The sequence below is a fragment of the Marmota monax genome, unplaced genomic scaffold (assembly GCF_021218885.2).
Source record: "Marmota monax isolate L192 unplaced genomic scaffold, Marmota_monax_Labrador192_F-V1.1 WCK01_AAM20220418_F8-fsc00030, whole genome shotgun sequence".
Classification (NCBI taxonomy): Eukaryota; Metazoa; Chordata; class Mammalia; order Rodentia; family Sciuridae; genus Marmota; species Marmota monax.
Window position 1 is genome coordinate 8,802,089 of NW_026691988.1, and position 144,179 is coordinate 8,946,267.

General features: G+C 36.5%; 2 protein-coding genes and 2 long non-coding RNA genes across 5 annotated transcripts; 1 reads left to right on the forward strand and 3 right to left on the reverse strand.

The window, feature by feature from the left end:
• Positions 1 to 6,598: 6,598 nt before the first annotated feature.
• On the reverse strand, positions 6,599 to 22,501 carry Il22ra2 (interleukin 22 receptor subunit alpha 2). The gene is made up of 5 exons (XM_046450202.2): positions 22,000 to 22,501; positions 20,420 to 20,555; positions 17,826 to 18,004; positions 9,365 to 9,534; positions 6,599 to 8,441 (listed from the first exon to the last, which is right to left on the reverse strand). Exons 1-5 carry the CDS (start codon positions 22,058 to 22,060, stop codon positions 8,292 to 8,294), a joined length of 696 nt encoding a protein of 231 aa, XP_046306158.1. The 5' UTR covers positions 22,061 to 22,501; the 3' UTR covers positions 6,599 to 8,291.
• A 10,155-nt stretch (positions 22,502 to 32,656) lies between these two features.
• Ifngr1 (interferon gamma receptor 1) lies at positions 32,657 to 65,367 on the reverse strand. Its single transcript, XM_046450215.2, has 7 exons — positions 65,193 to 65,367; positions 57,015 to 57,129; positions 52,201 to 52,367; positions 50,308 to 50,477; positions 46,975 to 47,158; positions 35,604 to 35,734; positions 32,657 to 34,011 (listed from the first exon to the last, which is right to left on the reverse strand). The coding sequence occupies exons 1-7, from the start codon at positions 65,275 to 65,277 to the stop codon at positions 33,433 to 33,435; spliced, it is 1,431 nt and encodes a 476-aa protein (XP_046306171.1). The 5' UTR covers positions 65,278 to 65,367; the 3' UTR covers positions 32,657 to 33,432.
• Positions 65,368 to 68,291: 2,924 nt separating this feature from the next.
• LOC131424359 (uncharacterized) lies at positions 68,292 to 74,537 on the forward strand. Its single transcript, XR_009227232.1, has 3 exons — positions 68,292 to 68,944; positions 71,026 to 71,149; positions 72,264 to 74,537. It is a non-coding gene; the product is annotated as an uncharacterized LOC131424359 (long non-coding RNA).
• Positions 74,538 to 122,840: 48,303 nt separating this feature from the next.
• LOC124096392 (uncharacterized) lies at positions 122,841 to 130,276 on the reverse strand. 2 transcript variants are annotated; one of them, XR_006852841.1, is made up of 3 exons: positions 129,991 to 130,276; positions 126,100 to 126,188; positions 122,841 to 124,072 (listed from the first exon to the last, which is right to left on the reverse strand). It is a non-coding gene; the product is annotated as an uncharacterized LOC124096392 (long non-coding RNA). The 2 variants fall into 2 exon arrangements; XR_009227384.1 differs by having other exon boundaries at positions 129,900 to 130,276.
• Between the last annotated feature and the right edge of the window lie 13,903 nt (positions 130,277 to 144,179).

Consider the following 144,179-nt stretch of genomic DNA (forward strand, 5'->3'; position numbering starts at 1 on the left):
GCCCACATGCTTCCAGTGCTGCTGGTGCTGTCACAGCTACTGAGCCCTGAGGTCCAGGTAGCCTGCAGGTCTTCTCTCTGGGTGCCGCTGCCCATGCAGCTGCAGCCAATGGCTGCCACCAACACAAATGCTCCCACGATGCTGTTGCTGATATCTCTGCTGTCCCCCACTCCAGGTTGCCTGGTTGATGCTATCTCTGCTGTCACTGTTCCACTACTACTGCTACCACTGCCCAGAAGTCTGCTGCAGGGGAGACTCCAAGTTTGGTTGCACATGGCCACATCCATTTTTGGACGCAGGCCAGGGCCTGGGGAACCAGAGTAGCAACAGGTTTGCAGCTGCCTCTGTCTGGGGACTCAAACAGGACGTGGAGGTCCAGTGTGGGGGTGCCTATGGGTTTGGCTGCACCTGGGGTCATCCTGCTGGGAATGCTGGTGATCCCTGTCTTGCTGCTACTTCTCAGGGTCCCTCCTTTGTTTGAGTGTATCCTTGAGGATCTCTCTGCAAGTTGGAGCAGTGATGAGATCTTGGGACTCCAGTGTGGCCAAGGCTGGGGTATTCCAGCCCAGATCCATGGGATAGTGACTGGGCCTGGTGGTCCTGTGAGATGTCAGAGACAGGGCTGAGAAACTTTTGAACACTGACACAGAGAGATTGATTTTCCATGGAGATTTATTTTATTTTATTATTCTCTAACATCTCTACCTTATTTGGAACAGGATTTATGCATCAGTGTGTGGAGGATGGTGATATATAAATGGTGTTTTACAGTTTTGTCGTATCCTTACATTTTTAATTTTTTCTATTGTTCCTCTCACTTGTCTGTTTTCCTAGATTCTCTTTCTACCTTTTCTCCAACCAATAGCCAATCTCTGTCAGTTCTTCTTCTGCTCTTCCAGTGACTTTTTTGCTTCTAGCTTCTCTCTTCCTCCCTCATGAACATCATGTACTATGCTACTTCTGTTCTCTCATCCACCATTTGAAATTGTAAACTGTTTTATTAAATTTTCTGCTTATACTATAGACAGTTCTTGAACTCATCATTCAGTTTGTGAGGAAGCAATAGATGCCTTAGTGGGAGCTATTAGGTTTAAAGCCATATTTTGTTTACACTGGGTGCTATTGATATTGGTCTCACCTTTAAAGGCAAAGTACTGGAAATATTCAGGGACAATGTAAGTCTATAGGGTAGAATCTGTACTGCCTCAGATCCACACTGCTAGATGGGAAAACACAAACAACATGAAAAGACAAGGGAACAAGGTGTCCCAAACAAACCAAGATGTTCCAGTAACAGAATCCACTGACAGCCCAGTAAAAGAAATGTCCAAGAAGGAGTTTAGATTTTACATAGTTAAGCTGATCTGTGAAGTAGAGGATGATATGAAGAGTAAACACAGAAAAAATACAGGAAGTGAAAGATCACTGCAATAAAGAATTAGAGAAGATTCTTTAAAAAAATCAGAAATCCTTAAAATAAAGGAATCAATAAACCAAATTATAAATTCAATCAAAAGCATCACCAACAGACTAGACCACATGGAAGACAGAACCTCAGGCAATGAAGGCAAAATACATAATCTTTAAAATAAAGTTAACCATACAGAGAAGATGGTAAGGCTGAACAGAACTTCCAAGAATTATGGAACAACACAAACAGACCAAACTAAAGAGTTATCAGTATAAATGAAGGAGCAGAGATACAAACCAAAGCATTTTTTTCAATGACATAATATCAGAAAATTTTGCAACTTGAAGAATAAAATGGAAAATCAAATACAAGAGGTTTACAGGACCCCAAATGCACAAAATCACAGCAGACACACACCACGACATATTATAATGATAATGTGCAAAATATAGAATAAGGATAAAATCTTAAAGGGCGAGAGAGGAAAGACAACAACAACAACAACAAAACAAATTACCAGGGGGAAATCAATCAGATCTCAATTGATTTCTCAATCCAGACCCTCAAAACTAGAAGATTTTGGAATAATATATTTCAAGCTCTGAAAGAAAATGATGCCAACCGAGAATTTTATGTCCAGGAAAATTAAGTTTCAGGAAGATGAAATAAAAACCTTCCATGATAAAAAAAAGATTAAAAGAATTCACAACTAGAAAGCTTGCACTACAGAACAGTCTCAACAAAATAATCCATGAGGATGAAGTGAAAAAAAAGTGAAAAGGAGCAAAGGGAGGAATTACACTAAAGGAATAGTCAACCAAAGGAGAAACTAAGTCAATTTTAAAAAAAGAAATAAAATGACAGGGGATAAAAATCATATCTCAATAATAACCTCAAATGTTAACGTCCTAAACACATCAATCAAAAGAAACAGACTGGCAAATTGCATTAAATTGCACAAAAATGTGCTGTCTCCAAGAGATTCAACTCATAGGCAGAGACATCCACAGACTGAAAGTGAAAGGATGGGAAAAAATATATCATTTATATGGATTACATAAATAAGCAGGAGTACCCATCCTCATTTCAGATAAAGTGGACTTCAAGCCAAACTTAATCAGAAGGGACAAAGAAGGACATTTCATACTACTTAAGGTGATTATGTATCAGCAAGACATAACAATTATAAATATCAGTACATATTATTATCGGTATATATTATTCTCCTCCCCAAATGGAGCATCAATATATATATCAAACAAACCCTTCTCAATTTCAAGAATCAAATAGATCATAATGCAATAATACTAGATGACTTTAACACACCGCTCACTACTGGGTGATCTTCCAAACAAAAACTAAATAAAGAAAATATAGAACTAAATAATACAATCAATAATTTATACTTAACAGACATTTATAGAATATTTCATCCATCAACAATATGCTTACTTCTAGGCAGTACACAGCTCCTTACCTAAAATAGACCATATCTTATGCCACAAAGAAAATCTTGGTAAATACAAACAAACAAACAAACAAACCCCCAAACGGAGATTATACCTGCATTCTATTATATAATAATGGAATGAAATTAGAAATCAACAATAAAAATAAAACAGAGAAACTACTCTAAAAAATGGAGACAAAATAATACACTATTGAATGATGAATGGATAGTAGAAGAAATCAAGGATAAAATTAAAATTCTTAGAGTAAATGAGAACACTGACACAATATACAAAATTTCTGGGACACTATGAAGGCAGTACTAAGAGGAAACTTTATTGCATTGAGCTCATTCATTAAAAGAATAAAAATTCAATAAATAAATGACCTAACATTATACCTCAAAGCCCTGGAAAAAGAAGAGTGAATCAACACCAAAGCAGTAGAAGACAGAAAATATTAAAATCAGAGCTGAAATAAATTAAATTGAAACAAAAATAATTGAAAACATTGATGAAACAAAAAGTTGGTTCTTTGAAAAAATAAATAGAATAGATAAACCCCTAGCCATGCTAATGAAGATAAAAAGAGAAAACTCAAATAACTAAAATACATGTTGAAAAACAAACACTTCTGAAATACAGAAGATAATTAGAAACTATTTTGAAAATTTATACTCCAATAAAATAGAAAATATTGAAGATATTGACAAACTTCTGGAGACATATGACCTACTCAAACTGAATGAGGAGGTCATATATGATTTAAACAGATAAATTTCAACTTAAAAATAGAAAATGCTATCAAAAGCTTACCATTCAAGAAAAGCACAAGACCAGACGGAATCTCAGCCAAGTTCTACAAGATATTTAAAGAACAATTAACATCAATACTCCTCAAAGTATTCCATGAAATAGAAAAGGAGGGAACCCTTCCAAACTCATCCTATGAGGCTAAAATCATCCTGATACCAAAACCAGACAAAAACATCAAGGAAAGAAAACTTCAGACCAATATCCCTGATGAACATAGATGCAAAAATTCTCAATAATATTCTGGAAAATTGCATACAAAAATATATTAAAAAGATGATGCACCATGATCAAGTGGAGTTCATCCCAGGGATGCAAGGTTGGTTCGACATACAGAAATCAAAAAAAGCATAATTCATCATATTGATAGACTTAAAAACAAGTATTATATGATCATCTCAACAGATTCAGAAAAAGCATTTGACAAAATACAGCACCACTTCATGTTCAAAACACTAGAAAAACTAGGGATAGTAGGAACATACTTCAACATCATAAAAGCTATATATGCTAAACTGAAGGCCAGCATAATTATAAATGGAGGAAAAATTGAAAGCATTCCCTCTAAAAATTGGAAAAGACAATGGTGCTGTCTTTCACCACTTTTATTTAACATTGTCCTTGAAACTCTATCCAGAGCAATTAGAAGAAAGAAATTAAAGGTATACAAATAGGTAAAGAAGAACTCAAACTATCTGATGACATGATTTATTGATGACATGATTTTATACTTAGAAGATCCAAAAAATTTCACCAGTAAACTTCTAGAACTAATAAATGAATTCAGCAAAGTAGCAGGATATAAAATCAATACCCATGAATCAAACACATTCCTATATATCAGGGATGAATCCATTGAAAAAGAAATTAGGAAAACTACCCCACTCACAATTTCCTCAAACAAAACCAAAACCAAAAACAACTTGGAAATTAACCTAACAGAAGTGGTACAAGACCTCTACAATGAAAACTATAGAACACTAAAGAAAGAAATTGAAGAAGACCTTAGAAGATAGGAAGATCTCCTATGCTCCTGGATAGGCAGAATTAATATTGTCAAAATGGCCATACTACCAAAACTGTTATACAGATTGACTGCAATTCCTTTTAAAATACCAATGACATTTTTTATAGAAATATAAAAGGTGATCATGAAATTTATTTGGAAAAATAAGGGACCCAGAATAGCTAAAGCAATCCTTAACATGAAAAGTGAAGCAGGAGGTATCACAATATCAGACCTTAAACTATACTGCAGAGCTACAGTACAAAAACAACATAGTATTGGCACCAAAATAGATACATATACAAATGGTAAGGAATAAAACACAGAGACAAACCCACACAAACACAGTTATCTCATACTAGTCAAAGGTGCCAAAAATATTCACTAGAGAAAAGATAGCCTATTCAACAAACGGTGCTGGGGAAAATGGAAAGCCACATGCAACAAAATGAAATTAAACCTCTATCTCTCACCCTGTATGAAACTCAAAGTGAATCAAACACAAAGTGAACCAAAGACTTAGGCACTAGAACAGAGATCCTGTCCATTCTAGAAGAAAAAGTATGCCCAAATCTTCACCATGTTGGCTAGCTTCTGACTTCCTTAACATGACCCCGAAGGGCAAGAATAAAACCAAGAATCAATTAATTGGATGGATTCAAACTAAAAAACTTCTTCTTATCAAAAGAAACAATCAATAATGTGAAGAGAGAGTCTACAGATTTGGAGAAAATATTTACCAAATGCACAAACTAAAAAACTTCTTGTCATCAAAAGAAACAATAAAGTGAAGAGAGAGTCTACAGATTGGGAGAAAATCTTTACCAAATGCACCTCAGATAAAGCATTAATCTCTAGGATATATAAAAAACTCAGAAAATTTAACACCAAAACAAACAAACAAACAAACAAACAAAAACAAAACAAAGCAAACAAATAATCCAATCAATAATTGGGCTAAGAAACTGAACAGACACTTCACAGAAGAAGAAATACAATTGATCAACAAATATATGAGAAAATGTTCAACATCTCTAGCAATTAGAGAAATGCAAATCAAAACTACTAAGATTTCATTGCACTCCAGTAAGAATGGCAATTATCAAGAACACAGACAAGAATAAATGTTGGTGAGGATGTGGGGGAAAAGGCACACTCATACATTACTGGTGGAAACGCAAATTGGTTCAACCACTGTGGAAAGCAGTATGGGGATTTCTCAGAAAACTCGGAATGGAACCACCATTTGACCCAGCTATTCCACACCTAGTTTTAGACCCAAAGGTTTAAATCAGCATACTACAGTCATATGGCCATGTCAATGTTTATATCAACTCAATTAATATGGAACCAACCTAGGTGCCCTTCAATAGATGAACGAATTAAAAAAAAAACACAAAAAGTCCCCAAAAGTGGTACAAATGCACAGTGGAATATCACTCAGCTTTAAAGAAGAATGAAATTATGGCATTTGCAAGTAAATGGATGGAGTTGGAGAATATCATGCTAAGCAAAATAAGCCAATAAGCCAAAACCAAAGGACAAATGTTTTCTCTGATATGTGGATGCTAATTCACAATAAGGGGGTGGGGGCATTGGGGAAGAATAGAGTTACTTTTTATTAGACAGAGGAGAGTGAAGGGAAGGGAGGAGATACAGGAATAGGAAGGATGGTAGAATGAAACAGACATTATTACATTATGTACATATATGACTGTATGACTGATGTGATTCTGCAACATGTACAATCAGAAAAATGAGAAATTATACCCCATTTATGTTTGATATATCAAAGTGAAGAGATGCATTCTACTGTCATGTATAACTAATTAAAACAAATAAAATTTAAAAAAATAGAAAAAATGCAAGCAAATTTTTAAAAAAGATTTATTGAAATAATAGCACAATACATTACTAACATGATGAAGACAATTGTTATTTTTCAGAGTATTTTGTAATTGCCTAACTATGCTTAACTGCTTAGGTATGAAAAAAAGCAAAGCAATTAAAATTAAGATAAAATTTGATGCTACTTGATAACTTTCACAAAGCAACCATAATTTTTTTTTTCCCAAAAGTCAGCCTTCTTAAATGCTGTTGGCCACAAATGATCCCTACTCCACACCCACCCCATTGCTCCTATTTTTTCCCCTCCCTAAGAAAGATAAAAGGCAAAAATAATAGCCAAATAATAAGCTAAATATAAAAATAAAATCCACAATTCAAAAACATAAAATTCTTTTTTTCAATCTCTAAGTCTATGCTCCTGGGCATATGGAAAAGCAATGAAATCAATTCTCTAACTCTTTTTCTTCTATCCCACCCCATACATTTCTGAATAATTGAAAATCCATTTATTATTGTGACTAATTGTATACAATCAGGAGTACTAGTTATATTGTTTTACAATCACATTTGGCGCAATTTTTTATGAGAAATTATTCAAGTGTTCTCTGATCCACACCTCACAAGGTAGACAACCTTAAACATATATAAGAACTTAGCCCCGAGTGAAAATGACTTTATTGAGCTTTAGGCCACTGGTCTTTAGAGGTGTGTGTGGGGGGTGTGTGGTTGGAGGACTCTGATTATCCCTATAATCTCCAAAAGTATCCCAAACAAAATGACCACCATCTGTATGCCTTAGATTCAAGCCAAGTTCTCTCCAGGGACTCCAGTGAGTCCCAATTACACCTTTATTCATAAGATCCTCCACCAGCAAGGATGAAGGGGTTTTCAGCAAGACACCCTTTGCCAGGAGGGTTGAGCTGTTATTGTGGTCCAAATGGGGAGGTAAATTTTCTTTTTCTTTTTGAAAAATATTACACTTAACTTTGGGAATAAAGATATATTCTTTGAAGACTATTAAAACCAAACCAAAACAAAAAAGAAAATCTTAATGTAATTACATGTTAATTAGGGGAAATTACATTGAGTGGGCCTCTCTTGATGTTTAGATGTTATTGTTAATAATCTAGATATTAATCCAGAGATCATGAGTATTTTTTTTTCAAAAAACTGTTCTTATGTATACAGAATAGGACTTAAAACAAAATTTTGGTCATTAAGTAGAAATATTTCATAATAGAAAATAAATATAGGAAAAGTATGATTATATCAAATAGAAATGCATAGATAAACATGAGTATAAAAATGTTAAATTGGAATATCTATGTCAAATTAACTGACTCAACAGAGTGAAAAATGATTCTTAAGGTTTGTCTCTCAGCCTGTAATTCTATTTTGAAAAAGTTCATTCAATACTTTTATTGAATGCCTACTATTCTTTGGTTCTTAGATTTTGTTTTGCTGTTTTAGGAGAATGATGATCATTGTTCAGGATGTTACAATCAGAAATAAGTTTCTGTATTTCACAGAGCCCTTTATTCTTTACCTTCTTTAAATTCTAATTTTTGAAGGGTGTCAGTCAAATTTTGTTCACAAGTGAAATATTAAGAAAGAAACAATGGAAAAACAAAATAAGTGCCTGAAATGTAACAGTGAACATTGCTTAAAGAAAACATGGAAAAGACTTTCAAAAAATTCTTAAACATGATCCTTCCCATCCTCAGAGAGCTTTTGATTTCCATACTGCGGAGCACTCCATAATCAGTCATGGGGTTCCCACACACCTCTCTTTACTTCTTTGACTTCTTCTGTCTAACAGGGGCAGATATATTTCAGCCACTACACAGTAGCCAGAGTGAGGCATGAGAGCTTCAATTTCAGCAACACCATTAGCCCCTTCATATACTTGTTGCTCCTATATACAAGGGGAAGAAAAAAAATCATAAGATAAATGATTTCCAGTGAGTCATGATAAGCTCTACCTGTGTTAAATTCAGTTAGCTGTCATGGTACCCTAGTTGATGGGTTGTAGGGTTCCTTCTTAGACACATCCTCTTTCCCCAGAGTCCTGGGCTGCAACTTGGTAAAGGGACTGGTCCAGTGGCCAAGTAGCTTCTACCCGAGACTTCCCTGAGGCCTGTTGATGGATTAGCTCGGATATCAGAGTCTCTTTTTCAAGAATTTAAACTATGAAGTGAGAAGAATGGTTTCCTGTTTCTGGCTGTCCATGAGATTGCTTGTTATCTCCTAGTAAAACTCCTCTGCTTTTGCATTTCAGTGAATTTGAACAGGATTTTTCTTCCTTACAATCAAAGTAATCCTGTCTTAGATGGACCCCCCCACCACCACCAAAAGAAACATTCAGTTCATCACTACATCCAAATAAAGGCATCAAATGATGGATTTTCTAATAGTAAAATTGGTACAAATATATTGTGCTGTGATAAAAAAGCTACTCAAGTAAATAAAGCATATAAAACCCACAAAAAGAACATCTGTGGCTGTCAAGTGGAATGAAATATTGTCAATACTAGTTTCTAGATGTGCAAGGAAGACCAAGTGGAGACAAGCTGAGTGAAAGGGCACATAAGCATGCACTTACACACACACACACACACACACACACACAACATACTTGTACACACATGCACACACAGAAATTCAAATGGTAATCCTAGCACTGATTCCTTCTCAATGAAGGTTAAAGTGAGAAAGAACAAGAAAATAAAAGAAAAAATAGAGGAATGAGTAGCAAAAGACAGGAAAATAATATGGTCAATGTGTTAGTTATGTGAACAAATTAAAAAGTATTAAACTTATCTGTTCATCCAATCTTACCTTTTTCAGTGAATTTTTAATTATAAAAACTCGGTATAGTAGGTTGTAGTAATTTTCTATTGATATATTTTTTCCTTTTTGTTCTTTATATGGCAAATGTGGAGCATGGAGTACCACCCATGAAGACCCATTTATTTGGGTTATGTTTACAACTGGAGGATCTATTTTCACTGGAAAAAGAATAGAAATTTTGACAAACCACTTAGAAAATGAAATTTTCCATGTGAACACATTATGCATCCTGACAGATCACTATTGCATTCAGAAACCTGGTGAAGGCAACACAACACAACCTGGATATGATTTGATTTATGTCCATAGTACAGTTCCATGGAGTAACTGGTCTTTTTAATAAGTGAGATTGGATCAATTTGGAGGGAAAATCTTGTTTCTCTAAACTACTCATTTGCAAAATCAAGTCTGGTTGGATAAAAGCAATAATTCTCAGCAACTACAGCCTATAAGCCAAATTTGGCCTGTTTGTTTTGGTAAATAAAGTTTCATTGGACCATAGCCAAACCTTTTCATTCTCAAACTGTCTATGGTTGCTTTTGCACCACAATGAAAAGCTGAGTAGTTGCAATACAGACACACGTGGCCCACAGAACCTAAGGTATTTCCTATTGGATCTTTTATAGAAAATGTTTGGTGATATTTGCTAACATAGGAGAATATTTTTATTCTTTGGGGGGAGGTGGGCCCCTAAAGTACTAATGGCAAAGGAAATTAATGATAAATTGGATTACACTAAGAACTTCTGTTTATTAAAATATACTGTTAAAATGATGAAAAAAATCATAATTTATCAAAATATACTGTTAAAGTGATGAAAAAAATTCAAACATAAACATATTTTCAAAATGACCATGCTACCAAAAGCACTATACAGATTTAATGCAATTCCAATCAAATTACCAATGACATTCCTCATAGAAATAGAAAAAGAAGTCATGAAATTCATCTGGACAAATAAGAGACCCAGAATAGTTAAAGCAATCCTTAGCAAGAAGAGTAAAGTAGGCGGCATCACTATGCCATGCCTCAAACTATACTACAGAGCAATAGTAACAAAAACAATATGGTATTGGCATTAAATAGACTTGTAACCAATGGTACAGAATAGAGGACACAGAGACATAAACCCACATAACTATGGTTATCTTATACTAGACAAAGGTGCCAAAAAACATACATTGGAGAAAAGATAGCCTCTTCAACAAATGGTGCTGGGAAAACTGGAGATCCACATTGCAACAAAATGAAATTAAATTCCTATCTCTCACCAAGCACAAAACTCAACTCAAAATAGATCAAGGGCCTAGGAATTAAACCAGAGACTCTGTGCCTAATAGAAGAAAAAGTGGCCCTAATCTCCATCATGTGAGATTAGCCCCAACTTCCTTAATAAGACTCCTTTAGTGCAAGAATTAAAATTAAAAATCAATAAATGGGATAGATTCAAACTAAAAAGCTTCTTTTCAGCAAAAGAAATAACCTGTGAGGTGAATAGAGAGCCAACATTTGGGGGGCAATTTTACCACACGCACATCAGATAGAGCACTATTTCTAGGGTATATAAAGAACTTAAAAATCTTACCTCCAAAAAAACAAATAACCCAATCAATAAATGGGCCAAGGAACAGAACAGACACTTTTCAGAATATGATATGCAATCAGTCAACAAATATATGAAAAAAATGTTGAACATCTCTAGCAATCAGGGAAATGCAAAACTATTCTAAGATTTCATCTCATGCCAGTCAGAATGACAGCTATCAAGAATACATACAACAATAAATGTTGACAAGGATGTAGGGGAAAAGGTACACTCATATACTGATGGTGGGACTGCAAACTGGTGCAACCAATCTGGAAAGCAGTATGGAGATTCCTTTGGAAACTGGGAATGGAACCACCATTTGACCCAGGTATCCCACTCCTAGTTTTATACCCAAAGGAATTAAATCAGCATACTATAGTCATCTGGCCATGTCAAGGTTTACAGCAGCTCAATTCAAAACAGCTGAACCGTGGAAGCAAAATAGATGCCCTTCAATAGATGAATGGATAAAGAAACTGTGGTATATCTCACAATGGAATATTACCCAGCATTAAAAGAGAATAAAATCATGGCATTTTCAGGTAAATGGATGAAGTTGGAGAATGTAATGCTAAGAGAAGTTAGCCAATCCCAAAAAACCAAATGCCAAATGTTTCCTCTGATATAAGGATGCTGATTCATAATGGGGTTTGGGCAGGGAGCATGGGTAGATTAGACAAAAAGGGGAGGAAGGGGAAGGGACGGGATATGGGAGTAAGAAAGATGGTGGAATGAGATGGACATTATTACCCTAAGTACATGTATGAAGACATAAATGGTGTGACTCTACTTTGTGTACAACCAGAGATATGAAAAATTGTGCTCTATATGTGTAATATGAATTGTAATGCATTCTGTTGTCATACATAACAAATTAGAATAAAAAAATTTTAAAAAAGAATTTAAAAAATAAACATTTCATATAAGACATGTAAATATATTATATATAAATATAAATTTATATGAATATATATTCATATAAGTATGAAATATTTTGTTATATACATATATACACTTGCTATAAATATATAAATATATATATATGTATATATATTTGCTTTGCTTCCTCCTGCCAAAGGGTCTTTATAAATACTGCTCCATTTGTCTGGAATGCTCTACTCAACCATTTGTCTGATTAACCGTATTTGTTTTTAGATATCAGCTCAAGTGTCACTTCTCAGAGATGCTTTTCCTGATATCCCTGACCAAGTCCCTCCTTGTCTAGGGAGTTTCATGACACTGTACATCATTCCCTTGTACCATCTGCCACAGTATTGTTTTATGGATGCATGATTAGTTTATTAATATTTGTCATTCCTATTAAACAGAAAGCTCTAGAAAGAAAGGAACTTCTCTGTTCTGCTGTGCTTGCCATATTTCCTCTGGAACTTAGTAAAATGCCTTAGTAGAATGCCTGGAGTAATTTCAGAATGAACAAAGGCGCAAATCTGACAGTAGTTTACCTCATTACCATATCAGACCTAGTCCAAAAGTCCAAATGCATTTTTTTTATCTTTATTTATTTATTTGTTTATATGTGGTGCTGAGACTCAAACCCAGTGCCTCACACATGCTAGGCAAGCGCTCTACCACTGAGCCACCATCCCAGCCCCAGCCATATGCATTTTTAATCCAATAAATTCTGGGTTCAGATAATATTGAAATTATACTGAGCATCAAATTCTATTTTTAACTTAAGGTTTTTAAAAATCTTGTTTTGTCTCCAGATAGACACCAGGAATCAAAACTTCAGATAATATTCTGCAGGTCAAAAACAGGTCTCCAGTGAGCCAATGCATATAGGTGACTCATGATCTTGTATCACAGGCTCTGCAAACATGTTGCCCTACGATCTGAAAATTATGTTTCTTAAAAGAGGTTTTTCAGAAAGACTCAGGAGCTGTGGGAGGAGAGGGCCAAGTTGGAAGATGAGGAGAGCCAAGTGGGCAGGGCTCCTCAAGATTGCTTCCTGAGAGAAGCTGCAATTTTAACTGTTTTAACTGACTGAATTTCTTATTCTTTTACCTATTAGGCCCTGGCATAAAAAGACTTTTAAAACCATGTCCAAAACTTTTTTCTTTTCTTTTCTTTCTCTTTTTTTTTAGAGGGTAGTCACACAGAAAGAAACTAAACCTTTCTTAACACTAATTCAAATTTAAACAAAATTGTGCCAAAATCTCCCCTCATCTCAACCAATGTATTTTGTTATTCCTACCTGAGTAGCCTAATTGATTAGACTGGAGAAAGCTTTGTTTGATGAGTAATTTGACTGGAACCTATTTCTAGACTTGCACCTAGTCATCCAACCACTCTGAAATTCCCCTCAGCTAGTGTAAACCAGCTTCCTCATGCAACCACCTTTTCCTCAACCAGAGAATTGTTGGTTGAGTACCTTGAGCTTGAATTTCAAGTTCTCCTAAGAAAGCATGTACCAGAGACCACATATTGGTTTGCTCAATTCCTGTTTCTCCTGTCTGCTAATTAGAGAGTTGAAAAACAAAATACACAAAACAATAAAACAAACAACACAGCAAAAGAAAGAGATGTTTTCTGAATTCTATTGCATTCAGCATTTTTGACATGACCCAATTAATTTGGATTTAACTGGACATCACACCGGTTAGAAGAGGCATATGGATGGACCCCTCAGTGCTATTAAACCAAAACTCTATGTCACCAAGGGATCTCTGAAGTAAAAGCATTTGCTGAGTCATTATAGATGCAGAGTAAAATACAGGGTAAACCATAATGAAAAAAAGATCTGGGTCAATCCTACAACTATTAGTAGCAAGCTTAGGTAGCAGGTAGAAAATATCTGCTAGATCTAAAACTATGGGTATTTTTGTAAATTTAGGGGAAAGGAAAGTACTGTTTAAGTTGAGCCTACATTGGTTATAGGTAAAAGGGTGGGACTATTTGAAGTGGTGATAGCTTTGGGATGGGAGGGCAATCCACAAGAAAAAGTAATTGTTGCTTCTAGATTTATTGGTGTGAATAGTCCAGAAAGACTACAGGTAACAGGACACTGTGGCCCAAGAGACTGGTTGGTCTTGATGGGAATTGGTTCTAACATACATTGAAGAATGTAATGTTGTTCTTTTCAGTATATGATATTGATTAACTTTTCCTCTTTTCTCCTTCCTTCCATTCTCTGGACCTTTATAATTAAATTTAGGACATCTCAGTAATTTTCTTTTATCAGTATTAAGATCTAGAATGTTAATATTTTGGTGTCCATATGAAAGAAAAACAATAAGCACCTACTGACAGGAAGTATTTAAATAAAAGGTCTACATGACTATGGAATTGCAAGGGTCTCATTATAGCCAAAATAATCTTGAGGGTGGGGGAACAAGGTAGGAGGGCTCACCATTTCAATTTCAAAACATAATACAAAGCAACAGTAATCAGGACAGCATGGTTCTGGCAAAATGATACATTTATAAATCAATGGAATGGAATTGAGTCTGGAAATAAACATTTTTCAACTTATTTTCAACAAGGTTGCTGGTATCATTCAAGGGGGTATGCTAGTCTTTTCAATAAATGATGCTGGGACAACAGAATAGCCATATTAAAAAACGACATTGAATCCTTACCTCACACCATATTTTTTAAAAAAAAACTAACTCAAAATGAATCAAAGACTTAGATGTAAGAGGTGAAACTATAAAATGCTTAGAAGGAAATATAGGATAAACCATAATGATCTTGGATATGGCAAAGTATTCTCAAGTATGACACCAAAAGCATAGTGATCAAGAAAAAAAAAAGCTAAATTGTATTTCATCAAAGTAAAACTTTTATATTTTAAATGACAGCATCAGGGAAGTGAAAAGAACCTACAGAATGAAAGAAAATATTTGAAAATCATATATCCAATCAAGGGCTGGTATCCAGAATATAAAATGAGCTCTTATAACACAAAAATAAAAAGATAAATAATCAAATTAAAATTGGGTGAAGGATCTGAATGCATGGTTCTCCAAGGGAGATATATAAATGGCTAATAAGTATAAGAAAATTTACTCAACATTCTAAATCACCAGGTTAAAATCACAGGAGATACTTTTTCATACCCACTAGGATGGCTATAATCAAAATGACATATAGTAAGTATTGCTAAGGACATGAAGGAATTGGAAACTTCATACACTGTTGATGGGATGAGAACTGGGACAGTCTGCCAGATCCTCAAATGGTTAAATATAGTGTTATCACGAGACCCAGCAATTCCATTCTTACATATATAACCAAAAGAAACAAAAATATATTCCCACATGAAAACTTGCATTCATTAATGTTTATAGCATATTATTCATAACAGCCAAAAGGCAGAAACAAACCAAATGTCCATCAACTGAGGAGCGGGTGCATAAATAGTGGGACATCCACATGATGTAGTATCATTTGGCCTACAGGGAATGAAGCATTGATGCATGCTACATCACAAATAAACCTTGAAAACTGGATGCTCACTGAAAAAAGTCAGTCACAAAAGACTACATAGGATTCCACATAGAACAGGAAGCTGTAAAGTGCTGGCATGTAGATCAGTTATAGCTTAGAGCTGGGGTGTTGGGGAGATGATAGAGAGGTGATAGCTAGAGACCATGGTTTTTTTTTTTTTTTTTTTTGAGGTGGTGATACAAGTGTCCTAAAATCCACTATAGGTTGATGATTATACATATATGTGAATACATTAAAACTAATGAATTTTATATATTATATGGGTAAATTATAAGGTATGTGAATTTTAATCTCAATAAAACTTTTTAAAATACCTAGGAAGGTATAGTGACAGCCTATTTCCCCCAAGTGCCATCATTACTACTCTGCGGATTCAAGAACAAGATGGTGTGTGAAGTGGGTGGAGCCCGTACAGTCCTTAGTTTATAGTGGTTTGACTCATATTTTTTTTTTTTTTTTTACTTTCCAGTGGGGTGAAAGTGATACAAATTCATCAGAACCTATTCTCCAAATGTTGAATTTTTCTCCTTTTCCATGCTAGTGAAATGCCATGCAGCCCAGGAGCTGTGCTTCCCATTCAGCCCTGTGACCATGAGGGGAAACAAACTAGCACTCCATGGTGGGCTGTACTGATAGGCCATTGTTAGGTTAGGGGCAATAAATGCAGTTTTATGATATTTTCAATGTACAGAGGGTTTATCAGGACGTAGCTCTACCACCCGTTGAAGAGCATCTGTATATAAACTCAACAATATGAACTTCTCAAAAAGGTTGTGCTGACCCTGCTGAGTATACAGCTTCCTAGTAAAGACCAGTGCTGAACAGAGACACACTCTGGTGGCTGTTATCTGCCACCTGGTTGCAGGCAGACTTTTATTTACTTGTTTATTTTGGTCTCTTCCCACTGGAAGGGGATAAGAGGCATTGGAATAGACACTTCTAGTTTAATGGTCTTTATTTCAGTTTTTCTTTACTTCTTTAATGCTTTTTATCAGCAGATTCCTCTCTACCACAGCATGCCCATGGACGTAGTGAACACCTTATTCATGACCAGATTCCCCCACGATACATTGCTTAAGACAAAGAAATCGTTAATATGGAAGAAGTGAAACAAAGTCTCGTACCCACAGTAATGTTTGGCCTTACCATATATTCCACCACTCAGAAATTCCTGACTTTACAGGAAGCTGAAATGGACACCTGAAAACTCAGTTTGAAAGACACCTTGTAAGGTGGTATTTGAATTGATATAAATAAGCTCTAAGCCTGTGACCAAAATAAGGTGCTATGTCTTTCTGATCTAGGATACAAAAGTGGAAGTGAGAGGGGCATATAGTGAACAAACCATAAACTTTTTGTTTCCTGTAGGCTTGACCTTTAATTCTTGTGGTTTATAACAAGAATAATTTCAAGACCTGGAAGCAGAGGCTGCCTCTTGACCATAATAAGGAAAATAAGGTTCTTGCATTGTCTACAGTGATTGATTCTGATGATCAAGGGAAACAGAGTTGTTCTGAGCACAACGGGGTCAGGTCATGCCTGGCATCCTCTGGAGGGCCTCTCAGGGCTTTAATATTTGGTGATAAAACTAATGTAAGATTATGTCAGTTAACTAACACCAGAAAGACTGAAAGAACTCCTTATTGTGAAAAAGAAAGTGCACATTGAGTTAATAATGTGAAAAGAAAATATTAACTACAGCTTCATGACTCTTTGCAACTGTGAGAATTGTGCTAAATGCCTGCATTTTCTTTCCTGGTTTGTTACATAGACAATACCTGTACATTAAGAGTTTTAGTTTTTCTCCCTCCCTCTCCACTAATATTTTATACAAGGTCTGTTGGTAATGGCTTATTTTATATTTTACATCTTAGACTATACTATATTATTCTGTGATTATGATTAAGCTAAAAGAGAAATAAAATCACCCAGAAATGTATTCCTAGAGAGCGTTTTTGTCTCTCCTTTTGGGGAGGTGTCTAAAAAATCTTTGTTTCCTCAAAATAAAATTCTTCTCCTGTAGGCATTTTCAGGAACTTAACTCTCGTATTTGGGGAAGTGTTGGACAATATGGCTTCTTCTCTGCTCTCTAAAAATACTTTTTCAATAGAAGCATCAATCTGGCAACGTGTGAGAGGGAAGGCTCTGTAGTCAGAGGCAACAGGGTTTGAATCCTGATTCTGGTAACCCACACTGGGAAACTTGAGCAAGGACTGAGCCTGGTTTCCTGGTCTGTTGGATCAGAGTAATAGAAGATATCCCTAGATTGTTCAGAGAACACGATTAAATAAGACCAGGGTAGACCTCCACCTAGTAGTACCTGGCCAAGCCCTGGAGGCTGTTCAAAGGCAGAAAGAGCAAAGGCAAAAAAAGTGCATGGGAAGAACTCACTTTCCCACCAAGGAAAGAAGCGCGGTGACAAGCTCCAGTCGGAGTAGTGCCCAGCAGAGGCCATCCTCACCCTTGCGTAGTAAGGTTCCTGCAGATTCGAGGTTTCATTGGTAAGGTCACAAAAGAGTTCTGGAGTCCCCCAGCAGTCCTCTTTATTTTGCCATTGTCTCTGGCCATACCTGGAGAGAGGAAAAGAGCAAGATCTGCATTTCTTTTCTTCATTAAAGGAATCTCCAGGGTTGTTTTTTTTCCAGTGTATTAATTTTTTAGAAAGCTTGAAACCTGCCCTCTAATATTATTACCATTGTGAACACTTACAGCTATCTTTAAGAATTTTTAAAAAATATTTGTTAGTTGTAGATGGACATCAAAATAAATAAATAAATAAAGGTTTTTATATGGTGCTGAGGATCAAACCCAGTGCCCCACACATGTTAGGCAAGCCCTCCACCACTGAGCCACATCCCCAGCCACAAAAAATGTTTTTAAAATTCTTGTTAAATGCTAGCTTGGTGAAAGATGAATTCAACCTTGACAACTTCTGTATCACTAAGGTAAGTGTGTGTGTATAAATACTGAGCAGTATTCTGATGTATGGATAAACTTCCATTTTTAAGTAGTCATCCTCCACATCTGTAATGCTTCTGAGGTTTTAAGTATGTGGCTTTTCTTCCTCTTCTCATCAGCTTGCTAGTGAGTAACACAGCTGAGCCTGAGAAGTTGCTGCCACTTAGATGATGCTTACTGAATGCACATAGCTTATATCTTTATTGACAATAGAACGGAAACAGTAGTGAGGGCTCCATGGTGAGCCCTGTGAGCAGTGGTTGGAAAGAGAGACGGAGGCTCCTGTACAAAAGGGTGGTAAGGCCAAGAATCAAACAGGTTGGCTCAGCCTGAGGCCAGGGCATGGGTAGGCTTTACATCCTTACCAGTCACAAATCTCAGCCAGGGATGATGGTGGGGGAACAAAGCAGGAAGTGGAGGCCAGAGAGAAGCCTCCCCAAAATATTTGTTGAAGGACTTGGAATCTTAACTTTCTAGCTATATAATGAGGAATATTGCTGTTCTTTCTCTTCCTAATCTATACAATAACAGCAGTCTCATTACAGTAGGATTAAAACAGAACCAACATATGGAGCACAATTTGATATTTTTAAATTGTTGTTTATTGATGAGACCTTGTGTTTGGTAGCTGAAGTTAGGTGTCAAGACCTCTTTTTTAATATAATACCTCATTTTTGCCACATCCCAAATGACACAGATATTAACAGTAGACCCACATAAATCGGATGCAACAAAAGTGAAAGTTTTCCAAATTATAAATCTGCATTGTGCTGCTGAAAATAGCACAATTAATTAATAGAGATTAATTCTATTTATAGCACAATTCCTATGGAGTCAGGAATGGATCCAGGTATTCTGAGTTCTGAAATTTATATAAGCTTGGGAGCCCTCTTAAAGAAAAAAGAATCACAGACTAAAAATTCTTCCATGAGGACTTGAAATTTAATCTCCATTAGCTTCATGGTAAAAATAAATAAATACATAAATAAGAGTACCAATTTCTAGTTTCTATATGCTGGAATTACATCCCCAATTATGCACAGATGTAATTTTTTTTGTAGTGGAGAACCTTTTATTGTAATGATTTTTACATCTTACAATTACTATACAAAGTACTTAGAGAAAAGCTGGAGCAATTAAACACCAAGAAACTTCTGGGGATATTCTTTCTGGAATTAATTAATAGGAAAAATCTGTTCTAGGACTTATCCCATATTGGAAAACACAGATGTATTTATGGAATAAGAATTGCTACCTTGATTCATGTCTACATCTGATTTTCTGAATTTCTGATGAAAAAATGTAAAAGCTAAATTGTGATGACCTTCTATCTCATGCTCAGCCAGCATCTCGAACCGTGTCAAGGGAAGAAGAGCCTCAAAAACCCACAGGGAATACACGAGTGGGAAAGCCTGCCATTTCCAAATCAAGATGGTCTGTTTCTAAATCTTGATCCAAGAAAGGAGTTTATTATCTCTGAGTGTTGGCAAGGATCTTATAAGATTACCTTAAAGATCACAGGGAGAGGAGCATGCATCAGCTTGTTCCAGTATGTGTTCATGTGTACAAGAGTCATTAATGTTTGAAAAGAATTTTCTAAATAGTGAACCCACTCTTAAAATGGATTTTTAGATTAAAACATATCATGCACTCATCTTAATGTTTACCACAGGATTATTTCAACTATCAATCATTTCCCTGGAGTACTGGCCATGTGCTAAACAAGTAACTTTCAACATTCCTCTGACAAATGTCTATTGAGAGCTCACCCTGTACCAAGCACCGTTGTGGAGTCATAGTCTTGGTGCTGTTTGCTAAGCTGTAGCATCTCCCCTAATGACTGCATGTCATCATGCATTTCAAGTTCCCAGAGAGCTTTCAGGGAAGATAAGTCACCCTACCTCTGCTTCTTTTCAACCCCCTTGAAGCCCCTCAGATGAAAGCTTAGATCCTAACACCCCATTGCATTCCAGAACATGCTGTCCCTGTGGCCTTCTCTGCTAGGGGAAGAAGCTCAATTTACTTACATTTTGTATTGCACAAAATAGGTACTGTTGTTGCCAGTAAGTGCTTTCCCATGCTGCCATTGCAAAATGTTCTGGAAATTTCGGGACTGAAACTGTACCTTCTGAGGCTTCAGAGAATCACGGGCTGGCAGAATTCCTAATAAAAAGAAGGAAAAACACTGAACATGACTCTGAACACTATTGTTATTAATAGTAGTTTTTACTATAATATCTGCATCAGGGTTCCCTAGTCACACTAAGTGTAGGTGGCCCAGAAATCAACATTTTTGACCCTTCAATGTGATGATTTTGTTTCATGATATAGTTTCTTTTCTTCTTTTTAATTTTCAGTTCTGGGGGATAGAACTGAGGGCCTCCTGCATACCAGGCAAGGTCTCTACTCTCAAGCCCAATGTGAGGTTTCAGAATGACGTGCTCGACTATCAAAATGTATGAGATATTCTTCCACCTACTCCCTAAGCTGTAAGGGAAATAAATCTCATTGAAAGATTATGGCCCTTCATTCCTTCCAGATGGAGATGGGATATAATGACTGGGATGAATGCTCCACACCAAGGCCACATGTTCACCTTGCTAGGAGCCTCTTTCTTCCTCCCTCCACCTCCTCCTTGTGACTGGCATTCAGTGAACATTGAACTGGCATTCATATGAGCCATCAACTAAAATCAGGCTCTGTGCTCAAAACTTGTTAAGTCATTTAATTCCCACAGCCACCAAATGACATAGGTATTTTTATTATAACCTTTTCAGATGGGGAAACTGAGGTCTAAAGCAAGCCCAGCAAGATGTAGAACCAGGGTCATTTTGGTAGCCCTGGAATTCCTGGAAACTGAGTTCTTGTTACTAAGGACCAGAGAAATAGTATATGCTAATTCATAGATTTCTGGAAGAGAGAGCTCTGAATTACTTTTATGTATCATTCCTGGACAACTGTACCGTCATGGGAATTTTCTTAAGCCCCTTACACTGAGAGATACCATGTGTTGACCTGGGATTCCAATGGCCTTGCTCTGAGGCATGTTGTGGTAATAACTCTTGGAGGGTTCTCTGTTAACATCAGTAGTGAATTCTCACAAGTTGCTTATGGTCCCTATTCTGTGCCAGGCACTACTGTATGGAAAGTGGCACATATATTAACTCATTGATCTTCACAATGACCTTCAATCCTCATTCTACTGAGGGGAAAATTGAGGCACAGGTAGTAAATGGCAGAATTGAAATCCAGACTCTGACATTCTGGCTTAGGAGGCCTGCTCTCATCATCACTAAGCAACAGTGTCCCTTCAAGGCAAAAGAAATTTTAAAGAGAGAGAGAGAGAGACAGATGCATGCACATTTGTTCCAAATGAAGTTCCTTGTGCCTGCAACAGTGCCTCCTTTTAATAGACACTCCTTAGGTACCTATAGAGTTACTCATGCTGTACATAGAAGATCACCCCGTGTCTGCTCTGACCATTTAGTGACTTAAAAAAGCCAAAATCTTTACAAAACCCAGAAAAATATCAGTGTCATCTCTAACTGTCCTTTGATCAGATTCAGATGACAGAGATTGGGCAATTAAGAAGAAATGAATCACTTACCTTCTCCACCAGTCAGGAGGAGACTGACCAGGACACCTAGAAAGCAATGTTTTCGCCTCATGGTCGAAGTGCGACTGGTCTGGCAACAATGTTCCCTTCAATGAGAAGATAACTCAGGACAAAAGAGGAAATTAACACAAGCAGGCGGACCATCCTTTTTTTCAGGCTGTTTCCTTGAAGCAATTTTTTTTTGTTACATTGCATTAGCAAAACATTTTAAATAAAATGAAAGCATGAGAATCACTTCAAGCTGGGTGCAGTGTTGCACCCCTGTAGCCTGTAGTCCCAGCAACTGGGGAATCTGAGGCAGGAGGATGGCAAGTTCAAGGCTAGCCTGGGGAATTTAGTGAGACCTTGTGTTAAAAAACAAACAAAACAAAACAAAACAAAAAAATAGACAAACAAACAAAACCCCAACCAGCCAAACAACAACAGCAACAACAAAAATAAACCATACACCAGACGTTGGGTTTGATTTCCAGTACTGAAAAAAAAATTAGTAAAAAAGATAATTTGCTATAAGTCACATTTGGTAGAAGCTTGTTTTTGTTGGAGCTTTGCTAGCAGATCCTGAGGGCAGGGGCAGGGACTTTGCAAGTTGCAAGGAAGAGAGACTGACAGGGACCAGGATTGGGCCAATAAGTTGATTTTGAATAATGTGCTTCGTGATTACAGCTATTAGGGCCTTTGGCAGTTGTTCACAAGGTGGAGTCTTACTGATTCTTTCCATCTTTTTCTTTCTTCTTTTTTTGGTAGCTCCCCAATTAACCTAACTCCGATGCCTCAGGCCTTCCTGCACTCTTTGACTTTCCAAAGGGCTTCCTGCTGTATTATGACTGGTCCCCTCTTGTTGGTGGCCTTGGGTCCCACTAAACTAATGCCGCTCCCTTTTCCACTCCCATACTCTGGGTTCCAGCAACCTGGATAAAACCTGTCAAACCAAGATGCCCTTGAGAAATGAGTGTGAATCAGCATGTAGCTCAGTCACTGTGAACTGCATCAGATCTGTTTCATATCTCCTTCGAATCCGACTGGATTAAGTCATCTGTTATTTGCCCATGATTCACTATATTGTTTTTCTTACCATTTTTCTTCTACCACACATTTTTAGAGGCACTAAAATTATACTTCCAAACACAAGAAAGTCATGAAGATTTTTTTTTGTTGTTGTTATTAAAAGAGGCTCTGAGGTCAAAAGAGGAAATGCATCTGGCTTCTTTGTCTTTGTAGGCAATTGGTATTTTTCAAGTTCTTAATAGAATAGCCCCTTCAGTGTGGAATACATGGTGCTGGGTCTTACTTACTCACTCATTCATTCATTTCCATTTAACAAATATTTGTTGCCCTGCCATAAACTAGGTACTGTTCCCAGCAGCAAGTAAGACAGACACTGTCCTGCTTTCTGGAAGCTTCTTTTTAGTGGAGGCTGGAGACGTGGATGATAAAGAGTTATGTCAGGGATGTTACTCTATTCAATTTTCCTCTTTCACTTTCTTCTTCTTAAGTGAAAGACACCGTTTAAGAGAGTGGCTTGAAAGTCACCTCACCCCAACCTCCATCACAAAGATTAGCCAAGACCAGAGCTTTGGGAAGGGAAGGGGAAGGTGTAGAAGAGCTCAAGGTCAGGGTGACTGCTGCTGATGGAGAGGGGCAGTCTGTAGAGAAAGGAGAGGACAAAGAAAGGAGCAGAAGAGGAGTTTTCCCATGGGTGGACCCTCTCTGCTATCCCCAATCCCATGATCCAGCACCTTAGGAGAGCAAAGTAGATACTGGGGGCTTGTGACTCTGGGGCTTTGTGGGAAACTGGGGCCATTGCAGAGAAAGCCTCAACTATGACCAGTTTGGGAACAGAGCTTGTTAGGGGTTTTTTCAGAGACCAGTGGACACAGCTATCACCAGTGTCATATAACAAATTCCAGAGTTACTTGGGACAGCTGTGACCCACACGTTCTGTAACCAGAGCTGCATGGGACGGTTTGTGTGTAACACCAGGTGTGTTACGCACACCTTCATGCCGTGTCAAACTTCTGCAATCCAGATCCTTATCTCCCCCAGCTAAAGCTGTCATTGCTTATAAGGTAACTTGTGCTTTTAAAGAAGAAATGAGCAGCATATCTTATGTTACTTTCTACCTGGTTGGTGTGCCTTGTCTTCTGGCCTGCTTGGCTTCCTCCTTCACTTGCTGATATTGCCCCACTCAGTTCTAGACTTTACATTGACCTTGTTTTTTAAGTGGGGGCTGATAGTCTGGGTTTCAACTATTGGTGTTCAATATCTTCAATACCAGTGGATCTTATTTTGATGATACCAGATTGCTTTGAGTTCCAGTTAAGAACAAAGGGGAAATATATTACGTCAAGATTTTACATGTAGAGAAGCAGATAATGAAATTGGGACTTTTAATGAGTTATTGATTTTGTAGAAGAAACAAGAGCAAAAAAAAAAAAAAAAAGAAGAAGGGGGAAGAATGTAGAATATTTAAGAATTGAATTCTCCAAAAGGGTGAGCTTTTGAGCTCTCCAGTTTTAGAAGCCAAACCAGTCCTATCATCCTTCCATGAGCTGAATAATATAATAACCTACATAGAACCCAACAGTGCCTCAAGGTAGATGAAAAGAGAAGATCAAGTTCTATTTCCCCACTAATCTGAAAGCAGAAGAATTTGTACAGAATTGTTTCAAATGCTATGTTATTTGGTGTAGGTAAAAAGAAAATCATAATTAACAGGGGACTTCTGTTTTGCCTTGCTTCTAGTGTGGAATGCTGGATTCAGACTTCATTCTTGGCTTTCTTCCTGCCTTCCGCCTATACCCTGTAGGGTAGAGAGTCCACCTTGACCTTGACAATGGGTTCTTCCATTGTGTTGTGTCTGGAGAGAACTTACCCAAGCCTCTGCCTTGGAGAGAATCCATTTTCTTCTTCTGTTCTACTTGTGCCTTCAGCAAACTAACAATTCATCTAAGTAAGGAATCATCATTAGTTATTTCTAGTTGTGACATAGGATTTTATTACTTTTATTATTATTATTTTTTAGAAAATATTGCAGTGTTAAGAATGAAATGGCATAAATTCTGAGATTTTCTTTAAAATAACAAAGGGTTGAGAATAGGGGTGGGTGACTGTCCTCAAGCTGATAATTGTTGAAACTGGATATTAGGTACTTGGAGGTCCACTGTATTTTCTGCTTTTATATATAATTTTTCAAGACAAAGGAAATATTTTAAAAGTTTATCTACAAGATGCCATCTTTATAATACTCGTTTGAATAATTCTAATGCCATTTTGATGTCAATAATATTACGTAATAATTATGGGGCTCTGTGTTAAGTTCTTTCCATGCATCATCTTAATCTTCTCAACAAGACTGGGAACTTGGTATTATTATCCTGATATTATGAACGAAGACGCCAAGACAGAGAGGCTATGAGAACTTGACCAAGCCTCTATAGCAAAAAGGGTGAGGGATAAAATTTCATCAAGGGCCTGAGGGATAGCATAAAATTACTTGTGTGTTATTGTAATATTCATTCTATAAAGGGATAGAATGATGTCAAAGAAGATTTGGCTCTTCATTCCTTTAATTGTTTATTTATGCAACAAGAATGTTTATTGAGAATCTGCTGGATGCCAGGCACTGTGCTAGGAATCAGGAGGCAGAAATGAACAATATGGCAGAGCCAACCCATGGAACTGCCAGGTTGTGGTGGCAAAGGGCCATATGTTCCTTATTTTCCATCAGGAAAGTTTTTAAGAGTGGGTACCTGGGATGGTGGTATTCACCAAGGGAAATCAGATTGACTGAGTTTCTTGTTTTTGTACCAGATCCTTTCCCTCAGTCTGTGATGTGGAAGTATCTGTTCACCTTGAATTATAATTAGAATGTCAAACTCAAGGAAAACCTATAGAACCAAAACCACCAACAACGTCATTCCTTTCTTTGTTAGGCCCTCCTAACTCCCCTGAGTAGTGCCTATGACCTTTAACAAGTTCTGCATTCTAGAAATAAGGATTTGCAATTCATAATAGTTTGTGGACTAGAATTTAGAAAAGAAGGAACGTCATTATTCAATCAGACAATAAGCATAATGACTAATTCAAGTTTAATTTCTATAAATTTTTGGACTATGAACACTTACACTTAACAGGCTGAGTCTTCTTGATCTGAAAACCTAAATATGAAATGTTCCAAAATCTAAAACATTTTGAACACTGATGTGAATTAAAGTAGAAAACTCCATACCTGACTTCAGGTGATGGATCATAGTCAAAATGCAGGTGCACTAAAAATGTTATAATACATTTACATTCAGGGAATATATATAAGGCATATATGAAACATAAATAAATTTTGTGTTTGGACTTGGGTCCTATCCCCAAGATATCACATTTTGTATTTTTGAATATTCCAAAACACTTCTGGTCCCAAGCGTTTTGTGATATTTGTAATAGTAATCAACTACTTATTTAAAAATCTTCACTCAAAAGACTTAGAGTTTCATTAAGTTAACCCTTTCTGCTCTTTGCTCATAGTTTTCTGGATAAGAGACTATTGATTTTGCATTGATTGTTCTGTCCAATGTCTTTGACTGACCTTGAAAACTCTACTGGTTATCACCAATCATTAGGTCCACATACAAGTATGTTTGTGTATATTGTTTTGACTCTGGAAAGATTTTCAGGGCATAACCAGAATCCCACCAATTCTCACTTTCTCCATTGCAACTGCTTGAGTCCTTTCTACCATGATATCTTACATGGATTGTGGCCACAGCTTCCTGTCTGGTCTCCTAGCCTCTGCCAATGTCCTTTGCATTATGGGCACAGTGTTCCTTTTAAATGTGAAATTAGAATTTTTGCTCAGAACCCTACAATGTCTTTCCATCTCATTCAGATTGAGAGTGAAACTTCTCTGACTCGGCCCTTTCTAATCTAACCCCATCTCCTATAAATTAATCTAGAACTCTCCTAACCTACAGAACTCACTGCAGCCTGGATGACTTTTTTCCATTTCTTGAACATGCCAGATACATCCCCACCCAGAATGGTCCCCTCTGTTGAATTCTCTTCCTGAGCTGTCTAAGCTCACTCCTCACTCCCTTCAATCTTTGCTTAAAGATGACCTCATCAGTGGATTCCTCCTGACCACCCCAAATAGAGGCACCCCCTGTCCCTAACAACAGGCTTTCTTGGCTTAGCTTGTCTCTGTAACACTTAGCATCATTTAATAGGCATGTTTTATTTTGTTTCTGCTGTCTATGTCTATAGAGTATAAATTCTATGAGGTCAGTGTCATTGTGTGTTTTGTTCTCTGCTTTCTCTCCCCCATGTAGGGTGAGGGTGGGCCCACAGAGAGCATTTGGCACAAATTTAGTGAGTCAGTGGGAAGGACTGTGCATTAGCTGCTGGTGTGCATTTACCCAATATAAGCTAAGAGAACTGGAAGATGCTTGCTTGATTTTTATGATCTGGGTTGGGGGTCCTGGTCCATGAGGGCATTATGGCTCTTTCAGACACCAAAAGGGAACTGAATGGGCAACAATGGCCTGTGTAAGTTCACGAGACACAGCAACCAACGTTTCAGCTGGACAAATTAACTTGTTTGACCCAGAGATTATCTGATTCTTAAGAGTTAGAGCAATTTCTCAAAGGAATCATCTGGGTGCTTTCTTGGAGAGTGGTAGTGCTTCTGGGAGCATTTCTTTGGAATTTTCTCAATCCAATTTTTCTATGGTAATTGGTTCAGATTTTTCTCTCCTCTCTCCTCTAGCTTTAGTTTCTGCAAATTTTATTTTCTTTGGAAAATCATCCATTTCATTCATGCTTTTATATTTACTTGAATAGAATTGAGCAAGTTATCCCTTTATGGTTTATTAATTTTCTATTTCTGTGGTTTCTCTTGGATAGTTTACTATTTTGAGTAATGATATTTTCTTCCTTGCTTAATTATTTTATTTTTTAGCAAATTAGCTCAGTATTTATCTTTACATTTTTTTGAGAAACCAGATTTGTAATTAGTCATATAGTCTAATTAAAATATTTTTCCTGTCTCATTTTTATCTTCTTTTAAATTTAAATTTTCTTTTATTTTCCTTTTTTTTAAGAACTGGGGAATGAACCAAGTGCCTTGCATATCATATGTAAGGCAAGCATTCTATTATTGAACTACATTTCCAGCAATGACCACCTGATAGACACATCCAGAAATAACTGTAGGTGAAGTTGGAAATAAAATCTAAATAAGTTACCTATTGATTAGGTTTCTCCTAAACCATTGTTTGCTAAGTTGCAGAGGCTGGCCTCAACCTTGCAATCGTCCTGCTTCAGCCTCATGAGTACATGGGATTACAGGTGTGCCATTTTGCCCAGCTTGGAAATCCTCTTATTGTTTTGCTTTCTGGGAGAGAGGACAGAGAGATGGGTTATCATTTACTGTTCAACTTGCTAAATGACTATTGAAGAACAAAGATAATAATTTAAAAAGAACAAAGATAAAATGTGGCCAGGCAACTGTTTCGGTATATATCAGCCCAACAAGATGTACACTGAGTTTCCAAACAAAATTTGAAAGTTCTCATGAACCACAAAGTAAGGAAAATACCTTTTGTATTTTAAAATAGTAACTTTAAGAAAGTGTTGCATTATGAGTAAATGAGTAATCAATAGGTAACTTATTTAGATTTTATTTCCAACTTCACCTACAGTTATTTCCGGATGTGTCTATCAGGTGGTCAAAGTTAAACAAAGCATGAATATATTCATATTGTTAAAAGATAAGTGAAAGGTCTAGAGGTGCTTTTTAATATAAGAAATTAGAGATGTCATACCTTAGTGGATAAAACATGGGCTTTTGAGAAAGGTGAAACCTGAGTTTAAATCCCTCAACATATAGTTTTCTGAGCTTTATCTACTTGCAAAGTTGTCCCCATCCTGGCATTCAAGGGCCTGTATAATGCTATTTATCATCCCTCTTCAAATGCCACACAAAACCAGATGTCTAATAACTTCATTTGATTTCTGGGGTTTCTGTACTCAGTTAAGTCCATTTAAACATTCATTATTTTCACAAATAGGGGCTTCATTTTAACAAGCAAAAGGTTCCTCTCTTCTCCATCCTATCTCTTCATGAGCCTAACCCATCTCCCAGCAGAGCTCCTGCCCCAGAACCATCAAGGCCTCAGGTGTCCATGTGCCAACTCAACAGGCTCAGTCTCTGGGCTTCACCTGTCCCAGCCCTGAGACCCCCCTCCCCTCAACTCCTCAAGGCCCAGCCCTGCCTCTTTAATTTGCATTCTTAGTTCCTACTAAGTTGTATTCCCAAGACATACCTCTTTTGTTTCTAGTTTACCTAAAGGAAAACTTCAACTTTCTTGTCCCTCATTTCCTTACTTGGAAAAGGTGATTGACAGCCTGGTGACCATGGGTAAATCACTGAGCCTTGTGGGTGCAGGATTAAATTCTCTTTACCTTTTGGCTCTAAGAGATAGTATTTCCACTTGTGTAACTAATTAGGGCATCCTCTTCCTGACATAATTCTATTCTTAACCTTAATTTTAAGGCTATACAATACCAGCCCCACCAGATAGCTATGAAGGTCAGTGAGAGAAACTTCATCAAGCATCTGCCTATAGCAGAGGTTGATGGTCATTCATGTCCCTTCTGTCTTCATTAGTTTGTAAATTCATGCATTCATTCATTCCTGATTGGTATCTCTGGTAGAAAGTGATGAAAAGTGTTCAAGCTCCCGAATATAAAGACCTAGAAGGGTCCAAAGCAGAGGAAGTGTACACTACACAGTGAAGCTAATCAAAGACTGTGAACAAAGCTAGCATTCAGTATTTAAGTCATCCACTTACATTCTTAGTAGGCACAAGAACAAGTACCTTAATTTTGACACAAGCGGTGATCTTCAATTATTTAATTTGGCATGAAATGATGATGCAATAACATGAGTTTCTGGCAACCAGCAATAATGTAAGGGAAAAAATACAAATGTTACAGAGCGAGGCCATTCATGGAGTTGATGTGATCACAAATGTCCTCAGTCACCAGTTCTTGTAACCATGCCAGAAAGACTTCATATGTGTTGCTCAGAGTAGTAGGCATGAGTTGATTATAAGGGATGGGGAAAGGAAAAAGGGAGAGTCTTCTTAGATAGGAGAGGGAATGGTGCACCCCTCCTGCCCTTCTGTTTTATTGGGGGGTCCCAGGAAAGTTTCCAGAATACTGCCCAAGTCCACCCTTGACTTCTGAATGACAGCAGGATTGTATCAGACTTTCAAGTCCCCACTGCATATGGTCTTACCCAATGAAGGGGAGATTTTACTATTATAATGATGTATTGAGGATCTAAGGCAACTCTGGGTCACTTTGGCTGATTGATTCAAATTGGAACTTGTTCTTAGGCATGGGTGGAGTCTTTGCTCTTAATCATCCTGTGTCCTTGAGTCCTTGAGTCTTATAAAGGTTACAAAAGACTTCCACTTCAGGGTAACTTGTGTTCTTATTGGCAGGGAGGAGTTTCATGGGCCTACTTTTTTCCTGTAACAGGTTGTTTGATGAGAAATATAGCATATCCTATTGACTTAAGCCAGGCATGGCTGCAGGTAAATTGCTTTTTAAAAGAAAGCATGTGGGGATTGGCATGGTAGGCCCATTTTATAGAATGACCCCTTCACCTCATGTTCTCGCCACTCACATGATTTACTTATCAAGAAACACAATTATGTAGGAAATTAGTTAACACAATGGAAATACTGCCTCTTAAATGGTATAGGGAGTTCAATTTAACTCCCCCTGAGGGTGAAATAATTTACCCAGTCACCAGGGTTGGTTGATTGCTCTTGGGAAATACATAACACCAATTCATCATCTTTGAAAACAAGGAATAAAAGAAAAGGTATAATATTGGTAATAAGAATGCCAAATTACTCTTACTTATAGATGATACAGTTGTATACTGGGAAAACCAGTCAATTGGAAATCATGAGGAAAATAGTTTAGATGCTGGCTTAATACAAAAACAGTATGTAACAATAATATTTTTGTACATACAAGCAGTCTTTTAGAAACTACAATGCAAGAGTATGTTCCTTTTTTTCTCTTATTAATCTGCAATTTGTCAGCTTTTTGTTTGTTTGTGGTATTAGGGACTGAACCCAGGGGCTTTTTACCACTGAACTACATCCCCAGCTCTTTTTATTTTTTATTTGATACAAGGTTTTGCTAAGTTGCTTAGAACCTTGCTAAGTTGCTGGTTTAAAATGTCCAATCCTCCTGCCTTAGCCTCTCCAGTCCCTGGGATTATAGGCGTGTGTCACTGTGCCCAGTTAGTTTTCTAAGACAAAATAAGCTATCTCGTTTTTATTTAAAAACAAAATTTAGATGAAGAATTAAATGTAAAAATGAAAACAATGAATTCCCCAAATACCAGAAAAAAACATGGATGAAAATGTATTTGTTGGGGAAAACTGGACTTTTTAAGAGTGAAAAGAAACAATAAATAAATTTCACTTTATAAACATTTTAAACATCTGTGTGGAAAGAAACTAAGTCAAAAGGCAAGAAATTATAAAATAAATTTTATGTAGCTTGAGGCAGATAAAGGTAACAATCAGTAAGAAAGACATCACCTTAGATAATAATGGACAAAAGACCAGGTTAATTAAATCATGGAAGTATAAAGACCTAATATATATAAAATGCTCAACATTACTAATTATTAAAGAAAAACAAACAAAAGCATTAAAGTGTGTTTTACCTACAAAGACTGGTTGGTATCAGTCAGAATTAGCTAGGGCATAAAAATAGGTATTTCATTCACATTTGGTAGGAGTACACATTTGTATAATCCTTTGAGAGCAGTGACTATTACCTTACCCTTGGCTATTTCAATTTTGCTTTTTTTCCCATTTTAAGAATTTTTAAAAATACTTTTCTCATAAAAGAGATGAAAGTCTGTCAAAGGATCTATACTTTTATAGAATGTGACATGTACTTATATAACAGTTTGAAAAGCAATTCACAAGAAATTACCCCCAAAATGAGTATACTAGTTTCACTGTAAATTATACCAGTATTTACTACTATCACCCCCACTCAAATAGAATAAAATAGCATCTCATTTTAATTTGTACTTTTAAGTGAGGAGAAAAATTTTCCCATGGCTTATTTGTTAATTTGTTTATGTAAATTATTTAAAAAATTTTGTTGGCCATTAATTCCTGTGAGTCTTAATATTCCTACCCATTTAATGATTCCAAGAATTCCTGTATACAGATATCAACTTTTGGTTTTCCCCTCCCTGGGGACTCTCCACACCACACACTTCTCATGGCTCCTTCCTCCCTCCTGTGGCTGTCTGTGAACACCACCCTTCTGCCAAAGGCTTCTCAGTCCTCAAGCTCAAGAGTGACATCTGCTTTTCTTCCCAAAGCACTTAGAGCTGGGTTTTGCATTCTGGGTGCTATATACTAAAAGATAGATATAAAAGGCCATTTTTTTAAAAAAAAGAGTAATTATTTTTAGGATTGTTTTAAAGGTCAGCTATAAACAATTTGAAAATAATTCTATAGCATTAATGCACAGAAACAAACAATGGGTAAAAAAAACCCTGGTCAACTATAAAAGACTAAGTGCTTGAATAAATAAATACCAAAAATAAGTTTTAAAAAGTATTTTATTAAAAAAAACATTAAATGTAATGTTCCATAAAAAACCCTATATGCTTCTATTTATATATGGTAGTAATTCTATTAGTTTGAATTAGATTTTAAATACAATCCTGGAAAGGTTAGAGAGTTAAGCACTTAATACTATAAAACAAATAACAAATGAGGCACAGAAAAGACAAAACACCATTATATGGCTCTGGTTTGTGCTATATGGGGATTGAACCCAGGGCCTCGCACATGCTAGGCAAGGTCTCTAGCACTCAGCCATATCCCCAGCCCTTTTTAATTTTTAGTTTGAGACAGGGTCTTGCTAAGTTGCTCAGGACCTCACTACTTGCTGAGGCTGGCCTTGAACTTGCGATCCTCTTGCCTCAGGCTCCTGAGTTGTTGCAGTTATAGGCCTGCACCATTGTGTCCATAATTGTGTCATTATATCCCTTAAAGTGATGGGAATGTAGCACCCCTGCTATAGTAGGAAGCAGGAGTAAATGGAGAGTATTCGCTGATATTGCTAGGACCTAAATAAAAGGTTCATAAGTGCCATGATAGGTTTTTTGTCCTTTTTTTTTTTTTTTTAAAGAAGAGTCTTTGGTTTTCAAAGCAAATGCAAGGGTTCCAATGATCTTTATCTCAACCAAGATACTGCCTTTGGTTAATATCAACAAAGACACAATTTCTGAGGTTATGGTCTTTTCCCAAATCCAAAGCAGAAAACCATCCAGAAAAATGAGATTCTTCAAAATTTGGTGCATCTTAGATGATCTTATGAACAGTCTTTGGAATCTGTTGTGAGTCTATAACCAATCAAAGACTCTTTACAGCTATCATCCACAATCAGATCCACAATCACATGTGGTTTATCATAACCAAAAGAGGTAGGGGCATTTCTCAGCATTGTGGATATTTGTCCTTCTGTTTTTATTTCAGCTGTATCACTTGGGGGTAATTCTGATTCAGATACGAAGTCATTTGATCCCACGAGGCCACTATCAGAACCATTCCTGGAGTGATAGGAATTCAAGGTGCTGCTGCAGGGTGCTGACAGATTACTACTTGAATGGAGAGAATTCTCTCTCTCTATTGAAGACATAGGGCTGCTCAGGGCCAGGTCAGAAATATTTTCTTCAGCAGTCACCACTTGTGTTTCACTAGAAGGTTCTTTTCTGTGTTCTACTTTTCCTGGTTTATCTTCTGTCTGTATGCCTGGAATTGTTACTGGAGACAATGGCTCTTCACAGACCACCGTCTCATTTTCTACGACAAATGGCTGGTATGATGTGATGAGCGATACACATTTTGATTCAGGTTTTGTCTCTGAAGTGGCATTTCTTACCACAGAAAGCTAAGGGAGAGAAAGTGATTAAAGATAGCAAATTAATAAATTATTAAACTTAAATGCCAATTCTCAAAAAAAAAAAAAAAAAAAAAAAAAGCCTAAAGGTCATGGGCTACTACATGGCATATTTAGAATAGTATAATGGAATCAGATAGTTGCTTTTATCTTTCTTTTTTAAATGAAAAATAATGTATTGACATGATAAGCAAATTTGGGGGATTTTTAAGAAGTCATCTAATATCTTACATAAGTATTATTGCTTTTTGTACATCACCTCCTATATGTATGCTTGTTAAATATGTAATGGGAGTACAACTACTTATTTTTTAAAAATATTTATTTTTTAGCTTTAGGTGGACACAATATCTTTATTTTATTTTTATGTGGTGCTGAGGATTGAACCCAGTGCCTCACACATGCCAGGAAAGTGCACTACTACTTGAGCCACATTCCCAGACCCAACTACTTATTTTATATAAAAGTTTCATTAATTTTCTTTATCATTATAATTTTCACTGGCTTATATAATTTATACTGATAGATAATTTCTTTAATAGATGTTAAATTATTTCCAATTTTTGCCAGTTACAGAACATGTTGAATATTTCACATGTATTTTCATTTATGAAATTATTTCCTTAGAATAAAAGACTCTTTACAGGGATGGCAGACTTACGGTACTACCATATTGTACACCCTGCAGGCTTAACTTCCCACTAAGACTACATTATTTTTCCCCTGTACACATAACTTGTACTACTACTGGAATTACTGGATCATTAGGTTTATTTTTCTTTCTCTAGTGAGTTTAAAATGGCACATTGCAAGGTGTCTTTTTGCTTAATTCCTAGTAAGGATAACTATTATAATTCATATATGAATTGTCAACTAACTGTTGATAATTTTTAGCCACTTTCCTTTAAGGTAGTATTTTTATTGCAAATTTCAATATGCCCTTTGAACATTACAGGTGTTATTCCTGTCATACTTGATTCAAATAATTATGACTTTGAAATGTTGGACATTTAAGTGTCAAACTCTTTTGAGAGTCCAATTTTTGGCCTTCTCTCTTCTACACTGCAACTATAATCAAAAGCCAGGCTTTCTGGACTTTGGACTTTAGCTCATACTGTGCCTTAGAAGCTGGATAAACTCTTACTGTCCTTCAAGACTGCTCAGCTATTTCTGCCTCTGGAAAAGCCACAACTAACCCCACCCCCAAAGATGGCCAGTGTCCTCACTGGCTCCTATGTAAGCCTCTGCCTTTGAACTTGTCACACAGCACACCAATCGTGTTCTCATCTTTTTTTCTCACTAGACTTTAAGCTCCTCACCAGACTCGTTTGTGTTTTTGTATCAAGAACAAAAGCAGCAGCTGGTGAACAGTAAAAAACATATGATTCTGGATATGTGGAGATTGAGTACTTTTCAATGTAAAGTACTATAGTAAGATTCAATATAACAATGTTCAGCATGTCACATTCTGCTGAATGATACTGAACATCATTTTACTTTACAAACAAAATTGAAGAAACCTTTCAAAAAAGATTCAAGTTACATTTTAGCATCTATAAATAAAAAAAATTTAAATACTTTACCAAGGACTTGGGTAACATTCTGCTTTTTTTCTTAAATGGATTCTTCTTAATATGACAACATGCACATACACATAGTATGATAAATACTAGAAAGACTGTGAACACAGCAATAACTGGAATCCAAACAAAATCTAAAGAAAGGGAAAAATAAAACATTAGAATTAAGATGGAATACTGCTATTGCATATCAAAAATCTCAGCCCTTTTCTTTAATAGCCTTACACATTAGGTAATTAATATGATCAGAGTTTTAAAGGACACTGGAACAGAAGTTATAGTCAGTGAGTGAAAAATTAGATATGTATCCTAGACAGGAATTGATTCTTCCCATTCTGCAATTCTGAAACTTTCTGGAACTATACTGCCATGATACAACACAGTTAAAATAGTTTTCATACTGACTTCCTTACAACCTCAAATATAGGGTGTTCTTAGGGTTATGCTTTTCTGTTAAAAATGTAAAAGAAGGATTTAACAAGTATCTCTTTTGAGAAATAAACTCTGGCAATGTTTATAACTCTTAAAATAATTTAGCCCTATACCTTAGACTTTTCTGTTACAAATGCTTATTTCAAGGCACACACAGAGGAATATTGTGCTGGAATAAAATCCTCTTGATTGCAAACCAGATACAAAGAGTAATAAAACATGGGAAAGATCTGGTTCAGAGCACACATCTCTATTAGCACCACCGTGTCCCTGTAATGCTGCTTTTTATTTTCACAGCACATTTTTATCCCCCACCATCTTCTCCTCTTAAAAATTAACAGTGCTCTACATATTATGGTGGTGTTTGGTTTCCTTCATGGCATTTAAAAATTTTTTCATTTGTTTTAATTAGTTATACATGATCTGCATGGCATTTTAGTAGCTCTAATTTCCATCCTACTTCTTTGGAATAGTGACTGTAAAAATTACTACTTAATAAATGCTTGCATCCTCCCTATTTATAGGTTATGAAAAATTAAATCATTACAATAGTAAAATACAAAATTATAACATAATAAATACCAGTACTATGAGAAGTCCCATGGGGGTCCATTTCAGAATTCAGCCTTTTAAAAACAATGTGCATTATTTCAAATTCTGGGCACTAAGTAGGATTTTACTTTTCAAATAATACAATACAAATTAGCATAAAATGAACTACATGACTTTGAGCTACCATACAGTGGCCTCAAAGTGACTAGTACTAAATTTTAGTTGTTTGTTCTAATACTTCAACCTAGATTTTCATTATTTAAAAGGATATTTGTTAAGTAAAATTAGAGATGAAAAAGGAGATAGTACAATCAATACCACAGATATATAAAGGATCACTAGGGATTACTATGAAAAATTATGTGTTAGCAAACTGGAAAATCTAGAAGCAACAGATATACTTCTGGATACACATGACCTGCCAAAATGGAATTATAGAACCAGGACCAGATGCTTCACTGTTGAATTTTTACCAAATTTTTAAAGAAGAACTAATGCCAATACTTTTTCAAAGTATACCAAAGAACTGAAAGAGAAGGAGCCATTCCAAACACAGTCTATAAGGTCAACAGTATCCTATTACCAAAACCCGACAAGGAACAAGTACAAAAAAATTATAGACTGAATCCCTGAAGAGCATATATGTAAAAATTCTCAAAATTCTAGCAGATCAAATTCAACGGCACAACAAAAAGATCATTTAGCCTGATCAAGCTGGTTTCATCCCAGGGATGCCAGGATGGTTCATTATATGTAGTACATTAACAAAATACATCTTATCCATAGAATAAAGAGAAAAGTCCCGATCATCTCTACAGATGTAGAAAAAACATCTGATCAAATTCAACATTTCTTCATGATAAAATCCTTAAATGACAGGTATAGAAGACTGTACCTCAACATAATAAAGACAAGCATGGAGCCAACACCAGCAAATAGGAAAAAGTTAAAAGCATTTCCTCCAGGATCAGTAATAAGACAAGGGTGTCTCACTACTCTTACTCAATTTAGGACTAGAATACCTAGCCTGAGAAACTAGGCTAGAGAAAGAAAGAAAAGTCACACAAACAGGTAGGAAGTCAAATTATTCCTTTTTTGCAGGTGATACGATTCTATATATAGAAAAAATAGACTCCTCCAAAAGACTATTAAAATTGATAAATGAATACGGTAAAATTGTAGGATACAAAATCAAAGTACAAAAATAAATAGCTTGTATATTCACCAATAAATAATTTTCTGAGAAAGAAATTATGAGATTTGGCTGGAATTTAGTTTCACACTTCAGTGTCACAGATTGTTCTGTGCAGGAGCTGAGGATCCCAAGCAGGCCCGACTCATGAGAACCTAGAAATGGAACTGTTAACATTAAGGATATAACCATTGATTTTACTGAAGAGGAGTGGGAATGCCTTCAGCCTGTTCAGAAAAACTTATATAGAGATGTGATGCTAGAGAACTATAGAAACTTTGCGTTCCTGGTTATTTATGGTAGGGGCAGAGCAGAGCCGCCGCCCGTGCCTGCAAGGTAGGCAGACCTGTGACCGACTGGCAGAACAGGCCCAGGGGTCCGCGGGCGTGGTAGACACGTCACACCAATTGGAGGAGGGGCAGAGCAGAGCCACCGCCCGCGCCTGCAAGGTAGGCAGACCTGCGACCGACTGGCAGAACAGGCCCAGCAGCCCGTCAGCGTGGTAGACAGATCACCCCAATTGGAGGAGGAGCACAGCCGCCGCCCGCCCCTGTAAGGGAGACTTTTCAACTATACAAGAGCAATATAAATATATAGGGGGAAAATTTCAAAAACACAACAGTTTCACCAAGCAGAAAGAAACACGAGCAGTATGAAAAGACAAGGAAAGAAAGGACCACAAGCAATGCAGGTCAACTCAACTTTAGAAGAGGTAACAGCTACAGCAGATGGAATGTCAGATAAAGAATTCAGGATATACATGCTTCAGATGATCTGGAGTCTCAAGGAAGACATTAGACAGCAAAATCAGACAATGAAAGATCACTTCGACAATGAATTACATAAACATATCCAAGAAGCAAAAGATCAACTATACAGGGAGATAGAGGTTATAAAAAACAAACAGAAATCCTAGAAATGCAGGAAGCAATAAACCAACTTAAAAACTCAATTGAGAATACTACCAGCAGAGTAGAACACTTAGAAGATAGAACATCAGACAATGAAGACAAAGTATTTCAACTGGAAAAGAACATAGACAGCTCAGCAAGACTGTTAAGAAACCATGAGCAGAACATCCAAGAAATATGGGATAACATTAAGAGACCAAACTTAAGAGTCATTGGGATACAGGAAGGTATAGAGGTCCAAACCAAAGGAATCAGCAATCTATTCAATGAAATAATATGAGAAAACTTCCCAGACTTTAAGAATGAGACAGAATCCCAAATCATAGAATCCTACAGGATGCCAAATGTGCAAAATCATAAGAGATCCACACCTAGACACATAATAATGAAGATGCCCAACATACAGAATAAAGAGAGAATTTTAAAAGCTACAAGAGAAAGGAAGCAGATTACATTTAGGGGTAAACCAATCAGGATAACAGCTGATCTTTCAACACAGACTCTGAAAGCTAGAAGATCCTGGAATAACATATTTCAAACACTGAAAGAAAATGGGTTCCAACCAAGAATCGTGTATCCAGCGAAATTAAGCTTCAGGATGGAAGATGAAATTAAAACCTTCCACGATAAACAAAAGTTAAAAGAATTTGCAGCTAGAAAACCATCTCTTCAAAACATCCTCGGCAAAACATTACAGGAAGAGGAAATGGAAAATAACAATGAAAACCAACAGTGGGAGGTAGAACAGTAAAGGGGGGGGGAAATAATCAAAGAGGAAAACAAACCATGTTTAGTAACAGAAATAAACAAATATGGCTGGAAGAACAACCCATATCTCAATAATAACCCTAAATGTTAATGGCTTAAACTCACCAATTAAGAGACACAGGCTAGTAGAATGGATCACAAAACAAGACCCAACAATATGCTGCCTACAGGAGACGCATTTGATAGGAAAAGACATACATAGGCTGAAGGTGAAAGGTTGGGAAAAATCATATCACTCATATGGACTTCGGAAACAAGCAGGAGTGTCGATACTCATATCAAATAAAATAGATTTCAAGGCCAAGTTAATCAAAAGGGATAAAGAGGGACACTACATACTGCTCAAGGGAACCATACACCAACAAGACATAACAATCATAAATATATATGCCCCAAAAAATGGTGCAGCTATGTTCATCAAACAAACTCTTCTCAAGTTCAAGAGTGTAACAGACCACCATACAATAATCATGGGAAACTTCAACACACCTCTCTCGCCACTGGACAGATCTTCCAAACAAAAGTTGAATAAGGAAACTATAGAACTCAATAACACAATTAATAACCTAGACTTAATTGACATATATAGAATATACCACCCAACATCAAGCAGTTACACTTTTTTCTCAGCAGCACATGGATCCTTCTCAAAAATAGATCATATATTATGTCACAGGGCAACTCTTAGACAATATAAAAGAGTAGAGATAATACCATGCATCTTATCTGATCTTAATGGAATGAAACTAAAAATCAAAGATAAAAGAAGGAAGGAAAAATCATGCATCACTTGGAGAATGAACAATAGGTTACTAAATGATCAATGGGTTATAGAAGACATCAAGGAGGAAATTAAAAAATTCTTAGAGATAAATGAAAACACAGACACAACATATTGGAATCTATGGGACACATTGAAAGCAGTTCTAAGAGGAAAATTCATTGCTTGGAGTTCATTCCTTAAAAAAAGAAAAAACCAACAAATAAATGATCTCATACTTCATCTCAAAATCCTAGAAAAAGAAGAGCAAAACAACAGCAAAAGAAGTAGAAGGCAAGAAATAATTAAAATCAGAGCTGAAATTAATGAAATCGAAACAAAAGAAACAATTCAAAAAATTGACAAAACTAAAAGTTGGTTCTTTGAAAAAATAAATAAAATCGACAGACCCTTAGCCATGCTAAAGAAGAGAAGAGGAGAGAGAACTCAAATTACTAGCATACGGGATGAAAAAGGCAATATCACAACCGACACTTCAGAAATACAGAAGATAATCAGAAATTATTTTGAATCCTTATACTCCAATAAAATAGAAGATAGTGAAGGCATCGATAAATTTCTTAAGTCATATGATCTGCCCAGATTGAGTCAGGAGGATATAGACAACCTAAACAGACCAATATCAATTGAGGAAATAGAAGAAACCATCAAAAGACTACCAACTAAGAAAAGCCCAGGACCAGATGGGTATACAGCAGAGTTTTATAAAACCTTTAAAGAGGAACTAATACCAATACTTTTCAAGCTATTTCAGGAAATAGAAAAAGAGGGAGAACTTCCAAATTCATTCTACGAGGCCAACATCACCCTGATTCCTAAACCAGACAAAGACACTTCAAAGAAAGAAAACTACAGACCAATATCTCTAATGAACCTAGATGCAAAAATCCTCAATAAAATTCTGGCGAATCGGATACAAAAACATATCAAAAAAATTGTGCATCATGATCAAGTAGGATTCATCCCTGGGATACAAGGCTGGTTCAATATACGGAAATCAATAAATGTTATTCACCACATCAATAGACTTAAAAATAAGAACCATATGATCATCTCGATAGATGCGGAAAAAGCATTCAACAAAGTACAGCATCCCTTTATTTTCAAAAGTCTAGAAAAACTAGGGATAACAGGACCATACCTCAATATTGTAAAATTAATCTATGCTAAGCCTCAGGCTAGCATCATTCTGAATGGAGAAAAATTGAAGGCATTCCCTCTAAAATCTGAAACAAGACAGGGATGCCCTCTCTCACCACTTCTGTTCAACATAGTTCTCGAAACAGTGGCCAGAGCAATTAGACAGACGAAAGAAATTAAAGGCATAAAAATAGGAAAAGAAGAACTTAAATTATCACTATTTGCAGGTGACATGATTCTATACCTAGCAGACCCAAAAGGCTCTACAAAGAACTATTAGAGCTAATAAATGAATTCAGCAAAGTGGCAGGATATAAAATCAACACGCATAAATCAAAGGCATTCCTGTATATCAGCGACAAATCCTCTGAAATGGAAATGAGGACAACCACTCCATTCACAATATCCTCAAAAAAAATAAAATACTTGGGAATCAACCTAACAAAAGAGGTGAAAGACTTATACAATGAAAACTACAGAACCCTAAAGAGAGAAATAGAAGAAGATCTTAGAAGATGGAAAAATATACCCTGTTCATGGATAGGCAGAACTAACATCATCAAAATGGCGATATTACCAAAAGTTCTCTATAGGTTTAATGCAATGCCAATCAAAATTCCAACGGCATTTCTTGTAGAAACAGAGAAAGCAATCATGAAATTCATATGGAAAAATAAAAGACCCAGAATAGCAAAAACAATGCTAAGCAGGAAGTGTGAATCAGGCGGTATAGCGATACCAGACTTCAAACTGTACTACAGAGCAATAGTAACAAAAACAGCATGGTACTGGTACCAAAACAGGCGGGTGGACCAATGGTACAGAATAGAGGACACAGAAACCAATCCACAAAACTACAACTATCTTATATTTGATAAAGGGGCTAAAAGCATGCAATGGAGGAAGGATAGCATCTTCAACAAATGTTGCTGGGAAAACTGGAAATCCATATGCAACAAAATGAAACTGAATCCCTTTCTCTCGCCATGCACAAAAGTTAACTCAAAATGTATCAAGGAGCTTGATATCAAATCAGAGACACGGCATCTGATAGAAGAAAAAGTTGGCTATGATCTACATACTGTGGGGTCGGGCTCCAAATTCCTCAATAGGACACCCATAGCACAAGAGTTAATAACTAGAATCAACAAATGGGACTTACTTAAAATAAAAAGTTTTTTTCTCAGCAAAAGAAACAATAAGAGAGGTAAATAGGGAGCCTACATCCTGGGAACAAATCTTTACTCCTCACACTTCAGATAGAGCCCTAATATCCAGAGTATACAAAGAACTCAAAAAATTAGACAATAAGATAACAAATAACCCAATCAACAAATGGGCCAAGGACCTGAACAGACACTTCTCAGAGGAGGACATACAATCAATCAACAAGTACATGAAAAAATGCTCACCATCACTAGCAGTCAGAGAAATGCAAATCAAAACCACCCTAAGATACCATCTCACTCCAGTAAGATTGGCAGCCATTATGAAGTCAAACAACAAGTGCTGGCGAGGATGTGGGGAAAAGGGTACACTTGTACATTGTTGGTGGGACTGCAAATTGGTGCAGCCAATTTGGAAAGCAGTATGGAGATTTCTTGGAAAGCTGGGAATGGAACCACCATTTGACCCAGCTATTCCCCTTCTTGGTCTATTCCCTAAAGACCTAAAAAGAGCATGCTACAGGGACACTGCTACATCGATGTTCATAGCAGCACAATTCACAATAGCAAGACTGTGGAACCAACCTAGATGTCCTTCAATAGACGAATGGATAAAAAAATGTGGCATTTATACACAATGGAGTATTACTCTGCCTTAAAAAATGACAAAATCATAGAATTTGCAGGGAAATGGATGGCATTAGAGCAGATTATGCTAAGTGAAGCTAGCCAATCCCTAAAAAACAAATGCCAAATGTCTTCTTTGATATAAGGAGAGTAACTAGGAACAGAGTAGGGACGAAGAGCATGAGAAGAAGATTAACATTAAACAGGGATGAGAGGTGGGAGGGAAAGGGAGAGAGAAGGGAAATTGCATGGAAATGGAAGGAGACCCTCAGGGTTATACAAAATTACATACAAGAGGAAGTGAGGGGAAAGGGAAAAATAATACAAGGGGGAGAAATGAATTACAGTAGAGGGGGTAGAGAGAGAAGAGGGGAGGGGAGGGCAGGGGAGGGGAGGGGGGATAGTAGAGGATAGGAAAGGCAGCAGAATACAACAGACACTAGTATGGCAATATGTAAATCAATGGAAGTGTAACTGGTGTGATTCTGCAATCTGTATACGGGGTAAAAATGGGAGTTTATAACCCACTTGAATCAAAGTGTGAAATATGATATATCAAGAACTATGTAATGTTTTTAACAACCAACAATAAAAATAAAAATAAAAAGAAATTATGAAAGCAATCCTATCTGCATCAAGTATGTACACAAATACCTGGTAATAATTAACCAAGAAAATGCAAGACCTCTACATTGAAAAAGAAATACTATTGAAAGAAATTAAAGACACACAGAAAAACAGAAAGACCTGGATCACAGGTTGGGAGAATATTGTTAGGCCACATTACCCAAAACAGTCTGCAGAATCAATGCAATTTCCATCAAAATACCAATTCCATCTTCACAGAAGAAACAATCTTAAAATTCATATGGAAGCATAAAAGATGAAATAGTGAAAGCAATCTTGAGCAAAAAAGAACAAAGCTTGAGGCATCAAAATACCTGATTTTATGACATACCATGGAATCAGAGAAACCCAAACAGCATGGTATTGATATAAAAACAGAAACACAGACCAAAGGAACATAATAGAGATCCCAGAAATAAGCCCATACATCTGCAGCCAACTGATTCTTGACAAAGGTGCCCAAACCATACATTGTAGGAAGGACTGTCTCTTCAATAAATGGTGCTAGAAAAATTAGATATCCATAGGCAGAAGATTAAAACTTGACCTCTATCTCTATATAAAAATCAACTCAAAATGGATCAAAGACCTAATGTAAGACCTGGAACTTAAACTACTAAAATAGAACATAACAGAAATACTTTAATACATTAGTACCGGGACTTATTTTCTGAATAGAACCCTCAAAGCACAGAAAACAAAAACAAACAAACAAATGGGATTACGTCAAAGTAAAAAACTTCTGCATGGCAAGAGACAATGTACAGAGTGGGAGAAAATAATGTCCAACTATTCACCTGGTAAAGGGTTAATATCTAGAATAGACAAGGAACTCGAAAAACATAACAAAAATATATAATCTAATGTAAAAATGGGCAAATAATCTGAATGACATTTTTTAAAAAGAAATACAAATGGCCTACAAATAATATGAAAAAAATGCTAAACATCATTAGTTATCATGAAAATGCAAATTAAAGCTACAATGAGATACCGTCTCACCCCAGTAAGAATGGCGATGATCAAAACAACAACAACAAAAACAAATGCTAGCAAGTATGTGGGAAAAAAAGAACTTTTATATACACTATTGGTAGGAATGTAAATTAGCATAATCCTTACAGAAAACAGTATGGTGGTTCCTGAAAAAACTAAAAATAAATATGCCATATGACCCAGCTATCCTATTTCTAGGTATACATCCAGAGGAAATGAAATCAATATACCAAAGAGATACCTGCACTATTGTTTTTGTTCATTACAGAACTATTCACAATAATTAAGATAGGGAATTAGTCTAGGTGCTAAAGAATATGTGGTGTATTCACACAATGAAATATTATTCAGCCATGAAGAAGAATAAAATAATGTCTTGGAAGCAAAATAGATGGAATTGGAGGACATCATGTTAAATGGAGCAAGCTAGACACAGAATGACAAGTATAGCACAATCGCTCTCATATTTGGAAGCTTAAAAACAACTCAAACTGAATTTAAAATAGTGATTAATAGAGGTTGGGGGTGTGTGGGTGGATGGGGAAGGTGGATAAAAGAAAGATGGATTTGATTAGTGCAAGTGTATGCATGTGTGAGAATTACATGAAGAACTACATTAACATGAACAATTAATACATATTAATAAAAAACCAAAACTTATTCCTTGATTTTTTCTGTACACGATGACTATTTTCAATGCCTCTGACATAGTCATAAAGTCAGTTTATGATACCTATTAATCAATAGGCTATATTTTTAAGATTATATTATTGTTAAAATTAATTTAAAAAAACTCACAAGATAAGTCAAGCTTAAGGATGGTGTTTTTAGGGCATAATGGAACATAGGGATTTATTTATCATGAGCAAAATATCTATTTTTTCCTGATTAACAAGTAAAAGTGGAATACATACTGATTATATTCTACTTCATGGAATCACTGATGTAGCCATAGGTAGAAGAATTAATCTCATCATTTAAAAACATTTAGGCCAGCGCAGTGGTAATGTGTCTGTCATCCTAGCTACTTGGGAGGATTTCTGAGCCCACGGTTGGAGACCTGTCTAGGCAATACAATGAGATCTCATTTCAAATGCATAAATGAGTAAGTATAAACATGTAAAAAGTTAGTGTAGGTATGGTTTTATAGAGTCATGAAAATAAAATTTTCAGGTTTTAGATAGTATTAGTTTGCATTTATCATTGGCTTCTTAGTGAACACATTACAGAGACAGTTTTGTTTGGGTTTCAATTTGACATTTTTTTTCCTTTTAAAATATTACTCTGGAAAACTGGATATGTACCCCTTTTTAAAATTTCTGTTGATGTCATTTTATTTGTGTTGATTTGATGTTAAAATGTGTTGGTTTTAGTATTGAGAGTATTATTAAAACTTTGCTAAACGGAAACATTTTCTTCCTTCTCAACTGCTTTTCATTTTCCCCATGAAAAATTATATTGAGTTTTTGTTAAAAAAGAAAAAGACATTTGTATTATAAAATTTAAGTACACTGTTAAGCCTATAAAATACATTCTAAAAAATACCTTAACAACAGGAAAATATATACACATACACATAAAGACATTTATCAAAGTATGATTTATCATAATAAAAACCTGAAAATAATCTTAAAGGACCCACAATTAGGCAACAGTAAATAAAAATAATATACTATAAAATGAAATACTCTACAGAGATTATAAAATGTTAAGAAAATATGTGAAGTCAAATAAAAAATAGTTAAAATATATGTTTAAGGCAGTACAAAAAATTATATATACTATGCAATATAATCATGGCTACAGAGAAAGATAGGATGCGAACAACGGGGTATCTTTTTGGACAACAGAACTATAGATAATTGTGTTTTCTTCTAGCTCTTTATAAGTTATCCATATGAACATTTGAAATGTAGATATTTATGTATATAATTTTACACATATTTTATATTTTTTCTTTCTTGAGTCAAAAGGCTCTCACATGGCTTTCCTAATTAGTTACTTTGCATATTTTAATGCCTGAGAAACTGTCTTATTTTTAATTTTGGGTTTCTCTGAGAAATTATTAAATATTTTTAAAAGAAAAGAGATTTGTTGAAGTTACAAATAAATTTATCTCTTTTCACATTACTATATTTTAGTCCTCACCCTCTCTATTTAGAAAATAATGGCAAGAACTTACCCTTTATGTTGTCATTGGAAATAGTTATACAAACTTCTTTGGACGCTTCCATTGTAAATCCCCACGTGTTTGAGTTTCCTGCTGAAAAGCAGTACTCAGAATTCAGTGAAGACACAGGAATTCTCAACTGGCACAGAGACTCATTACAATCATCTTCCTTTGGTTCAAATTTTATATCTGCCATCTATATGGGAAAAAAATACAATGAAGATGTCTGACTTCTTCATCTATACAAAAATCCCCATAGTTATCTTGGTCAAACACCTAAAGAAAACACATATATGACAAACACTAAATATGTCTGAAAATAGTATTCATATCAAATAATAAGTCAATTTGTCACTTCAAATACAGCATGATAATGTGCATTTGTTAAAATGTTCTTTATGGGAATAGTAAGTTTAAAAACTTGAGCGGGGATGTTCATTATTAGTTGTTAAACCAACAGATAGATGTTCATTTGTCCCATTGCTTAGAGTGTTAGAAATTTAGCTTGTTGAGGGAGAACAGCATTTATAGGAAGCATAATAAAGGCGCTGCATGAAGGCTGCAGGGTCTCTGGGCAGTGATACACAGAAATGACTGAAGCAACCCCTCCTAGTTCCTCTTTCATTCCCCAGTGTGTGGACCACCTGTGCATGGGCCTGAAGACGCAAAGGTAGTGCTGTGGTTTGGCTAAGTGTTCCCCATAGGGTAAGGATTGGTTCCCAGGTGGTGGTATTGGGAAGTTCTGTGGACCTTTAAGATATGGGGTCTTATGGGAGGTCATTAGGTCATTGGGGCATATCCTTGAAAGGGACTGAGAGACCCCAGTCCCTCCTCTCTCTGCATGGTGTGAGATATAATCACTTGAGCTGTGGGTGTAGCTAAGTCATATAGTACTTGCCTAAGAGGTAGGAGGCCCTGTGTTCAATCTCCAGCACTACCAAAAAAAAAAAAAAAAAAAGGAGGGGAAAAGAAGAGATGCAATCATGTAATCATTTGTTTAATCACTTGTTTGCTCCTACACATGTGCTCCCACTGCGATGTGCTGCCATCTACTGCCTTCATTAGAACTAAGCTGATGCATACCTTTGAACTTCTAAAACTGGGAACTAAATAAAACTTTCTCTTTACAAGTTAGCTGTCTCTGGCATTTTACTGTACTAACAGGAAGCTGACTAAGGTAAGTAGGACAGCGGTGACTATACAGTTTGGGTCTAGAATGTCCCACAAAAGCTCATGTGTTGAAGGCTTGGTCCCCAGTGAGCAATGCTCAGAGGTGGGGCTCTTGAGAAGGGGTGATTGGATCATGAGGATCCTGACTTCATCAGTGGATTAATCCATTTGATGTATTAATAATTTCATGCTATTTTTGAGAGGTGGTGGAAACTTTAGGAGTGGGGCCTAGTTGGAGGAAAGAAGTCGCTGGGGGCATGACCAGGAAGGGCATTTCTTATCTCTGGCCCCTTTCTCCCTCTTTCCACTTCCTGGCTGCCATAAGTGAACAGCTTTTCTCCACCCTTACACCATGATGTTTCTGCCTCGCTATAGGTATAAAAAAGCAACCCGGCCAGCTAACCATGAACCGAAATCTTTCAAACCATAAGCCATAATAAATCTTTCCTCCATTAAGTTGTTTTTCTCAGGTATTTGTCAAGGTGGTGCAAAGCTGACTACCACAGAAAATTGGTACCAAGAGTAGTGATGTTGCTATAAACTCCCATTTTTACCCCATATACAGATTGGTTCAATACCCTAATTTGAGAAAGTCTGAAGATGCAGGATAGAGAAGTCTTAGAATGTTGTAAGAAGAGCTTAATGGACAATTCTGGAATGAGCTCAGAAGACCAGATTGCTGACAGAATGCTGGGAGAAACTGCTTGTGAGGTTTCAAACCAAAATGAAGGCTCCACTGGGAAATGGATTAGAGGCCATTCATGTCACATTCTGGCTACAATCTTGTCCATGTCCTGAGACTGGGTAAGGCTGAACTTAAAGGTGATGGACTAATTAATATGGTGGAGAAATTTCAAGAAGCAAAGCATTCAGGCAGTGGCCTGGGTTTTGCTGGTTCCTTTTAGGTAGGTTTACAATGAGAATTGGGAGCAAAAAACAGCAGAAAGATTGGAAAAATTTGCAGTTTAGTCAAAAAAAGCACATTTGTTGGGAACCAGGAAGATGCGGTTGTTCAAGAAATTAGCATCACTGAAGAGAAGCCAATTACTTTGCACTGAGATAATACAAAACAAGCCTTGAAGGTATCTCAGGCTCAAGGGTATAAAAGTGAAAACTCTTTGAAAGTCTTTACTTTGAGAAAGGAGTTCTGGGATGTCCTGATCATATCCTGCAGGGCCCCAGGAAGTTGTAGCCCTAGAATTTTTTTCAGAATGCTCAGATACCCAGGGACTCATAGACCACAGTAGCCATGGTCCAGGGGTGCCTGGTTACTGCCCCTATTGGTGGCAGACCTTAGCTTTGTCCACATAGTGCTGGTTTTAGGAATGTGAAATGCAAGAGTTACAGAGTCATGTAGGCTTTCACTGAGATTTCAAAGACAGGCCTGCGAAGCCAGGCAATGTGCAGCAGGTTTGGAATTCCTGTAGGAAGCTCCTGAAAGTGTGATTCTTAAAGCGCTGAAAGTAAAGTCAAAGCAGCAATGGAGACCCCAGGAAGTTACAGATGCCAGGAATGTGGCATATCTGCTGAGGAAAGCTGTAGGCAGAAGGAAAAACCAAACCTAAGGGAGGTATGGGGACTACAACCAACAAGGCCATAGGGATGGGCTGTGAAAATAATGTAATTATATTCTCACAGTTGTACTGTTAACTTCTCTTTCAAAAAAAATTTAAATGATCCTACCAGGCTCAGCGGCACAAATCTATAATTCCAGCAACTCAGAAGGCTGAGGCAGGAGGATTCAAGTTCTGAACTGGCCTCAGTGACTTAGTAAGTCCCTGTCTCAAAATAAAAAGAACCAGATCTGGAGATTAGATCAGTGATAAAGCCCCCTTGGGTTCAATCTCCAGTACAAAAAAAAAAAAAAAAATCCTTATGTTTCCAATAGAGAAATTAAGGTTAAGAGTAAAATTTTAGATTAGGGTCATGTGGCTAAATGGGACAGAGAAAACTTTAATGTACACATCTGGTCAATGTTAGTGATTAAGTCCATACTACTTCCTTTCAATAGTGTGTGTGTGTGTGTGTGTGTGTATAAAATTCACCCCCCCTTACCCAAATCTATGGTTCATGAGCCTTGGCTGAAATTCCATTCTCATTATATTGTACAAAAGAATGACTTGTGCTAGCTACAGAATAATTTTCATTTTGAAAAGATTAAATAGAAACACATACCTCACTTCTGTTAATTTTCATATGTACAATGTACTTAAATGGGTAACAAGGATTTTCATCATCATATAAAGTCACCTCCTCTTTTCCCATAATAATTAAAGGGTGAAATATGTCAATAATGATTTGGTCTTCCTTCCTTCTGACATCTAGTGTAGGTGGTCCAATCTTTCCTGGAGGAGAGAGGGAAAGTGTAATTACTACTAGCCTAGGAACTGCATGGTGCATTTCAAAATTATCAAAATCACTCAACCAACCTACTCTTCTTTTTTTATTTTTCTAAAGTAGGGCCCCATTCACACTACTCCACAAAGATCTAGAAGATATTCCAAATATCATTCATAAAGAAATATTTAATAAATCTCAGGCAAACTTCTCTTTATCAGTTTAATTTCACTTCTAGCTCTAGAGAAATACAACTGGTTATAAAAGTTGGTTTAAAACAAACAAAACAAATAAAACAAAACCTTGCCATAACAGAAGCTCTATTAAGTACAAAAAATTTTCCTTTATTTCTGTAAATTAAGAAATCTGGTTTCTAAAAAGGAATTTGAGATATCTTTCCCCACAAAACTCTCTTTAACATCCACAAGTGTTTTTAATGCCTATGGGAATTTAAATCCTAACTTAATACATTACAATTTCACAACTTAATCTTTCCAACCCCCCATGATTTTCACTCTTCCCACATTCTTTACTGGATCTTTACTGGCATATCTGCTGAGGAAAGCTGTAGGGGAAAAACCAAACCTAAGGGAGGTATGGGGACTACAACCAGGAAGGCTCTAGGAAGGTTCTACAAAAGTTTGCTAATAATGATTCCTTGTGAAAATCAGAACTAGACATTTAAGTACTCAGCAAATATTCCCTGTGTCTTTGATGTGTGGAACTTGGTTGGTGAATACACTTCACATACTAACTGTGCACCTACTATGTGCCAGGCAAGTCTGGTTTTATACCAGTGTATCTCAGGGCGTGGCATACTTACTAACACATAGTAGGCCCTTGAAAAATCTGACATACTGATGGTAATGTATCAGAGGGAAAGGTATGAACTCAGGAGAACTTAATATTTAAACCTTAATATTTAAAGAACAAGCAGAGGAAGTGCCTGTGCAAGAGCCCAAGGCAGCACAATTAGAAAAACAGAAGCCGAATCAAAGCAGTGGAGAGAACTGGCAGGCAGCCATGGAGGTAACCAAGCACAGGAGCTGAACAGGAAAGAAGTGAAGGTAGAGGAAAAGGAACCAAGGTTGAGCACACTAGGGAAGAGCCAAGTGACTCAGGCTTCTTTTACCCAGGAGTGAGGATATGATTGGCAAGGTGGGATGATGTAGTCAGAAAACAGGAAATGGCACTGAAGATTCTGGAGTTTGGGTTGACAGTAAAGATCACACATCTTATGGGAGTAGAATGTGGGAAGAGTGAAAATCATGGGGGGTTGGAGAGATTAAGTCTTAAAATTTTAATGTATTAAGTTAGGATTTTTTAAATTCTCATAGGCATTAAGGACTTAAGGTGGCTAGGAACAATGAGAACCAAATGAGCACAATGAAAACAATGAGCCAAAGTCCTCAAGGAATGTAACTTTGAAATGAATCACAGAGAAGATGGGGGGAGAGGGGAGGGAACTGATACAGACTACAGCTGGACAGCACTGATCCAGAAATGTAGAGAGCAAAAACTTAATGGTTTTGAAGCAGCAAAGGGATGGCTATCTCAGCCATATTTTGTGGAGCTTGGGAGAAAGGAATGTTATTGATGCTCTGAATTCCTCCAAGTGTTTCCCTGGCACTGTGATCATTTTTAGCAACTACTAATAAAGGCAAACATACACTGAAGACATGTGTGAGTATTTTCAAATTTAAAAGTTATACAAGCTTACATTCTACTCACCGTGTATGCATAAAATAATTTCTTTTGACTCTGCATAGACAGATTCTTTTTGTCCAATCCTAGCTTTAACTCTGGCCCAGAAAGATTCAGATAAATCATAAACTTGTTCAGAAAGTTCACAGTAATGATGAGAGATATTAGTGCAAGCATCAGTCCATTGTTCCTTCCTAAAATGAAAAGGAATAAAGAAACATAAAGGTAGTTTTTATTGTTGTCACATTAACTTAAACCATCTCTGTATTCTGCTTTTCATTTATAACACAGAGCTAGTAGAAAGATGCTGAGAGCCATAGCTAAGTAGGTACGACACATGGCAATTTCCTTGTCAGCCTACCCCATGTTGCTTAGAGGAAGGACTCTCCATTGTGGAAATGGGCTTGCCTTGGACCCAGGTTATTTGCAGTGACTTTGCATGAAAGGTGACCTTGCTCAAGGACCAGGGCGGATCAGGGTTTAGGGTGGATCAGGGTTTAGGGCGATCAGGGTTTAGGGCGGTTCCAGGTTTAAGGTGATTCCTGCTGGGAATAGGGCATATCCTGCTGCCTCAGGCGCCCGCCCGCTCCTTGAGTTCCCGTTGAGTTCTCACAGGATTCAGAGAGTATTTGGGATGTAGAGTGCCAGTGGATTTTCCCCAGAACGTGGGTGTAGAGTGCCGGTGACAGTTCGAGAATAAAGAGTTGCTGTTTGAATCTACAGGCTGTGAGTGGCTCGTGATTTTGTGCCCAGCCAGACTGCGGCAGAAAGAGTTTATAGAACAGGACAGGATTAGAACAGGACATAAAAACCAAAGTAGGAAGCCCTTACTCTTTGGTTAGAAATATATGTCCAGCATCCTTAATCCAAAAAATTCAAACTCCAAAAGTCTCCCAAATCCAAAACTTTTGAGTCCCAACTTGATACCCTAAGAGGAAAATTCTACACCATTAAAATGTGTTTCATGAATAATGTTATTTAAAACATTATATCAACTGATCTCAGGCAAGAAATTATCTAAATTTCTCTTGAACTTCTGGCTATGTATACAAGGTATATATGAAATACTGATAAATTTCATGTTTAGATTTGGGTCCCTTTCCCAAGATATATCATTATTATATACAAATACTCTAGAAATCTGAAAAAAAATCAGAAATATGAAATACTTCTGATTCCAAGCACTTGACATAAGGGATAGTCAACATGTACCATAAATTTCTTTACAATAAAGAGGCTCCATTCAAAATATAAAACTGTACAAACAACATGACACTATAGGTTTTTAAAATCTGATTTTTACTCAACTCTAGATGCTAAAGATGTAGATGCCTAGAAGTGACTCAATTCCAAAATCTAGCACATTACAAAGCCTCTTAACAGTAATCCATTTTTTAAAAAATTTATGCCTTTCTGATGACAAATACACACACCATAGGAAGCAGGATGACATCTTAATTATTAGCTTCATTTGTTATGCCTTAAAATCTTATAAGTTATTGTCCATAGAAGAGCTCTTCATTTTCTTCACTACTACTATTATTAATAACAATATAAACATGGGGTTCTTTTCCAATTTCAATATGTTATGTTCTTATTCATACTGAAGCTCAAACAGTCCCACCTTTGGGCCATGAGAAACTTCAAATTTTTTTGAAGGTGGCTCCTGGATCCTTTGGACACATTCCCCAACATTTTAAAAAGAAATCCTTTCATCAGAAGAACACTTTCTAGTTACCCTTAGATTTTCCCTGGCTTAACCCTGCAGTCAGCATTTCTCCAATGAAGAAACAGATGGGAGTTTTTTCCTGCTCACTTCCATGTATTGTTACGGTCCCCCTCCTGGTAGTCATTTCACTGACTTCAGATTTTCAGTTCGTATTTTTTTTTTAATCAAAATTAGTACCTACAAAATATTTATTCTCATTTTTTAACCAAAAAGGAGTAAACCATATATACTTTATGAAATTAATTTTTCATTTCAATGTATCCTGGAAATCACCATATGTAAGTTCATAGAAATTTTTTTCATATTTTCATTTAAAGCTACACAGCGTTCCATGTATTAATGAATGGTCAGATGTATGATAATCTCCTATATATGAGTGACATCTTTATAATCTTTTAAGTGTATTTTAAAGGTAAGGTCCTAATGTGGGATCATCAGGCCAAAAAGCAGATACATGGAGCATGGGGGTGAAGCTTGGAGGTATAGTACTTGCCTAGCATGTGTAAGGTCCCGAGTTTGATTCCTAGAGCCAGAAAAAAATAAATAAATAAAATAAAAGTTTTGTAAAATACTGCCAAATTCTTCCCAGAAAGCCAGATTGCCTTCATGCCAGTAATGTATAAGAGTAATCTCCAGTCTTCAAAGTGCTTTTAAACTTTTGAATTTTTATCAATCTAGTGTACATGGAATCAGGAAATCTTGAAAAAATTATGAACTTTGAATCTATCACAGAAATAACAGATACAATCAACTGGTGTTAAAATATTTGTGGATTTATTGATTCTTGGTTTTAATTCTTGCACTATAGAAGTCTTATTAAGGAAGTTGGGGCCTAATCCCGCATGATGAAAATTAGGGCCTACTTTTTCTTCTATTAGACACAGTCTCTGGTTTAATTCCTAGGTCCTTGATCCACTTTGAGTTGAGTTTTGTACCTGGTGAGAGATAGGGGTTTAATTTCATTTTGTTACATATGGATTTCCAGTTTTATTGGCACCATTTGTTGAAGAGGCTATCTTTTCTCCAGTGCATGTTTTTGGCACCTTTGCCTAATATAAGATAATTATAATTTTATGGGTTAGTCTCTGTGTCCTCTATTCTGTACCATTGGTCTACTAGTCTGTTTTGGTGCCAATACCATGCTGTTTTTGTTACTATTGCTCTGTAGTATAGTTTAAGGTCTGATATAGTGATGCCATCCGCTTCACTCTTCCTGCTAAGGATTGCTTTAGCTATTCTGGGTCTCTTATTTTTCCAGATGAATTTCATGATTGCCTTTTCTGTTTCTATGAGGAATGCCATTGGGATTTTGATCGGAATTGCATTAAATCTGTATAGTGCTTTTGGTAGTATGGTCATTTTGATAATATTAATTCTGCCTATTCAAGAGCAAGATAGATCTTTCCATTTTGGAATCAAACTAAAAAATTTCTTCTCAGCAAAAGAAACAATCTTTGAGGTGAAAAGAGAGCCTACATCTTGGGAGCAAATTTTTTACCCCTCACACATCAGATAGAGCTCTGATCTCTAGGGTATATAAAGAACTCAAAAAGCTAAGCACCAAAAAAACAAAAAACCCAATCAACAAACGGGCCAAGGACCTGAACAGACAAGTCTCAGATGAGGATATACAATCAATTAACAAATATATGAAAAAAATGTTCATCATCTCTAGCAATTAAAGAATTCAAATCAAAACTACTCTAAGATATCATCTCACTCCAGTCAGAATGACAGCTATTATGAAGACAAACAACAATAAGTATTGGCGAGGATGTGGGGAAAAAGGTACACTTACACATTGCTGGTGGGACTGCAAATTGGTGCAGCCAATTTGGAAAGCAGTATGGAGATTCCTTGGAAATCTGGGAATGGAACCACCATTTGACCCAGCTATTCCACTCCTCGGTCTATACCTAAAGTACTTAAAAACAGCATACTACAGGGACACATCCACATCAATGTTTATAGGAGCACAATTCACAATAGTTAAACTGTGGAGCCAACCTAGATGCCCTTCAATGGATGAATGGATAAAAACAATGTGGCATATATACACAATGGAATTTTACTCAACAATAAAAGAGAATAAAATTATGGCATTTGCAGGTAAATGGATGGTGTTGGAGAAGATAATGCTAAGTGAAGTTAGCCAATCCCAAAAAAAACAAATGTTGAATGTTTCCTCTGATATAAAGAAGCTGACTCATAGTGGGGTAGGGAGGGGAAGCATGGGAGGAATAGATGAATTCTAGATAGGGCAGAGGGGTGGGAGGGAAAGGGAGGGGGCAGGGGATTAGCAAGGATGGTAGAATGTGATAGACATCATTATCTAAAGTACACGTATGAAGACGAGAATTGGTGTCAACATACTTTATATACAACCAGAAATATAAAAAATTGTGCTGTGTAAGTGTAATAAGAATTGTAATGCATTCCGCTGTCATTTATTTTTTTAAAAAAAATCAATAAAAAAATTTGTGGATTCATGTGGAATAGGATATTTATGTCCTCAAAAAGTTTCTCCCACAGACACTTACTTAAAAGAACTTATGCAATGGATAAATCTGAGGGCTAACTTCTAAGTCAAATGATGAAGCCACACATCACCATTAAAGAGTGTCCTGTATAATGGATACAAATTAGCTTTTGACAGGCCTCAGATGTTTAACCTCAGATCATGAGGGAAAAAAATAAGACTAATCCACACTTAAGTGGTTCTTCCAATTTGGGACCATGTGAACAGTAACTATTTATTCTGAGACAATACTGCTAAAATACTGTCAAGGTGGTATTCTCCCTTGCTTCCAATAATCACAATAAATTTAGCTGTGCTTTATTAACAGTACTCTTTGCTTTATTAAGATATCAGAGAGAGAAAAAAATCTCAGAAGGTAGTTAGCTTTATTTCTACACTTCAATATTGACAGGAAGGAAAAGCAAGAGACAGAATGTATTCAACAAAGGAATAATTTGCATCCTTAGCACCTCCAGACACCTACAAGCAGTTCAAGAAGTTTCCCCAGACAGGAAGGAAGGATGATATTAGGAGAATACAGAAAGTGACAGAATGTGTAATGACTTGAATAAAAAGGATAAGAGCAACACTCACCTGTAGTTTTTCACCTGTACTGTGAAAACAGGGGTCTGTGGTATGATCTGGTACTCCCAATGCAGAATAGGGTTCATATTATAGGTTGTAATTGTAATATTAGTTGGTGTAGGCACTGTAAGAGATTCAAAAAGTTAAATGAACAACAGTAAGAAACTAATATTATCATTATATTAATATTAAACTAATATTATCTATTATTAGAAATCCTTGTTGTAAGATGTCATGTTTGTCAAATATTGTCAAATTTGATGAAAAATTGAAATAACTAGGATATATAGATCTCACTTGAGTAAATTTCTGGAAATTATTTTTATTGAAAAATGTACAGAAGAGTTCTACTTCATTTTAAATTCTGGAAACACCATTATGATATAAGGGAAACACATACATGGTATAAGGAAATACATTTCCATAACCTTTTAGGACACTTTATAAATAAATTCACTGATTATTGTAATGATAATCATTGCATTAAATCATTAGAATTTTTGTCATTTGATATCATGGACTATAACCAATGTCTAGAGAAGAACTACCTACATGAGGGATGGGCAATTTTATCCTAAAATTCCACCAGGTTCTCAACCCTACATCCAGTACTCTTATGCTTTTTAATACCTTTTCTGTAGCACAAGAGCATATGCCAAAAGATTGAAAGAACCACTGACCACCATACCAGTTCCATCAACATTTGCTTTCTGGGTGTGAAGGGCTTTTAACAAAACACAACCAACATTTCTTTTTGCCTTCATTCTTTTAAGCCATTTTAGAAAAAAAAATTATATATATATATATATATATATATAGGCAAGATTTGAAGATTTGAATCACATGGGATAAAAGGTGGATGCACATAAAAGTTTAGATATTAGGTGTCTCCCTAATATCTAAAAGCTCATGTGTGAAACAATGCAAGAAAGTTTAGAAGTGAAATGTTTGGGCTATGAGAACCTTAACCCAATCAGTGAATTAATCCCCTGATAAGGGTTAACTGGATGGTAACTGTAGCTAAGTAAAGTGTGGCTAGAGAAGGTGGGTCATTGTGGATATGCCTTTAGGGTATATATTTTGTATCTGGTGAATGGAGCTCTCTCGTTCTACTTCCTGATAGTGATGTCTTGAGCCACTTCCCTCCACCAACTCTTTGGCCATGATGTTCTGCCTCACCTCAAGCCTGGAGGAATGGAGCCGCTGTCTATGGACTGAGGCCTCTGAAACCATGAGCCCCCAAATAAACTTTTCCTCCTCTAAATTTGTTCTTGTCAGATCTTTTAGTCATAGCAGTGAAAGAGTTGACTGAAACACAAATTTAGTGATGTGACCCAAAGTGAAGATAATTCCATCCTATCTAGCTGGGAAACACTATTAAACATGATCACTTATAAAATCAAATAAATGAATGGCAATAAAGCCATGTGCAGCATTTTTTGAACATAACTTTTCACCCTCAAAAATTTTGAGAGTATGAGTTTGTATTTTTTCAAGGGACCCTGGATGGTAATGATGTTTACCTGGACTACTCTAATTAAACAAAAAAGTACTCACTGGGTCAGATATTAAAAAACCCAGATTGTTTTCTGGTTATAGTGCTAAATAGTTTTTTCAGATTGCCTCATATATCAAAATAATTATTAGTTTTATGTTCATAAGGTATTTGCTTACTGTTTAAGAAAATACTATATTTTTAGTAAAATAAAAATTCTAATACTGAAGCTGAAATTGTTTAGTTTATAATTAGTTAACACATGTATTATTTCTTCAAAGCACAATGAATCAACAGTCATTTAAACAACAATCCATACCTATTGCCAATTATATTCTAATGCCCCCCCCCCCTTTTTTCTTTTTTTCTGATAATTTTTCCCTTAACATTAGTGATTCTCAGCAGGAGGTGATTTTGTCCATTAGAGAGCCCCAGGCAATGACTGCAGACATTTTTGGTTCTCAGAACCTGAAGGAACAGGGCAGCGGGGGATACCCCTGGATGTAGAGGAGAGAAGCCAAGGATGCTGCTAAATACCCTACAATGCACATGGCAGTTCACTATAGCAACACATAATCCAGCTCAAAAGGCCAACAGTGCAAAAGCTGAGAAACCCTGCTTTATGTTTATAATTTAAGTGTTTATTTCTAATTTAGGAGGAAAAACTAATTTTAAAACAGAATGCTTCATAGTATTACACCAATATTGTATATATCTTGCCCCCCAATAATAGATTTGGCTACTATCAAAATATCTTTCTTTTTTTTTTTGTTTTTTAAGATACGCTTTTTTTTTTTTTTTTTTAACAATGCCTTTATTTCTTTGTGGTGCTGAGGATCGAACCTGGGTCTTGACCATGCTAGGTGAGCACTCGACCGCTGAGCCACAATTCCAGTCCCATCAAATCATCTTTCAAATTATTTACCAATGTAGTTTAATAATTTGTGCCAAAAGGTTGAGATTGTAAAGCCATAATTGAGGTGGGGAGTTATCTCACAGATTTAAATGCACTGAACACCTAACTGACTTTTCTGTGGTCAGTAACCAGACACCTATAAACTTTCTACTTATGCTTCCTGAAGCCCTACTGAAGGCTGTTGGTACCTATCAACTTTGGTCTATAAGCAACTTCCTTGTAGGCAAGCCCAAAAGCACGTTCTAGCCCCGGCTCTTCTCTTTTGGTTTTGTTAGAGTGCTCATGGCTGTACATAGCAGGTAATTCCCAGGCTTCTTTAAGAGGATTTTTTTTTCCTTCTTATATTTGCACCTCAATTTCCTAGTCTGTTTACAATCCATGGTTTTGGTAGAAATAAAAGTCAATCTCCCTTCCTCTGATCAAGTCAACATTAACATCAAATATCATACAAAAAATATGTTTGTAACTAGATAAGAAAGATGTTAAGAAAATACATAATGAATCTGAACTTCTTTCAGAAGCCATTAAGAAATTTCAGCATCTTTTGCCTCTTGAGCCGCTGACAATTTTCAAACCACTGGGTCCGGGTTTCTTTTTACTAGTCCTTTCAACAATTAATCTGTCCAGGATCCCACCTTAAGGACGAAGCAAGAACAATCTAGATAACACTGTCAATACTCTGCCTGGAATCCTCCTGAGCTGGATCATACAGCCCATCAGGCACATTTTCTACTTTTCATGTTATTGAAGGTAAGAGTAGCTGAGCTTTCTGTCACTACATAGCAAAGATCTCCTACCTCCAGTTTCCAACAAGTCTTTTGCTTCCTTTTAAATCCCTCTTTTTAATTATTCCCAATAGAAATGACTTTAAAACTGTATATATTCAATCTGAAATTCCTGTTTTGAGGAAAAGGCACAAAGAAGTCAATCATAATACTTTAAATATCAAAGTACATTTGTATTTAGGAGGGGTTGACTGAATAATACATTATAAAAATACAAACAACAATAGACTTGTGCAGTATTAGATTAGTTTTTAATGTGAATCAAACTGTTTCCCATAATTTAAGTAAAATCCGAACATGATTAGACTAGGACTTCACATAGATTTCAAAGCAATCAAGATGAACATGTGGTAGGAGGAAGAAGTTTCAGTGGATTAAGACAGACAGAAATTACTATTAAAGGAGAAGCTTTTGAATATTTAGGTCAAAAGGTGTAACCTGTGGTTTTAATGTTACCAGAAAGAGAAATCATGGTTATTAGACATCGCCTTTGTTGTCTTTGCCAAGATCACATGACCAGAGACATGAGTAGTTTTCTTCTCAAGTTTCATAATTTTGTAGTGTTTAAAGTTGCCAAATGTTCAGATTAAAATAATTAACTTTTATTCATAATATGCTTACATTGATTAAATAAAAATAGAGATAAAGGAAAAGAGTATTATTATCTATGGAGTTTTAGGAAAGATTCTGCTAGAATGATTTAATGAAATAAAAAAAATAATCTTACAGATTTTACATTTCTTAAAAATGCTCAATTAGATAATTGTGATAATTTTGTGTAACTCACTGCTTTCGGAAATGGGCTCAGAATTATTTGGAATGCTGTCTACAATTATTCAGGATAAACTTTAGCCATTTTAAGATCTAATTCCACAAACTCCTCCAGAACTCCAAAACCAATCACAGTAGAGAAGCATCAGGTTTTCAATACACTTTAATTACAGTGTAGGTCAAACAAAGAGCTCTGGTTAGAGCCAACTGTTTGCTGGGAAGTTGATAAGCCAGAAGAGACAGGATATGAAAGGCTAGCAAGTGAGAGGACAGATAAGGCTGGTGAAGATCAGGAGTGATGGAGCAGTGTCACTGATGGGGCAATAAGAATGTCACAAAAGACCAAAAACTAGCAGCTAGAACAGCCCTGCAATAATTGCTGGTCAATGTAGGGTGGTGAGGGTGGCAGAGTACATATACCTACAGATTAGTTTGAGGACAAGAGCAATTTCCTTTGTGTTGACAGGTGATAGGAGTAAAGACTGCTGCTATCTGTGCTTCACCCTATAACTGCCAAAAGCAGTCCTGTTTTTTAAAGAGGGACCACCTGTGGAGTCCATTACCCACTCTGACACACTAATGTATAATGTCTGTATAAAGGAGTATATATCCACTGAAATGGAGTCACAGACACTGCAGACATCTGCTGACTAATCTCTCTCTATAGGAAGAACAAATTGAGAAGCAGACAGAAGGATAAAGGGGCCAGTCATTCAATGAATTTTTTTGGATTCTAAGTCATCTGATACTATACTTTAAAAACAAATCCTCCATATAACATCTGGCCCTTTATCTGAATGAACATCTCTTAGAACAAAATCTCAACTTCCTAAAGACAAAAAGTTTTATACTACTATCACAATTAAATCATGGCCACTCCAACACTTGAACAATGTATTATCATAAATCATTTCTATAGAATGAACAAGACTGAAAAGGATAGGTAGAATTCTGATTTCTAAATATTGAGATATCTAAAAGATATCTCTTTAACAAGACCATTACAAGTAAACCAACTCCTTTCTGTCAGGAATACACTTCATTCTGGTTCAAATTTCATTCTGATTCTTTGTCCATTTTAAATGAAACCATTAATTATTCAACTTACTTGTAAAATAACTGTACTATTGCCATGTGCTGCCAAATTCTGTAAGACAGCTCTTTAAAATTATTTTTCTCTTTTATTCTTTGGGTTTTCCTTTATGGAGGACCAAAGTGTGTTTATCCTTCAAAGTCTATGAATCATGAATAAATTAAAAAGAAAATGTAATACTTACTTAATAAATAACTAAAATGTATTATGTTAGTACTTTGAATCTCTGAAATAGGAAAAATTGATTCTGAAGAAAATAATAAGAAATTGGAACACTACCCAGAATATTACCCTAAAGTCAGACAAGAGTAGAAACATAACTGATAAAATAGAGAGGGTGGCTCTTTAAGCAGTACCCAGAGTGCAACAGCAGAGAAGGTAGCCACCAGCAGACTCTGATTCACTTAAAATCTATTAATTTTATATGTAAAAGTGCATGAAGAAACACTATTAATTAATGCCTATGACTGTAACAAAATACATTCCCAAACACTTGGATTTCTCAAAGACTATTTCACTATAATATCTTACCTCCTTCCGTGTTCACATCAGGTTCCCTCATCTAAGATGAACTTTCAACTTTGTATAGATAAGTCCAGCAACAGTAAGAGTTACATGTAGACTGCAGACCAAAAATGGGTACTGGCAAGCCAAGAAACTAATCAAGAGTCAGAAGCAGAGGTCACTATGGGTTTTCTTCCTATGCTCTGGAGATTTTGCATTTTAAAATAACTTTAAAAACAATAAAATTTAGAAAAATGCACTGAAAATCTAAAGACATGTATGGAAAATGCACTACAAAACAGCAAGGGTTGTCTAGGGGCACTCACCAACCCTTGTGTTTCTAAAATTCTAGAGTACAGAAGGCTTCAGATCTTCCTATGGGAGGCAGGAAGGCACTGCACTACAAGAGCAGACTCTGAATAAAGACGTGCAAATTTTGCAGTCATGAGGGGCTCAATGCTCAGGAGGAACCTATATTCAGAAGGATTTGGCACTTGGTTTAATGCTCAGTCCCATTCAGGAATCTGAGTCATCTACCTCTCTGCCCAGTCAGTCAAGAGTTCTACTGACTCTGCCTTAATGCTTCCTCAGACTGTCCTCTCTTCTCCATTTACATCATTATTTCTCATTGACTCTTCCCCAGACTTAAGCAGCAGCCTCCTAATGCACCTCCTTTATTTGTATCTACCCTCAAACTATTTTGTATGATGACTGGCTTGTCTAACTGGCAGATCTAATCCTGCATAAAATGATTCCCTTTTGTAAAATAATCAGTGGCTTCCCACTGACTTTAGCCAGGAATAATGGGCATATTATTTTTTTGGCTCAGCACCTGTACTTCTTTCAAGAACACCAAGTCTCTTATTCTGAGAACCCTCCAGCACTACCCACTTTTATAATGTCTTTCCCATATGAGCTGGCATGTCACCAAGCTGGGAAAATCAGAGCCTTCCCCTTGGATTTTCTTAGGATGGAAGAGGCTGCCAGATTTTAAAACCCTAAAGCCATCAGTATCAGCATCCATGATTCCTGCCAAGAAATAAGAAATTGCAAGTTCAAGCAGTTTGAGTTTCTATTTTCCTAAGGCCCAGTTAGCATCTCTAATTTTCTGTTCAATTCTTGCTTGGATTCTCTGAGCTAATAAATTTCTCTTTTTGCTAGTTAGCCAAAGCTACATTTCTATCTCTTGTTGTTATACATGACAAGGTATTTCACTAACTGGTTCTCACCTCCCCACCTATCCTATCTCTCTCCCCTTGGATCTTCAAACATTCAAGTCTATGAATGTATATTGTTCCACTAATTCAACATGCTGTTTTACACCTCTGCCTATGCACACACAGATCTCTCCGCACTTCCAATTCTAAGGCTGGGCTCATCTTCTCTGTAGAAGTCACTGACTCCTCTGGACAGAGCCTGGTAAACTTATCTTACTTTCCCATAACCAATACATAAGTTCAAGATCTTGTCACAAGGTACTGTAATCACCCACGTAGACACCTAACTTGCCCTAGTAATAAAAGTTGGCAGAGTGGTTAAGAACTTGGACTCTGGAGCCAAGCAATAAAGATAATCTCTATGCCCGCTGGACAGATTGCTGTGCTTCTCCAATTTCTCACCCATAAAAGGAGATATAAATAGCACCTACTTTGTAGGGTTGTTGCAAAAAATGAGATCTGAGAGGTGCCCACCCTTTAACTTTTTAACAGCCCACCTTTTAACTGCTAACTATGATAAATCATGATTCTTGAAAAGACAAATTGCTGTAACTAAGATTTTTGTCTTCCCAGAACTTGAACCATGTCTGTCCTAAGGAATTTCTAAGTATTTATTTGCTTGACTTTTGAAGATCAAGCCAAAGTAGGGTTAGATATAAACAAAACGGCGCACACACCTAACAGGAACTCAGGAAAGAAGTCATAATACAAAGGCTTAGGCCCTGAGTTCACCAGGGTTGGGAGGCTGGGCCTCCTTATGCCTTCCAGGCAGATACTAACTGGAAAATGCAGAGACACTCCAGACTGGAGGCTGAAAAGGTTTATGGATTTCACTAAAGCTCTTTATTACCATACTGTAAGCTTCAAGAAAGCTATCCTCGGCCTGGGAAGTGTCAAAAAGCAGGCAGAAACAAAATGTTCCCAGGACCTAAGCTATGTGAAGAGGCCCACTGCCTAACAAATCCGCTACACTTAGAAGATTGACAAGTTGCCACCAATAACAAATCTCAGGAGTTGGGGTACACACTGAGAATAAAGTTACATAAGCCACGAGCGGTGGCCATGTCAACTGCCGGCCTGGAAAACCACTTGTTGAAAAACAGGCTAAAAGAATCTGAGAAAAAGGGGAGCTGTGTTTGTTGCATTGACAAGGATGAAAGAGGCTAAAATGAAGCGTGTAAACCGCACGGACCCCGCGTCGCCTCCCGCGCGGCTGCCAGCCTAGGGCCTGACGACCGGGTGGTCCCGGGATCGCGGGACCCCGGTATGGAATAGCGGGCAAGCACTGCAAGGAAGAACTGGTGGCAGCCTGACCAGGCGGAGCTTCCCGGCCGGCCTGGGCGGCCCCCGCCCTCCCACGTCCCCTCCAGCTTCACTCGGCAGCGGCTCAGCCGCAGCGACAGTACCCGAGGACTGCTCTGGGTCCGCGACGTTCATCTCAGCCCTGCTCCCGGCCTGCACCATAAGGATCAGGAAGACGAGGAAAGTCATGCTGGTAACGAGGGCCTCCGGGTCCAGCCAGCACCAACTGCGGGCGTCCCCAGGCGCTGCACCCGCGGACCTCCGGCTTTTGTCACTTCCGCTGTCAAGTACTCATAGGCAGGCAGGAGGCGGGGCCAGGAGGGCGAGGCGGGGCACGGATACGCAAATAGGGCGGAACCCAAACCCTACCCGGAATCCGTTTGGACGGGAAGACCACGGGAGGGCGGGCTGGAGAGAGGCGGGGCGTGGGCGAGGAAGTGGAGCCTGGGCGAGGGCGGGGCCTGGAGGGGCGGGGCCAAAACCCTGACCCCGGTGCCCAGCGCGACCTGGAGAACCTGGTCCGGCGGGAGGCGGGCCCAGCACTGCCAGGCGGGGCGTGGACGCGAGGGCTGGGTGTGGGGCGGGACTAGATCGCCAAGGGGAGTGCTCCCGTGACACCCAAAGTCCTGGGAGACGCAGCCTGAATTCAAGATCTGAGCCCAGGGATACGTGAGGAACCAAAGGTTACCTTGTTTCAGCTTGACGCTCATCTTCCGCAATTCATCTTCCTGTTTGTGTAGTGTCCTGGGGTTGCAGAACTTGGCCTTTGCCCACAGTGTGACGATGATTATTATTTCACCCCTTTAGACGTCGCCATCTAGGCGTCTTAGAGCCTGAGATGGTAGAACAGAAAGATCCCTTAGAGACCTTTTCCATTCCCCGCAGTTTTGTTTGAGGTTACTGTGGCTTCGCTAATGATATAGTTTGTGCAAGCTCCCCCAAGCCAGTTTGAATGGGCTTAACTACTTTATTCTTGGAGTGAAAACAACTAGCATTACCTTTTTAGCTTTGAAATGTCAAGTAGTGATTTATTAAGCAGTCTGTCATCGAGAGATCTACCTTCTTGTCTCTCTGATCACATTTATTAGTTTACATCTCTTATTCCACTCCCACCACTTGGCCCTTGTTGCAACACCCAAGCAAGAAGCTCACAAAAGTATATGTCCACCTACTACTTCAGTTCTATAATTACCATGATCTTTTGCAAACATATTGCAACCCGCACTGTCACCCTTTTTACTTCACTCTATTTTTTCATGACACTTTTTGCCTTTTCCACATTTATTTTCTCTCCCTTTTAGAATGTAAGTTCCATTCAGTTGAAATCTTTGCTTGACATTCAATTAGTATTGGTTGAATGAAAGAATGCACTACAACACTAGATTTAAGCAAAACTTTTGAGAGAAAAAAATTTACAAAGACACTGTACAAACTAGAGAGGAATGAATCAGCTAGATCATTTTATTTATATTAATAAATCCCTTAACTCAGTATTTCTGAAACTTTAACGTATGTGTGAGCTAGAGTGAGCTGTGAAAATGCATGTTCAGATTCAGTGGGTCTGAACAGGTTGAGGTTTGAAGTAATGCGGTTTCTGACAGTGTATACTTGGAATGCCAATACCCTTGGTGCTAGGACCACACTTTGAATAGAGAGACTTCAGTTTAATCTAGACTAATTTATGGGAAATATTACCTTTTTGTGTTTATTATGATGACTATTATAAAAGGCACCCTCCAATCATTGCAAGGGCATAAGAATAAATAACTGATCTTTGCTGTTTAGGAGTTTATGGACTAAAATAAATCATAATATTCAGTTTGTAAATATTTTGATGGTACCCATCACAGGCTAGGTTACCCAGGAATAGACATTGACTGTGGAGATCAAGGTGCAAGGCACTTGTTAGGAGGTGCTTTGGGATAAACCTCTGTGAATTAGAGGCGGAGGAAGCACAGCAAAAAAGAAGTTGATCTGTGATTCCATCCCAACACAGGCTTCAGACTCCACAGGAAGCTCTGAAGCTGGGGTGACCCTGCAGAGGTGTTTAATTGATATAAGAGGCTGGGCCATACGTTTCAATACTAATCAGTCATTGAATGCAAATTGCCCCCAGAACAGAACACAAATTGGGGCTTCTGTATTTTTAACTGGAGCTTTACCATGAAGAAGGCTAATAGTTGAGGGTGTCTACTTAGCAGCACTTCCTGTGGCAGGGAGAAGGTGGGACTAATTCTTCTATTTCCCAAGGAAGATTTTGGCAAAGCTTCACAATCACAGCACCCATTGGGGAATATTTTTCCAAGGGTCTGTGCTAGTTATTTGGAGGTTAAGATGCTTATTAATTCACTAAATATTATTGAGTGCTACTATTTATAACTAACACAAACAGGCACTGAGATACAGACTTGCACAAGACAGTTGTGGCTCCTGCCCTCATGGAGTTTACAGTCTACTGAGTGAAACTAAGCGTTAAATAGCTATTGCATAAATAAGTTCTGAAAATGTGGGAATTGTTCATTCTCAGGGAAAACAATTATATTAAAGGAGCACAAACCAGGATTTAGGCTGTTTTAAGAAAATTCTTTCTGAAGGGAGTTACAATTATGTTGTGGCCTGAAAAAGTTGGGAGATGGGGTTGTGAGGGTCACAGGCTAATAAGAGAGGTAGGATGTTGATGATAAAATACACATAATTAAACATCCAATATACAAGTCTTTTTTAAAAAAATTTTTGTTGTCAATGCATCTTTTATTTTATTTATTTATATGCAGTGCTGAGGATCAAACTCAGGGCCTCACACACTCTAGGCAAATGCTTTACCATGAGCCACCACTCCAGCCTCCCAATACACAAATCTTGAATAGCTTATAAGGAAAAAATGAGAAGCATGACAGCTTCCCTGGTAAATTTCCAAGGCCTAATGATTAGAGAACATCCAAGTATATGTTGGTTTTCACTAGAGCCTCTGGTGAGTTTTTAAAACCAAGAAAACAAATTTGGGTTTGAGGGGTAGATGGTGAAGGGTAGATCATTCCAAAACCAAGAGTACACTGAAACAGGGTTACATTTTGAAGGCCACACTTGACATACCTTAGAGGAAGTTAATAGGCCAAGTAAAATAATTTAAGAAATTAGAAATATGGTGAGGACAGAGACTGGGTGTGAAGAACATACTGTGTGTTTGAGCTCTGGCACTGTGTTTCCTTCCCTTTTCTCCAGGGCTGAAGAGTTTGCTTGCTTCCCTTTAAAGGAGACAGCTTGAAATTTGTGACTGAAGCACTAGTTCAATTTTCTAGATTATTCTATAAATTATAGCCAATGCTTTTGCTGTCCCACATGTAGCCATGCCACTGTATCCACATTGCCCTTAACTTCGTTTTGTTGTTGTTGTTGTAGAACTTATTACCATCTGGAGATATCACTGGAAATTAAACACACACATACATACACACACACATTTATGCATACAATATTTTCTCCACAACTAATTACTGAATTTGTGGTAAACATTAACAAGGACAGCTGGATTATAGAAATATAAAAAGGGACTTAATCTGAGATTTAAGGAATTCCTCAGAAAATTGGGAATGGAACCACCATTTGACCCAGATATCTCACTCCTTGGTTTATACCCAAAGGACTTAAAAATCAGCATATTACAGTGATACAGCCTCATCAATGTTTATAGCAGCTCAATTCACAATAACTGTTATGGAACCAACCTAGGTGTCCCTCAATAGATGAATGGATAAAGAAAATGTGGCATATATACTCAATGGGATATTACTCAGCTTTAAAGAAGAGTAAAATTATGGCATTTGTCAGTAAATGGCTGGAGTTGGAGAATACCATGGTAAGTGAAATAAACCAATCCCACAAAACCAAAGGCTGAATGTTTTCTGTAATATGTGGATGCTAATTCACAATAAGGTGGGAGGTGCTAGGGAAGAATAGCATTACTTTAGATCAGGTAGAGGGAAGTGATAGGAGATAAGGAGAGGGGATGTGGGGGTAGGAAAGATAGTAGAATGAAACAGACATTAATACTGTATGTATATATGTGACTACATGACCAATGATTCTGCAACATGTATACTCATAAAAATGAGAAATTATATCCCATCTATGAATGATATATCAAATTACATAAATGCATTCTATTGTCATGTATAACTAATTAAAACAAATAAAAATTTTAAAAAATAAGTTCATATGTCTAGATATATATAAATATATGCATATACACATATATGCATGTGTATAAAAATTTTTTCAGTTGTATCTCTCTTCTAGCAAATAAACTTCTTGTTTTCTCCACTACTATGTCCCTTGCACCTAAATAAGTGCCTATCATTTCATTTATATTTACTGAATAAATATATGAATGAACAAATAAGCTTATAAATAGATGTACAATTGAAGCAGGTATAAATTTATGCTATATTTGGGTCACCAATGAGAATCTAGAGATGTTTGAATATTATGCTGGTCCTAAACAGAGCACTATCCATTCTTGTCTTGCTCACCCTTCTTAGCTGCTACACTGACATCTGATCATATTGGACCAATGCCTGCCTCAAAGACAGTTATCTGTAAATGGCAAAGTTATCTAGTAGATGGCTTGTGGAGCACAGCCAAGGATTAATCCCCATGTTGCATGGCACAATGGCAGAAATGGTTAATTAGCTCACTTTTAACAGCATTTCTCAACCTCTTTCTGCCTTGCTGCCTTCCCACTATAGAGGCAATAACAGCTCACCTTCCCAACCTTTGTGGCAGCTAAGTATTGTTGTATGACATAGTTTTGGTCAGTGTGACATAAGCAAAAGTGTGTGTGTGTGTGTGTGTGTGTGTGTGTATGTAGAGCATTATTTCATTGTTCATAGAAGGGAAGATGCAAACCAGACATGGAGATACACATCTGTAAACCCCATTTACTCATGAGGCTGAGGCAGGAGGATTTTAGACTGGAGGCCAACTTAGCAAGGCTGTCTCAAAATGAAATGAAAAAGATAAGGATGCAGCTTAGTGGTATAGTGCTTGCCTGGCATGCATGAGGCCCTGAGTTCAATGCCTTGTGCATAAATAAATAAAAAGGGATAGAGGCAAGAGGGGAGCTCATTGGCATTTCGAAGTCTACCTGCTTTGTATGTAGACACATTGATGACTACCTCTGTAGAGGGCCTCTTGCAGCTGCAATAATATTGAGGATAAAAAGTCAATTATTAATCAATGGATGAAAGGAAAAAAATTATATTACACACACACACAGGAAAATTATTCAGCTTTAAAAAAAGAATGAAATTCTGTCATTTATGACAATACAAATAACCTGGAGGGCCTTGTATTAAGAAAAATAAGCCAGGCACAGAAAGAGAAATAATTTATCATCTCATATGTGGAGTCTAAAGATGTTTTGAACTCAAAGAAACAGAGTAAAGTGAGAGATGGGGGATTGGGAAGATGTTGGTCAAAGACACAAAATTTCAGTTAGACAATTCTAACTGGATTCATTCAAGAGATTTATTGTGGCTATAGTTAATAATAATGTATATTTAAAAACTGATAAAAGTAGAGAGTCTCATCACACACACAAAATGATAAGTGTGTGAGGTAATATATGTTAAATAATTTGATTTAGCCATTCCATATTTAATATATATCAAAACATAGTGTTTTACACCATAACTGTGTACAATTTTTTCTTGTCAGTTAAAAAAAAACAGAAAATGTAAATTTAAAATAAAGTCAATGGCTAAAAATGGGAAAATAGGAAGATTGAGTCATCCAGTCATTAATGAGCAGCTGAACCAATATCTGTGATCACCTACCTCTGGACTCTTGTAATGAGAGGAAAAAATAAACCCCTGTTGGTTTAAGTCACTGTCATTTTGATTTTATGTTGATTGTGCTGTACTGTTTTTTCTTACCCAGGGTCATGCCATAATGAATCCATTCTCTTTCAGAGAATTGGAGTGGAAACCACAATGGAGAGGAGGATGGCACTGGGGGGAGGATGAAAAGAGAAAAGAAGAGGCCACAACTTCAAGAAACAGAGGTAGAGATAGAATAGTAAGCAAAAAGAATCATGTGGTGGAAGGAACAAGAACAAGACCTCAGTGAGGTCTGGCTTACAGCTGCAGCTGTGCTAGAGGCTTGGTGGAACTGTCTGAATGAACTCTGTGGTCCCTAGGGACTCATTTTCTGACTTTCCCCCACACATAGTGACAACATCTCTGGCAACAGGCAATTGGAGTGTCTCTGTTCCTTGCAATGAAAAAAGCCCAACAAACATAATTCTAGCCATGTGTGCTTAGACTCAGAAAAAGGATAGCTACCATGTTCTTGAGAACACATTTCTCAACATCACTCAAAACACTGGGCTGAAGAAAAAAAACAATAGTTGCTAAAAAGAACCAAGAAACCTAAAGAAGTATGCATTTTGTCCTTGGTGCCTTGTTACTTCCTCTTTCAGTGTGTCTTCCTCTCTATGCTGAAAGGGAAGTTGCCACTTCAATGTCCAATGTCCTCTCTCTGTTGGTGACACCCAAGTCCCCCATACTCTGAGAATACATAGCACTGCCCTGATTCATAAGGCCTTAGTTCCTCTCTCCACCTTGATCTTTTATCAACATATAGGTAAATAATTCTGTATTGTGTAGGCAGATGTTCTTAGGTGGCTCTGGATAATGATGGTTGAACAAATTAATTTATTAACATCAATATTGGATAACCATTTAGGGGTTAGCACTCTAAAATATATGTTTTAGCATTGTAACAGTTTTTAACTAACAAAACAATGAATTTCCAATAGTGATGTTGGAAGTCTTGACAGAAAAGTAGAGAATAATATATTTTGCCTTGGGAAAAGAGGTCTTTTGGGTGCCTTACAAATCACATGACAGCTCACTTTCAAAAGGCAAGTCTATCTTACATTAGTGAGTACAAACTAGCAACTTGATGACTGAAGTCAACCAGCAGATATGTTTTGTTTGGTTAACAGAGAAAATCTCATTTTCATTGGTGCTAGACAAGGTCATTCACATTATTTTTTTTAATCTCACGTGTCTATATTTATTGCTGTTATCTTGAATGCCAATACTAGTGACTAGAGCAGAGAAGATTATTTATTTACAGAAAATACTCATGCCTGCACCTTTTTTTTTTCCCAGTTGTTACCCAAGAGGTCATGCAATTAAAACCAAATGGTGTCATCCTACACATTTTGGTGTATACAAAAGTCAAAGAAACCATCAAAAATGAATCTGGTACTGGAGGCAGTGATGCATGCCTATACTCCTATCTTCTCTGGAAGCTGAGGCAGGAGGATCGCAAGTTCAAGGCTAGCCTGGGCAACTTAGACCCTGTCTGTAAAGAAAAAATAAAAAGGGGTGGAGATGTAGCTCAGTAAAATAAAATAAAATCTGGAGGTGTGTGTGTGCATGGATCTTTCCCCCTCTGAGATATGAAGAGAAATATTTTATTCCCTAGTATAAACAATTTCTCCTTGGGAATACAAAGGAGGATATAGGTGTTTACCCTTTGGAATATAAATAAATTTCTCCACAGGAAAGATAAGGCCAGAACTCTAGCTTTACCTCCTAGAGATGTCTTCATGGCCCTAGGGGTTCACTCCTCCTTAAGATGAAAACACACATACTTTGGGGGAGGTAAATCTCTCTGGAATTCTCATTAGCTAATCACTCTTCAATTAATTCCAGGCTTGGCCTTTCAACTCAGATCCCAAATCTCAGTAAAATTTGTTCAAAAAACCTTAATCATGCAGAAATAGAATACTTTGCCTATGTTGGCTGAACCACAGGCCTACCATCTTAAATGTCTCATGAGCTGCTTGACTTATGTGGCCTTCTTGGTTCTGATTGTAAGCATTTGCCTCTGATGAGATTTAGGAACATGACACTCCCAAATATGGCATTTTAGATTTGAGAAGACAGCAGAAGCAGAAAGGACTCCCTGACCTCTTCCCCTTCCCCTCTGAAGTAGACCATGAAAGAATGATCTTCTTTTGAAGCAAATTATGAGGTAGAATAGAAGAGATAAAGGCAGGTTGAAAGGAGACAAAAGGAAGGAAAAGGAGTACAATTTTAATCTAAAAGTCTTGTGCTAAAATTCCTCATACCTTCACTTCCAATGTCAGTTTTTCCTCAGGCCCTTTACTCTCAAATTTCTGAGAATTCTACAGAGTTTTACTCATTATCTTCAACTTTCTGGAAATTCACTATATACATGTCCATTACTGCATACATTTTAAAAAATAGATTGAGCAAATTAAGATATGAAACTGGGGAAATATAGTGTATTTCCCCAGTGTTATCTAATGATCCAACAATGGGGAAGACATCAACCTAAGGATCCCGAGAACTGCCATACCACCACAAAACATCTTGTGATCACCAGACTGATGTCATCCCCACATACCTTCCCATGCCCACCACTCACAAGGTTTCCTTTAAGAGCCTGAGGCTGAAAAGCCTGTCTCACTTTCAAAATAGCCTGCATTCTTCTTTGAATGTGTACTCCTTGCTTTTCTGAATAACTCTCCGTTGGTGCCTCTACTTGATATGTCTTGAAATTCCTTTCTCCAGTGTTTTTCAAGGATCCTGTTTTCCTGAGTTGAGGGCCCCCTCTCCAGGATTTCCTTGACACACCCCCACTCCAGTGACAATAAGACTTTCATTCAAGAGGTAACTTTTCTCTATCTGAATTAAAGGAATATCCTTTTTCTGAAGACACAGGGACACAGAGTAGAACATGAACAAACAACTTGCTCAATTACTCCCAGTTTTTCACTATTAGATCATTGTTATCGTTTGGATGTGAGGTGCCCCCCAAAAGCTCACATATGAGACAACCTTCTAAGGACTAAGACCTCAAGCCCTGAGGAATGGAGCTGGCCTTCTATGGACTAAGTTCTCTGAAACCATGAGCCCTCAAATAAACTTTTCCTCCTCTACAATTGTTCTGGTTGGATCTTTTAGTGAACTAATTAAAACAATCATACATAGCCTCTTGGTTCAGTCCTGCTTCTCCACAACTGTCCATGCTGCATCAAAGTTAGCATAAAAATACATAGCTTTCCCTGCTTTTTTCCTTTCCTTATGAAGGTTCCCATGTCATGTAAAACTTGTATTAAGTAATTCTGTGTGCTTTTCTCTTGTTAAGCTGTGCTTTGTTATAGGTGCTTCAACCATGAACCTACCAATGAATGAGAAACGACATATTTTTTCTCTTGTACCTCCAAGTTATTATCAATACTTTGATCAAAGAATGTATGTGTGCATGACCAATGTAATTCTGCAACCTGTACACTTAGAAAAATGAGAACTTATATCCCATCTGATTCAAATGTATGATATGTCAAGATCATTGTACTGTCATGTGTAACTAATTAAAACAAATAAAAAAATCTTAAAAAATAGAAAGATAAAAAAAAGGAATATATATGTGCCAACAACCAGACCTTTAAAAAAGAATTAAAATATACTGTGTGTGTGAACAGAAAATTTATAATATGACTTTTTGGACTAGAAATCAGATGAAAATGAAAAGGTAATTTCTTGCTACTCCAAATAAGATAACTATCCACATGAAAACCTATCATCTAGAATAATGTGTTAATTCTGGGCAGAATTTCTAGCTGTAGATTAACAGTGAACATGACAGCCTTTTCTTCAGTCAGGTAGACATTTTTTTTTTGAGTTAGGCAATAGAGTACTATGGTCAAACATGAAGCCCCTGAAACTGAACCACCTGGATTTGGTACCCCTTCATTTCATCCTTGATAAGTCATGCGACCTTGGGCAGTTTGCTTCATATATCTGTGCCTCAGTTCTGTTACTTGTAAAGTGGAGTTGGGATAATGTATCTCAAGAAGAAGAAGAAGAAGAAGAAGAAGAAGGAGAAGAAGGAGAAGAAGGAGAAGAAGGAGAAGAAGAAGAGAAGTAAAGAGTCAGGGAGAGAGAGAGAGAGAGAGAGAGAGAGAGAGAGAGTTTTAAATTAAAAATAGCATTATAGCTTTATTTATCTTGCAGTCAAAGTTCACAGAGGTTCTGGTGAGAACACATCAGGGGCATATCAGTTCTACTCAAAGGGCTGGGGAGTGGTCAGGAAATTCTTTGTAATAGGAAGGGACATTTACCCTTAATCTTGAAATTGGTTTTTACTCTTATATTGGGCTCTTAGCAATGAATAGATAGTGGTAGGGAAGAAAAAATAGAAAATATTAACAGTAGCACTGTAAATTTCCTATAGACTAAAGAGAATGACCAAATTTTTGGAAAGCATGCTTACTGCTTTACATTTGAATTGTTGCAAATGACAAAGCAATGTCAGCTTGTGCTTCCCCTGATTTTGTCTTTGCAGTGCCTGCACTTCCTATCCCACAAATGCTGCCTTTCCACCCCATTCCATTTGTTTCAGCTAAAGTACCTCGGCAGTCTGGTAGAAGACTATTAAAAAAAAAAGCTTGCTTATTAAATTTACATATAATGCACTGGGTTTTAGTGCTGCATACCTGTGGTCCCAGATAATTGGAAGACTGAGGCAGAAAGATGGTTTGAGCCCAGAAGATCAAGGCTAGCCTGGGCACTGGGTAACACAGTAAAACACTGTCTCCCCACCAAAACAAAACAAAAACATGAAAGACACCAATCCTGCTCAAAAAGGGAGGAATAATTTAACTGGGACCTAAGTTGAGACATAAGCATAAAATAAATCAAGAACAAATAAACAAAACATAAAACAACTACATTGAAAGAAGAGAAATAGAATAAAAACATGGTAAAATATGGAGAACAAAAATATAAAATATAAAAAGAGAGAGAGCAGGAGCAACACACACACAAAATTGTTCAGTGTATCCCCAGCAAAGTGCAGGAAAAAAGGCGTCCTTTCCTGATGATGCACATATCTAGTCTCTTTGATATTAACTGAGAGTGTAGGAAAGAAGACTGCCTGTGTTCAAACCCAAGTTGCCTCATTTAATAGCTTTGTGAACTTGGGTAACAAAATTTGTACTTCTGTGTGCCTTGAGCTCCTCATCTGAAAAATGGTGATCACAGTTGTTACTCATCTCAACAGAGTAGATGTAAGAATTCAATGAATGCATGTAAGAGTTAGGTAGTGCCTGGGACAGAGAAAATGCTGGATAAATCATGGCTATTATTTCTCTTTACTCAGCATTATCTGGTCATAGTTCCATTCTTCCCCCTGGTCTTCAGTTTGAGCACATTTCACATACAAGCCCACTCCATTTTGGCCTTCCTGACTTTAACTTTGGTTCTTCTATACATTTGAAGCTGAGACTCTTGACTGGTGGTATTCAGCAAAATCATCTGCTAGGGTCCCTCCAAATGCACAGAACAAGTAAGCTTGGGGATGGTCACAGAATATTAGGAGTCTTTCTAACTATCATGAAACAGGAGGCTTCAACAGATTCTAAACCATTATCCTGGATTAAAATGGGACTGGGCATCCCTCAAAATGATTTTGAATGCTTTTTGCAGTTGGGACTTGAAATAGAAACTGACCTGAGGAATGACACAGAGGAGCAGTTGGTCTCCAAGAGAAAGTCACCATGACTGCAGAATCTGAGAGGATGATTCATGCTGGGCAGAAAGACTAAACTGTAAGTGATTGTGGTAAAGTGTAAGTTTGACTTACAATGATACACTTCCATTCCCACCCAAGTATCTGTGCACTTAAAGAATAAATGTAAGTGGCATGTAGCATTCATGGCCTAACAACCTCTTTCCAACACATTTTCGATGGCTCCTCATGGTGTGATGATTCCCTAAGTTTTGCCTGCTTAAGGTAGAATTAAAACAAACAAACATTATGTCTTCCAGACTCCCTTCTATCCTGGGTATTGACAAATGATTAAATTTCTTCAAATCCTAAAGTGCAAGACTTCAGTTGAAAGGGAGCTACCGTTTTGTTAGTACAGGATAGTGGTCAAGATCACCAAATCTCCATTGCATTTTTCCCCTTCCACACAGGCCACCCTCAGTTTCTCCCCAAGAAAGATGAATGCATATGGCTCCTCACATTCCAGCAACTTAGCAACTGAAATGATGCGCTAACAGAATATGCTGGATCTGCAACTGGGAAAGTCAAAATATTAAGGATGGAGCTCAGGAGAATTGGGTTCTAAAGTTGGCCAGATAAGAAATTTTTCAGAGGGTGGAAAAACAGTCTCTGACCAAGGAGCATTTCCATTTTAGAACTCCCCATCTTATGTACCACCAGGTAGAGGACTGCACCATGGCATGGGCTGGAGGGAGTGAATGGAGGGATTCTCCTAGGTTGTTCAGGAATTCAGATCTCTATAAAAAGAGAGAGAGCAGGAGCAAAACACACACACACACACACACACACACACAGAGAGAGAGAGAGAGAGAGAGAGAGAGAGAGAGGAAGAGAAACACAGGGTTTTAGACCCCCTGCACATGGCTGGTATGTTGGGTGATGCTCCTTCCTGGTGAGAAATGAAAGTGCAAATGGAGGTCTAGACACATTCACCACAGAAAATTCTTTAAAAGCTGAGGCTCAGTAAACAGCAATACTAGAGTGGGGCAAAGCAGAGGCCAACAACATTGGGGGCATCGAGCCTATATTCAGACCCACTGACCAGTGGGAATGGCATTTGGAGACATTAGATGCGTCTTCCCCTGCCATCTGATCTAAGGAGTCAGGATATTCACTGGTTCATAAATAGACACGTGGGAAATAGGGTTAGCTTTAGACCTGGGTCATACAATTCTACTTTTCTGTGCTTTTCTTGTTTCTTCCTCTTCTTAAGGCTGACTTCCCCCACGGTCACAAGGTAGACTGCAGAAGCAATAGAACCATGAGACTCTTCCTTCCCAGTGAGTTGGGGAGAGACTGCATTTTCCACAAAATAAAAAAAAAATCCTTTGACAGTTTCTGTGGACAGGGAATAGGGAGAAATAATGGCTCACACCTGAATTACCATCTGTTAGGCTGTAGTTAGTAATAGGTAGTGGGATGTATAGCAAGATTATGCATTTACTTTGAGTTACTCATAAAGTTTTCTTGAAATTACTGCCAAGGCAGATGAGTAATTAACTTGTAGCAGATAACCTGTAGAAAAATATGGGTACAAAGACCTTGAGAGTAAGCAAATAGAAACAAAAGGAGCTAAAGAGGGAGCTAATTGGAGAAATGCATCAAGACAGAAGGATTAATGGGACTAACTCTTGACAGGAACCACTGAAGTTAGGGTAAAACTAGGAATTATGGCCACTGCTGCCTCCATGTATCTTAGAAGGGAGGTTTCTTTAGTAATGCAGGCACACACTGATAACTTCTGACTTGCCTCTGACCGCCCCCTATCCATGTTAACATAGGATTGACTTGTAGATGAAGTCCCCCTACATAGGACAGTTTTGGAAAGGACCAATTAGAGTCCAAATCTCCACTGCCCAACGTGAAGGAGGAGTGGCACACCTTATTGGCAAAGAGTGCAGAAGGTGGAACCCAGTTCTCAAGGCAAATATCAAACAGGAATAAATTTGGAGAGAGCACTGTTTCCTTTGTCATTCTCCACTGGGAGACCACCTGTTCTCTCTTTTCTTGAGAGTGCTCTTTTGCCTGAGCCTTACTTTCCTTTCCTTTCAATTTTTATAAAATTCTCTTGCATGGTTTTTGGTGCCTGACTTTAAATTTTCTTTCATCTGAACACAAGAGCCTTGTTGCTTTATCTCCCCACTGTCCTGTGACAGTTCCATTTAATGTGAAAGATGAGGTTTGCTTTACCTGAACCCCAAGAGGGGTATACAGAATGAAAAGCCTGGCATGGGATCTAACAAGAGACAACCCAAGTGTTCAGAGGGGACCAGAAATAACTAGCAGTATAGTCCATTGAATAAACTTGTGACACATTAAGCATGACTGTACAGTTAAGAGTTCATTGAGAGAAACCGAACTAATGGGGATGTGTATACAATAGTAGTGTTAGGGGAGAGGAAGGTATATAGTTATTTAAGGAATTGGCTCACATGACTACAGTAGCTGGAAAGTCCAAAATCTTGAGGGTTAACCAATAGGCTGGAGACCTAGGAAAGAATGGGTGTTGTGGTTCAAGTCTATAGGCTATCTGTCAGCCAAATTCTTTCTGCTGAATCTTCTTATTACAGTTTAGGGGGCTAATGTCTGAGTGAATTGAGGAAGGAGGTGGGAGCTGGCACAGAGCCAAGTTTCCAGAATTAAGCTCTGTAGCACAAGAGAAGGCCAAACTACCTAGGCATACAGTTGAACTTTTCCAAACTTGTCAGGTAAAATGATCTGGGAAAGGTAATTTAGTTGGAATCTGCTTTAGGAAGAAGAAAATTGGTGTGTTACAGTTTTCATATATATTCTAGAAATGGTACCTTAGGAAGATAGAACATCTGAAACAGAGATGAGTTGTTAAAACAGAGGAAGGGAAGTGAATTCTGTCTATAGGACATGGGTGCTGAGCCTGACTGGGTGAGTAAGGAGACAAAGCCCCCAATCCAAAGCCATTGTTGGCTGTGCTCGACCTCATGGGAAACGGATTCTGTGTTTGGCTGTTTTATCATTGCCTTACAATTATCAGTTACTTAGTAGTTTTATTTTAAAATGGCTGTTGTAATAATAATTGTATTAAATGTATTTTTAAAACATTTCTTTTAAGAAAAGAGAATAAAATTATGGGAATAATAACTTCTGAATGGCAGAAATGATTTCCATTGTCTCTGTCCATAAAATTCCCGGGAGGTTTTAAATTAGTCTAGAAGTTTAAGCAGCTGTAACAATGTTTCCTTTTTAGAAGGTGTTAAGTTCTAATCATCACCTCTTAATCACTTCCAAAGACTTGCTTTTTCAACTCTTTGTTTTGTGTTGGTCAATGTGACAACAGTGAAGAGGAGCTAGGGACTTTGGTCAGCTGTAGTTATAGTCCTTAGCCAGAACATTTAGTGTAAACATTGCTTTAGTTCAAACTTATGGGAGCAGATTCTTCAAGTGGAAGATTTTGAAACAAACAAAAAAAGGACTGAACATAAAATTAATTTATCAGTTAATTTCCTGTTTCTTTGTAACTTTTCATATTTTTATTGGTGTATTATGATTTATTTTTAAAAGGAAAATATTTAAATTTGAAAATCTATAAATTCAGAGCAGTCTGTAGAACAAGAAATAAGAAAGAAAAAAGTCCTTTATTACAGCTTTTTGAAAATATACAATACACTATTGTTATCTATAGTCACCCTACTGTGCAATAGCACACCAGAATGTATTCTTCCTATCTAACTGGAACTTAGTACCCACTGATCAACCCTGGCCTTTCCCTGTTTCTATTACTCTTCCCAGCCTGTGTTAACCATCTGTTTCTTTATACCCTTCTTATACTTACTGAATATGGCTAATAGAAAATTTACAATTATCTATGTAGCTTGCACTAAAATCTGCTGTACTAGAAAATAGTGTTCTTTATTTCTGCCTTTTCCTTTACATATTGGTTGATCTTGGGTTCTTCCCAGAGGTCAGGTCTTCAAATCTGTTCCCAGAGGTCAAATCTTTCTCAGTAAGAGTGCCATCTCTTTCAAAAGGGTTAAAATATGCTATTCTGGCATCGTGATTATTTAAAGATACTTGAAAAACAGCCTGTACAGAAAGATCTCTTTGCCTTTCATGTTGTTCCTTAAAAGCAGAAGATAAAATTCCCCTGTGAAAGACCTTCTCTCTGTACTAGAAAGATTAGGCACTTTTACTCTAAAGGACAAGAAGTCAAACTTTGAGAATTCTGTATAGTTCTTATTAAAATAACTCTTATCTTTCAAGCCTCCCTACATGATTTGTTTACTTCTTTAAAACTATTCTTTTTTTTTTCAATTCAGTATAGAAGTAACTAATTCTGTTTTGGGTCTGCATTTCCTCATGAAGTCTCCTGTGCCATGTAAAACTTCTAAGTAAATGTATGTGCTTTTCTTCGGTTTATGAACTCTGCCAATTTAATTCTCTGTGCGCTTGCTTCTGGGTTCTCTGCCTGATCTTTCCTTGCATCACTATGAGATTTTGAAATTATATATTGTCTTATTCCAAAATATAGAATTTATTGGCAGGTCAAGGGTATATCTCAGGGGCTCTAAAATCTGGGCCTTGATAAAGTAAGCAGAGACTAGAGTATCATGGGCAATTGGGGAAAAAAAGTTATTTCATTATATTTATTTTTCTGTTTCCATGCACATGTATACACATACATACATGTGTTCATACATATGCACAGACACAGAAAAAAATAACATGTATGGCTTTTATTTTTACTAATGAATCAGTTTCACAATGTGACATTCTGATTCAGAGTTGGAGGTATCAAGCTTGGGTTTCTGGAGTAGGAATTATATCTAATAATTCTTACACTTTTCCATGTTGCAACTGGTCTGAGCACATGGACCATCTCTCAGTACTGACTTTTGATATAATAATAGTCACAGGAACTTATCATGGTATGCTTGACAATTGAGGTAGCCCTTATAAAAAGCTATGATATTATTGCATTCTCATAATGGTGAGCAATAGGTGGCACCAATATTGTTGGTTATCATTTTGTAAATGTGGTTACCGAGGGTCACTAACAGCCTGCCCCAAAGTTCCAAGTGGGATGGGGGCCTGGAGGATGTAGCCAGCTTGTTCTAAAGGCTAAACCCTTGGCCAGATGTGTTCAGGACTTTTGCATACTTCCTGCGAATGTCATTCCTCAGGAAAATCCCCTTGGCTCTGACTCCTGAAATAAAGCTTGTCTTTTAAAGTTGCCAGTCTACTTTGTACCAGCGGCTTTTTGTATTGTGGGAAGAGAAAAATGTGCAGCTGTGCTAAATAGATGAGTCACTTCAAGATTGAGGAAGCCAAGATTTGTATCTTGGGGACTTTTTAAGAGAAGGATGGGTGTTTCTTGTTGGTAAAAACAAATAAGCGTAAGAAGGGAGAAAAATGTACCCCATTTTTATTTTCCCTTCTCCCTTTTGGTGCACATTCTTCCTGTTACATTTTCCATTTGCCACATATCTTGCTAATTTTTTATTTTTTTCATTTTCTCTCCTCTGTGTGTGTGTGTGTGAGTGTGTGTGTGTGTATTGTTGTTTGTTTGCAGTCCTGGGGATGGAACTCAGGGTCTCACACTTGCTAATGAAGTGGTCTACATGGAATCATACCCCCAGCCCACATTTCTTATTAATTTTAACAACTTTTTATTAAAGCTTACTACCCAAAGTTGATCACTACCCAATATACATGAATCAAAATATCACATTGTACTTCATGCTTATGTACAAATACTGTCAATCAAATAAATGATTTTTTAATTAAAAAAGAATATTAATCATTATTTTACATGCCAAAATGGCAGTTCGCTTTTTACGTGGCCTCCACTGAATGCCTCTGCGTGGGAAGCTGGTCCATAGACTTCCAAATGTGTTTATATAAGAATCCTTTCCTACTGACATTCAGGAGTGGCCCTGAATTACACAAACGCCTCTGGGGTTCATCACTCTGCCTCTCCTTAGGTGCCTGAGTGTTCTCATCCTCCCCCTCTCCACCCATTCACAAGAAGCAGTTACGAAACGTGCCTTGCCTCAACAAGATATAGCCATATCTCTCTTCTGTATAAGCACTTGGATGAGTCATGTTTATATCATCTTATTTTCTGGAATAGTTATGATCTTTAAATGTTTTATTGCCAGACTTATCATGCTTTTATGGTATTAGCTGTGAGATTAGGGAGAAGTAGTCAGTACTAAGTGAACGGAAAGTGACCACAACACTCGGAGCGACCAAGAGATCTTTACTGCAGCAATGCAACAGAAGAGAAGAGAGAGAGAGAGAGAGAGAGAGAGAGAGAGAGAGAGAGAGAGAGAGAGAGAGAGAGAGAGAGAGAGAAAGAGAGAGAGAAGAAAGAGAGAGAGAAGAAAGAGAGAGCAAGAGTGAGAGCAAGAGAGACAGAGAGAGCAAGAGAGAGACAGAGCAAGAGAGAGAGGGGCCCAGCAGGAGGGAGTTTTTATAGCCCAAATCTCCGGGTCTGTAAGCTGCCTTGTTGGCACAAGGGGGGGGGGTGTGTGAGTGTTCAGCCTTGAGTGCCGGTTGAATGTTCAGCTTTGATGCAAACAGGTGATAAAGGACCAGACAGAAGGAGATTTGAGTGTGTGGGCCATCCTGCAGCTAACATCGTTCAGCCTGCCCTGCAGATAACATAGTTCAGCCTGTTCTGCACCTAGCACTAAGTCCTCAATTTTTTTTTTAAACCTGGTTGCTTGCAATGTTGAGATAAATAAAGTTTTCTACCAAGATTAATTGGGTGATGTTACATTTGGGCATAGTTTAATGTAGATGTCTATTATCTTTTAAATGTACAGTTTTGCTTTTTTTCCCCCTGCAAAGATGACTTTAATACTTTTCCTTAAAATACCTTTTAAGTGTTAGGGATACAGCTCAGTGGTGGAGCACTTGCCTAGCATGTGCAAGAAGGCCTTGAGTTTGACTCCCAGTATTAAAAAAAAAAAAAAAAAAAAAAAAGCTTTCAGCTAATTGTAAAATACATAAAAGTGTACATGTTGTAAGTGAATGTAATTATTCATTTTTGAAAAGTAAATACACCTAAGTGATCAGCATCCCTAAATCTCCTTCACGCTTCCTGTTTAGTCTCTACCCTTTGGTACAAGGGGACCCTTTGTCTTCACTTCTAACAGAGATGGGTTTTGCTTGTTTTTGTAACTTATATAAATGGAGTCATACTGTGTTTATTCTTTTGTGTCTGGATCCACTATCAACAATTTTTTAAATTTGTTTTAATTAGTTATATCTGACAGTAGAATGCACTATGAGACATCATATACAATGGAGTATATAGCAATTAGAAATGCATCTTACCCCAGTCAGAATGGCAGTTATCAAAATACTAACAATAAGTGTTGGTGAAGATGTGGGGGGGAAAATCTATTCAACAATTTAAAAAATTTTTTTAAAATTTTTAGTTATATATGGACACAATACCTTTATTTAATTTATTTATATGTGGTGCTGAGGATTGAACCCAATGCTTCACACATGCTAGACAAGTGCTATACCCCTGAGTCACAACCCCAGCCCTAAACTTGTTTTTGATATTGTTTTCAATTCATTCTCATGTAGAAGAGCCTATGAGGTGCAGATAAATGTAAAATCAAAATAAAACAAGACAAAAACAAAAACAAAAAGCAAAATAAAAACAAACAAGAATCCCAGAAAGCTAATAAGCATAATCTCATCCTATAGAGAACTAACAATATTTTTGGCTACTTCCAATCCTTCTTTTATGAATCGTCTTCAAAATTTACATAGCTAAGATGTAATGAGTACTTAATTTTGAATTCTGTCTTACTTTTCTTAATATTGTATTTTAACATTTTCTTTGTCATTAAAGATTCTTTGTAAGTATCATTTTAAAAGATTATATATTGTGATTTTATAAATTATCTTTGTCAAACAAGTAATGCAATGGTTAACATTTGAATACAAAAATGTTTACCTGTGCTCCTGATTATTTATAAAGTAGGCTTCTAGATGTAAAATTATTTGTCAAAGTAATTTGGGCTGTTTTTCTAAGTTTGCCACTAGTTGAGGATCCTCCGTATACTATGCCTTGGGACTACACAGTGTCTGCTTTTGGCACTTCAACCTAATATAGAAGATGTTTGATATATAACATACTGGTTATTTAAAGGAGATTTGATTTAAGATTCTTTCTACTAGAACTCACTAATGTTTACTTTGATTAAGTTGATCTTTGAATGACTGGTTTTGAGCTCCTAGCTTAGCAATTTGGAGAGAAAGTTCTATAGATATATAGAAAGGTAAATCTATTCTGTGTTAATGTGGACTCCCAATCAATTTAAAAGATGTTGTGTATGATGTATTTTTCTCTTTTGTTTTATATCTGTATTATTTCAACCAGAGATATATAGAGTCCTGATAATCCTTATTTGCATTTTAGAAATTGGAAAGAAGACCCTATGGTCCACAAAATCTAAAACATAAACTTTACTCTCTATTCCAGACTATTTAAAAAGAAAAAGAAATAAAACATTTCATAAATTTGAAGTCAAATGTTTAATAAATTAATTCTGAAACTATTGTGAAGGATAAGATCTATGCTAGTTTAAGAATTCATGAATTTGAGAATCTAAAGAAAGTTCAGACTAAAATTCAGAATTAGATCTTCCTCCCCACTCTCCTTTTCTTTCTTTCCCTCTTTATTTTATTCTCTCTTGGTCTCCCTCCCTCCTTCCTTTTCTCTTTCTCTCCTTCTGTTTCCTACCATACTTTTCTTACCCCAAAATACTTATTATGTGACACTTGCTGATTTAGTTACTAGGGATAAAGTAGCAAGTAAAACAAAGTACTTGTCCTCATAGAACTTTCTAAAATTGGGTTTACCAAAGTATTATTTACACTCAGTACAACTCATGACTTTTACATGTATGTTTTTATGACTTTGACAATATATCCAATCATGGAATCACCACCACAACCAACATGCAGTATGTTTTTCTTTATTGCCCAAAGTCCTCCTCATTCCCTGTGTGATGCCCTCCACTTTCCATCGCCCCGATAAGCTCTGATCCATTTTTCTATTCATAGAGTTTAGCCTTGTCCTGAATGTCATATAAATGGAGTCATGCAGTATGAAGCCTGTGTACCCAGATTCTTTCACTTAGTGTAGTGTTTTCAAGATTCACCCATATTGTTTCATGTACCAGGAGTTTGTTCTTTTTTATTCTAGAATATGATTCTTTATGGATGTACACCAATTTATTTATACATCCATTCACTATTGGATGGTTATTTGGTTTTTTTTCCCATTTTTTTGAAGGTTGTGAATAAAGCTACAATAATCATTCACTTACAGATATATATATATATATATATTTTTTTTTTTTTGGTGTGGACATAAGTTTTAGTCATTTTGGGATAAAAACCTGAGAGGGGGACCAGTGGGACATGTGTCAATTAGTTGAAAGACAGGCGTGGTAGCATATACCTGTAATCCCAGGGACTTGGGAGGCCGAGGCAGGAGAATGGAGAGTTCAAAGCCAGCCACAGCAAAAGCAAGGCACTAAGCAGCTCAGTGAGACCCTGTCTCTAAATAAAATACAAAATAGAGCTGGATATGTGACTCAGTGGTCAAGTGCCCCTGAGTTCAATCTCCAGTACCCGCTGCCCCCCAGAATTAAAGAAAGATGGGTAGGATAAGGGAATAATCTCAATTAATAGCTGAATATCTACATGAGAGTAAATGAAGCTTTCATGTACTTGAAGTCTCACATTTAGAGGATAAAGAGAAGGATCCCAATAATACAGTGAAGCATTTTACAAAGTCCACATCTTGTTAAAACCAAGGGTCTGTTCAGCATCTCTAGTAATTAGAGAAATGCAAATCAAAACGACTCTAAAATTTCATCTCATGCCAGTCAGAATGGCAGTTATCAAAAATACAGACAACAATAAATATTGACCAGGATATGGGGGAGAAGACATACTCATTCATTGCTGGTGGGACTGGAAATTGGTGCAACTAATATAGAAAGTAGTATGGAGATTTCTTGGAAAACTTGGAATGGAACCACCATTTGACTCAGCTATCCCACTCCTCGGTCTATACCCAAAGGACTTATTAAAATCAGTGTACTATAGTAATGCAGCCATATCAGTGTTTATAGTAGCTCAATTCACAATACCTGAACTGTGGAAGCAAACTAGATGCCCTTCAATAGATGAATGGATAAAGAAATTGTGGTATATATACACAATGGAATATTACTCAGCATTAAAAGAGAATGAAATTATGGTATTTGCAGGTAAATGGATGGAGTTGGAGAATAGCATGCTAAATGAAATAAGCCAATCCCAAAAAACCAAAAGCCAAATGTTTTCTCTGATAAATGGATGCTGATCCATAATTGGGGAGATATGGCAAAAATGGAGGAACTTTAATTGGACAAAGGGGAGGGGGCATGGGGATAGGAAAGATGGTGAAATGAGATGGACATCATTACCCTAGATATATGAATGACTGAACATATGGTGCGACGCCACATCCTGTACAACCATAGAAATGTAAAATTGTGCTGAAATTGTGTACAATGAATCAAAATGCATTCTGCTGTCATATATACCTAATTAAAATAAATTAAAAAGAAAAAAGGTCATGCCATTTCCCAGAGCCATTTTGCTTCACTAATCAGCAGTATCAACATAGGCCAATTACACAACTGAAGCTCCCTTCTCTCTTCCCTTGACCTTAGGATATTACTTCCTTTGTTTCTCCTTCTGGTACACTGGCAGCTCATTCTCCCTTGCTGCTTCCTCCTCACCTTCCCCATTTCTAAATATTTACATCTCTAGTCTGAACTTTTTCCTCTGTCCCCAAACTTGCATATCTAGCTACCTACTCAATGCCTCCACTAGAGAGCCTAACAAGCTTCTCAAACCTCACTTCTCTACAACCAAACTCTTCATCTCCAAAACCCCAAGCTTATGTCTCCTGCAGTTTTCTTCTCTCTTTCAAATGCTAGGGCACAAAACCTAAAGACATCCTTAACTTCTTTCTTTCTCTTACACCTTCCTTCTCTCTTATCCATCAGCATATGTTTTCGATTTAACCTTAAAATATGGCAGAATGTGATCATTTCTCTTTGCTTCTATTGCTACTATTATGGATGGAATCACCTGATCTCTAGCCTGGATTGTTGCTGGTCTCTAAGTTTTTACCCTCATCCTGTGATCCAGCCTAACATCAAAAGCCAGAATTTAAACAAAAACAAAAACAAAACAAACAAACAAAAAAAACCACCAATAAGATTTTGTAATTCTCATTATTTTTTTTTTAAATTTTGGATCTCTGGACAAACCAGATCATTGTATCATTTTTTTTATTGGTTGTTCAAAACATTGTATCATTTTAACCACAATAAGCAATAGTACTGACCACCTGTTACACAGTCATCAGCAAGGCCTTTTCTCGTTATCTTGACAAAGACACTTGATATGCTGTGTTACTCTAGTAAAATAGAGGACTTTCTATTCATTTTCCCACAGATTGACTATTCGCACCTGGATGCTAAGGGGAATTACCTCAGGGGACTTTGGACTCTTAGGAAACTGCCTCTTCTCTCTTCCCATCCTCTCTACTCTCCTTTGAGGTTCCATAATTTGTAGTCAATAAAGATATCTTTGCTTTTTCTTAAAAAAAAATCCTTCAATGGCTTCTCACCTCATCCAGAATTAAAGTAAAAATCCTTACAATGGCCAATGGTTAAAAGATTACAATGATTGATTCCTTATTATTGCTTTGACCTATAACCAGATACACACAGTAGTGCCCCTGATCCATGAGAGATACATTCCAAGAGCCCCAGTTGGATACTTGAAATCACAGATAGTAGTGAATCTTATATACACCATGTTGTTCCTATGCTTACAAACTTACCATAAACTTTTATTAATGTAAGCAGTTTGTGACTTTTCTTTGGCATATTTGAACTGCCAGCATCACTATTTCTATGCTTTGGGACCAATATTAAGTAAAATAAAAGTAACTTGAACACAAGCATTGTGACATTGAAACAGTTGATTTGATAATTGAGATGGGTATTAAGTAATTAATGTGTGGATAGAGTATATAGCATGGATACTATGTACAAAGGGATGATTTGTGCCATGGGCAGGTGCCAGGTTTCTGTTTGCGACTAAAAGGTTCAGGGGTCACTCCAGTTAAACTTGGCTAACTGGGCTGCACGAAATAAGCATACAAGAGACACGTATACCTTTTTGTTTGGGGTCACTGTGATGGCTCCTCTGATCTTAAGGGTCTGCAGGAAGAGAGAGAGAGCGCGAGAGCACACGCGACCCCTTTTATTGAGAAGATATTCAAATGAGGCAAAGGGTCAAGTTTCAAGGGGCTGAGTCTATCTTCATGATGTCCACTGTCAGCAGGTTGACTGACACCTGGTAGGCCACACCCAAGGGCACAGTAAGAGAAGGGAACACACACAAGGCAGTTCCATGGAAGATTCTATCCTAAACAGGGCAAGGGGTTATATTACAAAGGAACAGGTGAGCGTAGCTCCACCCATGGGGCTGTAGCAAGACATACCCATGCAGGAGACACCCAAGAAGGGTGGGGAAAGCTCTGTCATATTTCTGTGACTGATCGCCTTAGCACCCAGCCGGGGAGTGTGACCCAGTCACATGCAAGGTTGGTCTCACACAGGCAGGGCAGAGTAGGACAGTGTAAGACTTCATGATGCTACTCCAAATGCACACAATTGAATAGTTATGACTTGCTTATTGGTAAAATTTTCCAATTGGTATATTCTGACAGTGGTTGATTATGGTGAGTGAATCTGAGGGAAGCAGAAAGGGAACTACCTGAACTTGCATTGTTTGTTGCAAAATGAAAATGAGAGGCCATCGTTACAAATATTATTAAGCATTTCAAGGTGCTGATGGCTGAACATTAAAGAAAGTTCAGGGACCTTCCCAGCACAGGGCTCTGTAACGGCGTGTCTGTGCAGCTGGCCCTGCTCCCATCTTGTCTTGGTTGCTCTTTTTCTTGCTTACTCTACTCTTACTAGAAGACCTTCCTTAGGTTTCTTAAACATACCAGACAGTGTCCAACCTCACGTTTTGTCTCTGCTTGACTTATTCTTCCCTAGATCTTTCTTTGTTTCCTTCAGGTCTCTGATGACATATCTGCTGACAGGAAAATTGGGAAGGAGCTGTTTGGGGATAATGCAGTGAACTTTAGTCCTCTTTATAGAGTCACACAATTGTACAGTTTAGATTTGGGGGATCTTTTAAATGTATTTATTTGCAGGATTAAAAGCAAATCCTGAAGATGAAAGAAATTAAATGCCTGCCTAAACTAAACAATTACTTGCTGTCAGTTAAAAATGTGTCATTCAAAATAGAAATCCTCAGTTGGAAGATAAGGACCTACACACAGTAGTGTGTAATGGGTCAGATCTCACAAGTCATAGGATGCTAATTTGGGAGAAATGGTTTTAAAGGTAATAGTTTAAAAAGTGAAAAAAATACATCAAAAAGAGTAAGGGCCTTTAGGCTTTATCTTTTGGAAATATCCAGTTGTGGGGAAAAATGATTTCCTGAAAAATAAAAAGAAGCATTAATTCTGGAGTCAGGCAGATCTTGTTTCAAATCTTGATTTACAGGTATATTAGCCATGCAACCAATTCTCCAACCCTCCTTTTTTCTCACCTATAAAAAGGGGATGATGATGATGATGATGATGATGATAATAATAATAATAATAGTAATAATAATAATAATCTTTTTCATAGGATTTTGTAAAGAATAAATGAGATAACCCAGGTAAAGCTGTACAACATCATACATATAAGTTAAACACTAAATAAATGTCATTTAGCATTTTTATAACTTATGGAAAGAGATAATTCTATAATAGAAAATACCTAAAGCTGCATTAAAAAAAAACAGATCTTTATCTATAGTCCCAACTTTGAATGTAAAATTTTCAGTTACTCCCTCATGAGGATGTGACTGTTTATGCTGTAATTGTTTGTGGTTTGGCTGTAGGGAAGTTACACAATGTGGTTTATTTATGCTGACCATTTAAGAAGTTTCTCTGTTGCTACAAAGAGGTGAACATTTCTGAGCAATCTAAACTGTGGTTTAAAAGCTAGAATTTCTCGGTATTGAGAAGAGTTAAGATGTTTCTGAATTGGTCAGTTGTTTATTCTGTTTAGAAAGGAACAAAAAATTGCTTTAGATTGGCAACTTGCCCTTATGATTGTAGAGACTAGATAGAACATTTCTTGTCTCTTTTATGTTGTCACTAAAGGAAGCTCTTTAATCTTAATGTTGGACATTACTTTATCAAAAATCGGAAGATGATTTTATTCTCTATTATTTCAAGGAGAAATGCATTTAGGGAGACTTTTTTTTTAATTTTAAAATCAGCTGGATAATTAAGAAAGAGAGGCTACAAATGCTCCTATTCTAACTCCCTTAACTTTGTCATTTCAGAATATCTGAGGCTTAGATTTTGGAAAGATATCCCATCTAACTATTCTATTTATCACTGAAGAAGTCTTAGCTATTGACTCACTATTCCTAGGACATGGATTGATTTTATGGTCATGATTTAAAAGCAAAACACATGCGACTGAGTGTATAAGTTTAGCGGTAGAGCCCTTGCCTACCATGGAGGCGGCCCTGGGTTCAATTCCCAGCAGTGTAGACCAATCAAATAAAAAGAGCAAACAAAGACTGTTCGTGAATCCAAACTTTCTCTTGGTACCCCCTGTGCTTCTGTGGTCTCAGAAAGTGACATTAACTGAAAATGAAAGAGCTCCCTATCTAGTTGGAAATAACAATGTGGGGACCGGGTTTCTTAGTGTGGTGTCTAGTATACATTAGTAAAATATTTGAGGGCACAAACCCTGGAATTATGATGGCTTTCTAGAAGTTCTTTTCACTGTGAATTTTTCTGACTGGTTATGACAATTACTCTCACTATGTGTTTGTTAGAATTTACAAGCTCAGTGCTGGGAATATCTTCCTGTTGAAATAAGGATCTGCAAGAACCAATGGTGCTCTGGTTCGTGATTCAAAGAAGAAGTCCACTGGCCATTTTAGAGTTAAGATTCAGATTGTTATGGTTTAGATACGAAGTGTCCCCCCAAAACTCATTTGTGAGGCAATGCAGGAAAATTCAGAAATAAAGTGATTGGGGTACAAGAGCTTTAATCTAATTAGTGGATGAATTGACTGATATAGATTAACTGGGCAGTAACTATAAGGAGGTAGGATGTGACTGAAAGAAGTAGGACACATGGAGTCTACTTCTATGAGGTCTATGATTGAAAAATATAATCAGAACAAGAAAAAAAGATAAAATATTAACATTGTTGGTAATTGTCATTAATCATTTAGTTGACTGATCAATCAATCATCATTAATTACCTAGTTCATTAATATTGGTTCTCCACTCAATCTTCCTCTGGAAAATACATCTTTAGTTATTCTAAATCTTAATATTCCCCCAATTCTCCTATGTTTTGCACAGGTTCAGGGCTTGAGGCTTCTATCCAATTTGTGGAAATGAATCCTCTCCCCCTTTTTTAAACTTTCTGACTGCTGAATCTTAAAGTTGTTGCCCCCAACTTTCTTAGCTCCTAATCAAGGCTTTTCGGAGATTCTCATTCCCTTTCACTGAAATTTCTTTTTTCTTTTATTATTAGGGAAGTAAAAGAGAGATTGTTTCTGCCCATGAAATCCTTCATTGTTGCCCCAGTAACAAAATAGATAATATTCAACTGAGTAGGAAATGCTTTCTCTCTTCTCTCAACCTTAGCTTCAACTTTATTATTATCCTAATGTATATTGAGTGGTCTTTTCACAGTCACCTCCCTCAGATCTACAGAAAACAGAGGTATAAAAAACCCTAAGTTTAAAATATTTGTTGATACAAAATAGCAAACTTTCCAAGCTTCTCCATTATGTAGGATATTTATTAAGCGTTTGTGCTAGATGATCTTTTTCTTTTTTAACTTAAGGAATTCTCTCCATTCCATTTTGCCTCTGCTGCATAACATTTTATTACTCCCATCCAGAGCATTGATCCATCCATTCCACAGGTAATGGACAATGATACCAGAAACAGGGCCAAAAGGCTCATCCTGTGTAGTTCCTCTACACACAGGTTGAGATGTATCACCAGCAGGTAGGTACGATAAAGATGTGGTAATGCTTCCAGATGTCTTTCTAGGATTTTTATCTATTTTATGTATCTGTTCAAATCATTATGTTTCAATTTTGTTAATATTTTGCTGTGTTTTAGTCAACTTTTGCATTGCTGTGACAACTTAGAGGGAGAAAAGTTTATTGGGGAATCACAGTGTCAGAGGTCTCAGTCCATAGACAGCCAAATCCAATGCTCTGGACTGGAGGTGAGGCAGCACATCATGGGGGAAGGGTCCAGGGGAGGGTTGCTGCACACTTAAGGAAGGTTCAGGAGGCAGAGAGAGAGAGGGAGATGGATTAAAACATCACTTTATTTCTGAAGGGTCCATGGGAGAGTTATACTTTCCAGGGCATGCCCCATGACTAATTTCCTCCAGCCATACTCCACCTGACTACCATTACCACCAATCAGTACATTTAAACTAGGATGAACTAATTAGGTTTTAGGTCTCATGATCTAATCATTTTACCTTTAAATGTTCCTGCATTAACAGGAGCTTTTGGGGGCTCACCTCTTATCTAAACCATAAAATGCCCTATTAATTTCTAAACACGTTTTTAATCATTCCCTTATTCTTTTCTGTTTTGTTTTGTATTTACTCACTTGCTATCCTATTCTTGAGATATTTTATCTTTAGATAATTGACCAAATCTGTTTGCACTTACTATACTTACTATTACATTAAGTCCTTTTTTTTAGTGATTTGGAAAACAATTCAGTTTTATTATGTCAAGTTAAACATTTGAATAGCCCATGTCCTAGCCATTTCACTCCAAGGTACATACACAACAGAATATTTGGTGCTTTTGAAACAGAAAAGATACACAAATGTATTAGTATAATCTTGGATCATAAGAGCAAAAGCTCTGTAAACAACCTAATTTGATCATCTACCAGACAAAGGGCAAATAAATAATAGCACATTTTTGTAATAGAACAATGTTTAGCTTAGAAAATGAATTGAGGATAACTATATGTAATAACATGAATGAATTTTAAGACTATAATATTGTCAATGTTTCAGAATGAAGAAGATAATGCATATTATAATACCCTTTCTAGAAAGTTAAAAATAGAAAAGACTAAATTTTATCATATGTATACACTTACCTATTTTTAGTTCACATGTACTTATTATGGAATAGAAAAGGCAAGAAAATAATGAATATAAAGTTCAAGAGAACTGTTCCCTGTGAGGAAAATTAGAGGTTTAAGATCTAGGAAGAGCAAATAAGTAGACATAGATGATTTTTAATATTCTAATTTTGGGGTGATGAGTTCATGTGTTTTCACTACAGTATTTAAAACTTTCACATATGTTGCAAAAAGTTAAAGGGGACCACATATGGAGTGGTAAACTAATCCAATTAAACATGACTGAAGTTTTAATACAACAAAGAGAGATACTTCTGCCTCCTGCAAAGATCTAGCTCTAGCAATTCTAACCTGAAATGTCAAGTAAAACTGAAGAAGTGGGAGCATGAAGGGAATAGAATCAGATGGAGATAAAAGTCCCTTGTTCAAGGGAAACAAATAAATCTTGGCAAAGAGTAAAGAAAAAATTACTCCATGACACTTGTTACAGCATGGTGTGGTAGATTTTATTCGGGACCATAACTATAGGTATAGTGATCACTGCAACTGGGTCCTGCGGTGAGAGAGAGATTGAATACAGTGTGGGCAAGTGGGTTTTTGAACCCAAGGAGCAGGATGGGGGTCCATGCGAGGAAAATAACTAAGAGGAAGCATTAAGAGTAAAGGGGGATTCTGGCTTAACTTTCCTAATAGGATTTTTACAGGATTTTTTCTGTAGACGGGCCAGGGTAATGAGATATCACCAGCAGGTAGAGTGGAGAGAAGAATGAGCAACTTGATCAGATATTGAGGTTGATCAGATATCAGAGGTGGGGGATTCTTGCTAAACTGACTTTACAGGATTCTTGTTAAAATTGGATTTCATAAGAAAGTGAATAGATGGTCCTCGGACTATAACTCCATGTGGTCAAGCAAAATATTCTTGTCATAAGGAAATTGGTAGGGAAAAGCAAAAACAATAAAAATAAATATAAATATACATTTTAGTAAGATACTAAGAGGCACTCACAGAGTGCAAAAAAAAAATGTTTAAGTTTGAAGACAAGCAAGTCTGAGCTACTGTGAAAGGTATAATAAAAAAAAAAGTATGGCCAATGGAAAACAGGAAATACAACCACAGAAAAAGTTCCTAGCCAAAGGTAATGATAATAGGTCTAAAGTTTTAAATGTACTGATAAAAAAAGTCCCCTATTAAAATGGTATAGAAGACCAAATTCTATCTGCCTCCTTGAGTCACAGTTCCTCATGAATTCCTGCACTATGTTCTGAATGTCCCTTCCAACACTCATATTGGACTTCTGTTGCTACTTTAACAGTGGGAGGTGGGATCTTTAAGAGGTATTTAGCTCATAAGGTGGGGAGAGGGCTCTGTCCCCATGAATGAACTAAAACTGTATCTTGGGAGTGGGTTAGTTTTTGTTGGATTGGGTTAGTGATAAATTCTGATGAATTCCAGTTTTTTCCACTCTTGCTTGGCCCTTACCAGATGCTAGTACCATATACTTAGACTTCCTAGCCTCAGGGTGGTGAGCCCAATAAAATTCTATTGTTTATAATTTACCCTGTCTATGGTTATCCATTCTAGCAGCAGAAAATGGATTAAAACATCATGAACAAAATTAAATATTTTTTATTCTCCCGCTAATCTGTTTTCTTTTAAAATCTTTTAACCTAAGAGAACAGAGCAAAGTTTTTCCTCTCAATACAATGGGAAAAGGAACATTAGATCAAGAAGTTATGTGGGAAACCAGACTATGTCTACCCCAAACATGAAGGACAGTTGGACTGAGGGAAGCAGGAAATAGCACCAGAAGGCTCTCTGCTCTCCTTCTCTTTGCCTAAAGCGAGGTATGGATTACAAAGACAAAGCCCTTCTCTCCACTAGGGAGAACAAAGGTTAACCACTGAAGACAACTTTGGACCCTTACGAGTGAGCCTAGATTGCGTGTCAGGGGAATCTATATTGGCAAGCTTTATTAGCTAGCCTTTATCTGTCATTTATTTACCTCCTTCAAGCTGCTATCTACAGAGATCCAAAGTCCTTTTCCTTTGTCTTGCCACTTCTCTGAACGGTTCCTATTCTTTATTAAGGATGCTATTAGAAACTGGAGTTCAAAGCCACCTTTGAGAATGCCTCATTCCCTGGATGTCTCTCATGTATGTTGAAAATACACACATTAATAAACTTGTGTCTGTTTTTCTCTTTCTACTCAGTCTTTTGTAACAGGAATCTGTTACAAATTAATTTTCCCCTACGCAGACATGCACCAGTCATTTAATGTTAAAATATGCAAGACAACAATTGATAAATTAAAAAGTCCTTACTCAAGGCTCATCAGGCATCTTGTTATTTTCCTGGGAAGCTAATATCTTGTCCTTAACTGGTTATGTGGAGCTGGAGGAAAGGGACAGAGCTTCAGTGCAGGCTAAATGCATTGAAAGAGTGAGGGAGGGGAACTCTCTGCAGCCTGGAGAGTTCTGATGTGAAGTAAGATCCCATTTATTTATTCCCATCATCTTGCCTCCTGGAGGTCCTCTCTGAGCCTCAGCCCAACACTGTCTGTCCCTTTTGCAAAAGCTGCCTTCCTGAACTGGCCTCACCTCCTGGGTCTTAGGGATGGCCTTGATGGAGCTGGGGGAGGAATGATCAGGAGGTCTGTTTTCCTGTTGATACTCTTCACCATAGCTGTCCTAATGAGACACCACCACCTCTGCCAAGTACTCTAGACCCTGAGTTGTAATGGTCCAGCCAGTGCACATAAGCGTAGCAGTCACCATAAGAAGGCACTTAGCAGTGTGTGTGTGTGGCACCTGCTGTCGTCTGTTCCAACTCTGGACTACAGCCCTTTTGTCTCTCCTGGGGTTATTCAGAGTCTTGATCATCATCTTCCTCCTTTTCATGGTGATATTTCTGGGCTCAGCTTGGGGAAAAGTGATGACATTGAGAATTAGGTCATCATCTCACAAGGAACTTGAACTCCGCATGCATCTTTATACTCCCTTGCACATAGTATGTGCTTAAGATTTGTTTGTAGAACACTGACCTGGGCGGCCTCACCAAGGAGTTCATTATGAGGAACAAGTATTTTTCATTATAAGGGACAATTATGTTTGAAAAAATATACATAAAAATATATTGTACTATACAAGTTAGTATGATTTAACACATAATGACTTCTTGGTAAATGAGTGCTAAATAAATATTAATTTGCATAAGCAATAAAGGTAGACTGCATACCACTATTACAGCACTATTTCTTTGTATTATAGCAGTTGTACTCTGACTCAAGAGAAGAAAAGATTACTGCAGGTCAATTTTAACCAAATCCTTTTAACATATTTGGTTGTAGTTTGGGACTTGTCATTTCAAAAATTTTAACTTCTCGATTTTGGTCAAAATACTATGAATTTATTTGTGAATAAGCTTTGCAAAATTGAAGTTTTGATTGTGAGGCCAAAACTCTCTCATCTTGTTTTAACAAAAATCCATATGCTCTTTTTTTTGATATTCCAGGGAGAAAAAAGTGCTCTCTGGGATACAAACTTTCACTACCTGTGTTTTTCCTCCCATTATAAGGGTGGAACAAATTTCCACTAATCTGGCAAGCAAAATGTATTCCACAATTTCCAAATAAGTTTGCCACATGTACATTTGGTGCCTTAGACCTGTTATCAGTTAAAGAATATTTATATTCTATGAACTTATGGGAAAGCTCAGGTTTGAGTTGATTACTAATTAATTCATGCAAAACATGCAATGAAGCTTACTGATAGCAATAACAGATTAAGTAAAACATTAGCTATTCATACTTACTAAGAATACCCCTTTATCAAACTAGTTCACCAGAAATTAAACTATGTGACCTGAGTTAGTAAAACTCTGTAAAATTGCCTTTACTGATTACAAATTAACACTGCTGTCCTTGATATTCCTGAGTATTGATATAAGGAAGGGTTCTATGGAATGAAGGTTTCTGTACCTTTTATAAATCTGAGGCAAAGATTAATAATCCTGTAATAGGTACCAGTCAGGAAGTAGACTGGATGTTCCAGGCACATGCTTTACTGACTTGAATTTCCATTCCATCTTTCTAGGTGGATACTGTAATTCTTACCTTCCAGAAGAAAAAAATCAAGACCAAGTTAAACCACTTTCTTACAGCCAATAATTGCTTTGCACAGGATTCAAATAATAATCTGTTCGACCTTGAAATCTAAGACCTTAATCAATGTTTTATATTGTTATTAAACAACTGTTTACCAAGATAAGGATTCTAGAGTAATTGATTAATTATTTTTATAAAATGGAAGGAGGTGATCTGCAGAGTAGAGGAGCTACATTCTGGAGCCAGGAACCTAGTAGAGGCAGCAAACTATAAACAGGATGGTCTGTGCCACATGGAAGCTTGCCAGGAAATTCCCAAATTCTTTTATCAGGATGCTGGAAAAATTGCACTTAGGTCACCCAAGCCTCCTGGGGAAACAGTGTGTTTATGACTTGGACATTGAAGGGGAGCAGTTTCATGTGCAAGAATGGCTAGGACATTTAGGAGATACACATGCATGTGAGTTCATCTTTGATATCAGGGCCTTCAATAAGTCACAGATTAAGAACTCCTGATTCAAGCCATGATTCTTCCCAGTTTTTCTTGGCTTTTGGGAGACTCCATATCAAATGAAAAGCTGAATTCCAACATTCCTCTAAACGTTATTGTGTTTTTCCCACCCTCTAAGTCAGTAGGCTCAACTGTGTTCTAGTGAGCCTTTCAAGTTCCACAGTGCTGGGAGAAAAGGGAAGCATTGGAACTGTATCCCCACAGCTTGATGGGAGCAGGTTGGGGACACTGTCATGAAGAATGTAAGCTCACTCTCCCACTGTCTAATAATTTGATTTCTTTGTATCTTAGGTGTCCTCAATAATGATTAAAGGATTTAATACATGTGTAACAATCAGAACTGTGCCCAAGAGAAAAGCACTCGGTATTGTTATTATTCTTATTGTTTGATTATGCTTTTGTACATAATTTTGTTATAATCTAGAGCACTGAAAACTAAAAATATTGAAAAGTGCTTTCTCTATGATCTTGGGACCTCTTTATGTTTAAATTATCTGTTTAAATTGCCTTTTTCTGTTCATTTAATTTTTACTTGTTATATATCTTTCACAGAAAATGAGGTATAATTCATTCCTCCTCTGCTTCCTTTGAACCAACAAACAGCCCTCCCCAGAAACCATAAGAATTACCCCTGACTTTCTTCAGTGAGAAACTTGGAAATTGCTTTTATTTCTTTTGGAGCGTTAGATAAATGAGATTGAGACAACCTAACATATTTTGCTATCTTCTCTGGAAATGAGAATATCTTGGTCCATTCAGGCTGCTAATCATAAAATATCATAAATGAGGTTGCTTATAGATACCAGAAATTTATTTCTCAAGCTCTAAAGGCTAGAAGTCCAAAATCAAAGCGCCTGCAGATTGGGTGTCATTTTCTGGTTCAATGACATGGCCCCTTTCTATGTCCCTTCTCATGTTGGAAGGGACAAATAAGCTCTTTGGAGTCTCTTGTTGAAGGGCATTAATTTCAGGGCTCCACACTTATGATCTGATCACCTCTCAAAAGCCCCAGTCTGTTAATGCCATCACCTTGGGGTTTGAGATTTTAACATATGAATTTTGGGAGACACAAACATTCAGACCATAACAGAGAGTAAGTAGAAGTATAGGAGATGGATAGTAGCAAATAAAAAATATCATTTTATGTTTTTTACATTCCTTGCTCTTTATTTCTACTTTTGAAAGATTTTTAATCTTCAAACATTATTTTTGTTTTTTTTTTTCATTTTTGAACTGTAAAATACATGATGCATACAAAATGGTATAAATAGAATATATTTCTTGTTCCCAAGAAGAGAATGAAATGAGCACAGGTGAGTGGATATCTTCTCTTTGCCCTTCACCTTGCTCCTGAGCTTCCCTTTGCTGCACATGCTCTGTGCTTTGGGGAGCTGACCTGGATGGCCGCTATCTCCAGTCTCCTCTGCCTTCTGACTTCCAGTTGGCTTTGGCCATCAGGGTACTGCATTAACTCATGACCTCTACGTTTGTAAATAATCCCCTCATTTTACTTCTCTTCAAATAAATCTGAGAATGTCATCTACTTCCTTTAAGAATTTAACTAGTTCCTTGAGGGATTACCTCCCTACTCCCCCAGTATGTACCAGTATAAACTTTGTGGTAATCATTTCTTTGCTTTTAAACAAAATGTCATGCCACCATATATGTATGTCAAAACATACATATATGCTTATTTTTATCTATTTTGACTTATGAAAATGGATTGATTGAAAGTAACCCTTTGCCAACTCTCTGCCTCATTTCTTTTCCTTTGCTAATTTGGAAATCATGTTTGAGTATTCTATAGTTGTTTTAGAAATTTTAATGCTCATGTTTAGCTTAAGAAATCTCAACTTAATGAAACCTTTACTTTCCCTTTAAATACTGGGATCTTAGAATATTTCAATTCTGATTACTTTTGTAGCTATTTTGTACAGCGTTTTGCTTCTGACCTATTTTTGTACTTGTAAACAGTAGATATTGTTGGTTTTGTTTCGTGCAATCAGTAATTGCTTAGATTTAGCAATGTGTTTATCATTTTCTTCACTTCCATTTCTTCTTGCATCTGAGATATTCCTCTGGGATCATTTTTTTTTTCTTCCTTCCGGGAGAACATTAGAAATTTTTTAGTGAGGGCGTGTTGCTTGTCAACTCCTTTTTGTTCTTGCTCTTTTTTTATTTTTATTTTTATTTTTATTACTGGGGGTTGAATCATCCAGAGGCAATTAACTACTGAGCCACATACCCAGCCTTTTAAAAAATATTTTATTTTGGATCCAAGATGGTGGGCCAGAGGGAGGCAGCATTCTTTGTTGCTCTGTGACCTGGGACTCAAGTAGTGAGAATATTGCTTCTCTGCGAGCTATATTCCTGCTCCTGCATAGGAATCACAGCCACTGTGCTCCAGGGCTCCAGCCACAATGTCAGAGTAAGTCTCCCAACTACTTGCCCACACAGGACTACCAGATACTTGAGCAGGCACCATCAACACCCGCGCAGAAAGTTCTGCCGTACACCTAAGCAGAAATCACTGGTGCCACTCCCATGCAGGACACCCGGCAGCTTCTCACACACAGGAACTCTGGCCACCACTCCTGTGTGGACCCCCATCTATCAACTTGGGGCTCCCGCAGTCGCTGCCATCTTGGGACTCTGCAGCAGTGGAAATAGTCCCCTACGTGCAGTAGCCTGCCTGCACCCAAGAACCTCACACAAGTCTGAAGTTAGCCGACAGCCACACACCACATGAGCTCATCTCTGAACTCATCCTCCAACACCATTGCTAGGCTCCCACCACACGACTTGACAGCCCACCGCTGAAAGCAGACGCCTCCATCTTGGGCCACCTTCATCACCATCTTCAGTGGGGGCAACTCCCGGTTTGGAACTCTGGCCAGGTACCCAGTTTCTAATATCCCCTCTCCCTGGCAGCCTTTACCTTGGCACATTGACACCTTGGTTACCTTCACCATCTTAAAGGCAGAGATACCAGCTAACATCAGATGACCTCACCTATTGGGTGAAATGGAAAGCAGGAAAGATACTGATCTTCAATCAAAACAATCCCTGTCTCTTTCTTCAAGTTTTTTTTTCCTCCTCTCCCTCTCTATTCTCCCGCTCTTACATGCCCAACATATGTGAAACCAAGTACTTTGCATGAATTAGGATTTTGAGGACTGGGATGTCTGAATAGTATATTACAGTTGTATTGCATATTCCTTTTTTTCTTTTTTTTCCCAATTTCTACTTTTAACATTTTTTATTTTTCTTAATAAATATGTGTGTTTGTTTTATGTACTCTACTGTCTTCCTGCTTACTTGTCTACCCCAAATTACTTCCTCTTCCTTCTCCTGCTACTAATATTTCTCCTTAGGTTTCCTTTTTCACACTTCCTAAGATATAATAACTCTATATCCTCATCTAATACCTCCTCAGCATATCATCCCATTCCTCACCCCCAGTTCTTTGTCCACCATCAGAAACTGTAAACCCTTTTACAAACCTACTGAGTATATTGTAGATAATAATTGAATTCACCATTTCTATACATTGTAACCAAACTATAAATGTCTTAATAGCAAACATTTGTTTTTTAGGGTGTATATTGTTTATATTGGGATCTGATAACATTGTCTTCCACCTCAAAGGAGAGATATTAGATCCCTACAAGGCACCATAAGCCTATAGGGTAAAAACAGTAATACCTCAGATCCACGGTGCTAGAAGGGAAGACACACAAACAATATGAAAAAACAAGAAAAGAAAGTGCCCCCCCCCAAAAAAAAATCAAGATACCACGTTATTAGAATCCATGGCCAACATAGCAGTAGGAATAGATCCACGGTGCTAGAAGGGAAGACACACAAGCAATATGAAAAAACAAGGGAAGAAAGTGCCCCCCCTAAAATCAAGATACCACGTTATTAGAATCCATGGCCAACATAGCAGTAGGAATGATAGAGGAGATCAGGATGCACATAATTAAAATGTTTTGCGAATTAAAGGATGATATAAGAGAGCAAATACAGAGAGCAAAAAATCATGTTGACAAAGAACTACATAAACAAATAAAGGAAGCAAGATTACTTCAATAGGGAGATAGAAGTTCTAAAAAAAAAAGTGAAACAGAAATCCTTGAAATGAAAGAAGCAATAGACCAAATTAAAAGTTCAACTGAAAGTATCACCAACAGATTAGACCACTTGGAAGACATGACCTCAGACAGTGAAGATAAAATATATAATCTTGAAAAAAATGTAGACCACACAGTGAAAATGGTAAGAAATCATAAGCAGAACATTCAAGAAATATGGGATAGTATTAAAAGACCAAATTGAAGAGTTATTGTAATAGAGGAAGGAATATAGTTCAAAACCAAAGGAATGAGCAATCTATTCAATCAAATAAGAGCAGAAAATTTTTCAAACATGAAGAATGAATTGAAAAGCCAAATTCAAGAGGCCTACAGGATGTCAAATGTACAAAATCACAACAGATCCAAACCAAGGCATGTTATAATGAAAATGCCTAGCATACAAAATAAGGAGAGAATATTAAAAGCCATGAGAGAAAGGAATCAGATTACATATAGGGGGAAACAAATTAGATTATGTGCAGATTTTTCAACCCAGACCTGAAAGCTAGAAGATCCTAGAACAACATATATCAAGCTCTGAAAGAAAATGGATGCCAACTAAGAATCTTATATCCAACAAAATTAAGCTTTAGATATGATGATGAAATAAAAACCTTCCATGATAAACAAAAGTTAAAAGAATTTACAACTAGAAAGCCTGCACTACAAAAAAAAATATGCCATGAAGAGGAATTGAAAAACAAAAATTAAAATCATCAGAGGGAGGTATTACACCAAAGGAAAATCTAATCAAAGGAGAAACTAAGTCAAATTAAATACCAAAAATAAAACAAAAATGGCTGGGAATACAACTCATGTCTCAAATAATAACCTTGAATGTTAATGGTCTGAACTCACCAATTAAAAGACATAGACTGGCAAATTGGATTTAAAAAAGAAGACCCAATAACATGCTGCCTCCAAGAGATTCATCTCATAAGAAAAGACATCCACAGACTGAAGGTGAAAGGTTGGTAAAAATCATTCCACTCACATGGATTGCGGAAGCAAACAGAGGTTTCCATCCTCATAGCAAATGAAGTATTCTCAAGCCAAAGTTAATCAAAAGGGGTAAAGAAGAATATTTCATGCTGCTTAAGGGTACCATTCATTAACAAGAAATAAAAATAATAAATTTATATGCCCCAAACAATGGAGTGTCTATGTTCATTAAAAAAAAAAAAAAAAAAAAAAAAAAAACTCTTCTCAAGTTCAAGAGTTAAATAGACCACAACACAACATTTTGGGTGACTTTAACACACCTCTTTCACCATTGGATTGATCATTCAAATAAAAGCTGAACAAAGAGACTATAGAACTCAATAATACAATCAATAACTTAGACTTAACTGACATGTATAGAATATTTCATCCTTCAATGAACAAATACACTTTCTTCTCAGCAGCACATGAATCCTTCTCTAAAATAGACCATATATTATGCAACAAAGCAATCCTTAGCAAATATAAAAAAGTAGAGATACTACTCTGCATTCTATCAGATCATAATGGAATGAAATTAGAAACCAATGATAAAATATAAAAGCTACTCCAACACCTGGAGACTAAATAATATGCCACTGAATGAACAATGGGTTGCAAAAGACATCAAGGAGGAGATTAAACATTTGTTAGTGATGAATGAGAACGCAGATACAACATATTGAAATCCCTGGGACACTATGAAGGCAGAACTAAGAGGAAAGTTTATTTCATGGAGTTCACTCCTTAAGGGAGAAAAAGTTAACAAATAAATGACTTAAAATTACATCTTAAAGCCATAGAAAAAGAAGAACAAATCATTACCCAAAGCAGTAAGAGACAGGAAATAATTAAAATCAGAGCTGAAATCAATGAAATTGAAACAAAAGAAACTATTGAAAAAATTAACAAAACAAAAGGTTGGTTCTTTGAAAAAATAAATAAAATTGACAAATGTTTAGTCATGCTAACAAAGAGGAGAGAGAAAACTCAAAATACTAACATACATGATGAAAAAGGAAATATCACAACAGACACTGCAGAAATACAAAGGATAATTAGAAATTATTTTGAAAACTTATACTCCAATAAAATAGAAAATATCAAAGGCATTGACAAATTTCTAGAGTCATATTATTTGCCCAAATTGAATCAGGATGATATACACAATTTAAACAGATCAATTTTAAGCAAGGAAATAGAAGATGCCATCAGAAGCCTACCAAGAAAAGCCCAGGAACAGATGGATACACAGCCAAGATCTACAAGACCTTTAAAGAAGAACTACTACCAAAACTCTTCAATTTATTTCAGGAAATAGAAAAAGAGGGGGCACTTCCAAACTCATTCTATGTGGCCAATATCACCCTGATTCCAAAACCAGGAAAAGATACATCAAAGAAAGAAAATTTCAGACAAATATTTCTAATGAACATAGATGCAAAAATTCTCAATAAAATTCTGGTAAGTTGAATGCAAAAACATATCAAAAAGATTGTGCACCTTGATCAAGTGGGGTTCATCCCAGGGATGCATGATTGGTTCAACATATGGAAATCAATAAATGTAATTCATCACATCAATAGACTTAAAGATAAGAAACATATGATCATCTGAATAGATGAAAAAAAGCTTGCAACAAAATACAGCACTCCTTCAAATTCAAAACAATAAAAACTAGGGATAACAGGAACATTTCTCAACATTGTAAAAGCTATCTATGCTAAGGTCCAGGCCAACATCATTCTAAATGGAGAAAAATTGAAGGCATTCCCTCTAAAAACTGGAACAAGACAAGGATGCCCTCTTTTACCACTTCTATTTAACATAGTTCTTGAAACTCTAGCCAGAGAAATTAGACAGACAAAAGAAATTAAAGGAATACAGATAGTAAAAGAAGAACTCAAATTAGCACTATTTGCTGATGATATGATTCTATACCTGGAAGACCAAAAAAAATTCTATCATAAAACTTCTAGAACTACTAAATGAATTTGGCAAAGTAGCAGGATACAAAATCAACACCCATAAATCAAAGGCATTTCTGTATATTAGTGACAAATCATCTGAAAGGGAAATGAAGAAAACTACCCCATTTACAATAGCCTCAAAACAAAAACAAAAACAAAACCTTGATAATCAACCTAACAAAAGAGGTGAAAGACCCTCTACAATGAAAACTACAGAATGCTAAAGAAAGAAATTAAAGAAGACCTTAGAAGATGAAAAGATCTCCCTTATTCTTGGATAAGCAGAATTAATATTGTCAAAATGACCATACTACCAAAAGCACTATACAGATTTAATGCAATCCCAATCAAAATCCCAAATGAGTCAAGAGCTTTGTAATGTTTTGAACAACTAATAATAATAATAAAAAAATCCCAATGATATTCCTTATAGAAATAGAAAAAGCAATCATGAAACTCATCTGGAAAAATAAGAGACCCAGGATAGCTAAAGCAATCCTTAGCAAGAAGAGTGAAGCAGGCGTCATCACTATACCAGACCTTAAACTATACTACAGAGCAATAGTAGCAAAAACAGCATGGTATTGGCACCAAAAATAGACTTGTAGACCAGTGATACAGAATAGAGAATACAGAGACTAACCCACATAACTACAGTTATTTTATACTAGAAAAAGGCACCAAAAATGTACATTGAAGAAAAGATAGTCTCTTCAACAAATGGTGGTTGGAAAACTGGAAATCCACATGCAACAAATGAAATCAGACCCCTATCTCTCACCATGCACAAAATTCAAAGTGGATCAAGGACCTAGGAATTAAACCAGAGACACTGCATCTAATAGAAGAAAAAGTAGGCCCAAATCTCCATCATATTGAATTAGGCCCCTACTTCCTTAATAAGACTCCTATAGCACAAGAATTAAAACCAAGAATTAATAAATGGGATGGATTCAAACTAAAAAGCTTTTTCTCGACAAAAGAAACAACCAGTGAGCTGAATAGAGAGCCTACATCTTGGGAGCAAATTTTTACCACATGCACATCAGATAGAGCACTAATCTCTAGGATATATAAAGAATGCAAAAAGCTAAACTCCAAAAAACAAAACAAAACAAAACAAATAACCCAATCAATAAATGGCCCAAGGAACTGAACAGACACTTCTCAGAAGGTGATATACAATAAATCAACAAATAATTGAAAAAATGTTCAATATCTCTAGCAATTAGAGCAATGCAAATCAAAACTACTCTAAGATTTCATCTCACTCCTGTCAGAATGGCAGCTGTTAAGAATACAAACAACAATAAGTGTTGGTGAGGATGTAGGGAAAAAAGTACACTCATTCATTGCTGGTGGGACTGCAAAATAGTGCAGCCAATATGGAAAGCAGTATGAAGATTCCTTGGAAAACTGGGAATGGAACCACCATTTGGCTCAGCTATCCCACTCCTCAGTCTATACCCAAAGGACTTAAAAACAGCATACTACAGGGACACAGCCACATCAATGTTTATAGCAGGACAATTTACAATCAATAGCTAAAATGTGGAAAGAACCTAGATGCCCTTCAGTACATGAATGGATAAAGAAAATGTGGTATATATACAAATGGAAATATACAGCATCATATATATATGAGAGAATAAAATCATGGCGTTTGCAGGTAAATGGATGGAGTTGGAGAATATAATACTAAGTGAAGCAAGCCAATTCCAAAAAGCCAAATGCTGAATGTTTTCTCTGATATGAGGAGTCTAATTCATAGTGGGGTTGGGAGAGGGAGCATGGGAAGATTAGACAAGCTCTAGATAGAACAAAGGCCAGGGAGGTGAAAGGAGGGGACATGGGGGTAAAAAAGATGGTGGAATGAGATGGACAGCATTACCTCACTACCCTAATCACATCTCTGAAGACAGGAATGGTGTGAATATACTTTGTAACCACCAGATATATGAAAAATTGAGCTCTATATGTGTTATATGAATTGTAATACATGTAATTGATATGCACTGTCACATATAACAAATTAGAATTAAAATTTTTAAAAATAAAATAATATATTTTATTTTAAGACAGAGTCTTGCTAAGTTGCTTAGGGCCTCACTATGTTGCTAAGGCTGGCCTCAAACTGGTAATATTCCTGCCTCAGTCTCCCAAGCCACTGAGATTATGTCCTTATTCTTGAAAAGAGTTTTGCTGATTTTCTTTTGGCACTTTGAAGATAATACACCATGGTCTTTTGACTTCCACTCTAGCTGTTGTCAAGTTGTTACTCTAATTACTGATCCTTTGGAATTGAATATTTTTTTCTTTTTAGCTACTTTTGGTTATTCTCTTTTTGGTGTTTTTATTTTACATATTATCTGTACAATATAGATTTCTTTTTATTTATCTTATAGTTCCTTGGATTCATTGAATCACAGAATTGATATTGTCCACAAACTGCAAAAAATTCCCGGTGAATTTATCTCATGAAAAGGTTTCTTGGACACTGGGTTTATAACTCAGTGGTAGAATGTATGCTGAGCATCCATGAGGCCCTGGACTTGATCCCTAGCACCATTAGAAGAGAATAAAAGTAGCTCTCATTATATTAACTCATTCTGAAAAGCTCATTAGATATATTTTACATTTTTCTCATTTCTTGTTCCAAAATGTCATTCTCTTTTACTTTCTGTCTTCTCCCCTTTATGGCTACATTCAGACAATCTTGTTATCAGAGGTGTCTGGTCTGCTGTTGAATCCATCTGCTGAGTTTTTAACTTCAAATATAACCTCCACTTTACATCTGCTATTTTGTAATATTAAAATTTGCTTGGTCATTTTTGACAACCTCTTGTGTCTTCACCTCATTTTCAGTTCCTTCTATTATTTCCTTTAATATATTAAACACATTTAAGATCATATGTCTGCAATTCACAGTAGCTTAACTGTGGAACCAACCTAGATGCCCTTCAGTAGATGAATGGATAAAGAAAATGTGGTACATATACATAATGGAATATTATTCAGCATTAAAAGAAAATAAAATCATGGCATTTTCAGGTAAATAGATGGAGTTGGAGAATGTAATGCTAAGTGAAGTTAGCCAATCCCAAAAAAACCAAATGCCGAATGTTTTCTCTAATTTAAGTTGTTGATTCATAATGTGGTTGGTTTGAGGGGGGGGGGGTGGGGGGTGGGGTGGGGTGCATGGGAGGATTAGATGAACTCTAGATAGGGCCAAGGGGAGGGAGGGGAAGGGAGGAGGCATGGGGGTAAGAAAGGTGGTGGAATGAGATGGACATCATTACCCTAAGTACATGTATGAAGACACAAAAGGTGTGACTCTACTTTGTGTACAAGCAGAGATATGAAAAATTATGCTGTATATGTGTAATATGAATTTTAATGCATTCTGCTGTCATATATAACAAAATAATTTTTAAAAAGAAAAAGAACAAAAAGATCCTGTGTCTGATAATTTGATTATCAGCAGATGTCACAGGCCTCTTTCTGCACTATGTTATCCTGGTAGGGCTTCATTCATTGATGGCTTGAGGTCATGTTATCAATTCATTCTCCTTGAAAAGTTTCTTTGGGAATTCCTTGATGTCTGAATTCAAAGTACATTTTCCCAGACATGCTTATTTCTGCTAATCATTTTGGTATACCATCAACCTAGAGTTTCTAAATTAAATTTTCAACTTGGAGCTACTAGGAACATAGATTATGTGAATCTGGGTTCTCACACTCACTGAAATATCAGTTTATGGAAGGAATTCCCTTTCCTTCCTCTCTTCCTTTTTCCTTCCCCTTCCTTCATTCATCTCCTCTATCTTCTATCTTTCTTTTCCTGTATCCTTAACTTCCCTTCTTTCCTTCCTTCTTCTTTTCCTTTCTTTTCCCTTATCCTTCTCCCTTTCCTTCCTTCCTTCTGACAAAGACTCTCCTATGGTTAAAACTTTAGTCAGGCTCCTGAGTCCTTTCTGACTGGGCTCAAGCGTGGGCTCTCCCTCTTTCCTTGTAGAATCCAGTTTGAGAAGACTCCTGCTAAGTCACTTAAACAAAAATCCCCACCCTTGGTATGTGACCATCTGACCATCCATATCTCAGCACCGTGACTTGTCTTCAGTAATAATCCCATGAAGTCAGTGTGCCCAGAAACTTCCTTGAGGTTCCCTCTAATTTTTCTTTCACTGACTTCCACTCTACTCCTTGGTAAAAAACCTGCACCTGGATGGCACTAGAGCAGATTATGCTTAGTGAAGCTAGCCAATCCCTAAAAAACAAATACCAAATGTCTTCTTTGATACAATGAGAGCAACTAAGAACAAAGCAGGGAGGAAGAGCAGGAAGAAAAGGTTAACATTAAACAGATACATGAGGTGGGAGGGAAAGGGAGAGAAAAGGGAAATTGCATGGTAATAGAGGAAGACCCTCATTGTTATACAAAATTACATATAAGAGGTTGTGAGGGGAATGGGAAAATAAACAAGGAGAGAAATGACTTACAGTAGATGGGGTAGAGAGAGAAGATGGGAGGGGAGGGGAGGGGAGATAGTAGAGGATAGGAAAGGTAGCAGAATACAACAGTTACTAATAGGGCATTATGTAAAAATGTAGATGTGTAACCGACGTGATTCTGCAATCTGTATTTGGGGTAAAATTGGGAGTTCAAAACCCACTTGAATCAAATGTATGAAATATGATATGTCAAGAGCTTTGTAATGTTTTGAACAACCAATAAAAAAAAATCCTGCACCCATCCTTGTTGGATTTGGAGTTGAGTTTGTCTCTCCACCTGGAGGACCTTATGGTAGTGCTCCCTCTACCTATCACCATGGCTCCCCTTTGATGAAGTTTGTCTTACTTACTATCTTTAACAAATGACATGAATAATTTTTCCCTTAACTCCTTCCTTCATATTTTCTCCTGCTCCAAGGCTACAACTGGCAAATAGCCAAGCAATTACCTTCCCTATATGCTTCATTCAGGGGGCTTTAATCTGACTAGTAGGAACCCTAGACCACATGACATGGGACACCAGTATTAGGAAGATGCCCTCAGCATAGATACCACCATAGTTATTGTTTGGTGCCTCCAAGTTCTTACTTACTATCCCCCACATTCAACCCTGTATTTTAAAAGATGTTTTAAAATTTAATTTTAATATATGTATTCTGTACTGGGAAGTTCTTCCTACATAGGTAATATACAGTTTGGCCCCAAATGATAGTGGGATAAATTATGTGATGTTTTAAAAATCTTAGTAAAAGTAATGCAATTGGGGGGGGGTATGTTTTAAAGCTTGAATCATTTTAATCATATTTTTTGGTAACAAAATAAAGAATGTGGCTTCAAAAATCTAATTTTATCTATCACAGAAGCACACAGATCTGTTTATGCTGCAGTTATTCAGAAAAGAAAAACAATATGAATGGGATCTCAGGACTAGGGCCTATGAGGGTATAGAACACAGGGGTAAATTGTTGCTCTCACGAAGTTTGCCTAAAACTGAACTGAAGTAAGAGCAAAACACTCTGATGAGCATTCTCCCAGGCCATCGTGTTGGTGGATTCACTTCCTACATTTTGTTCCTTAAATCTTTATGACAATGCCCCTTGGAATGAAAGCCGAAACAAACAAAAACTGTGAGATGGTAGATCCTAGTTCCCTATTGATAGTAATTCTCAACTTTTACCCTTTACTTCATGAGAAAAAGGCCTCCCAGTTCTTCAGTTCAATGTCTTTTCAGCGGAAGGGCATGTGTTCAGTAAATCTAATATGTTAACTCTGTGAGTTAGAGTTACTGACACTAACAAATAATAACGCTCCACATTGGTGGATGACACATTATTGTTCTTAGAAAAACTCTGAAAAAAGATTACTTTTGTTGAGACTATTATGTGTTGTGGGCAATTTCCTTTAAAAGAAGAAGTCATAGAGGACTGGGGATGTAGCTCAGTGCTTGCCTCCTATGTACAAGGTCCTGGGTTCAATCCTCAGTACCACAAAGCAAAAATATAGAACAACAGAAACTTTACTCATAAGGGTAAAGTAACAAAATAGTGTAATAGTAACAACTTCTGAAATTTTTTATTATATAAATATATATATATTTCTCATAACCCTTAAGGGTGAATATTACTATATTCAGAAACTGTGGATCAGAAAGGTAAAGTGACTTGCCCAAGGTTAAGCTTTTAGGTGGCAGAGTTAGGATAGGAACCATGTCATGATTTGCTTTAGTTTTTGTTATATTTTATGCCAATGCCCCCTTTAATATCTTATATACCTAAAACCACTTAAACATAATCTCTAAGAGCTGGGAGGAACTTCCATAGAAGACCAAGAGTCAAGGCTTCTAATTTCATAAATGAAGAAACCAAGACCCAGAGAAGGGGGTCTTGGTTTCTTCATTTATAAATAATAATCAAAATTACACAATTAGAACTTGGAACATTTGATCAATCTATTTATTGAATGAAAGATTAAATGAATTTGTCAAACATTTATATTAAGCACCTGCTAGGTTCTTTGTGATAGGCCCCTTAAGAACTATGACAACCTAAGAAAAAAATTCTCTGCCTTAAGTAGTTTACTGTACAGTGGGTGGGGGGAGGAAAGAAATGTAATAAACACACAGCTGAAAGCTACACACACATCTTTGGAGAGTCAGGCCATTCTCTAGTAGAGATATGGCTTTCAACTGGTGGGTTTAGAGAAAGTTTTTGACCTGGGTATTGAAGGATGTGTTTCAAAACCTGACTTTGCAATCTATTGTCAATGATGTAAGGTTGCATTTGCATTAGATGTAAGGTCAAATTTGCTTTGTTTCACCTTGTAATTTTTCCTTTGTGTGTATGTGTGTGTGTGTTGGGGGGGATGTCTAGGGATTGAATTTATGACCTCATACATGCTAGGCAAGTGCTCTACCACTAAGCTACAACCCCAGCCCTTTCCTTGGTATTTAAGTTCTTTCACTGTGATTTAATCATATAACGTCTGAGTACACTCTCAGGAAGAAGAGATTCAAGAGAGTTAGTGAAATCCCCTCTTAGTTTTAAAGAGCTCAATATACTTTAGATTTGGATTTCATAACTGAGTAAATTTAGACTTTGAAGGTCTTGCCTCTTCTACATCTCTGACTATTCCTTCTCAGAATCTTTTTTGAGCTTTTTTTTTTTTTTTCTTGCAGTGCTGAGGACTAAACCCAAGGCCAAATACAATTGCTCTATCACTGAGCCATGCCCCCAGCTTGAGCTCATCTTCTTCTATTTCTTCATTATTTTACACCTCAGTTACTATCATTTCTTTTTCCTTTATCATTTTCCTTCCATTATCTTTTTTCTTTTCCATTCTCTCTCTTTCATTACCATTATTTAATTTCCTAATTAAATTTCTTAATTTGAAATCTGTAGTTTGGATGAATATAAAATACAAAGATATATTAATGATGATGAAGATGGAGAATGTAGCCTAGTATTTAAGTGAATAATTTTATAGTCAGATAGTTCTGGACAGCTCTACTGTTTGCAAGCAATGTGATTTGGTGACTTGGGTAAATTAAGCGACTCTTCTTAACTATTTATTTTTTTTCAGCTGTAAAATGTGATAGTAATATGCATTTGTAAAATCAAATTCAATAATCAGTGTAAAAGTCTCTCCCACAGTTCCACAAACCTAAGAAGCAATAGTTATTAGCTATAATTATGCTGAGTGTTATTATTATTATTTTGAGCATGATTTTGATGATGTCTATTTATTGACATCACCTCAGTTGGAAGTTCTAATCCAGCCTTTCTGCTGAGTTTCAGACACAGATATCTGACTGCTGATGCAATGTCTTCCAGGGCACACCCCAGAACCTCTGTGGCTCACCTCTCCATGCAACCATTCTTATCTCAATGGCATCAGCACCTTCCTATCATTTACAGAGAAAACCTTTCCCTGAGCAACAGATAACAAAATTCTGGATCATGCATCCCTCCAACTGCTCCTCTCCTCTTTAACATCTCCAGCTTATGGCTGCCTTCCCATGGGCCACAACTGTCAGTCAGCTTGTGCTTTCTAAAGTGCACATTTAACCATGCGGCTTCCTTGCTTGAGACTGGGGGTCCTGATTGGGATCTGGAGTATGAAGCTCTTCCCATACATGTCCCTTGCCTTACTTCTCAAGTCTGAGTAGCATACATTCTTCTTCCCATGCCCTACTTGCTTTTGAACACACAGTGTGAAAGGGCCACAGGTATCTGAGTCAGCCACTTCCTGAGGTCATGGCTGAGTTGGCATCTTCAGGTAATGCCTTGCTCTTGATTGCCTGGTGCCACCCTTACCCCACCTTATTTACCTGGCAAACACCTGCCTTATCTTCCAGGCATGATTTAGTCATTGCTTTTCTTGTGAGTATTTTCCCAAGTTCCTTGCTTTACAGCTATCTCTCTACTGCTAGATTGAGATCAGAATTTTCACTGCAACATCCAAAGGGTTTTTAAATGTTCCTGGAATAAAAGATATTAGTAGCTAAATGCACTTCCAAAAAAATTAAAATCAAATCAAATCACAGAACCCATTCAGTTCATATTGAAACCCTGACTGGGAAATAGACAGTAAATATTTACAGTTTCTCTGAAAAGCAAGTTCTCCATTGCACGTAGGGGTACAGTTATAATGCAACTTACTCTGAGGTTTACATTGTTCAAAATAAAATTTCTTCTGGGCTTGAGAAACTGTACCCTGTCTTTATGTGTCATGAAAAAGCTCTTCTCCCACCTGATAGTGCTCCCTGGATTAAAGCCAGAGACAGGACATATTCTCCTTGGTTTGGAGTTAGGGACTGCAGTGAGGTCTTTTTCTCTATGAAAGGTAACTTAAAACTGTGGTTTAGAACTCTGATTTATATAACATTATTAAATTGAGTTGAGTCTTACTTAGTTAGACCTATCTCTGTACTTGGGAGATGAAATTTGATCCAAAGTGGCCTCATTCCTTAAACTTAATGTTACCTCCCTTGATATGTAAATAAACTGCAACCTAATCTGAAAGGATACTCTTATAACCAAACGACTTAGTATTAGCCAACCACAGCAGCCATACCTCAGTTAATCAAGGGCTGCCAATTGATCAGACCATGCCCATGTAAGGCAAATGCTGATTGCAGATAATCAGGTGATTTCTTTCTGGAACTTTCTTTTCTCTTGCTATAAACACAGCCTGTACATGCAGTGGGATGGAGCATTTGTAACCAACAGCAATTGGAAATGCTGCTCAGTTCTGCAAACTTTTCTTTGCTCTAGTAAAGTTTGTTGATTTAACTGGTCTTGATTTTTTTTAACAGTATCTTCAACAGAGAACAATGAATGTGTAGGCAAATGACATAAGAAGGCAGTTTTAGGCTTGCAAGGGCAGAAGACTCTTGAGAAGGATGTATGGGAGGAAACTCATGGAGTATGTTTCATGTGCTGATTCCTCTGGCACTGCCTCTAGGCTAAGAGTCTAAAATTGTCTCCACTTAAAGGAGAATTTAGATCCTGTCTTTAGGAAGAAAAGCAGCAAAAAGCTGCTGTTTCTTAAATGCTTTCAGCTCGAAAATAAAGTTTATGTCAAAGAGGCATATTTTGGAGGTGTCACTCTGGTTTCCTTCTGAGAGTTAGTCTCCAGGCAGAATCTTGAAGAATATGTGGGAATTTACCAAGAAGGAGAGGGGAGCAGATGCTCATGGGGAGAACATTAGCAAAGGCTGGGGCCTGTGAGAAAGAATGTTGGGGCTGGGAACTGCAACTTTCTGCAGTGATGGAACTCTTCTGAATCTGTTCTGTCCATCATAGTTACCCCTGGCCACATATGAGGCTGATTTTTTTTTCACCTTGTTTCATTTTAATTAATTTAAATTGAAGTAACACGTGTGCTTAGTGACTACTATCTTGTGAGCACAGATACAAAGGGTATCTCTGAGAGAGTGATGGGAGGGTGAAGCTGGAGGGCTTAGTGGAGTTAGCTTTTTGTTGTTGCTATGTGTGTAATTAGGAGTATAAGAGATGTGGTTTTCAGGCTATGTTCCATGGTTAGTGCTTCGGTAGGGGTAATTCAGGCTACTGGGGCTGGCAGTGGAAGGTGGAGGAGATTCTATTTCCTACTACCAACCTCAGTAGTATGAGTGGCTGGACATCTCATAAGTCCCTTTCCATTGCACAGCTCTGGTTTTATGAGTTTAATATATCAGGGTTTTTTTTTTTTTTTAAATACAGTATTACTGGGGGAGAATGACTTTTTAGGGGATGGTGAGAAATGGAATGACATAAATTTGAGCTTCTGATGGCTCACTTTGGTTAGGAAGGAACTGGAGAACAAGAAAAGAAGTGGGAGTCTGTATTGGCAGTCTGGAAAAGAGGTGGCACTGCCTGAAGCAGAGGGAGGCAGCAGCAATGAAGATGAAGCAGCAAATTTAAGTGAGACTTAGGAGGGACATTAGATGGGCCTTGGTAAGAAGTTACCTATTGGGAGTAAGAGAAGGCCTTCAGGATTACTACGGTGTTTCAGTTGCCAGAGCCGGAATGAATAGAGGTACCCAGATGACACAAGAAGAGAAAAAAAATTAAGAAAAGTACAATGACAAGGCTAATCCAGAACCTTACCCACTGATACCTCCGACTAATCACTACCTGAGTACATTTTTATCATGACTAATAAACAGAGCCAAAGTCAGGTGGGCCATTGATTGCAGACTGTTTCTTACAAGGCTGAGCTGGATTGTGTAGAGATGATTTAAGGACAGGTGGTGGATAGCCACAGACAACCTATAATTACGTTGTCTATCATCAACTTATCATTATCACCAAACAAATCATTAGTATACCAGAGTTTCCAGGTGACCTATTAACCTTCAATGTGGAAATTCAATTCAGAGTCCTAAGAGGGGCTCAGGAGTCTGCAATTTTAGCAATTCACCAGATAATTTTTTTACCTCCTGGAACTGTAAAGCTATCTCCCAGAATGTCACACAAACTTCTAGCCCCCAGACAAGAGAGTCCAGATCAAGGTAGAGGTTTTGAAATAAAAATGAACAGGAGAGTTTCAGGTACCTGGTGGTCTCCAACCTGAGGGTCACTCCTGTTCCACTGGAGAATCAGCAGCAGTGCATGCTCTGAGCCCAGAAAGCAGAACAAATCTGCACCCTTGTACAATGTGAAGGAGGAGAGTGCCTTTGATGGTATGTGCAGGACGAATTTATTGGTAAGTAAGGACATGAGAGACACACCTGGAAACACCTGGAGATGATAAACTTCCCAGGACATCAGGCATCCTGCAAGATCTGGGCCAGACAGTTGCCAAGGGGATGTGTTATGATGGTAACTGTGATCTCATGTTAATCTCTAACTGGGGAAACCTGGAAGCAATCAGGGTGCTGTACAGATGAAGAAGCTGAGCTTCAAGGATCACAGGACTGTCATTTTGTGTTGTCTAAGGTAGCACAGCTGGTTAGAGGAATTCCAACACAGATCTGCCTGACTTCAAAAGTTGAGGTTTTGCAACAGGTGCAATGATGAAAGTTGAAAGTTTTCTATTGGTTCTGAAAATAAAGAAAGAGTGGAACATTCTCCAGCTTTGAACTCACTGCTTTTTTGTTCTTGGCAAAGTTCCCAATGACCTAAGTCAATAAACTATGGCTGAGTTCAAAACAAAGGTTTTTCAAATGGGTGTTGGCAAGAGGCTTAATAATTATTGATAAAGAACTGACTGTGGATACACTTGGCTTAAATGACTTTTACTAATTTTTAAAACAATGTTCTTGGGCGACACATTAATATAAATTTTGAGATGCTGTGTGTATACTAGAAGCACTCTACCATTGAGCTACATATCCAGCCCCATTAATGCAATTCTTGCATAAAAGGAAAAGATAGACAAAAATAGTACAGAACTGGGAAGTCAAACTGTACCTCCTCATATGTCATTCAGAAAGTTTAAATGTCAAATAGAACTAATGTGTAAGTTTTCAACATAGCCTGCAAAATCTTAAAAGACAGGAAAGACAGGTTTTAAATGATGAGAAACAAAACCTTTTCGATCCTATATAAAGAATTGACCACTTCCCTAAAATGTTTTAAGGTTTCCCTAGAGACAAGGTGGAAATCATAATGGAGTGGCATGAATACACTTTAGTTTTGTTTTTTTTTTTTTTTTTTTTTTTTTTTTTTTTTTTTTTTTTTTTAGAGAGAATGAGAGAGGAGAGAGAGAGAGAGAGAGAATTTTAATATTTATTTATTTATTTTTTTAGTTCTCGGCGGACACAACATCTTTGTTTGTATGTGGTGCTGAGGATCGAACCCGGGCCGCACGCATGCCAGGCGAGCGCACTACCGCTTGAGCCACTTCCCCAGCCCCTACACTTTAGTTTTGAATAAGCAAATAGCAGTCAAGAATCTTGACAAGAAGTCCTCATGAACTAAGATTGATGTTCTTTTGGGGGCAATGGAAACATTATGAAATTAGACTATCTGGAACTAGATGATTGAATAACAGTGTGGATCTACTAAAAACCACTGAATTTTGAACTTTAACAGTGTGAATTTTATATAATGAATTATATTTCACTAAAGCATTTATGAAATAAGATAGTAATAAGATATGGAAAGATTCAGTCACAAAACACATACATATACAATACAAAACTTTAAACCCGTTTAACTGGAAATTGAAAGATATGTTTGCCACAGTGAACCAAAGTTAATTGCACAGAAGATTTGTTTAAATCTTTGAACAACATGAAAAAGCAAGGGGAAAAAATGCCCCAAATAAACCAAGACATTCCAATAACAGAATCCATCAACACCACAGTGGAAGAAATGTCAGAGAAGAAGTTTAGAATGTACATGGTTAAACTGATCTGCAAAGTAAAGGACAGTGTAAGGAGTGAAATCAGAGAGAAAATACAGGAAGTGAAAGATTACTTCAATAAAGAGAGATAGATTCTGAAAAAAAACCACACAAATAAAAACAACAAGTAGAAATCCTCAAAACAAAGGAATCAATAAATCAAATTAAGAATTCAATTGAAAGCATTACCAACAGACTGGATCACTTGGAATACAAAGTGTCAGGCAATGAAGACAAAATATATAATCTTAAAACAAAGTTGACTGTGGAGAAAAGATGTTAATAGACCATGAATAGAACTTCCAAGAAATATGGAATAACCTGAAAAGAGAAAATTTGAAATTTATTGGAATAGATGAAGGCTTGGAGATACAAAACAAAGGAATGCATAATCTTTTCAGTAAAAACAATGTCAGAAAATTTCCCAAACCTAAAGAATGAAATGGAAAATCAAATACAGGAAGTTTACAGAATCCCAAATACACAAAGTTACAAGAGACCCACATGAAGGCATGTTAGTATGAAAATGCCCAACATACAGAATAAGCATAGAATTTTAAAGGCTTCCAGAGAAAAACAACAGGTAACATTAGGTAGAAACCAATCCAGATCTCAGCTGATCTCTCAACCCAGACCCTCAAAGGTAGGAAAGTCTTGGAATAATATATACCAAGTTCTGAAAGGAAATGGATGCCAACCAAGAATACTATACCCAGTAAAATTAAGCTTCAGAATTGATGATGAAATAAAAATCTTCCATGATAAAAGTTAAGATAATTCACTACTAGAAAACCTGCACTACAAAACATAGTCAATAAGATATTTCATGAGGAAGAAAAGTGAAAACCAGCAAAGGAAGGAACCATGCTAAAAGAATAGTCAATCAAATGAGAAACTAATTCAACTTTAAAACCAGGGAGATTTTTCAAGATGGCAGAATAGAGGGGTCACTTTCCTGGCTGCTCCATAGAGTGAAACCAAAAAAAGCAGACAGGAAGCTTCTCAGCAAGGTGGGTGAACAAAAAGAAAAGCAGGGGGAATTTGCTGGAATTTAAAACTGGAAATTCAAATCAGACTGGGGACTCAGGAAGTTAGTATAATAAAATAAGGAAGAAATCCCCAGTGACACAGCTGCTGCTGCAGCTGGGCTGGAGTGGTCCCTCCATGAGCATAGTGGAGGGATAAGGAAATTAAAGGAACCCATATTTTGGGGAGGCCCTAGGTGTATTTGGATATGAAGTATTTAGCGATCAAGGACATTGCCCAGCAAACCTGAAAGATGCACTGCACAATATACATGTGTGTGGAAAGAGAACACCATTTCTCCAGGTAGCATGCAGAAGACAAAGGAAGAAACCATTTTGCAATCACTGCATGGGAACTGGCAGCTGAGGAAGCCAATTTGTGGCAAACCTTAGATTGGCCTGAAATAAAGGTCCAGTAAATACATAACTGCACAGCATGTAGTGTGCTTAAGTGACAAGGAGGAAAATCAAATGTGGAGAGTGGTTTACACAGGGACAACCTACCTGGCTCTATCCATCTCAGCTCTAATACAATGACTTGCAGATCGTTGGGGAGAGATGTATCTAGCCAGAAACTTAGAAGGACAGGGTTCGGAAAGATTGGAGACTGAACCCAAGACCAGGAAATGTGAGGCCCGAAGGTAATATATGGAACTAAGAATTGGGTCCCCCTACTATATGAGTGGAACCTAGGGGAGATCCCTGGTGCATGGCTTTCCAGCATGGACCAGCACGTATTTGGTGCTGGAGGTGTGTTGATTTAAAATCTCCAGACCAATTGGCATTCAGTAAAGAGCCTGGAGCCCACCTAAGCAAAACCTTTTCCAATGGTATTAATTTTTTTGTTCTTTTTTTCTTGATTAGACTTGTTTGATTTTTATCAAATTTTAGCTGTATTATTTCTCTATTTCATATATTTCTGCTCTTACTCTTATTTTTTCCTTCCTATACATAATTTGAAAATGATTTGATTGTTATTGTAGCTTCTCTCTGATACAAGTACTTTAAGTTATAAATGTTTATCCCAGAGATCCTGATATTTTAAACTTTTATTATCACTTAGTTCAAAGTGCTTTTTATTTACTTTTATTGTGCTTTCCTCCTTGACCTTGAGATATTTATAAGTGTGCCATTTAGTGGGGGTAGGGTTCTATATATCTTAAGGTGATTGATTTCTAATGTAATAAATCATGCAGGAAACACAGTCTGCATGATTTTAAATTTTTTTAAAAAGTAATGGAAATGCTTTTATATTGATTGTATTGGTTAAACACATGTCAAAACTAATCAAATTGCATTCTTCAAAATATGTGCATTTTATTGCACTTCAATTTTACCTCAATAAAGCTACGGAGGAAAAAAAAAACTACTCTGAGATTTCATCTCACATCATTTAGAATGGCAATTATCAAAAATACAAGTAACAATAAATGTTCAGGATGTGGAGAAAAGTTACACTCTTACATTGCCAATGGCACTGCAAATTGGTGCAACCACTCTGGAAGGCAGTATGGAGATTACTCAGAAAACTTGGAATGGAACCACTATTTGACTTAGTTATCCCACTCTTTGGCATATCCCCCAAAGGACTTAAAATCAGCATATTATAGTGATGCAGCCACATCAATGCTCATAGCAGTTCAATTCACAATAGCTAAGGTATGGAACCAACCAACCTTCAATAGGTGAATGGATAATGTGTACATATACACAATAGAATATTACTCAGCCATAAAGGAGAATGAAATTGTGGCATTTGCCAGTAAATGGATGGAAATGAAGGCTGTCATGCTAGGTGAAGTAAGCCAATCCCCCAAAAAACAAATGCTGAATGTTCTCTCTGATACATGGATGCTGACTCACAATAGGCAGAGAAAGGGAGGTTCACCAGATTAGACAGGGCAGGGGGTGACGGGCGGAAGGGGAGGATAGAAATGGGAAAGACAGTAGAATGAATTCTTATGTTCCTATATGAATTAATGACTGTTGTAACTTCACAACATGTACAACCACAAGAATGGGAAATTATACTCTATGTATGTATGATATGTCAAAATACATTCTATTGTCATGTATAACTAAAAAGAACAAATAAAAAATGAATCAAAAATAAAAAAAGGAAATCATGAGTTAAAAGAAAAGGAGTTGGAAGTTATAACAAGGAGCAACACATAAATAACAACATTCCAGAAGAGCAAAATATATGGAGTTTTAAAATTCATTTGGCAATTGCCCTATTCATGGAAATGCAAGGGATTTTCAAAATAGACAAAACAATCTTGAAAAAGAGCAAAGTTGGAGGACTCACACTTTAAAATTCATTACAAAATGTCGGTGGCCAAGACACTGTTTTGCTAGCATGAGGAAAGACACATGGATTGATGGAATACAACTAGCAGTCCAGAAACAGAACTCTATGCAGAGAACAGCAGGGAGGCTCCTCAAAAGAGTAAAAATAGAACTACCCAGTGATCCAGCCATTTCACCTCTGGGTCTATAGCCACAGGAATTGAAATCAGTATCTCAAACAGACATCTGCACCCCAGGTATTGCAGTGTTATTTACTATAATCAAAACAGGGAAGAAACCTAAATGTCCATTAAAGTTGATTGGGTAAAAAAAGTGTGATGCATACATAAAATGGGGTGCTGTTCCATCAAGGAAGAAGAACCTGCCATTTGGGACAACTGGGATAAAACTAGAGGACGTTATGCTGAGTGAAATAATCCAAACACAAACACTACATGATCCCACTTATTTTTTAAATTTAATTTTCTTTATTGTATCTTTCTTTTTCAGGTGGTTTACAATTAGCAATGTGATCTCATGTTTATGATGAATTCAAAATAGTCAAACTCATAAAAGCAGAGAGGAAAAGGGTGGTTTCCAGAGGCTATGGTGAGGAGAAAAAGGGAACTAATAAGAAAAGGTTACTAAATTTCATTTATGCAAAATGAATAATCCCTAGACATCTGGAGTATAGCATACTGCCTTTAATTAATAATATAGTACTCTATACTTAAAAACTGAATGCCAGTGTAGATCTTGTGTTAATTGTTTCTCTCTCTCTCTCTCTCTCTCTCTCTCTCTCTCTCTCTCTCACACACACACACACACACACACATTCACACACACTAAAGAGAATGGGTGGTTTTGGAGGTCATATATACTTATCTCCAAACTCATCAAGTTATATAAGATAAAATATAAAGCATTTTATATGCCAATCATACTTCAATAAAGAGGCTTACAAACAATAAGTTTATTCATTTATGGTCAATTGATTTTAAACAAGACTGCCAAGACAATTTAATAAGAAAAGAATACTTCCAAATATGGTGCTATGATATGTGATATGAATATCAACCCACCTATGCAAGAGGATAAATTGGATCTTTACTTCAAGCCATATTCAAACACTAACTTGAAATGGACTATGGACCTAAATTAAAGAGCTGAAACTATACACCTCATTAAAAAACATAGGACTAATTTTATGGCCTTTGATAATCAGTGATTTCTTAACAGCAAAAGTACAGCAACAAAAGAAAAAATAATTAACTGAGTTGTGTCAAAATTAAAAAGTTTTGTATCACAAATGATGTCTCCATAACAGTAAAAAGACAACCCATGAAATGGGAGAAAATATTTGCAAATCACCTACCTGATAAGGGACTTTGTTAATCTATCTTTTGTTATAGGGGCTTAGTCTGTTAGAAATATTGGGGTGCTGCAAGAAATCTTGCATATGCTCAAAAGTTATTCAGCCAGGCAAACTCTACTTCTGCAGAAGGGTGTGCTATTGAACAAAGTCTGGAAAGAAAGCACACCTGGGTCGACAGTCCACTGGTTTTTTAACCCTAATGCAGCACTGCTGCTTGCTCTGATAGGAGGAGCTCTGGGTTACAATCTACACAATTGGCTAATTTTAAAATTGGGGAGGCTGTAGGAAGCACTAAAGTTAAGGCTATGATTGGATCTTACCCCAATTTTACATTTAAGGCTAAGTATTATATTCTGAAAACAGACCACCAGACTTTCTATTTCCCCCAAGCATTCCCCCCCGCCACTTTTTTAAAATACCTTTCAGTCTCATTGTCATTTTTGTTCTTCTAACCTTTCATATTGCCATTCTTTTCTTTTTTTTCTTAGTTTTTGGCGGACACAACATCTTTGTTTGTATGTGGTGCTGAGGATCGAACCCACGCCGCACGCATGCCAGGCGAGTGCGCTACCGCTTGAGCCACATCCCCAGCCCCCCATATTGCCATTCTTCCTAGCCATAGTAACTTTCTGAAGTAGAGAACGCTGATGGTAATGAGTTCTCCCCTTTTTAGCAGTTCAGATAGCTGTCCTGGTGATCAGGGGCACTTGGTAAGGTTCTTTCCAGCTCAGTTGAGGCTTGTCTTCTTTCCAGGTTTAAAATCAAGTTGCCAGGTGGGAAGTGATGAAATGCCAACCCCAGAGGAGGAGTCTGAGCAGCAGGTCATGATGATCATACCAGCAAAAAGAAGAGAAAGAAAGAAACACAGAGAGGTCTTAAATTGACTCAGAACAAACTTGTGACACAGAGTTTTTGTGCTAAATATCAGACACTCCTGTATAAAAACCTTCCCTTTATAACCTCCCAACTTTACCTACTTTTGGGGGGACTGATCTAAATGTACGCCTCAAGTTACGTAAGAGAACCACTGTCTTTTCTTTTAAAAGGAAAGACGTGTATGGCTGTGCTTTGATTGTACTCTCCTGCCAGGTGTTTAAAATCAAGTTGGTCAACACTGACCTTTTCCTATGTGTTGTAAGAGCCAGCTGATATCTGTTGGCTATCACTCTTGGGAATTGTGAGAAGCCTCTTGGCTCCTTTCGCCGCCTTCTATCAGTTGTGCCATCTGCCAGGATGGGTCGGAATCTTGCTGACTACATATAACTTCCCTTGGAAGCATCAGGGACATTTCCTTCTCCCATGACCCTGCTCTTTGCAGAATGTGCACTGGTTGGCTTCTGTTGCCTAGGATACTTATGATCCATCTGATCAGGAGGTCAGGGGAATCATGGGATATGCAAGCCCAGAGAAAGGTCATACTATTCCCTCAATCTTGGTTGACATTAGAGGGCACGGGCCAAAAAATATTGCTGCTTTTTCCTTGGCCCTTTTTCTTCCTTGACTTTGGTCTCCAAATTTTGGACAGCCAGCAGGTAAGATTCACCAGTATTGAAGTCAAACTACTGGGTTTTAACTTCAATGTTTATAATTTTATAGTTACTCCTTCCATTTAATTGGGGTCAATATTAGCACCAGAAGTAAGGTTTATATCCTGTCTGTCCTATAGGTGATGGCTTATTATCTCAAATTAAATCAAGTTGTTCTCTTAGAGGAAGTACTTTTACAAAACACTAACAGGCAACAGTTACAAAATCTTACAGGAAAATATAAAATGAAGTTAACAAGAGCAAAAACATATTCAGTTTGTATAATAGCTACAAACCAAGAAACATGATTTCTATAACATTGCTAATATATCTTTGTTATCTATTTTGCCTCCACAAAGACCCATAAATTTATCAACTCAATCACATACAAAATCCTTTATAAATTTTACTTTCTTTTGAAACTCTTTTACAACCTTAAATACATTTTATAATTCATCCAAACCTTTACTTAAGTTTTAAGTTTTGTACTATATCTCCAATTTTTTATTGAGATCACAGGAATCTTTGCAACAAAAATCTATCCTTTGAGCATAACTTTAAATAGCCTTAAGTCTATCCTACTTTGGTGCCATCCTAACATGCAATAAGGTGAGAGGCAGAGCCTTATATTAGGTGAGGAAAGGCTCTTGATTAATCTTAGGTAAAGTGTTTTTGTTCTGAAGTTGATCTTTGCCTCTTTCGTAGTAAATGTCATTTTACAAAATTTTCATATATTGTTTCCTGAGTCTATGAGAGTATAAGTTTATATAATACATTACATGTGAAAAATGAATCAAACAAAAGCAAAGAGAGCTTTTAATGTACCTTTTTTGAAAAAAGTGGCAAAATGTTTTTATGTTCCACATTATTAACCTTTAAGTAAATCAGGCTTTTCTGATTACCTTTCAAAAATATATTTATATTACCATCCCAGTGTACATAGTAGCACAAGATCTTTATATATTGCTTATGAATGACAGGTTATTTTTATGCAATTACAAAATGTTAATGACATAAATAAATTCCCAACTTAATTTGTTATTTTTATGTAAGTCTGAAAGAGACTATCACTACACACAGCTTTAGTTTGAAGAATATCAGTTTGATAAATTGCTCTCCTAAGTTTTATATTTTAAAAGACTGTTCACTTGGGGAAAATGAAAACATCTCACAGTTACATTGATGTCCTGATATTAACTAAGTTTAACTTTCAAAAGAAATTAGAATCTATTATTTAGGGTAACTATAATCAGAGGCCTGCATATGTTAGCAACACTGACAAAAATCAAAGTATAACTTTAAATCTCTTACATGGTTAGGAAACAGTGTTGATGATCAGAAATAGACTTAGTCAAAGCAAATGGATATAAGCCAGGTCTTCATATGACAGTGTGGCCTTCCTATGTCAGATACAATGTATAAAAGAGAGTACTTATTAATTACTTTGCCAATAAACCTACATAGACTTTAATTTTACAAAATTGTACATTAACACTTAAACAAGGCTCAAACAGTTCTCAGATGTATATGTATCTGCTCACACATATTTAAGATGTCAACTATATTGTAATAACCTAAAATAACAGTTGTTTATTCAACCAGTTACAAAGCAATCACTTGAAAAACTTTTTTTTTTTTTTTTTTTTAATGGAGTGTTTATCCATGTCTTTTTTTTTTTAATTTTTTATTGTTGGCTGTTCAAAACATTACATAGTTCTTGATATATCATATTTCACAATTTGATTCAAGTGGGTTATGAGCTCCCATTTTTACCCCATATACAGATTGCAGAATCATATCAGTTACACATCCATTGATTTACATATTGCCATACTAGTGTCTGTTGTATTCTGCTGCCTTTCCTATCCTCTACTATCCCCCCTCCCCTCCCCTCCCCTCCCCTCCCCTCTTCTCTCTCTGCTCCCTCTACTGACATTCGTTTGTCCCCCTTATATAAAACAGGTATAAATGCTAATGCATTTAAGACTTAATTTCCCTAAATAATAAAACCTAACAGATAGAAGAAATTATTTTGATAGATAAGAGCAGATTGATGTTTTAAGGAGCCCTTGTTTCTAAACAGAGAATTAGCACATTAAAAGTAAACTTATTAAAAAAAAAAACACCTTGAATAACTTTAGCTGATTGTGCTGATTGTAGCCAACTTAATCACATACATGAACACTTTGATATTGACCTTCCATAAACCTTTTGGAACTTTAACATTCTACAACTTGTTTACAGCCCTACTCTTGCCCTCTTATATCTTGGACATTAGCATAGGAGTATTCTTTACCATTCCTTCTGATTTTCCATACTAAAATATATTTCCATAAATATAACTTTCTTATATCTGTTTCTAGTTTCAAATCTTTTATTAAATTTATATTCTGAAACAATCCTTAGAAAATTCCTGAGTTTAAACAAATTTCTCCTTTTAAATAAGGTGAAATACTTTGTTTCACAGTACTTAAAACACAACTGAAACACTTTTACTCTTTGCCTAAAGAATTATACCTATTAAAATTTTAACTCTTAGAAACCTTACTTTCAGTGAAAACCCAGAAACAATGCAGTCTTAAACTGTTATCCCATTTACACACAACTTATAAAAACACATCTAATAGATCCAATATATTGTCTTATAGTTTTCAAGAAGCCAAGAATACTTGAATTTATATTTAGCAGTTGCTGTTATTTTTAACTTTGCAAAATAATCAGATGTCTTTTCTAACAAACACATTTATGAAGACTAATCACATTTATATCAAAACTTATTTACACATTTTTAATTTAGGTTGCCCATGAAAACCAGGGTATCATATAAGTCTAGTTAACACTTTAAGTCAGTTATTCCTACAAAGAAAAATCCTTAAGAACAATGGAAATTGCACTCGACATTTATAGAAACTAAATTTTCTTGATTGGCTGGTCAGCTAGAAAAGCTTGTGGGTTAATAGTTTAAAAGACATCTTTACTCTTTATCTATTTAACCAATTTAAATTAAATTTTTTCTTAAAGATTTATATTTTAAAAGACTTGTACACTTGGAGAAAATGAATACATCTCACAGTTACAAAAGTCATTTGAATCCATTTTTTTAAAAAATGTATGAACTCTCATTTACTTATACGCCAATTTTGGTACCATGTAAATGATAAATAGACAAAAACACATATGTAGGCATACAATACAAGAGTGTGCACAAATATACATAAAAACCTACAGGGAATAAAGATTTTATAACTTTTCCTTGAATAATTGAATAATTGAATAAAAGACAGCAGGAAAAACAGAAGGCTAAAAATTCCATTTAGACAAAACAAGACTAATTGGAATGCAATATTCATTTAGGTGTACAGGTCCAAATGTAAATTCACCATAAAAACAATGAACTCAGACAAGACTGATGTTCTGAAAGAAAAGAAAGAAAGAGAGAGAGAAAGAAAGAAAAAAATGATATAGCCGTAATTACTTGTGGAAAGGAGAATATGGAACATCTATCCAGTCACAGTGCACTTTTGGATCAGATTAGAGTAGTCCAGATATTTAAAGAATGTGAGGTTCCATGAGTTCCTCAGGAAAAAGTTCTCAAGGAAATGGAGACTTGTCTCCATATAAGGATCTTTCCATTTCTCTAGTTATAGCATTTATTTTCTCCTTTTTCCTCCCGTGGTCCTTTGGTCTGTTGTTTCTTATGGTATCTTGAGTGGGGTTCTTTCTTTACCTGGTTTTTAGGACCTGTTTTTCTTTGGTTACTTATTCTATAATGGAGAGCATAATTTTTTAGCCTTATGTCTCTTTTCTCTTCATCCCTTTTTGCATAAACTTTTTGAGCTTCCCTCAATAATTTCTCTAAACTTGTATCCTGCCAATTTTCTAATTTCTGTACTTTTCTTGCAGTATCAGGCCAACCATTAGTCACAAAATGTAGCTTTAACATTTTTTGCCCTAAGTGGTCATCAACATATAATCCAGAATATTTTCTCATCTCTTCCTTCAATCTATTTAAAATTCTGTTGGCCCTTCATTTCTTCCTTATTTTATATCAAAAGCCTTGCCTATGTTTTGGGATCGAGGGACTGCCTTCCTTGTTCCCTTTACAATTAAATCTCTAAGATCTCTCACGTGTCCCCTATGTATTTAATAATTATTATCTCAGAGGGGCTCTTGATTTGGGAATTTTACAGCAGCAGGTGGGAAGAACCTCAGATCAGGCTGAATGTTCACATCCTCAAGCTGCCGATGCTTCTTTGGGAATCTATTCCTCGTTCCTTCAATATTATTCAATATGGACATAAGCTTGATCTGGGCGTAAAGTTGGGGGTTGAGGGATTGGTTTAATTGGTCTGGAACCTCATGTGGTCTCCCAACACATACTGTAGTTCCCATTTAAGTTGTTTTTTTTTTTTTTTTTTTCAAATCAGAGCTAGTTAAAGTATAAACACAATTTCTCCCCCTCGGAGCCTCACATTAAGGAAACAGGGTGGATAGAGGAAGGAAAGGAGCCAGATTTTTTCTCTCCCTGGGGAAAGGGGAACTTTGAGTATCCTGTTTGCATTGTTCTAATTTTTTTTTTTTTTCAATTGTCTAGGCAAGGAAGGATTCAAGGCGCTGGGGAGAGGTAGAAGTCCCTGTTTGGGCTCTGGTTTCTCTCCGCCCTCTTCTGAAACCTTCCTGGGGGAAGACAAGTTAAGGGATCCCATTCATTTGATTCTTCCTTCCGAGTCTTTCTAGTTTTGTCCTCATTTTTAGTAAATTTAAGAGGAAAGAGGACTACAAAGAACATAATCTATCTCTGCCTGGCTACCAGACATTTTATCATTTACATATTCTCTCAATAATAGAAATTTGCAACAATCTTTGGCCAAACTACTGAAGGCTTTAAGATAGGTTCCTGAGTCCAAATGAAACAACAGTATTTTTATCATTTTTGCCCCACCCCCTCCCTAGGACTATCTTTCCAATATTTTAACACAAGACCCAAGAAGGCTCTCTGGGGGAATTTTGGTGTCTTTTCCCTGGCCGACATCCTCTTTCTCTAGACTTGAGTTTTTAATGTGGAGGCTCAACCCCCGTTATGGAGATTTCTTGCACTATGTCTTACTCACCCTCAGACAACCTCAGGGATGTCTCAACCACCAAGGAAGTACTTCTTTTTTGAGAATAGATTTTCCTACTTTGGTCCGTTCACAGAATTACCTGGTTGACTGCTCTGCTTACTTGGGCTCTTTGCAGCATTGCCCATCAACTTGGTTTTGAGTCTGTTATTGGCTTCAGCAGTTGCAGGTTTCCCCCCACCACTTTGAGGCCACCACAAAAAGGCAGTGGGATATGTCTCCATGACCCCCTGGGTGGTGTAGTTTTCCAGACAAGCCCCCAAGATTATTGCCTGTTAGAAATATCCAGTTGCCGCAATAAATCAGGAACATGCTCAAAAATTAATCCACAAGGCAAACTGCACAAGGGGCATGCTACAGGAAAAAAAAATCTGGCAAGAAAGCAGGCCTGAGCAGACAGTCTGCCTGTTTTTATCCCCAGTGCAGGCATTACCCTTTGCTCTCATAGGAGGAACTGGAGTTACAATCTATGCGATTGGCTAATTTTAAAATTGGGTTTGGCAAAAGAAAGACTATCGTTAAAATGGCTATAATTGAATCTTACATCCCAATTTTACATTTAAGGCTAAATAGTGTATTCTGGAAATGGACCACAGGACTTTTCTATTTCTCACAATTCCGACCAAGAACCTATAGGGGATTGAAGAAAACTATATTCTTCCCCTACAAATGAATGAACAAAACATGATATTTTTTTAATAGTGAAGTAGTTTTTGACAATAAAAGGGATGAAGTATTGATAGATGTTATAACATGGATAAACCCTGAAGTCATTCTTACATGAAAGAAGCCAGTCATAAAAAAACCCCACATATTATAAGATTTTGTTTATATAAAAAGTCTAGAATAAGGAATTTATAAGGTAAAATAGATTAGTGGGAATGTAGCACCAAGAGTGGGAGATAAGAAGTGATGACTAACAGTAGGATTTGGGGAGGTAAGTGATAAAAATGTTGCGAGGTTAGATTATGGAGATGGTTGAACAAATGTGTGAATACATTCAAAAACATTTTAAAAATACACTTTAAATGTTGGAATTTTATGGTATGTGACCTATCTCAATAAAAGTGTTTTTTAAAAGCTTCAAGAAAACTGAAATTCATACAAATTGTGTGATTACTTCACTTTCCTATAAACTAAAACTATTTTGATGTGTTACTGCTCTAATCCCTAGACCAGGTGATCATAAGCTTCTCTTATATAAAAATTGGACAAACTTCAGGCAGGAACCCCTTGGTTTGATGTGGAGCCTTAAAAACCCTGACAGACAATTAAAGTTGTCCCCTTTAGCTATTGAGATATATTCCAAGATCCCAGTGGATGCCCAAACCCTCAAATCATGCAAGATTTCACTGGGCATCTCACAAGGGTGTACTTTTTAAGACATGATTTTTTTTTTTCAGAATTTTCCATTTAATATTTTTGGATTGCAGTTGGACTGTTGGTAAAAAGAAGCCACAGAAGGTAAAAGTATGGATAAGGGAGATTACTATAGTGTCTTTGGATCAATAAAATTGGCCATAATTATTATAAGAAAGCAGTCTCAAAAATGAGATAGAACCTCCAAATCTTAGTAAGGGAATGAAGGAGGAGGGTTTAGGTAGTGAAAGTCTTCTACCTAGGTCAGCAAGACATAAAGAGGACAGTACAACAGCATGCATGGATTTAGGAGATACAGAGAATGTGTTATTTGTGGAAAGTTCTTAGGCACTGGAAGGAAAGTCCCTGCCCTAAGGGAATTGAAGTCTGAGGACCTAATCAGTCACATTTAAGATCATGTGTCAAGTGCTATGGAGGAAGAGTACGCAAGAAATTAAAGGGCAGTGAGGCGAGTTGGCCAACCTGGCTGGGAGAGGAGAGCCCTTAGAGAAGTTTCTACCAATGCATCAGGATTGGGGGCAGAGCGGGACTATCATGTAGGCTTGGCCATTTGGGGTGTGCATTCAGGGGCCAGGGAGAGCCAGGATTGTCTTTTGTGATGCCATGTTTAAGCTTCTTTGAGGCAGGCAGTACCTAAGAGACAAAGCAGTTAAGACTGTGAGAAGGAAATGCTTATGATCTGTGAAATTTCCTCTTTAAAAACTCTCGTTTTAGAGAACTGCTAAAAATATAGAAGAGAAACAAGTAGAGTGAGTCCTCATTTTATTTTCTTATATCTTTTTACCTTAAGGAATTAAAACACCAAAATTCTTTACCCTAGCAACAGCATTTTAAAAAACATCACATAAATTTTTATATTTTCTTTAAATACTCTTTATTTTAAGCATATACAAATGGAGAGACACAGTGTAATAAGACTCCATATGTCTGCCCTTTGATTTCAATCAATATTTTGCCATCTTATATAATCTATTCTTCTCCATTTTTTGCTGACATATTTTAAAGCAAATTCCAGGCATATGGAATTTTGTACTTAGTATTTTAATGATTCCCTAAAAAAAGCAACATAAAACCAGTTACTATTGCCATACATAAATAATAATCATAATGTATTAATATCTGTCATCTAATACTTAGCAAATATTCAAAATTCCTTAATTGTTTAATAAATATCTTTTTTAAAGATTTAATAAATATCTTTAAAAAAGATTATTTCTTTTTCCCAAATTAATATCCAAAAAACAAAAAGACTTATGTGTTATATTCAGTTGTTATGCCCACACATCCTTTTTATATCTGTAAGAAGCCCTTCTCTTTTATTCTTATTTTCCATTGATTTATTGGAAAAAAAAAACAGGAATAATGGTTTTACAGATTACCTGGCATTCTGGATTTGTCTGGTTACTTCCTCATGGTGTCAACATTATTTAACCAACATTATTTGCTCCCGTCTTGCACACAAATTGGAAATTAGCACTAGGAGCTTGATGAAACCCAAGGTCAGTTTTTGGTAAAAGTAAGTTCTGTGAACATATTTTGCATGACATCATGAAGCACTCAACACCTCATTTTTAGCAATCCTAAAATTGGTGACAGGGTTCAGGTGACAGCCTGATCTCTTTATTGCAAAACAGCATCCTCCCTCCCACTGTAACTATAAGGACACACCATGGAGCTTAACAGGCTACAGATAGCCAGTATCTATCAACCTCACCTAATGGTGTCAGCATTTATGAACTGTTGTCTGAAGGGATTATTTTACTGGGAATTTGATCATTCTTTCTAGATTTAATATTGGTGAGTATTCTGTTATAATGATTTATAAAAACTTTTCCTTATAAGTTGGGATTATTTGGTTACATTGAAATATAGTTCATATAAGAAAAGCAGGATAGACACTTCCTTTTTCATGTTGTCAATGTTGAGAGTAGAGTTGCTACATGGCTTCCCTCAATAGTGACAAGAGACATTTTTGTTTGTTTGTTTTCTCTTTTTTTTAAAGTATCATTCTGAGCATATGGGTTTTTATATTTTCAATGTTTTTCCAACCAGTTTCAGCCATTATTCTATTTACAAGCACAAATGTCACATCATTTGACAATAGGACATCCTTCAAGTGGATTTCTGGGTTCTGTTGGTATTTCCTTGTTTTATGGCATAAAATTTGCCCTTAATCTAGGATCAGCCATATCTCCAAGGGACCTTAGTTCTTTTGAATGGGAAATGGTTTTTAGAGACATATTTAGGTGACACAGGAGCCCATTGTCATTAGACTGTCATTGTTTCTAAACATTTCAGTTGAAAAAACTAAGAAATACACATTTTTTAGAAATACATATCTTTTAAAATAAAAATATATTTTCATATTTCATAGTAATATTTTAAATTCACACTAACTCTACAGGATTTTTACTTTTTTTCTTGTCTCCTCCTTTCTCTTACATGGAAAAATGTTAGTTTCTAGCAACATAAAAATAATTATTTATTTGCTTTATCTTATGTAAAGACTGATTTAAATCTACCAATATCAAATAAGGGCACTCAATTAAGTTAAAACAATATTGCAGCTCCTTTTGTCCAAAGAATGTATTCTGTGAAGAATTTACCAAGAACATGCTTTGAAGGTAAACTGATATAATTCCTTCTGAATGATTATGCCACCAACTTAGTATTTTATTAAGTTGATTAATTTCATTTTATTTTTATTTGCCAGATTTCTTTTTTATTAATTTCATTTTTTTAAAAAAAATGTAAAACACTTATAAGACTTCAGAATCTTATCTAACAAATTATTTAGAGAAGTCTTGCTTCTATTTCTATTCCTTCTCCATATTATTTTTCTCACCCTATAGTAAATCATATTCAAACACATTTTTGTTTAACTGTCTTGTATCACTTTTTGCAAATATAAACACATGTGTGTGTGTATATGTGCGCCTGTGTGTGTGTGCAGAAAGAGCCAAAAGGAAGACAACATCAGGCCTTATAGTATAGTATAATGCTGATTTTTTGTTGTTGTTTTTGCTGGGGATTTAACCTGGAGTCTCATGCATTATAAGCATGTTCTCTATTACTGAGCCACACCCTAAGCCTTATAATGCTAATTTTTATGTAAGAAAAGGCGGAAATACCAAATAACCAAAAGCTGTGTACAATCTGTGATATTCTATATTAGTATTTGTTTTCTGTTCCTTAAATTACATTTCTATTTACCATAAACAATGATATTGACTACATGTATTTTCATTGTTTTTGAAATATTTCTAAGATGTTTGTTTTCTCTTTGCCAGTTTTCATAGCTGAAAAATTCCTGGGTTGGTCTAGAGGTGATCTTTATTGTCCTTCAGCTTTAACTTTGTTTCCTTGAACACTGAGAGAGCTCTTCACCCTGTAGTAGCTGCAGGAGTCCGCTAGATGGCAATGCAACACAGCGAGCTGTTTGGAGGACATTTAAACCTCTAATCTAGATTGAAAACCAAGAGAATTACAGAATTTTTTTTATCTGTTATTTATTTTTGTTAAAAGTTAAATGTAAAATATTATCTTTTTTTTAAAAAAATTAATGAATAAATTTTTCTTCTCCAAAGAATATAAGCATAACTCTACTAGAGCTAATATTTTTCTTAAGTATCGTCTTTCCATTGTTTAAAAATCCAGTTCTGAAATCAGGCTTGGAGACTGTTTCCTTTCGAATGAGAGGAGTTGCATGAATATCTGAAAATAAATTTTTTTGCAACAAAAACTTTAACGTTTTTTCTGTTTAGAAGAGATAAACAAAATTCGTTCACTATAACCAGAGGTTATATCTTGCCAAAATAAAATTATGTTTATATTTAAATTATATATTTAATGTAAGCTTATTTTATTGCACTATTAATTTAATAATATGTATCTTGACAGAGTTACAAAATCTCTTGTGAAATTAAAATTTAAGGATTAAACTTAAGGATTTTTCTGCAAATAAATATATTATTTCTCAGCTTTGCAGAAAATTAATAAATTTTAATATAAAATGAAAACATGTTTAAATAAGAATGTCAGAAAAAGTGATTTTTTTCCATTAGCACTTCAAGTGTATCAAGGGGAAGCAATTATTCGTTGCAAAGTTGTTTAGTTTTTTAAAAATTCTACTTTTTGCTGTGTACCATTATAAATAATATGCTTACCATGTTTGAATTTCAAGGAAAAACACATGCTGAAGTCATGCAGTTTTTCCTAAGCAGACATTGTGAAGACTAGGAAAAAGTGCATTAAAAGAAACAATGCTAGTCATTGCTCAAAGATGAAGGTTCTAATATCAGGTGAGACAAATAAATCGAGGTAACTGCTGAGAATTCAAGTAAAAGATGTAGCATTAATTACATAACTACTTGAGTTTATATTGTAATCTCATTGTAAACTGCTGATAAGAAAGTCTTCAGTTTAAAATTATTTAAGTTCCTAATAACAAGTGATATTAATTTTTTATGTTTCAACAAATATAACTGTTTTATATATTTTTGGAAAAATCATTATTAAAACAGTTACCAAGTTAATAAAATATCATGTTCTAAGTAGAATTTTACATTTTTTCTTCAATTTCAGTATATAGTCCCACTTTTAACCTAGCAAATATGTTGTGGAAAGTGTCCTCTTTCCTGATAGAAGACACATCTATGCATAATATGGGAATTACATCATTTTCTTGCAGTTATGGGATTTGTGGCTGGTTCCTGAAAGATTCCAAGGTCTAGACTTTTTCTTTCTTTTTTAAAAAATATTTTTTAGTTATAATTGGACATAATATCTTTATTTTGTTTATTTATTTTTATGTGGTGCTGAAAATTAACCCAGAGCCTCACATATGAGAGACAAGCTCTCTGCCCCTGAGCCACAACCCCAGCCCAAGACTTTTTCTTAACTGCATGTATATGTTGTTTTATAACATATTTATCTTTTATACAGTTTGAACATGCAAAATATGTGATATTGGCAACTCAAGCCCTACTACAGGTAGAGAAGAAGACACATATGCTGCAATAGTTCCTTATGCCTTGAGTTCCTTGGCTCAAGAATGGTTTACCAAAGTAGCTGTTTGCAGCAGAAATCAATGTTTCCAGGCAGTCCTGGAGAGAGTGACCATGCCTGGCAGAGACCCTTTCCAGAGTGGGTGCAGGGCCTCCTGGGTAGACAAACCACTTGTCAGGGCCAACCAGTGGCCTATTAGAAACAGGTGGCCTAATTGAAACAGGTTTAAAATAAAAATTACAATAAACCTAGGAACACTACCAGTTCGATGAGAAGTGATCATAGTAGTTGTGATTATCCTCTACTTGCTTGCAAAGAACTTGAGGTATCAAAAGATGAAGAAAACAATGAAGAGAGGGGAGAAAGTCAGTAGACAGGGTAACATTACATCTGTGTTAAGCTTCATGAAAACTCATTTAATGCAAGCAAGAAAAGTAGTGGCCATTCATTTGACACCTTCAGCTACCAAATTAGCTTATAACAGCAAGGATGAACACATAGGAGAATGCTATTTAAACTTGATTCAGTGTAACTGTTTACTGTGATGGTGTATGCACATGTTTGCATATTCATGTAAAATATCAACATATCTATGTCTCTATTTTCTAGCTATATCACTTTTTTGCTTCTTCAATAATTTCAAAAGTGTCCTATCTTTAAAAAATTAAAGAAACTTTATAATTAAGAATACAATTGTATTATAGGGTATTTGGAAAATATAAAGAAAAGATTAAAATTATTAGCTTAATAATGTTTTAGTTTATTCCTATTTAATTAATGTTTCTTTATTTATTTTAATAATTATACAAATATAAGTTTGAGTCCTAAATTTTCATTTAACTGTATATCATGATAAATTTCCAGGCCATTAAAGATGCTTTGGAAATGCCTTTATAAATGTGTTACAGCATTTGATCACATGGATGGATCATAAATAACTAATTTTTTTCCCTATCATTGGACCTTTTAATTACTGCTGATGTTTTAATTATTATAAATAACACTGCAATGAACATCTTTGCATATGTGTCTATAAACCAATCTCTAACTATATCTTTAGAAGTATAAATGTTGATTAAAAGACTACAGATGTTTTTCAGGTGATTGTCATTTTGCTTTCCTAAAGTTAATATAAATTTATGTTCTCTCAAATAATGAATGCCTGCCTGCTTCAGTGAGCACTGAGAATCAACATTTAAAGTCTGTTCTGTGAATTGTAGAGATTAGAAATGGTAACATTATGATTTTATTGAATTTTCTCTAACTAGTGAGTTCACTAATTTTAAATAAATTTATTCATTAATTTTTAATGACTTCATTTCAGTTATCATTTTTCCAATTAAGAACTGTCTGTCCAGGTTCCTGTTTATTAGTATCTGAATGGTTTTTAAAGTCTTTTATAATAAGGAATGCCACCTTTTGTCAAAATTATTTCTATCAAATTAAATATTTACTTATAAGTTTGTTTATGGCGCTGTGTTTGGTTTTTTAATGAATAGAATTTTAAATTTTATTATGTCATCTTTTTCTTTGTTATCCCTTGAATTGATCTTACAAAATCCTTCCTTACCTTTATTACCTAAGTATATAATCATATCGTATACAAATTACCTACATAGATAATTAGGGCTTGATAAAGGTAGACTTGGATAGTATAATTAAATGGTTTAAATTTCTCACTAGAAGATAATATTCAATAATTTTTATTTATGAATTTACATTTTGGAGTTAAATTTGAGTTAATAAAATGATGCAGTTATCATTATGTAATATTTTTGAGTATCATTAAAGCATATTAAGAAATCTGGAATATTTTAAAAGTAAAACATAGCTGCATATTTTTTTATATCACAGTACCATAAACACTATAAGTAAATTGATACCTCTAATATAACAACAGGAAATTATACATAAAATAAATCATGGTTGTATGCTGTATTACAGTGATCTTATATAAATAAAGTATAAATCAATTCTGTACTCAGTTATGTATGTCTTTGTTAACTAGTTAATTTCTTAAAAAACAAACTTTTCTTCGTAACAAATCTTTGGCAAGATAGCCAACACACTTTACTTGAGCAAAAAAAGTTCTTAATAACTTAAATAAGAACTTAATCCTGTCTATGGTTTAGACATTACAAATGCATTTTTGAGCCAAAATAATCCAAGAAAAAAAACTATGTGAAATAATGCAAATAATCTAAATTTTACAGTGCAGTTAGATTTATTTTAGGAGTTTGGGGGAAAATCTATGCTGATAAATTTACAATCAAAACAAAACATGCTCTGGGATGACTTTTGTAATAGCAGTATCTTTAAAAATAGCAGTTTGATATACTTGATCATATATAATTTACTGCATCTATTTAAATTTTCCTTTACATATTATTTTTTTATATTGGAAATAAATTTGTAGAATTATACAAAATTAATATTTGTTCCCCAGAAGGAGGAGATATAAAGTGCTACACAGATTAATATCATGCTAAGAATGGATTATTGAAATTCATTGACAGAGAACAAATTTGCTAAGGATTAAAAAGAAATTCTGATGATCAACATTTAGAGAGATTATTAAATAAGTCCTTCCAAAAAACATATACTGGCAAATCATTTCATGATATTTCTTGACAAACTATGTGTGAGAGAGATGTCCATGAAAGGGTAAAATAAGTTTCCCTAGATGTATTGTATTACAATAAATTTGAATTGATCCATGAATGTAATTTCAGAATTAAGATTTCTGTATGTTACAATGTTAAAATAATAAAGCTTGATATCTATCCTTCCAATTGCTGCATTCTTAAACTTTTGTAGCCATAGTGTTTTCATGCACATTAGCACCATATTTTTCATAAATAATGGTGGTAAATATATAGTTTACTTAAAATAAAATAGGAAATACTTCTGAGTTTGTCTGTCGTCTGGTGCAAAATATTTTTTTATGTTCCTGACTAAGTATCTAAGAGAGACTTAATCTTTTGGACACTGGGATTTTGATCACTGAGATTACTGCTAATTCACTAGGGCTAAAAACTCAAAACGAAACAAAGCAGTTAAAACTGTATTTGTTAGACTCCAAATAAAGCTACGAGCTTATTTGCACAAAGAAACAGAGCCAATTAATTCGAGCTCAGTTTGAAGATACTCTACAAAGCTGTAAATTTTATAAACCATGCTGGTGCTACATTGCACACTAAATACTTTAAGCATTTATTAACAGCATATACCAGTTATTTTTAAGTGATTTTTATTTTGGATAGTGTCTATATGTTATATATTTATGTATGGAATGATACATATAGTAATAGTAATGTATACTGAAACATAGTTAAAATTTATTTTTAAATATAAATATTTAGAAAAAAATACTTCAATTATACTACATAAGCAAATAGTTATTATTTTGATTAAAATATGTTCAATGAGGGAAGAAGGAACCACACATAGAACCTCAATTATATTTAAATTCAGTACCATAGATTTAAATGCAAGGCACTATATTTAAGACTTATTATTAAGGAATTTAAACTATCAAAAAATTTTCATAGTTATATTGATAAGCAGTTGTGAAAAAATAAGCATATAAGTAAATTATTTTTAAAGCAAAATGCTCTTAATCTGATTTATAGCTCAAAAATTTCAAAATATTTGGTTATAAAAATAAGCAACATTTTAGATTTTGCATATTCCACTGAAATGAATCTTATAAGATTTGTTTTCTTGCTTCTTTCATCATTTTTTGTTGTTGTTTGTATATTTATAAGAAATTTTTGTACCAAAGGGTTATTAGAAATGTAGTAAATTTTACTTACCACTTCATCTAGAGAAATAAGTGACTTTTAATGAATTAAAATAAAAAGCATCAGATGCAGAGTACTGCTGTGGAAAGAGCTCAACTCCTCAGGATAAACATCTGGATTCTAGATGGACTGAGAGACTTTGGACAAGTCACTTAATATGTTCAGGCCTCTCTATGCATATGTTACTGACTAGGGGGTTTTAAATTTTTAAAAAATATTTTTGGCCTTGAACCCATTAAATGTAATATGATTATCTTCTCTTTTATTGAGAATTTTGAAATAAATGACCAATTCAGAAGCATGGCCTTTGCTAAGGATTGTACTTTAATTCTTGGAAGAGTTTTGAAGGATGTTATTTATAGCTGGAAGGAAGCCTTCCACAGGCCTGGTTCAGCCCCTCTCTGAAGGACCATGGAGTCCTGGAATGACCCATGTGTCCCAGGGTTCCTCTCCTTAAGGAAAGGTAGAGAACTAAGGATTGTTGGTGCAAGGTCAGTCTCAGAGCTACTTTATTTGGTTAGGTCCTTGTGAACCAGGTTTGATTGAAAAGACTTTTAGAACCTTTGTGGGGAAAATAAGACTAATTCCATCTGGAGGGCTGATCTGATCCTACTGGCATAAGTGGGTGCCAAGCTAAAAAAGTAAGGTTTGCATGCCTCACATGCCTGTTTAGATTGAAAGATGTGTTTGTGTTACAACTTTATATCATTTAATAACTTTCTGGTTGGGTTCGTTGGATCCATTAAATTAATTGTTCTATCTAAAGCTTTCCAAATCTAACAGCCTGTGAGTAGAATATATAATATTTCTCATAAAATCAGCTATGAATTTTAAACAAATTAATCATAAGCCTCCCACACCCACAAAAGTCCATTGTATGTTGTGTATTGCATATTTTCCTTTGCTGCTTCTACGCACAGTTCTTTGGTGGTGGGCTGCAGGGTGGTGGGTGGGACTCTGCAGAACTTTCATACTATTTCCATTTTAACAAAAAAAGGTTTTGATTTTTGGATATTAATGTACTGGATAACTTTTCTTTCTTAAAAACAATCTTGTTCTATTAATTTAGAGAACGCCCAATTGGGTTAAATTGAGTCATATGTCGCACGCATTTTTTTAAGGCCGTGGACTTGAGCCTTCCAGAACCTGTTTTGGAGAGTCACTAAATGGAGTTCTTGTAAAAGATTTAAAATGCATGTTCAGGGCACGCAAATGAATTGTAGTCCAATTAAGCACCGAAGAAACAGCCCTAAATATCCTGTTAATGAACTGCATTCAGGCGCTAAAAAGACATTCCATCATGATGGGATTATAAAGATCCTGCCCTTAATTATGAGTTGTAAAAGCCACTTTCAGGTAGAAATAAAGAGGGTAACAGTTGCTCAATTAGAGGTGAACATTCATCTAGGAGGGGAAAAAAGCCTTTCTGTGGTAAGACCCAGAAATCTTGTTTTTCTGCTAATGCGATTTCATACATTTTTGTTGCGCGGTGGGCTGAGCAGCATTCCTGGTCTGTTGCCTCGGATGGGAATTGTTCGGTGCCATGTCACACATAGCCGTGCCCCGAGTCATCATGCTGAGCAGTGAACCGATCCCATAGCTGCAGTGACAGATTCTGGAGAAAGCAGGCGCAGGCTGATTCATTCTCAGCCTCCTCTTCCCATCCCTGTCTCCAGCCTGCATCCTTTTCACGTTTATTCATGAGCTCATCACTCCGGGAAGGAAAAAAAATCTATTTGCATTATAACATTACATTTAAAAGCCATAAATGACTCAGAGCTATAAATATTGCCTTTTGGTAAAGGCTACCTCTCGTAAAATCTGTGTGTCTTGGTGCATGCACATGCGTGTTCTGTTTTTGGGATTTTTTTTTCTCTCTACTCACTACATCTTACAACTCTTCCATCTCTAGTACACTGAGACCTAGCAGTTAGAATAGTGAAAAGTCGGCTTCTCTTTAAGTGGAAAGAATTTAAACTTGTCTAAAACAAGATGTGAGTGTGTGTGAACTGTGACCACTGTGCTCACTCACACTAGAGACATCATTTTATAATAAAGATGTTGCAATATAATGTATCTGGAGGGTGATTTATGTTCCATTCTAGTTAACAGAGACATAGGCAACTGAAGAACTTATTTTTGTTTTGAACCAGCACTGCCACTCTGTAATATTTCAATGAAGGGCTTAATACCCATACAAAAGCTTTAAATCATTCAGATAATAAGTACTATCAGCCAAATATTTTCAGAAATGGAAGAGTTGATAACGTGATATGAACCTAAGAACTTGTCTTAGGTTGATTATGTAGGAAAGGTCCTGACTCTGTATCTCTTCTCTCATTATAAAGAAGAAAATGCTGTCCATCAGGTATGTTACTCAGATGTGCACTGAAACTTGAACTTGCAGAGCATCCTCCATGTGTCCTTAGCATTCAGCAGCCTGGGCACTGGGGTGCTTCTATTCAGGAGTCAGGTGTTGCTGTAGGCTTATTGTGTCTTTGTCACCTGAGTCACTGATGGGGAATGATCTGGGGTGAGACCAGCCGGGTCTTCTTTTTTCCCAGGTAAAGGATATATCATGTGTTGGCTTGATTTATTAAATCTAATTGTTGGGAGCTGCCCTGGATGCAGATGCCTTTAAGTTCTGATGCACTGGGTTCTGAACAATGATTGCCTTCAGTCTGGCAAGATAGTGCCAGGGCACTGTAACTTGGGTGTTACCCCAGCTCACATAACAAGGTGTGGCTCCAGGGGTAGGCGTCACCCACTGGGGTTGAGTTACACGCACCTATTTCTTTGTAATCCTACCCCTTTGCCCTTTTTTGGGATAGAATGTTCCACGGAACCTCCCCTTGTGTGTCCTCTATATTCAGAATAAAGAATTCCAGTGGCTCTCTTTCCACAGACCCTTCAGGTTGGAGAGCTATCACGGATTTTGAAAAGGTGCTTCTGTGTGTCTGAATGCTTTCCTTGTCATTTTCTTAAGTTATTGGAATAGTCAGATTTTGTGAACCCAGCATTAGGCTGCCAGCTAGGATAGATGGTGATACCTAATCCTTTACAATCTCAAATATGGACTCTGACATCAGGAAGATTGTATGTCAACATGCTTTAAAAAAGAAAAAAAGAACATAATCAAAGATCAAATCCTTTAAAAAAAAAAGATGTTGTGCTTATCTTCCATAAAATCTTTCTCAAATCCAAAGAGAATGCTTCCTACTTCATTTAAAATGAGGATTTTTTTTTTTTAGTCTGGTCCTCAACAAAGATCAATAATTCATTCAGATTACTCTTATTATGTCCCTTATAAAATTGTAGTCAAGGACGCCTCTGTTTATAGTTAGGTGGTGGAGGTAAATAACAGTCCACAGCAGCTATGCAGGAGGCCTATCTGTGATGGCTATAGTTGGGTGTGGTTTGTCCCCCAAGCGTTCTTGTGTTGCAGACTTATTCCTCAGTAGAGATGGTGTGATACGTTTAAGCAGGGGCTGTGGGGCTGGGAGGCTGGGAGGCTGGGATATATCCTTGCAAAGGACAGTGGGGCCTCAGTCTCTCTGGCTTTCCCCTGGAGATATGATTTCTTGCTTCCACACATGGTGCCCCCATTTGCTATGGAACTCTTGCCAGCTCTTATGCTGTTTGGACTGTCAACCTCTAAAACTGTGCATTAAATAAACCTCTTTCCTTTATGAAGTTAGCCTGCCTCAGGTATTTTATTTCAGCAATGAACAACAGACTGATATTGAATTGAGATGGATTTTATGAAAAAAGGCCATTGGGTTGCAACAAAATTCAGTCAATTTAAGGTGACCCCCAACTTCCTGAAGTGCTGCGCTGCATCTTGCCTTGCTCTAGGGCACAAAAAAATTCCCCACTCCATAATATTCTGGGCAGTAGAAAATTCTTTCTTGCCATTCTGAAGGTTCATCACTGATGTATAGAAATGCATTTGATTTATGGGTGTTGATTTTATATCTGCTACTTTACTGAATTCATTTATTAATTCTAGAAGTTTTCTGCAGGAGTTTTTTGGAACCTCTAAGTATAGAATCATGTCATCGGCAAATAGTGATAGTCTGAG

Bases quoted from the DNA above. Each gene is read 5' to 3' on its own strand.
- Ifngr1 (XM_046450215.2), bottom strand. From the start codon at position 65,277: ATGACTTTCCTCGTCTTCCTGATCCTTATGGTGCAGGCCGGGAGCAGG. The intron at 57,130-65,192 runs GTACTGTCGCTG...AATCTCTTACAG, and splicing joins GGACCCAGAGCAGTCCTCGG to TGCCTACACCAACTAATATT. The intron at 34,012-35,603 runs GTAAAGTATTTA...TCTCTCCCTTAG, and splicing joins GAATGTTACCCAAGTCCTTG to CTTTCTGTGGTAAGAAATGC.
- Il22ra2 (XM_046450202.2), bottom strand. From the start codon at position 22,060: ATGAGGCGAAAACATTGCTTTCTAGGTGTCCTGGTCAGTCTCCTCCTG. The intron at 20,556-21,999 runs GTAAGTGATTCA...TCTTTTTATTAG, and splicing joins CCTCCTGACTGGTGGAGAAG to GAATTCTGCCAGCCCGTGAT. The intron at 8,442-9,364 runs GTAAGATTGGAT...CCTTGTATATAG, and splicing joins TTAAAAATTCACTGAAAAAG to GAGCAACAAGTATATGAAGG.